Raw genomic sequence first — 109,230 nt, 5'->3', positions numbered from 1 at the left:
GGGGAAGGGCAGTTGCAGCCTCTCCAGGGGTTGTCTGTCAGGACCCCAGAATTCTGTGGAAGGAATGTGTGTAGGACAGCCGGGCTCTGGCACTTCAGCCTTCCTGATATAGCCCATGCTTTTGCTGTTCAGGCATCAATACTCAAGTTTTGTCAGATCATCCCTGCTTTAAAGTCCAAGAGATGTAGCTTGAGCCATTGTACATTTATTCTAAAGTCCAGTGCCCTGTGCCTCCTAGGGGTTCAATAAAAATACCTCCCCACTCCTCCCTGTTTTCAACGGAACCTCCTATCCTCATGATTTATCACTTTAACCTATGCTGTTCTCCCTTCATTCCCAAAGTATCAACATAGATTAGTGAGGATTGCAGGCACTTCACTGAAAGTTACAAGACCCGAGAAAAGGATTATGAGATCATTGAAGGGGCTAGGGACATAGCTCTGTTAGGGACCTGAGTTTGGATCTATAAGGCCAGATAAAAAGCCAGACCTAGGCCCATACCTGTAACCCCAACACTCAGTTGGTGGAGACAGAGGTATTCTTTGGACTTGTTTGCCAGCTAGTCTGGTCCAATCAGGAAACTCCAGTTTTTGTGGGAGACTCTTTTAAAAAAGTTAAGGTGGGGGGTTCAGCAAGATAACTCAGAAGATAAAGCTGTTTTTGGTCACACAGCCTGATGACCTAAGTTCTGTTGCTGGGACCCACACAGTGGAAGGACAGAACAGACTCCTAAAGTTGTTTTCTGACATCCACAAGTCTGCACATACACTGGAAATAAATTCGTACATACTTTAAAATATAAGATGGAGAGTGACAGAGGAAAACACCTGAACACCTGGCATTGATCTCTGGATAACACACACACACACACACACACACACACACACACACACACACACACACACACACACACACTCCCATCTTCCTTATGAGCACAAACATACAAACACTTATATATACATCTACCTCCCCCAAAGAATCATATGTTAGTGCTGGGACAACCCAACTGTCTGTTTGCTAACAATATACTCTGGATAGCCAATACAGAATCATTCTATGAGCAGATGAGGAAATTGTTCTCACAGCAATCAGTTCTCCAACACCAATGGGATGTCCTATAACTCAGTTCGTTTCTGACACTAGTTCCCTGGAGTTAGCATCAAATCCTACAAGCCAAGGCCTCAGCTCTGTGAGATAGTCTCCTCCTTTGGATGCCCATGAAAAAAAAAACTAGGGCCTCAGGTACTTGTGGCAAACTGACTCTCAGTTGGAGCATTCTCCCAAGTCACCCTTGAGTAATTTGCTAGAGCGTATGAAACTCAGGAATAGACATATAGAAAAGAGTCATGGGGCAGGGTTTGGAGGAAGGGGTATGGAAGATGGGATGTCATCCATGTTGTCATCACCCAGAAGTTCTCTGAACCCTGAGCTGTAGGTTTTTCTAAAGCCTTAATTGCATAGGCACATAGGTATGGTTGATTAAATCATTAGTGGTTGATTAAATCATTAGCCTTGGATCAATTCAACCATCAACCTCTCCTACGAGGACAAGGTAGGAGGGGAATGTGGAAATAGAACTTTTAACTTTTTCACCACAAAGTTGCTCCTCTGTGTGGTCATTTGAATATAATTGGTCCCATAATCTCATAGGGAGTGGCACTATTAGGGGGTGTGGTTTGTTGGAGTGGGTATGGCCTTGTTGGAGGAACTGTGTCACTGTGGGGGTGGGCTTTGAGGTTGCCTATGCTCAGGATACCACCCAGTATCTTAGTCGATTTCCTGGTGCCTGCAAGATGTAGGACTCTCAGCTACTCCAGCACCACGTCTGCCTGCACACCACCATGCCACCATGCTCCCAATCATGATAATGGACTGAACCTCTGAAACTGTAAGCAAGCAACCCCAATTAAATGTTTTCTTTGTAAGACTTACTTGCTGTGGTCATGGTGTCTCTTCACAGCAGTAGAAACCCTAACTAAGAAACTCTGTCAATCATTTCCCAGCCTAAATGTCCAGGGCACCCCAGTCTACCTCATTAGCATATAAAAGACATTGGACTATTTGGAGATCCCCAGAGTTTAAGAAGCTGTATGGCAGGAAGTAGAGACCAGATGGCTTTCAAATCACCACCTCACAACACAAGCTATCACAGCTTATTTCCCCAGCCACAACCCATGAAGACCCTTGATGGGGGAAGTCCTTCTGTGTGTAGGTTGTCTTATTGGTTTATTAAACAAAGCACTATGGGCCAATAGGGAAGCAAGATAGGTGGGACTAGGAGTGGAGAATTCTGGGAAACAGAGGCATAGTCAGTCACAATATAGGACTTGGGTAGAGTAAGAGGTCCGGACCCTTTTCTCCGGTAAGAGAAGACCACATGGAAATATTCAGATGAGCAATTATGGATTAATAATTAAGTCAGAGCTAGTCAATAAGAAACCAAGCCAACGGCCAAGAGCTTCATAATTAATATAGTGTTTTGTGTATTATTTGGGGGCTGAGGCAGTTCGGGACCCAGGCGGCTTGTGGGAAGGCTATACATTACAAACCCTCTCTCTCATGACTGCCCCTTCCTGTCAGAAGTACTGCCTGTGGTGTCCACAGGGATCTTATGACCTATGGATTGACCTCACGTTTCCACCAGTGACCCTTCTTCTCAGGCTATGGTTCACCACTCAGAATTCTGCTACTTATGTCATCTGTGCTTTACTTAACCCTCCTACACCCCAGCAAGTGAAATATTTCATTCTGAATTAAAAATAAGCTAGGCATTTGTTTATCCAATCTAAAAAACGAGATAAGTTTATATTCCTACTTATGTCCATCACTAGAGTTCTCGTTAAGAAAGGTATTATCATGTAATAATTTCAAAATAGCTGGAAAAAAAGAAGATCTGAAGACCTCTGTCTTAAGGTTACTATTGCTGTAATGGAGCACTATTACCAAAAAGCAGGCCGGGGAGGAAAGGGTTTATTTGACTTATATTTTCTCATCATAGTCCATCATTGGAGGAAGTCAGAACAGAAACTCCAGCAGAGAAGGAACCTGGAGGCAGGAGCCGATGCAGAGGCCATAGAGGAGTGCTGCTTACTGGTTTGCTTCCCCTGGCTTGCTCAACCTGCTTTCTTATAGAACCCAGGACCAGCAGCCCAGGGAAGGTATCACCCACCATGGACTGAATCCTCCCCCAGTGATCACTAATTGAGAAAATGCCTCACAGCTGGGTCTCATGGCGGCATTCCCTCAGCTGAGGCTCCCTCCTCTCTGATGACTCTAGCTATGTCAAGTTGACACACAAAACCACCTAGTATAACTGACCCCTGGTCAATTTGACAGACAAACAACACTACTAAGCCACAACACTCCCTTTCTTATTCATCCCCAAGATCTCACATTAAAATCATAATTTTAAAAGTCCTACAGTCCTTACCAACACATTATAATTTCAGTCTCTCTAAAATACCCAATCTCTCTTAAGAGTTCAAGTCTTTCAACTATGGAAACCTATAAAAGTCAAAATGAAATGAAACACCTTCTTCATGAGGAAAGAGCCAGGACCACCATCACACTCTGAACCAAGTAAGGCTGAACTCCAACAGTGTAAATAACTCAATGCCCAATTCTGGAACTTACACATCGTCTTCAGGGCTCCTCCAAGGACCCTGGGTCGTTTATCCAGCTCTGCCCTCTGCAGCACACACAGCTCGTCTTCTAGGCTCCGGCTGGCTCCACTCCACTCCTGTTGCTATCCTTGGTGGTCATCCCATGGTACCGGCATCTCCAAAATGCTTGGGTCTTCTGAGTTGAAATCTTCTGGGAAATGTTTCCCGAGAGCACAGAGAAGCTGTATGTCCAGAGTTGGCCATGGCTGTACCTTGTGCTGGCATCTGGACTGGATTTGAAGGCATGAAGGGGCCATGGAGAGCAGCTGAAATTTGGTACTGTGAAAGGCCAGGAGAGGCCACTGGTGAAGGTGCAGCCTCAGTGGCAATTGAAGCTCCAGAACTGAAGGGGTCAAGCAAAAAAATTGAGGCTTGTCACCATGAAGAGATCCCATGAGAGGATGTTGATGAAAATGCAAGCCAGTTGTAGCAGAAGACGATGTGTAAATCCTAGAATTGGACATTGAGTTTGTATTGTTGCAATAAAACACCATGATCCAAAAGCAAGTTGAGGAGGAAAGGGTTTATTTGGCTTACACTTTCAAATCAGAGTCCATTATTGGAAGAAGTCAGGACAGGAACTCAAGCAGGGCTGGAATCTGGAGGCAGAAGCTGGTGCAGAGGCCATGGAGGGTGCTGCTTACTGCCTTGTTCCTCATGGCTTGCTCAGCCTACTTTCTTATAGAACCTAGGACTACTCACATGGGTTGGGCCCTCCCCCATTGATCACTAACTGAGAAAATGCCTTACAACTGGATCTCATGAAGGCATTTCCTCTTCTGAGGCTCCTTCCTCTCTGATGACTCTAGCTTGTGTCAAGGGTCAAGCTGGCACACAAAACCAACCAGCACAGCCTTCAACTCAGAATTGGCAGTTGTATAGGAAAATGAAAATGGTTTTTCCTCCATTTTGTTAGTTCATATTGTTGCTAAGTATCCAGTTATATGTTTTTTATTCATAAACATATGTAATTGCTATGGGACGTTTATAAATGAATAAAAGCTAGCATCAGACTTCAATGCTGAATTTCTTTATTAGACCTAAAGTAAATAAAGCAAGACTACTTTATTTCACATAACAATTAGAAAGAAAATAATATTGTTCAATATTGGGAGATTTCAAATAAAGTAGCACTGCCCAAGTGTTCAAGTTTGTTTTCTGTTATGACAGATACCATGACCACAAACAAGTTGGGAAGGAAAAGATTTATTTTAGCTTACCCTTTAGAGTTTGTCATTGAGGGAAGCCAGGGCCGCAGTTCAAGACAGGAACATGAAGACAGGAACTGAAGCAGTGACCCTACGGGAACATGGCTTACTGGCCTCCAGTGACCAGCTCAGCTACTTTCCTATAAAGCCCAGGCTGCCTTCCTGGGGATGGCCCCTCCCACAGTGGTTGGGCCATCAATTAGCAATTAAGAAAGTGCTCCCCCCCCTCACAGACACTGACATGGAGCAATCTGATCTGGGAAATTCAGCTGAGATTTCTTCTCCTCAGATGACACACTAGGCTTGCATCAAGTTGACAGCTAAAGCTAACTGTGACACCAACGTTGGGCCCCCAGTGTAGGTGAATTCACTAAGGCCACTCCACAAAGGTGAGTAGCAGAAGACTTCCAGGTCTCACTAGCACCTGGTAAGGGTGAGGGAAAAAGTGATTCCTTGGAAATTTTAAATTCAAACAGTAAGGCCGCCAAGTGAAGCAACTTTAGACAAAGCCATCTGCAGGCGATCTCAGAAAACTTGATTTCCAGCCCAATGAATAACAACTGCAGGACAGATTCCATCTGCAGAGGATGTAAAAATGTGGACAGCCGAGGAGGAAACAATCACATCAGTGAAGACCCCAGAAGGCATGCAGGGGTAGTTTCAAGTTGTCATTCCTTAGGGCAAGACTGAAAATTGAGTCTTATTTATGAAAAGGGACAGAACCTCAGTCCATCTGCTCTGTTTTCTGGGCCAAGACTATGTCCTTTCTAACATCCGTTTCATGGACTCAGATAATTGTAGACCAGAAAGACAGAAAAAGTAGTGAGTTTCTGAAGGGAGTGAGTGTAAAATCACCAGAAATAGAATGCATTCCGAAAGTTAGGCAGAGCCACTTAGGACAGCTGTGTTACATTGAGCAAATTGCTTTACTTCTCTGAGCCTCTATTCATATGACTTCCAGGCAAGGTCAAGGCACTGTCTATGTACAGAGCTTTGGGAACTGATCTTCACATCTATCAAACACTGAGCCTGATGAATCCAGCATTTGCTCAACAATGATGGCCAGTATTGATGCAGGCAGACATTGAGGTTCACCCAGGAATTGCACAGAGGCATGTGCAGGAGCCCCAATGGTTGACTAACACAATACACTTCCAAGGAGTGGAAGCCGACAAGAACAGGGGGAGGTTTGAGTAGCTCAGACAGCAGGGTGAACTAAACACGGGAGGTTTTGTCACATGGTGTATACTTTGGGCATGAATTACATAGCATTGATTTGGAGGGGGGCTTTTACATTGACATGGACTTTCTTGCTCATACTCCTGTCATTAATTTTACATATAACTTCATTCATGGCATGGCTCATTAGCACCTTATATCTTTACCCAAGGGTGGGCATTTCAGTATCATAATGAGTGGCAGGTCACCTTTAGATGCCGGAGTGCTTGTGGGGTTGCACCGGGGGCTCCAGCCAGTTCTAGTGAGTCTCACGAAGGAGTTTCCAGTCTTTGGCTCTGTCAACCGATTTCTCTCCCATGCTAACCCTGTAGCCTTTGTCAAAGGGTTTCTGGTCTTTATTCTCACCTTGACTCTCCTGACTCAGTATCATAATCACTATCTATCACTTTCCAAGACTCCGCTCTCTTTAAAGAGTTTTCTTTTTGAAGACTCAACTCACAGGAAGCACAATACCCAATGAGGACTCCATTCTTCTGGCTAGGCAATACGCCAATAATAAATACGCCTGCCGGAGCCGGACAGATGGTGCGAGTGTTGAGTGTGGTTGCTAGGAAATACCCACTTGGATGCAATAGAGGCACAAATGCTGTGGGGGCAACCAACTGACTTTTGATTGGGTTTCAGGTCTGCTCCACAAGAGGAAATGCATGCCCAGGACTGTAAATATGTCCAATAATCCACAAATGGGCAGGAGGAGGGGGCTCACACGCCCCAGGGATGAACCTACTGCTATCATTTGATTAGACAGACAGTATTAAACTGCCCCCTAAATCTGTACCTCTCCACCCATAGATTAGTGCAGCTCGCAGGCCTCATCAGAGAGGTTTAGTGCAGAATAGGGAGGTTAATGCAGACACTGACAGCTGGTAAAAGTTTAGAGAGTACGTGTCGGGGACCTGCTTGACCCCAAATGGGACCCCAGTATCACTCCTTCTCCCCAAAGTTCGGAGACTCTCACAGAAGAAAAGGAAGAAAAAACATTGTAAGCGCCAGAGGCTGGGGAGGACTGGATAGAAACAGTGTCTCCTGGATGTGGATCCTTAGTGACCCCCACATGGATGCGATGTCACTGCAGTAAGGACTGAATCTGACTGGATCAGAAAGACAGGCTCGGGCATGAAAGCCATGGGGTGCCAGGGTGCTCAACCCTTCCAGAAGTGATGGGGAGGTGAGAAGACAGTGGAGTGGGCAGGACTTTCTGGAAATGACCAGTGTCCTAGTTTGCTATGATAGGCACCACCAGCAAAAGCAAACTGGGGGAAAGGAGGTTATTCTATCTCGCAGGTTACAGCCCATTGCTGGCTAAGGGGAATCAGAGAGAGAACTCAAGAGGGGCAGGAACTTGATGCAGAAACCACAGAGGAATGCTGCCTAATGGTCTTGCCTCTCTAGTTCTGCTCAGTCAGCTTCCTTATACAACCCAGGGCCACCTGTCCAGAGGTGGCACTGCCCACAGTTGGCTGGTCCCGCCCATGTCAATCAACAGTGAAGAAAATGCACCCATAGATACACCCACAAAACAACCTGTTTTAGACAACTCCTCAGTTGAGGCTTTCTCTTCCCAGGTGCTTCTAGGTTGTATCAAGTAGGCGATGGCAACTGTCAAACACAGATAAGCAGTAAACAGTTCAAGTGTGTAGACCAATAGTGCAAGCATGTAGACCAATAGTGCAAGTATGTAGACTAAAAGGCCAAACTCAACTATGTCACTTAGAGACTCACAGGCAGAAGGAAAGTTTTTGTGCGTGTGTGAATTTCTAAAAACTGCCTGGAATTCTAGAACATGGGATAAATACTTCCTGAGGAGGGTGCTAGTGATGCAATGGTGATACTTCACCGCTTCCATCTCAATGGTCAGACCCCCACTCCAGAGTACACATGGGTTAAAAGCTCAGAGTAACCCAACCAGAAAGACTGAGGGACTTGGCCATCTGTGATGTGTGTCAGCAAGATTCTCAGCACCTATCGAGTCACAGGACCATATCCCTGATTTCTACTTTCTCATCTCTGCAGTCCGAAGTCTTTGGAGTAGCTGTTAACCAAAAATAGAATAAGGCATTTTAGTACCAGTTCAGGGCTGGAACAGAAGCTGACTCACAGTGATTTATCGCGTGCAGAGCTGTGGTGACAGGGTCGTGTGGGCTCCTGGCAACTCCCTTGACTTTATGGAGAAAGGCCTCGATAGATGGCAGGCAGGCGAATGCACATGATTTGTATCCCAAGAGAACTTTATTTATGGATGCTAAAGTGTAATTTCAGACAATTTTTACATGTCACGAAGAATCATTCTTCTCTCTTTTTTCTTTCTCCCAAACATTTTAAAAAGGAAAACGCTATGCTTAGCTTGAGGACCCTATAAAAACACATAGTGGGCTGGATTCAGCCGGCTGGCCATGGTTTCCCACCCTTGTATTTCAGGCTAGTTCCTCCAAATCCTTAGCAAATCACATTCCGTATGTGTCAATTTTTATTCAAGGGAGAATGAGCAGTGTCTTTGCTACATGAGGCAGCAAGGTCTCAGGGTGACTGTGTGGGGTCCTGTGTCCCCTCCATCTCTCCGGACACTGCTCCTCATTCCTCTGTACTGTCTCTGTAGACACCTCTGTAGTTGTCTCAGATGACAGAAGAGTGAAACTCTGGGAAAAAAACCCAACCGAATGATTCCAAACAGAGGCAGTTCTAGTCTCCTGCCACCATTAAAAGAAAGCTTCTTTGAGCCTGATGACTGTTGCCAAAACCATGAGAACAATTCAATTGCTGGCATTCACATTGGCAGCTGAAGGAATCTAGCCACGCAGCCAGGGACTTTGAATGGACTTAAAGAGAGCAACAGATGAGCAAACAAGGAGTGAGCGGACGCAATAGCAGTAGGACCACCACTAAGATAGTCTTTAATTTTATAATTCAATTAGTTTGCCTTGTGTAACAGGTGTGTGTGAATGCGTGCGTGCGTGCGTGTGTGTGTGTGTGTGTGTGTGTGTGTGTGTGCGCGCGCGTGCGTGCGTGTGCGTGTGTACCGAATAACACCTCATGGGTCATCCTTAAGAACACTGCCTATCCCCCTTTGAGACAGGGCCTCTTGTTGCCCTGCAGTTCATCAGAAAGGTGAAGCTGTCTGGTTGGTGACTCTCATGTAGCCCATGGTAGCAATGGGGAATGGGTTGGTGGAGAGGGAGACAGGGCATACAGGGGCAGGGGGTTGTAGTCAACAAATTTGGTGGTAGCCTTTGGTCTCTAAGTTCAGCTAGGATGCCTCAGTTCTGAAACCACTATTAGCAGTGGCTGCTTCCTGATCCTTGGCTTCTTCTTCATGAGGGGTAGGACCCTCTACTGTGCATTTGGTACAAGGGCTCACTGGTACCCTAGATCCATGATATCCTATCTACCACCCTGCTGGGAAAGCAACCCTACCACTTCCTCTCCTGGCCTTCAAAAAATTTAAATACTGCTTGGAACACACTGGGCTTTGGCGGACTTTGTAATAATAGTTATGTGACCCGCAGTATTTGCTTTATAATGTTTAACCTACTTATTCAACATCATTCATTTATCTGAATGCTCCCAAGACAGAAATTTAATCTAGCCTCAGATTAAGCAAATATTGTAGATCTCTGTATTTTCCTCTATAGAGTAATATATTGACCAATGAAAAAGGTCTTGTCACAGCCAGCCTGCATACTATGAATGAGGATAAACATCCAGCTAGCACTAGGAGACAATGCCTGAATGAACCAAGCTGCTTACATTTGGGACTCATGAGGCCTTGCTTTTAACCCAAGTCCTCTTCCTGTGTTTCTGCCAGTCCCTCTCAGGAATTCTTCCTAGACATCACTCATCTCAGTGTTCCCAAGTCAGGGCTTCGGTGTTCTGGGAAGGATCCTTAGCTCTCAGGTTGTGTGCATTCATTTAGCACACTCTGATAACTGCCACCTCCGTAGTAGAAAAACACAGAGCTATCTGGGTGCCAGTGGTGATGCCTGGCCTATCCCCACAGGCACATTTAGGCCCCATCCTTAGCAACCTCCAAATTCCCAACATGCCACCCCTCACGGTACCCAACAATCCCTGTGGAGTTCTCACAGCCACCATAAGCATATATTGTTCCTCGATGTATCTCCCTGTGATAAGGAAAATAAAAAGAAACAAATAAGTGCAAAAATCTAAACCCACAATGAAACATCTTAGCCCAGGCCACCCTTCAGTGGGTCAGAACCATTGTGTAATCCTTCAGTACAAAGTCCTGGCTGCTAAGCGTCAAGATGAAGCCTTTCCTGACCAAACCATCATTGGGATGCCTCTCTTCCATGTTCTTCCCTGCAAAACTCACTTGCCGATACTCAAGCCTTCACCTCTCCGCTTGGCTGGTCCCAAGCAGCCTCCAGGTTCCAGCATGCCGTTCCATGTGTTGGTCAGTCTTTCCAAAGCCTTTGCCCTGCTTACTGTGTGTGTCCACAAGGTGCTGAGGGCACGCCAATAAACAGGAAGGTCTGCTGCTGCATACCCGGAGCTTAGGGCTCAGTAAGGCAGGGAAGAGACGTGACTAAAAAGGCATTGAGAAGATTCTGGGATAGACATGCCAAGCCATGACTAAGTCAGAGGCTCTCCAGAGAAACAGAACCAACATGTCTGTGTGCACACATGCAAAGAGACGTCCTATAAGAAACCGGTCCATGCAATGACAAAGGTTGTCAGATCCCATGATCTGCAGGGTGAGAGGGTAACTCAGCACCAGAAAGAGCAGATGTTTTGATTTCTAGCCGGATAACAGGATGAAGTTGAAGCCCCTGCTTGGAGGTTTTTTTTTTAACACTTAACTCTTACTCCCAGGTCAACCAGCTTTTTGCTCCATTCAGGTCTTTGACTGTTTGAAGGAGGCCCATCAATAATTCTTGAGCAAATATGTGGGCATTCTAGGGTCCAGGAAAGTCTGCACATTATTAACTACCAAGTGTATGAGAGGGAGATCTGGATAAATCCCGTCCTGTAAATATTTCCTGAGCATCTTGCTTCCTCAGATTCCACTCAGCATCTTTCTCACTGCCATATGGCCCTCATCCCTGTTCACGTCACATCACATCAAGCCGAGATTCCTGTTGGTGCTTTGAATCTTCCGTTAGATGATTCATCTGATGTCTGGGATGGCTATTCTTGGTTGTCTGTTTAACTACATCTGGAATTAACTGAAACTCAAGCTATTGGGTACACTCATGAGGAATTTTTTTTGGCTGGATCATATACAATAGGAAGATACCTTAAGTCTGGGTCATTTTAGGTGGCAAGACATTCCTTAAATATGGGCCACGCTTTCTGCTGGCAGCCTATATAAAGGACATGGAAGAAGGGAGCTTTTGTTCTTTGCCTGCTTGCCCTCACTCTCACTGGCAAGTTCATTCCATCGCTGATATTCGAGCCTACTTCTTTTGGAACTCCGACATGTACTAAAGATCAGCTGAGACACTAGTCTCATGGACAGAACAATTATTGGTATCTTGGGATTTCTATTGGAAGACAGACTCTGTTGGAATAATTGGGCTTCAGCCTTTAAGTCATTCTCTCTCTCTCTCTCTCTCTCTCTCCACACACACACACACACACACACACACACACACACACACACACGCACACACACACACACACTCACTCACCTTTCAGTTCTGTTTCTCTTGAGAACCATGCTGACTAATGCAATGCCTTTGCAGGGCTCTTAGGACCATCCTCTAGGTAGGGTCAGACTAACAGGGTTCATGTGCCACTTTCTGCTGGACATTAGAGGAGCTTCCTTAATGACCTTGAAGATCACTTAGCTGTATAGAAGCAGAGTAGTAGTACCTCCTAACCTCACAGAAATGTCACCAGGATTAAAGAGTCAAGCTCAGTGCTGGACTGGCTTCTTGTCCACCTGTCTTAGTTAGGGTTTCTATTGCTGTGGAGAGACACCATGATCATGGCGACTCTTATAAAGGAAAACATTTAATTGGGGGTTGCTTACAGTTTCAGAGGTTTAGAACAGAATCATCATGGAGGGAAGCATGGTGGCGTGCAGGCAGACATGGTTCTGGAGAGGTAGCTGAGAGTTCTACATCTGGATTCTCAGACAGCAGGAAGACCAGAGTTACACTTCCTCCAAAAAGGCCACCTGATAGTGCCACTCCCTATGGACCTGTGGGGGCCGTTTTTATTCAAACCACCACGCCATCCTCAGTGTGTGGCACTCCAGTCCCGGCACACCTGTTCATGTAACAAAACCTCTTGATTGATCCAGAGGCCACCTCTGAGACCCCCCTGCCTCTGTTCTGCCAGTAACCAAATGTACCCGTGCCCAGCAGTGACAGGGAACCCATTCTTCCAGAGCCTGTTAGTACTACACAGTTCCCTGTGAATGGATTTGTGGAAAGGGAAAGTGTTTGATCGCGTCTGCCGGAAAAGGGTGACAAACTGGGCAGCTGTCTGTAGAAGCAGTCATGACCTAGAACAGCTGTTCTGGGAGATAGTGCCAATGGCACTCAGCGCTGTTTTCAGTGACCCATATAGTCTGGCGCATTCGTCAGCTATGGGCAAGAGTGACTTCAGTCAGGCAATTGCTTCTTGGCAAATCATTTTCACACAGAGGAGACCCTGGGACTATTAATTATCCACCATTTAATTTCAGCTGCAGGGAGAGACACAACAGCTCACAACACGGGCACTTTCGGATTTTCCCACCATCACAGGTGTTTCTGGGTCACAGGAAGCGTGGAGCACATTCATATCTCATACGTTCTCAATTCAGAGATGCACAGTCCTGAACGGTTTTACTGTGCTCCGACCATCACCTCTGCTCAATTCAGAGATGCACAGTCCTGAATGGTTTTACTGTGTTCCGACCATCACCTCTGCTCAATTCAGAGATGCACAGTCCTGAACGGTTTTACTGTGCTCCGACCTCTTCTGCTGAGGCCATGGGACAAATTCCAGAATGAGAACTCATCTCCCTCATCCCCGTGTCTCAGTTACAGCACCCACTTGAGACAGGAACAGCCAGCTCCCCGTGTACTTCAGGGTAATGTCACACAAACAGACACCTCTAGGAGCAGGCGAAGCTCACGACGACGTGGAGGAAGGCGTAAAGCACCACACAGGTTCAGAGTAGCATCTTCCAAGGCAGGCAGGGGCCCTTGCGGAACCCAAACTCATTCAACATGGAAACAAGCTTGAAGTGCAGTAAGCAACGTCCCCCGGAGCACATAAGACTGTAATGGTGTTCTTTGAAACATATTTGGCTTGCATTACTTACTTCTCTTGTCATTATGGCTTTGCTCACTCAGTTGAAGGCTGTAAGAATGAAAACTGAAACTTCCCAGAGAAAGGAATTGTTTTCCCTAAAAACTGAAATGTGAGTTTCTGCTTGGGTTCCCAGATGTTGAACCTGCCAGCTCTCAACAATCCATAAGCCAGATTCATAAGATAGTAAATTCTGTGTTTATGTCTGTATACATACACAAGGCACACATGTGTGTGCTTACATAGATGCAAATACATACTAACATGCAAATATGCATATGTGTATGTATATGAGTGTATTTTTCCACATGTTTGTATTGTGAACATACATGAGACCTCAAAGCTTTCCCCAACACTGACACATTTCCTTCAAGATCATACCTACCCCAATAAGGCCACACATCCTAATAGTGTCACTCCCTTTGGGGGCCCATTTTCTTTCAAACCACACACCATCCATTGCCTATATCTCCATCTCTAGATACTCATAACAACGAAAACCTTAATGAGCATCTTGTGCAAGGTTGCTTACAATTCCGCTGTGGTGTGCCAATGTGTTCTGTGAGGACAAGTGACATCTGAGGGGGGCTGAGCCTAGTCTTAATTCCATTTCTGTTTCATTCCTGTCGCTGTGACAGAACATCCAAGACAGAAGCCATTTAGGAGAGAAATGGTTTGTTTTGATTCACAGCTGTAGGTTACAGTCTATCACAGTGGGGAAGTCACAGTGGCAGCATCATGAGGAACTGAACAAGAATGGACCCTACAGACTTAGATATTTGAATGCTTACTCGTCGGGGAGTGGCACTATTTGAAAAGATTAGAAGGATTTGGATGTAGCTCTGTTGGAGGAAGTGTGTCACTAGGGTGGGCTCTGAGGTTGCACAGAGTCTCTATCCTGGCCTGTGGACCGGGAAATAGCTCTCGGCTACTGCTCCAGCACCACGTGTGTCTCCGTGGTCCCTGCCCTAATGAGAACGGATTGGGCCTCTGGTATGGTAGGCAAGCCTCCAGTTAAATGCTTTCTTTCATGAAGTTTGGTCATGGCATCTCTTCACAGCAATAGAACAGTGACTAAGACAGCATGCATGCCAGTACCCAGCTCGCTTTTCCCACAACCTCACAGTCTAGAGCCCAAGCCAGGGAACGGTGCTACCCATAACAATTAGCTCTTCTTAACTCGATTAATAATCAAGACACTCGCCCACAGGCCAGCCCTGTCTAGATAATCCCTCACTCCTGTTTGGTTGGGACCTCCAGTTCACTTCTGTCTCTGAAACATGCCCCCCCTCCCCACCGGTCTCCCTCCCTCTCTGTAAACCCCACCCACTCAGAGAGTCCCTGAACAAAGGGAAGTTACCAGAAGCCCAGTTCAACATCTTTACCGAAATGTCATGGACAGACAAAGGTAGGGTAGCTGGTATGGCAGCGCTGGGCAGAGTGTAGCCGTTTGAGATGGAGCAGTCCTCAGCAGGGCTCTCAACAAGAAAAGATGCCCTGGGAAAGAATGTGACCTAGGACAACAACAGAGAAGCCGTGTGGAGGATGCTTCCAGGGAGAGCCAAGCAGATTACAGCTACGGAGAATGGACAGCGCTCTAAATAAAGCCTGGAGGCCAGGAGGAAGGGTGCTGCTAATTGGAGTGTGGGATTGTAAAGGTGAACACAGCACGGGGCCCTGGAGGGACCAACCGCAGGTTTAATTAAAGATGATTATCTGTAACCTTGTCCTTGATCTAAAAACAGTGGCCCTGGAAACGCCTGGGAGACGAGAGCTCATCTCTTGTTCTTTGTTCTTTGAATTTCGACAGGGTGGGCTGCTTCCCCCACCTCTGCTTTTCCCAGCTGTGATTGAGGATTCTCGCTCTCCAACGGCCTTCACCCTGGCCTAACCATGACCCTAAGAGAGAAGAATAAAGCGAACACATTACAATATTTAAAAGGATGAAGTGCTGCACATGGACAATATGTATTACATATTATACAATATATATTATAATTTTAAATCAATTTGTGTTTCCTTCCAGGTTATCCAAATCTCCCACTATGGAGTTTAGGAGATAGAAGGTATATGTGTGTGGGGGTAGGGTCCCTGGTCCTGGGGGGCAGGTGCTCCACCCTGTTTTTCCAGACGTAGTTTATAACCTGGCAGGAATACCTTGATATGCCAACCCCACTGGGATCCCCTGGTTCAATGCCTATTGCTAAGCAGTATCAGATAAGCGATGGACATAGAGCCTGGAGAAGCCGAGAAAACAAAGGTCTTAGAGCAGTGGTGACTGCTTTCAAAGCTGAACATGAGTGAGAATATTCTATGTACCTACACGCAGTCTCTTCCACCTACAGAACAGAGGTAAAGTACTTTATGTGTGCGTAAATAGACACATACACATTTCCGTGTAAATATGCTTACACAGGCAGGCCCTGACTTACAACAGAACAGCCTCTAATTTCTTCAGTTCTTTTCTTTTTGTGATGGGCATCCAGTAACCATCACACTTGGGATTTAGAATTTTTCCCCGGGCTAGCGGTATGCCCTCCAACCCTTACTCCACACTGGACAGAAGCAGAATCTAGCAGCTGCTCAGTAGTGTAGTCATGAGGAACAACACTCCAGTGTCTCAGTGGAGCGGGCTGCCAGCACTTTCCAGGCTCCAACTATCACCACAAGCTACACATGGTTTAGCAGAATCAGCTACGTAACTCGGTTATCAGTCTTGGAATCAAAATCCTGCTGATTGTATGAGCTCAGAATATAGGTGGCTCTCTGCATCTGTGGGTTCCACCCCCACAAAGCCAACTAACTGTGGGGTCAAAACAGCTTTTTAAGAATTGTTTTCTAAGCTGGGCAGTGGTGGCGCACGCCTTTAGTCCCAGCACTTGGGTCACAGAGGCAGGCAGATCTCTGTGAGTTCAAGACCACCCTTCTCTACAGAGTTACACAGAGAAACCCTGTCTCAAAAACTTGAAAAAAAAAAAAAAGAATTGGTTTCTAAACTGGATATGTATAGATATGTTTGGCATTATTCTCCAAATAATAATACTTTATAATAAATAATTCCCCAGCATTTTCATTGTTAGTACCTACAGTTACTGAGAGACGATCTGACACTAGTATGTATGCAGGTCACCTCCTATGACAGACTTGCGTGTACTGGGTTTCGTATTCTGGGAGGGTTCTTGGAGGTGAGGCCCCAAGGATGGCAAGAGATAGATGAGTGTGGCTTCTCCGTGTCTGTGTTAGTGAGACCAGCAACAGCAGGTATTGACCACGGGATTCTGTGGGCCAGGCATCCAAGTCCACAGCAGGCGGTACTGTACTCTGTAGCAGGAAGCTGGGCATCACTTGCTCTGCTTTGACCATAGTTATCTTCAGTGGAAGTACATGGGTGTGGGGATGGATGCCCCACACATTCTTCGTGCTCACTGGGCAGGCAGGACAGGCAAAGGCCAGAGGATGCTGGTGGGGTTGTCAGGAGTGAAAGGGACACAGCCTTACCCTCACACCTGGATAAAATAAACAAATTCTCCTCTTCGTCAGTGTCACTGATGGATGAACTCTCAGCCCAGCTGCTATATCTCCTAAGCATCTTCATGGATATTCTCACCACCTCTCGGTATGCGTCCTTACCCACTGGGGATCAGGGGAAGGGCTCTGGCGAGCAAGTCCTCTGGTTACTCCTACTCTGCAGAGCTCACTGGCAGTATTTAACGTGAGCACAGGCATATGGGGCCAGATATATGTATAGTCCTTGCTGACCGCTGTTAATGTGAGCCCAAGAGCCTCACACATGAGCCAGTAGTAGCTCTGTGACTTTTGGCAAAGGTGCCGTGTTTTCAAATTTTACTGTTTATTGAATCCTTTCCTGAAATTTCCTGTTCCCTCTTGATAACCCCTGAAGATGACGCGACACAACTCTCTCTTGGTGGGCGTGGCTTGTTCCCCATTTTTACTATAAATAAAAATCCATGTATTTGCACATACTTTAGGCATGTTTGTGGAAGCGGAACTTGTGGGTTGGGTGGTATTCACACATAATATATCTGTAAAACTTTATTTGTATTATTTTAAAATGAGTGTATGTGTGTGCGGATGTGCTGGTGAGTTCAGGTGCCCAAGGAGATCAGAAGAAGGCATCCAACTCCCCTGGAGCTGTAGCTACAGGAGGCTGTGAGCCCCTCTTATGTGGTGCTAGGAACTGAACTTGGTCCTCCACAAGGACAGTATGCCGAGCCACCTCTCCAACACCTGCAAGGTGTGTTTCATAGCTATTTCCAAGTAGTCTTCCAACATGATGTCCCATTAGTACACTTCCCCTGCTCCATCAGTGGGCAGCGTGGTCCTAAATGTGGGCATGGTATTGCTCACCCTATAAGGCTGTACCTAATGATAGCCGAGTGACAGTTGTAATGTCTCCCCCTCCCCTTTCCTATTCTCTGAGTCCCTGGCAGCCCTCGCATCCTGACAGCTCCCTCAATAAGGAATGTGACAGAAGCAGGAGTGATGGATGCTGAAGGCTCACAGCAGGGGTCTGTGACTGTGCCCTAGATAAGAACGAATTGGGCAGGGGACAGTGATGCATGCAGATCTTCAGCTACTGAGACCTCTTCCTGGCGGTGCCTGTTAGCTCCACTCGGAGTAGTAACTAGTGCGTGTTGCCTGTGGATCCCTTCTTTTAAGATCTGTGGCACTATAGCTTGGCCTCAGAGCCCCAAACTGCAATCAGGTGGTAGGGGAAGACTCGGGCTCAGCAGTGGTCAGGCTCCACCCATTTTCTTATAGAGACTTCCTTGTGGTACTCTGGTCCTTAAAAGCTTCCGGGAAGCCTTGCAGGCAGACTGTGAGACCTTCAGATTCAGGTAGCTCAAAATGAGCATCTAGCAGGTCAGTTATGACACACCCTTTCCTCGCTACAGCAGACATCACTCTCCCAGTTACTAATAACTAACCCCCAAGAGCTTTCCTCCAATGCTCTGTCCATGGAAAATGAATTTGCCTCTTGGTCATGAAGTGAGTATTTGAGGGAGGCTAGATCCGTGCTTGTGACTTTAAAGCCCCTTCATTTCTGTCTGGCTTTCCCTGGGTAATCCTCGGTGAATGAATACTGTCTGATTTTTTTGTTCTTGGCAACAAACCGAGGATTTCTGCTCTGACATGTTTTCTGCCTTGGGGCTTTGGCATTCGTTGGAAATAAGGCTTTGTCTCGGTCATCCCACTGTGAGTCCTTCTTGAACACTGGTGGTGGAGAGCTGAGCACATGTGGATGCAGGGGGTTGCTGTTCCTAGCTCTGATCTACTTGCACTGTTGGGTAGCACGAAGAAATACCTTTAAGGCTTTCCCCAGATAAAATCCACAAATTAAAGAGCAGTGCCTTAAAGTAAATGAAAGTTGAGACAAAATATGAGTGAAAAAAAGAGCAATTAAGACTGGTAAAACATGAGTGAAAAAGAAGCAATTAAGAGTGTACTTTCTCCTGGAAGGTATGCAGTGTTTTATGGAATTAAAATTCCCAGCAAAGTACAATGCAATAGCTTCGTCTGTTTGCAGGGCTAAGGATAAACAAATAAAAGGATGAACAATAAACGGATATATAAACATGGGTTTCATCAAGACAAAGCATTGTTACTGTTCTGCTCCTCGATTATTTTTCCAGGGACAAGATGACAATGTGTCAATTTTCCTGTGTCTGTCACCCTCTCTTGTACACTATGGTTCATGCTGTCTTAATTTGCTTGTTTGATGAGCTAGACGGGAGGATGGATGGATACTGGAAGGACATGGCAGTGGGGCGGAGTGTACAGTGTTAAAATTGATGTTGAAGGGGGATCTACACAAGAGAAACCGTAGGGAGGAGGTACCACAGGGAAAGGGAGACTCAACACTCACCCCTGTCGGAGCCCAGACATGTATTTTGAGGCCTGGGGGATGGGAGCCTGGCCAGGCCTTCCTTTGGGCAGCATCCTGGGGAATGAGGTTGTATGCACAGAGGGAACATGAAGAAGTGGGACATCTGGGGAAAAAAGGGAGGGAGGGAGGGAGGGAGGGAGAGAGGGAGGAAGGAAGAAAGGAAGGAAGGGAGGGAGGGAGGGAGGGAGGGAGGGAGGAAGAGGTAAAGGAGGAAAGGAAGAAAGGAAGGAAGGAAGAGATGAAGGAGGAGATAAAGGAAGGAAGGAAGGAAGGAAGGAAGGAAGGAAGGAAGGAAGGAAGGAAGCAGGGGAAGGCAGGAAATCAATCAGGTTGCGGTCTGGGACTCAGAACAGGCCCCAGAACTCCACACAAATTGCTGCCTCAGTTTTTCCCATGGGCTGGGCTCCAAGGTTCTTGGTCTTAGTTCCTCACCTACATTAGCTGTGGGTGTTCTCAGGACATGAAGGCAGCGTGGGCCCCTCCTCCCCGACATTCACAAGCCTCTCAAGGCTTCACTTATTTCCTTCTGACTCACAGTCACTATGCTAGTCTCTCCCCTCCTCGCTCTATACTATAACGAATTTTTCTCACAGCTTCAATTGTTAGCAGACCCTATAGATCTCACAGACTATACCTTTAAAAACTTCTGGTAAATTGACATGGGTGAACTGAAATTTCCAGCTCTAAAGGAAACAGCTGCTTGAAACAGAAAATAATCTATTTGAAGGGTTTCTTCTAAGCCTAATGCTATTTACAAAGTGAGGCAATTGGCTACGTCTTTGGGACCGTCTTAGATGAAGATACAAGCTGACAGTACAGAGCATGCATTTTGGTCACTGAGTTAGGATTACATGCAGCCTTGGTGGTCAAGACACTGCCCAACGTGTCCTTTAAAAGAGGAAGAGTCTTGCTTGCCATTTGTCAGCAAGCTATCTGCAGGGACATGTGAGTTGGTAACACTCCTCTAAAAGCTGTGCTGGGTACCAAAGGGATAATTTTACCACTACCTAACCGCAGAAAAAAACAACAGTAAGTCACTTACCTCCAGCAGAGTGTGACAAGAGAGAGTGTCGAGTTACCATAACCAGTCACTTAGAGACCTGACAAGAACTGATCTAGTGGCACCTGAGTTTTCTTTCCTGAGCTCAGTTTCTATTTAGGCTTTAATGACCGTTTGGTGAGCTGTGATACAGCAAATGAATTCAGTTCACTAATGTCTTCCCGGGTTCACTTTTTCAAAAACAGCAAGCGAAGGAGACAAGCTTTTTTACTACTTGGGCACGTGCACTTTTATAAATAAGTGCCACCTATACAAGCCGACAAGTTTCCTTCTGCATGATATGCCCGAACATGCCTAGAGCACACACCCATGAACCCCAACCCACACCTGTCTTGCCAACCCCTGTTCTTTCAGATTGACCTTTTCAGTTTCTGCACATGTGAGAGAGTTTGTGGTCTTGCCATTCTGTGCCTGGTTTGTCCCAGAGCAATATCCTCCATTTCCATCCATGTCACTGCAAATGGCAGGGTCTCATCGTTCTCCAAGGCTAACTAATGCTGTTGTCTGGGCTGTAGGTCATTCACGTCTTAGCTATTGTGAGCAGTACTGACTTCAGTGCCATTCGATACATACCTTGGAGTGAGCCAGCTGAACCATAAGGTAAATGCATTGTTAGATTTTGTTTATTTTAAAGAGGAATATTCCCAGCAAAACTGCTGTGTTCTGTCTTCCTGCCTCTTTCTAAGAACTCAGTTTGCTATAAATTCTTAGGATGCAGGGCCTGCCTCCCTTTCACCAGGCAGCATTCCTCTTAAGTTGTTTAGAAGGAAGAGTGTAACACGGCTTCCATGAAGGTCAATCTTGGCCACAGAACAACCGTCCCCGGGCATTTTTAGGCCCTGTAAAGAAAAATGCCTGATTTCATATAGTTAGAAAGATTAACAAAGTTAAAGTCTAAATACTGGAAAATTTCATTGTAAGAACAATATACCCAGAACTAACAGGACTGAGGAAGAAGGATTGCAAAGTTAAGGCTAGCTGGGACTACACAGTGAAAGATAGAAAAGAAAACAGGATGGGAGGGAGATAGAGGAGAAGGAAGGAGAAAGCTACAGTGAGAATACAAAGGCTGACCAGGGTCACGCTTGAGTGTGGCCTGAGAGTTTGCCCTCCCATAAGCTCACTGTTTAGTGATGTTTACGGAAGACTAATAAATCTCGTCAAGAAGGGCAACTTATTACTCTCAGCAATTAGCAGCAGCAGTGTGTGTATGTGTGTGAATGCACATCTGTTCAAGCATGTGTGTGTGTGGTGCTGATTTTTGCCATCAAGTTTTTGAAAGCGTGTGTGTGTGTGTGTGTGTGTGTGTGTGTGTGTGTGTGTGTGGTGTTGAATTTTAGCATCAAGTTCCTATACACATGTTAAGTTACAATCCAGTATGAAGTCCTCTGTATTTAGGAAATGTAAACCATTTATAACAGGCATTAGGCACACACTTGGCTCTCAAGGGTGGCAACCCTAACTTCCAAGGCTGTTTGTTATACTCCAAATGTTCTTGAAGAGGTAAGTCAGAACAAAGGCGATCTCTGCTCAGACAAGAGGGGCCCCTGCAGAACGGTCTCCTATCACCTGCAGCGGGGAATTACAAGCACGTGTATAAGTGCGATTGAGTCTTTGCAACAACTTTGTTGAAAGTAAACCAATCTTTCTTCTTCACCAGGACCATCCACTTCTAGAATCTAGCATAACAAGGTGAAGCCAAAGGAGACTGACTGACCAACTTCATTTACTACATCCCCAAGGAGCGTGAACATGAAGAACACATGTACCAGAGACAAACCTAGACTCGTTTACAAAGTTGAATCAGTATCAGAAAAGCTGGTTTGGGGGACCTCATCTGTAGCTGTTTTAACCCCGGTGTCCCACTGGCGTGGCGTGCCGTGGCGTGGCGTGAGCAGACACAGTGTAGGGAGATGGAAAGCAATTCATCCCCAGACAAGTACACAGGAGACACAAGAGAGAACCAGTGAGGCCCATGAGGATGTCGCCGTGGTTCTTCAAGGAGAAGCATCGGTGTGGTCCTGAGGTTGGGCTAGAAGGGAGCTCATAGAGCCTGGGCAACTGGGTCTCGAAGGCTGAGAAGATGCTCATTTCTTCACAGTTTATAAACACACAGGAAGTTATTCTCCAAACCCCCAAGGAAATGGAGCTAGTTTTCAACTGTAACTCGACAGAGTTACTTATGAAAAAAGGAATTCAAGAAAAAAATAAATAAAACTAAGGAAAAATACTAATATCTTTGTGTCCGATATGAAAATGACTCCAAAGTTTCTATAGTGTAGTGGTTACCATGTTTGCCTCACACATAAAAATGGCTCCCAGAAAGTTCCAACTGTCAAGTATGCTTGTTTTTAGAAAGACCACAGATGAGAGCTCCTGCTACCCACAGTGTTTCTTTCCACACCCTCCTACACTTAACAGCACTGTTAAAAAGGTCATGAGCCTTGAGCCCAAAGACAGGAGTGAAAGAGAGGGAGGCAGGGCAGCACCCCCCAAAACGGATGGACTCCAGGACAGACACCAAGAGGGAGTCCCAGCAATATTGGACCCTGATGGGAAACTAAAGCGCTACAGATGTGATCCATAATCCTGGAGTCTGTCCTCTTGCTAAACTGGAGTCACGTGGACAGTGGCACGTATTCCCAGCCAGCCAGCTTTCTTGGAAAGATCTGGATGCAACCATACTCCCCCCTCCTGTTGCTTAGCTCATTTTCCAGTCTTTCAAGGAGACTTCAGGGGGTAAGTAAAAATCCAGGATCGTATGTGTTCAAGCACCTTCCCCCTGAGCTGGGGTTTCTCGCCTTCCCAGCAAATGGCAATGCGGCTATCCCAGCAAATGGCTATGTGGTACCCCACACTCAGCTGATAGAGCAAGTCCAGGGACTTTGTATTGGGTCAGTGAGTGAGAGAAGGAGTGTAAGAGTTCGGAGACAGAGAGGCAGCACCAGGGTCAGGATGCTGAGCAGGGAGCCTCTGTCCCTTGGTGGGAGGAAGAGCTCAAGTGGCTAAAACCTGTCCCTCATCAAAGTCTGCATCCCAAGGCCACAGTTCGGAGACCTGGACCAACCCAACTGAAGCTCTTTGCTCTCACTCCCTCGAGTGGTTACTGACAGTGATGCCCCACAAGAGGAGGGAGCCTGGTGATCATGAACCATGGAAGATACTGGAGTCAAGCTGGCTCCTGTTTGAGTCTGAGGTCTAAGGTCTAATTATCACCTTAGCATGTTGTCAAATCTCCTGGCTTTATTTTCTCAAATGTACAATGATGATGCTATGGTCTACTTCGTGAGCTCAAAGATAGGATTAAATAAGGCACCAAGGTGTTCAGCCCAGTGCTAAGGCTTATTATAAATGGAAGCATTCCATAAAGTTGACTTTGTATGTCCCAGTGTTCTGTGGAGCCAGAAGTTGAGGTCATCCTGCAGGGATGAGCACCTGCGTGAAGAGCCAGCACCATCGAGTCCATGTGCCAGTTGCCTCCTGCAGTCATTGTATAAATTATGGAGAGTGACCTCAAGCCAGCACACCATGTAAGACAGCTAGCAGGGCTTGGGGATCTGGAAGAACAAGTCCTGTGGTCCTAGGGAATGTAATGAATGGGTCAGAGCCGCCTGAGGCCTGTGTTGTTTTAAAGTTCAAGTAATTCCAATATACACTCAGATCCCAGGACCACCACCTGAGCTTGGGAGAAAGGTGTCTTCTGGAAGAATCTTCAATGGTTACTACTTCTTTGATAAGCCAGGCTTAAGACTGGATGCTGAGTTACATTCCACTCTCCAGAATGACAATTCCAGGGCCTAACTCTAGAGTTTTGTATGTGGGCAAGCAGTCATAACACTGCAGATTCATGCTGTGAGGGGGCCCATGCCAAGCTGTGGGGGAAAACCTTGGTGGACTGGGGGAATCTGTTCCAGCCCTCTCAGCAGAGCCTGCTGGTGGAGAGGGTGTTCTATGTAGGTAAACTATTTTACAAAACCCTGATGAGAAAACTACATTCTAGAAACCCCATGGATTCAATGGTACTGAACAGGACCAAAAACTGAAGCAGAGAAGCAAGGGCCGTCTCCTCCGAAGATGTGATGAGAGCTCAGTTTTTAAGAAAAAAGTGATCGAATCATTCTAACTACTGGATAGAAAGAGCAGAAACAGATAAGATTAGGCATGGTAAAAAAAAAAAGGCAATTCTAAGATGGTTGCTACAATCTAAGGAGGCCCAACACAGACTTAAGAGGATTTAAGCTTGGTGGCTGGGGGCTTTGGAGAGGGATGGGAACCAGGAATTTAGCCTAGCATCTAGCAGGACCACCCAGGAATCTGGTGATGCCATTGACTGAACAAGGGTGAGAAGGAAAGCCAGAGTATGTACAAGTATGAGGAGACACCTTGGGGTAAGCTGGACTCCTGCTCATCTGCTGAACATAAGTTGGACTGGTCAAGCCTGGTAGAAACCCTTCACATATGTTTTCCAGACTCCTAACGTGCATGGCATTCTATCAAAACTGGAATGCTTTGTTAATTTCAAATCCCTACAGGTTTCTCTCAGATGGGAAAATGAATGGGGCACAGCCTGGGAGAGCCTTGGAGTAGGAGCCTGCATGTCTGAGTATGCATTGGTAGCCTTGTTTCTTAATCCGACAGCATGGTGGGTCCTCTGCTGAAGACAGCATGGGAAATGTCGTGATTAAATGCCTGCCCATCCTTGGAAAATGAGAGGCTAGCTCTATAGGCGCTTGGTACCCTCCCTCCTCTGCAGAGAGCACGGGAAAGTGAACTCTGCCTTGTGTATTCCACAATCACTCACACAGACAAGCTTGTAAGCAGCTCCCTTTATTTGAGTAAATAGCTTGTAAATAAATCATTGGTAAACATTACAAAATTAAATACATTTTCAAAAGCTTGCCAGTATACGGAAAATTCACAAACAGTTCTTTTAAAAAATAAAATATGTTCAAAGCACCCTTGATATAAAATGCCTCGTCCCTGTCTTCAGACAGGGCCTCCTGGAGACTTCTCACAGCAGGCAGGGTTTCCAGGGGGAGGCAGCAGGGGCTTCCTGGAAGGAAGGAAGGGTTTCTACTCACTTTTCACCCCGCCTAAATCCCATATGAATTTTAATTCTTCTCTAAAGAGTTGGTATGTAACTGAGGGGTAAGGGTAGGCACTCAGGCCTAGCTCCCGACATGGAAATCAAGGTCACAATGAGGACCATGAACCATTGAGAAAAGTCAGAGATGCAGTCACACTTCTAAACCAACAAGTGTCTTAAGGGGCCTTCCCATCTCTGCATCTTCTCTATACTCAGTTTACACCTCCCTACTGTTGAGACACAGGCATGGAAGGGGCCAGAATCTACCTCTGAGAAGGAAGAGGCTCAATCCGTTGCTCTCCCTTTGACCTGCTCTCACGGACAGAGATAATACATAGTATTGCACTGAAAACAGAAAACCCAAAGCTACATGGGGCTTCCTTTCTCCATTGCAAAACTCTCCTCAGGAAGTGTGGGCATTTCTTTAGAAAATCAGGTTGGTTCTTGAAATTAAGAGTTCATAAAACTTTAAAAGACCACAAAGAGGCAATAAGTGCATGACCTGGCGAAGCATCTCAAACAATGAAATAATGAAAGTCCATAAATTAAGCCCTTGACCAACTCAACATGTGTGTCGCATGGCTCGTCATAATAATGGACACAACTAATTCACTTTGGTGCAGAAAGTGGATGCCCAATTTGTGCATGGACCGAATTTGTAGGAAGAATGCCTGGAGGCATATTGAAAACACATGTGCTGTGACCTCTTATAACAGGACAAGCACAGGTTTATTCCATCAACATGAGGCAAAGCTCACATCTCTATTTTTAACTTAGTGTTTGTAGATCTATACAACCGTGAGACATTTTTGACATCCCAGTCAAATGTATAACTTAAAAGTGTCTTACCAAACTGACTGTAAGAAAACCATCTTCCCTGTAGAGTAACATCCTAATTATGGCTGACTCCTTACAGAAAACACCTCCTGGCCTCGCCCATCCTTGCAGATGCCTCTGTTTTGACAGGCCTTGCTTGGGCTACAGTCCAAGTTGTGATAGCTTTGCCATTAAAATATTACAGTAACAAAAACCCTTTAAAATAACAAAAGAAGAAACACTTCTGAATAAATGTCTAACACCCCAAACACATACACACCAAAAAATTGTTTGTAAAAGACAACTATGGTTATTTAATAAACGTATTCATGAAGTCCAAATTCCAGGTCGCTTTGTCTCCGAGAGAATTCTACCCTGTTCCAAAATTATACGTTCTTCTTCTGCGGAGGGCTCAGCTTCCTCATGCCTCTTATCCGGGAGAGCAGCTCTCTGATGAATTCCTAAAAGACATCAAGGAAGTTAATACAAGAGACCACACTGTTAAAGCCTGTGTTTGAGCACGTGCTTAGCGTCACTGATGACAGCTGCCATGAATGAACCTGCTTGGCAGCGTGAAAACTCCAATGTAAAATACCAAAGACGTTTAGGAAACCGGGAGGTGCTCAAATTTCACAGCACAATGCCTTCTCTTGGTCTCCTCTCTGTAGGGAAGAAGCCAGGTGATGCCACTGACAGACATTACCCATGTGGATTCTACAGGCACGTGTGACCTCTGAACTCAGCACTGTAATGTGTATGCACCTGGACATCTTGTAGACCGTCCCCCTCCCCCGACTGTGTAGGGCCAGGTTAGGGCCTAAGAGTCTGTTGGAGATGTCTCTAGACTGTATTTGAATCAGCAAAGCTGGGCCACTGGTTCTCACAGCTGAATATCAGATCCATCCAGGGGACTTAGTCACAGGCTGCTGGACCCACCTTGGTGCATTCAGTACATGAGTCCGGGAAGTGACAAGGTGCCCTTTTGGCAAGCTCCAAAGTGAGACTGGCAGTCTCTCCAGCTGCTTACACTGATAGTGACCGCACGTAGGTGAGCTCGTGCAAACTAGACCGGCAGTCAGGAAATATTTGTCAACCGTGCAAGGTTTCTGAGCACATACCACCCAAGATGAATGCAGAGTCCCATGTATAACAAATCCAAGGCAGTCCTGGTGGTAACCGATCCATTGCAGTGTTTTTACTGCACATCCTAAGTTTTCTGACATTTTAGAAACATAATGGTCTAATTATGGAAAAAAGAATTTTAATAATTTTTACTGTCCATCACAAAAATATCAAATTAGTATATCCTTGTACTGTATCATGTTAGAAGCCTTAATTTAAAAAAACTGCTGTTTGAGTTGACATATATGTATGTGTATATATATATATAAAATCACTCAGTGCATTTTGGCTTAGTACTGGAACAGAATTTCCAACAATTTTTGAAATGGCCCTAAATGTACTTCTACCATTTTGTACTAAGCACTCTGTTGAAGTGTCTGTGTTCTCAATATTGTTCATATCAGTGGTTCTCAACCTGTGGGCCATGACCCCTTTGGATGTTGAATGACCCTTTCACAGGGGCCATCAGTAAACACAATTATTTACATTATGAGTCACAACAGTAGCAAGAGTTCAGTTATGAAACAGCAATAAAAATAATGTTATGGCTGGGGTCACCACAACATAAGGAACTGTATTAAAGGATCACAGAGTTAGGAAGGTTGGAAACTACCGGACTATAACAACCAGTTCAGGGAAAAAAAATCCCGAAATGCTCTATATCCTGAAGTTTCAAATATTTCAACCATGTTTACCTCTTTATGTAAAAAAGTACATTGTTAGAATAAAAAAATGGTTATTTTAATAAATGGTAAAACTATATGTATGACAAAATCATTTCAAAATAAATTTCCTTATAATTTATAAATGTCTTGATAATTTATTGTCAGTGAGTATTTTGCTTGTCTTCCTCCTTTAAATACCTATATACTAGAGTTGTTATACATTTTTCTAAGTCAAATACATTGCGGGCATGTATGAAGTTACCAAAGAATAAGTACAAATATATTAATTACAGAGAAATTCTTATGTGAAAAGGTACTGCTAGTAGAGAAAGTTTTAGAAGCCCTGCTCTAGGGCATATGAAGAAACTCTGAGATTTATTCTTTCTTCTGTAACCTATACAAACAAACACAACTGAAATAACATTGGATGTTACAGTTCAGTGCTTACATACACCTGCATTTAAACTCACAGGATAAATTCCTGCTGTGTATATGATTCTGCTTTCTATTCTAATCTCAATTTACTTACAAGGAAAGGCTAGGGAGACTCACTAAAGTGGTTTCTCTCGATCTCTTTGCATCCATGACTGGGTTGTGTGGAGTTGGATGAAACCCAAGGCTTCGTGCCTGTTAGGCAAGTACCCCACAAACTGAGCCATAGCCCCAGTCCCAGTGATTTCCTGGTGGACCAGAAACCAAAGACCTCAGCACCGAGGCTATCGTAATGTTCAGCTGCCATGAAAGTCGCATGTGTTAAGAAATAATTGTCTCCTTTTCCTATTTTGTATTTACAAAGACAAAGTTAGTAGCCAGCTTGACTTCCTGGCCAGTGAGAAAAGGTTAGAATCAAGTGTCATACTAGGGCCAACTGAGAACAGACACAGATAAACTGATCTTATTGAAGGATCATGGTTTAATTATGCAGAGACCTTCCAAAAACTGGCTCTCTGGCAGTCTCCTCCTGCCAGCTGCACCCTACAGAATAAACACCCAGGCCCACCCAGGCTCTATGAGCCCTGCACTGTTCTCTGGCCCCAACCCATAAGCTTTAGCATGTGATACTTTGCCTACCAACACCACAATTTGATTTTTAATAGTCTTTTCTAGAATAAAACTAACATGTGTGTTTACGTAAGTATTTGAAAAATACAAACCAGCAATGGTATACTCTTTAGAATTAATCACAAGTAACAGGTTTGGTGCCATGAACATTGATTTTAGCTATTTAGATCACACTGAGTGATCCTTGTCATCTACCCGACAATATGTCAAGCAAAATGTTCCTGCTACACAGCCTGTTTATGGGCACTATCACGACTAAATTGGCCAGCACTAGATGCCTGGGTGCTTCTGGCTTTTCCAAATTATAAACAATGGTGCAATTGAAGTCTGTATCCTTCAGTAATCATCCTCACGGGGTGGTGGTGGTGCATGCCTTTAATCCCGGCACTCAGGAGGCAGAGCCAGGCAAATCTCTGTGAGTTCAAGGCCAGCCTGGTCTACAAAGCTACACAGAGAAACCCTGTCTCAAAAACAAACAAACAAACACAAACCCAACCCAGCTTTATCAAGGTTTAATCAACAAGCTATAAGCTAAATACATTAAAGTGTACAGCTACCACAAGTATAATATTAGACCAATGATTTTCACTCAGCTCCCTATGGCAAACCTCTATCTCCAAAAATATTTATAATTCATAACAGTAGCAAATTACAGTTATGAAGTAGCAACAAAAATAATTTTATGGTTGGGAATCACCACAACATAAGGAATTGTATTAATCCCTTACTTCTCCCATTTCCAGGGAAACACAGCTTCCTTTTCTGCCTATATGTTAGTTTTCATTTACTAGAATATCATATGATTGGAATTCTAATACTGTATGATCTTTTATTTACCTTCTTTCAGTCAGCCTATTTTGGGAATCTAGCTATATTGTGGTATATACTAAGAGTTCCTTCCTTTTGATTGCCAAGTAATATTCTGTTTTATAGATGTACCACAACTGGTTTATCCATTTACCCGCTGATGAAAATCTATTTTGTTTCTGGTGTGGAACTGTTACAAATAAGATTGCTTAAAACACATATGTAAGTCTTTGAATAAACTATGTGTATTTCTTTGGCATAAGTTAGTTGCGGAAGAGCTAAATCTATTTGTCCATCTTTATAATGATATCACATTGTCTCTGCAAATACAATCTGTAAGTCCTGATGATATTAGGTAATGTCATTATGCCAGATTTGGTGACTTTTCTCCAAATGGCTTTAGCCATTATAGGTCCTTTAAATTACCTTAAGAATTCTAGAATAAGCTTGAGTTTATACTCAGCCCACGCTATTCCAGGAAGTCCCTGCTGGCCCACCCCACAGCCCTTTTCAAACAGCACACCAGACTCTATGCCACACACTCATGCTTCATTTCCTACAACCCCATGGCTCTCTTGTTCTGCCTCCATGGAGTTTAAAAGGACCCTCCCCCACGACTTAGTCTAACTCTAAATAGAGGGTGAAGCCCCATTTCCATGCCTCCTTTAACTTTTACAATTGCACACAGATTTCACATTGCAGTTTCACACAGGATCCCAGGGGCACCTTTGTTCATGTTTCCCAGCTAGGCGTGAAACATAGAAACTTCCCATTAACGTTCATCAACTTTAATTCTCAAATGGGTGCATTGCCACTTATTTACAATTTGAAAGATATAGTGACAAAAATCAGGGAGGGAAAAGAGTATGTACATTTATTTTATATGACTGGGTAATGGGGGGTGGAATGTGTGGGTTAACGCTTCCCCAAAGGAGTGATGTTTAGATTTTGAGGGGTGATTGCTGTGTCCAAATACTTGCCAGTTTGGGGCATCTGTGACCACAGGGGTCTGGGTTCTACTGTCTTGGTGTCTTGGTTTTTTAGAAAGGCAAACCTTCTACTTGGTTTTTGGCACACCTTCTCCACTAATCGGTTCTTTCAAGGCTGCATCCATGTGCCTGGAGACTAGATAAGCTTAGAGAAAATCATATTATCTATTAATAATTAGATTTTTATCTTTGTTTTTGTTTTTAAGGCAGAGTCTTATGTAACCCAAACTGGGTAGCTGAGGATGACCTTGAACTCCTGAGCCTCCTGCTTCCACACCCCTAGTGCTGGGATGACAGGCAAAGGACACCACACCCAGTTCATATGGTATTGGGGATCAAACCCAGGGCTTCATGCATGCTAGGCAAACCCTCTACCAACTGAGCCACAACTTGAGACTGACTTAAGGCATGTTCTAGCAAAGACCTTTAGTGACGTTTAATTCCCCGCTAAGCACAGCTTGAACAGCATTTTGAGTCAATGGACTTTATTTTCATTCAATTCAAAATATCTTCTCATTTCCCTCTTGTGGTGTGAGTAATTTAGAAATGTGCTGTTTGGTTCCCCTATATTGGAGGGCTTTCCAGGCATTTCCACTACTGACTCATAACTAACTCCACTTTTGTCAAAGAACATATTTGTCATACTTGAATCCCTGCCAACGTGAGATTTGCTTTATGGTTCAGAACATATCTATACTGGCTACTGTCCTGTGCACCTTTTACTTTAAAAAAAATGCAGGCTGCTTCTAAGCCCTACAACTCACCACTGCCTTTATATGGCTTCCTCTCTCCCAAGCCCCATGCACTGAATATGCATACAGAAAGGATGGGTGCAAGTTGCTTCCACTGCAAGGATTCCCATAGGAAAGTGAAAGGCCATTCAAGGCAATGCCCGACCCACAAAGGATGTGGGTTTTGCAATAGTCAAAAGGGGCAATGCATTCTTTGGGGGGCTTTCATTCCCTGGTGACACAGATGAGTGATGATGATGGATGGGGGGCTCTCTGGTGGGTGTGGATTCTGAACTAGGATCTAGCCCTGGGTGGGCTGCATACAAGAAATAAGATTGATATTCTACTGGAGTACACGTTACCCGTCTGAAGTCAGAAGGCAAATATTTGAATGCAAGACCGTTGATGCCATCTGAATTGAACAAATATGGGCTAAGCCTGTACTTGGCCCTAAGTGGACACCATGGCAGACTCTGTTCTGAGTACTGGAGCTATCTAGTAGATGTGGTTGGAAATCCTGTATTCCAGGGGCTCCTAGGCCAGCGGGGGGGGGGGGAGGAGGGGGGGAGGAAGATATACAAATAAGTCCATCAAACTTATGAGCAGTGCATGAGGTGCACTGCTAAGTGTGTCTGTGTACCCGCTGGCAGAGGGACAACTCATGCCAGCCAGCACCTGGATCTTCTACTTAGACTCTCTGGTGACAGGGCAAAAGACGGTCATGGGCCTAAGAGTTTCTAAGAGAGGAGATGCTTGGCGAGTTTAGGGGATGTAGAATCAAGAATGATAACTCTGGGGTGTGGTGGTGCATGCCTTGACATCAGCACTTGGGAGATAGAAAGAGGTAGATCTGTATGGATTCAACCCCAGCCTGGACTACATATCTACATAATGAATTTCAGCCAGCCAGGCTACATTGTAAGACATACATACATATGGAGGGGAGGAGAAGGGAGGGAGAGAGATATTGCTTTGGAGTAAGGGTCTGTCCTATAGCCACTTCTTTAAGAAGCTTGTTTAAGCTGGCCATCTCCTAGTAGTTTTTAAGATCTGACCATTCTCATTTCCTAACCATTGAAAGACTGTTTGGACTAACTGACACAGCTGACACAATTTTTAAGAGACACACATTTTTCTCAGAGCCCCATCTCAAGATGAATTGTGTATTTTATTTCTAGCTGCTTCAGCAGGTTTTACTCAAATGTTCTCAAAGTACCACCTGGCACCACCGGAGAATGGTCCTCCAGCTGCTCCCTGTGTCTAAGGGCCAGCTGGAGAGGGCAGGGCAAACTGCAGCTGCGGGAAACACCTTTTTGCCACTTTTAACTAGGTGGGAGCCCAGGGTGCTGAAGACTGGACCGTGAGTTGAGGCCCAAGAAGCAGAGAACAGAAGGTAAAGATTCCTAGCTGCAATCACGGGACCCTTTGAAGTGGATGCCTCCAAAAGCCACAGTGGGTTTACTGTAGAAGAAAGGAGTCGCTCTGTATGCACTCAGCAATAAATGGTGCAATTACTCAGCCAGGAGAGGTGAGCCTCATCCAGGAATAGCTGGCTGGGTTCAAAGGTTATGCACTCTTGCGTGGCTGAGTCCTCCAGCTTGGAGCATCCCCTCTTGAAGGGGCAGAGGACCTCAGGTGAAGTACCAGGTTCTGGAAGAAGTTCCCAGAGTCACAAGATCCTGTCCCAAGGTCACATAAGCAATGACAGTAGCCAGACAGGGAAGACTTGCCCACCAGCTGTCCCCTCAGAGCTATGTTGGGCACTCCAGGACACAGCTCTCCTGGGCTGTCACTGTCAAGGGGGATTTCAATGACACAGCTTCCTTTGCATCCTGTAAGCAACCCCGTGGAGGGGTTACAAGTGAGTGTGTTTGTTGTTTTTCATGAAGAATTTGAAGTGAATATGGAAACATTCCTTCAGTGGCATCTCTCAACAGTCACCACCCCAGTACAATCCAAACCACACATAGACACAGGCATGTCTCCCACTCCCCCTCCCCTCCCTCTCATACACACACACACACACACACACACACACACACACACACACACACGCACGCACGCACGCACGCACGCACGCACACCACCACCACCACCACCACCACCACCACCCACCTCCAGCTGGGAATCTGAGCCTGGGAATGTCACATTTTGGCTGACTAGCTTCTTTTAGAACAACAACAACAAGAAAAACTATTCGTGTTCAATGAACATTTTTCTAAATGACCTTGGGCCCACCTGCCCCTCCGGCTCAGTGCTAGTGACTACCTCCGCATCAAAGGATACCTCACATTTAGTCTTAGATATTTTAGCTCATTCAAAGCCTTCTCTTTTTCGTGGTGTGTGCACTTTGCTTGGCATCGTGCCGCATCCCTTTGGCACTCAGAGCCTGTCTAGGGTTCAGATTCACATCACAACTCACTGGGCATCTTCCAGGTCAATGCTGCTTAAACTGTGGGCTGCAGTCCCTTGTGGGGCCACTTAAATGAATGTGGGGATTGTGAGAGGTGAGTAGCCCTGAAGCGTTTCTGAACTCACAGGGACCAAAGCTTCATCATCAACACGGGATGGAGCCGAGGGACTTGCGGCAGGGTTTGCCTGTGTTGCAGACCACTGCTCCACCACAGCCTTGGTTAGGATCAGAAAACGTTGACGTTTTGCACTGTGCATATGTGTGCTATGCATATGTGTGCTTACACCACACACTGCCAATGCTCCCTGAAGCGCCTTGGCACAGATGTGGGGTTGTTTGCTTGTTTTGTTTTGAGATAGGCTATTCCTGTGTAGCCTTGGTGGGTTTGTTGGCTCAGATTTGTGGCTTCTTTATGTTACAAACTGCACTGGTTTCACTGCACAGAGTTTTCTGCTCCTGTAGAACACAATGGTTTAATTTTGAAAAACAAAGACTTTTTTATATTCCTCTACTGTCATTCTTCAACGTGAAAGCACCAAATTAATCTTCGGATTGGATTGTGTTAGATAAAAAGCACATTGGTCTCATTCATATGCAAATCCCTTTAATCATTTACAAATGCTAGGTCATGGGTATAAGGACTATTTTTTTAAATAAATTTGACTTATTATTAGTAAGTCATAGTAATGATGGGTATGTAAAAATGTCTCAGGTGAAAGTAGAAAGTACAAGTAGAAAAAGCTTAAGAAGCCTGGTCCCCGTGCCAGGTTCACCAGACATGTCAAGTACTGTCTGATTTAATCAGTACCAGCGTGTCAGAAGACAGGATGTCAATTTAGAATAGCATATCCCAACTGAGGGTCTCAACCATCTGGGGAGTCAAAATACCCTTTCACAGATGTCACAAAACAGATATCCCACATATCAGATATTTATATTACAATGGAAAACTGTAACAAAATTACAGTTAGGAAGTAGCTACAAAATAATTTTATGGTTGGGGTCACCACAGCATGAGGAAGTGTATTAGAGGGCTGCAGTATTGGAAAGATTGAGAACCACTGCTCTAGAGGCTTTCTTGATGTCAGGCAACTACTGAGTCATCAGACCAGGATTCAAACGCCATGCTGATGTGAAGACATAAGGATCCTGGAGTCACCACCTGGTGGTTGGTTGGGGTAACCCTGTCTCTGCCTAGGATGAGAAATTGCTTCTATTAAGCAGTCAAGGGATTTCAGTCTAATTACAAACAAAACTGCTTATGATACACATGCCATGAAAAGCAGTCTGTTCATGGTGGCAGAAAAAGGATGAAAGATAAGAAAAATATTGTATCCTCAGGGGGACTCTGGGTTTCGTACTCGGAATATGAACCTGTCTGCCAGTTCTGTCCATTGCCTCTTCCCAGCAGCAGGCAGCCCAAAGTGGGTCCTATGTGCAGGGAAATGTGGTGCCCTCCAGAAAGGCACTACAGAACAGCAGGGGCTAGGAACAGCACAGGATAGCACAGCAAGATGTCAAATTAGATCAAATACAGCAAGATGTCAAATTAGATCCCTACCTTACACTCCACAGGCAGATAAATTGAAGTGGATTTTGAATGCGTGGTTAAAATTAATACATAAAAATTAATGCTTAAAATGAAATAAGACTATATTTAAAACAACCAAGGCAGTAAACAGTTTCATTTAAAAATATTTTATGCTTAGTACTTTTAATCATGTGTGTGGTGTGGGGTGTGGGTATGTGAGTTCAGATGTCCATGGAGGCCAAATTCCCCTGAGTTGCAGTTATAGATAAGTGTGTGTTGCCCTGTATGGGTGCTGGGAACTGAACCCAGGTCCTCTGCAAGAGCAGGAAATGGGCTTAATCACTGGACCATCTCTCCAGCCCCATAAACAACTTCTTAGATAAGCTTTCAAAACATTGCCCATCAAGAAAGATGCCACTGATGAACTTGACATTAGAACTTAAAATTTATAAAACTCTAGTCTGAATTGCCTTCCTGGATATTCACATATATAAAGAATTCTTTAAGAATAGATAATGAAAATGCCAACACTCAAAAGAAACATGGACAACAACTTTAAAATGGAAATTTCTGAAGAAACACACGCACATGAACATAGACATAATGCTAGTTAAGCATACTGGCCCCACACACAAAAGGTTCAGTCTTACTAGCCAGCAGTCATGAACAATCTACCGAAACAACGAGATCTCATCAGACTGGAGAAATCTTAAAATTTTAATAAATTTAAGTGTTGTAATTATGAGGGTGAAGAAAATCCTTACAATTATTGGTGTGGAGCATGGAGCCAGCCAAAACGCCAAGGCGAAAGCCATCCCCCCTATATTCCTTGAAGACATTCTTGTACACTAGACAATAGCTCAATAGTAATATTATTGTTCCAAAATAATTAGAGGCTGAACACAACACAAACAATTAGCAGTAGAGAATGGATGACTATAGTAGTGGCATATGGAGAAAAGTGACTTTTGAAGCACTCCTCTGGCTTCCACATAAACATGAAGGCACACACGGCAAATAAATGAGAAAAAAAAGAATGCTATCCAGGGCCAGCCAGATTACTTGACGGATAAAAGCATTTGTTGAGCAAGACTGTGACCGGAGTTTGAGCCCTAGATCCTCCATATAAAAAAGGCTGGATCCAGTGATGTTAATCTGTGGTCCTGACAATCTTACAGTGAAATGAGAGGCAGAGACAAGAGAAACAGACACTTGTAGGCTAGCCAGTCTAAAACATGCATTGCGGCAAAATCAAGAGAAACCTTGCTTCAACAAGGTGAGGGAGAGAACCTGCTATATGATATTTTGATAGCATTCTGACAATAAAGTTTGCTTTGATTCAGAGGGTGGAGCTAGCTATTAACTAACAAAAATTATACACAGAGGTTTTAGATAGACAGAGAAACTGGAATTAGTATGGCGGAGTTTAGAGAGGGTCTTGGTCTTTTTGGATGGAGGAACAACAGAGATAGGAGGTCACTGATCACTTCTTTGCCACTTCTCTGGCCATTCAGGTTTTTACCCTGACACCCAACTCCTGAGTTTTTATTGATAAAGAATAATCCGATAAACATATCAAGAACCAGCTCCTGGAGGCTGTCCTCTGACTTCAGCATGAGTGTCCTGGCACACATGTACACCCCCCAAAACACTAATAATAACAAACAGAAATAGTTTTTTGAAAAGAATGTTATATAGTAAAAGACTATGAGGATGAATGAACAAATTATATATCCCATTGTATTAATAATTAATACAATTTTTAATACCATTGGCAGGCAAAATAAGCAAGGTTTCAAAAAAATGAAACTTGCAATATTATTATAAATTGAAAGAGAACACAAAAATAATCTATGTGTATACTTGTCACCCCTGTGTGGTCATAACATCTTGGTTCTCCGCTGCTGTTTGGTCAAGACAAGATATTAGGAGAAGCCCAGTAAAGATCTGTAGAGAATTACCTGAAGGAATGAGTGAAGGCATATAGCATGGCCTGGGAGTAAAGAAAGGACTTTGGAGAGTTAGAGACATGACTCTACAGTTAAGAGTGTTTGCTGCTCTTACAGAGGACCTAGGCTTGGTACCCAGCACCCACATGTCAGCTCATAACTGCCTGTAACTCCAGTTCCAGGGCATCCAGCACTGTCTTCTGACCTCTGCTGGCACCAGGAATGCATGTGTTATACATATACATAAGCAAGCAAAACACTCACACATATAAAATGAAAATACATATTTTTGGGGGGTGGGCAGCACTAAGGTCTTTGATGTCCATTAGGGAGAAAACCATAGGAAGTATCCAAGGAACTCTGAAGGCTCTCAGGAGTATTTCTTTAAGCCTGGATAAGCCAGGAGTCTGGGGGAGTGAGGGCAGAGGGCTGGGGAGGAGAGGAGAATCAACACACCATGGAAAGCTTAGCTTTCCCAGGAGCTTGGGAAGTTAACTCTCAAAGCATGCCATCACCAGATCTCTAGGCTGCTGAGAAGTCAACACAGGTTCTGAGGGGCCCCAGCAGCTCCCCAAGAACAGAAGGCTCTTTCCAGCTCCAGAGTCTGCACCATGTCTGCTCAGTCCATTCTCCTTATCCCTTCCGGGCCCTTTGGCTTTCAGCACCCACCCCCGCTGCCCACATGCATGCCTGCCCCAGCCTGTGCCAGGGGGCAGCAGATGGTTACATGCTTTGTAATTATCACCATAGCCAGGTGTCTGAGGACCTTCCTCGGCCATTCAAAGTAATTATTCTGTTTCACTCACTGGTGACAGCATACTTCTTCAAAGAAGATGGGTCCCTGGAAAGTAGGAAAGGAACAAATCTCTGCTCTGTAAATAAACTACACTTGGGTCATCCTTTCCCACATCCTGAGCCACTTAGAAAGAAATACAATGAATAGATACGAAACAGTACCAATTCTTTAATTAGCAATATTTCCCAATATAAGGACTCTAAAAGGCCACTCCCCAGAGAATGGTGTCACCCGCCACAGTAACTGTGCCAGTGAGGCAAGCTTTGACAGTGTGCCCGGAAGAACTGTGGATGTTCAACCTGTTTCTCTAGAAAATACCACCTACTGCTGAAGCAGAGTGCAGGGCTGACAGCAGAGATGGAGAACGGACGAGAGTTCTTAAGGATGAGACACACAGGGACACCAATCCTGCCCGTGCCCATATGGCTCTGGGCCCTCCCCTCTCTGCTCACAAGAACAGCCACTGCCCCCAAACTGCATATTGACAGGAGTCACCCACCCCTCGCTCAGGTTCACTGTCAACTTACTGGAAGTCTAAGAGTTTCTTTGGGATTTTGTTTGTTTGCTTTTGCTTTGTTTTATGTATCCCAAGCTAGACTTAAATTTAACCATCTCCAGCCTTAGTCTCTCGAGTACTGGAATTCCAGGGGTTCACCAGAACTGGCTTCATGTGTAAGCTTGTGCTAACTAGTTTTTCATCAACTTGGTGAAAACTAGAGTTGTCTGGAAGAGAGAATGGAGACAACGCTTCCATCAGATTGTTCCTTAGGCAAGAGCTTGGGTCGTTTTCTTGATAAGCGATTGGTGTGGTCATATTGTTGTTGGTCATGACGCTCATCAGAACAACAGAAAATTAACTAAAATTATAGCTAAGAATCAGGCAATGTGTGAACAGGTGAAGGGAAGAAGAATTCCCCAAAGTGCCAGCCTACAATCCTATGGCCAGAGAGTCTGGGAAACAGAAACTTTATTTAGTGGCTGATCGAAGAAGAGGCAGACTCCCTTGGTTAAGTACTGAGCTGAACTCAAGAAAGCCAGTAACAGAGAGGGAGGACTGATGATCAAAGGGATTAAGACTGGGCTGGTTTAACCCCCAGAAACAGCTGACCAGACAAAGGTTAACTCTTGAATCCCAGGCATTAGCCTGGGAAGCCAGCATGGGACTGATCAAGACCCCCTGAATCTGGGTGTCAGTGAAGAGGCCTAGGGAATCTATTGAGCCTTGGGCAGCAGATCAGTACCCATCCCAAGTATACACACGGACCTTGGACTCCAATAGAACAATGTGAGGTGCACTCTCACCCTGAACTCTTGGGGAAGGGTCTAGGCCCTGCCCTATTTGAAATGACACACTATGCACACCCCCATGGAGGGCCTCACCCTCCCTGGAGAAATGAGGGGATAACGGGGGGGAGGGCACGGGAGGAAGGGAGGGAATGGGAGAGGGACCTGGAACTGACTTGTGAAGCAACCTTGTTTCTTATCTAAATTTAAACTGGAAAATAAAATTAAAAAAAAAAAAAGAATTCCCCAATTCACCAAAGTTTAGACAAGTGAGAAAATAGAAGGCTGGGCCATGCCTCTTTGGACAAGTGATGGCAACACCTGAAAAGTATTCAAAACAACAGAACCTGGTCGCAGAGAACCAGCTAGGCATTATAAAACAAACAAACAACAACAACAAAAAAAACTTCAAAATTTTACTGCCAGGATACCAGTCAAGAAACAGCAAATCACCATGGCAGAGCCCTACTTCCAGATGTGTTCAGCCCAGGGGATGCTGGGATATACTCCCAACCATCAGAGCCCCATAGCAAGGTCCCTTCTGTCTCTCTCATCACTGGGTGAGTGCTCACATCCTCTGGGGGGAGGGGGAATTACTAGTTTATCCCTGTGCTAGCAGGGCACACCAGAATTGATCCGAATTTCATTATTTAAAAAAGGCTTAAGGTAAGATCTGTTGTGGCTTCTGTCACAATGACTTCTGCCAATGTACATTCCCAAAGGCCTTAACCATGGCTTGGTTTTGATTTCTCTCTTTTAACTTGAAACCACAGAACTATATTGTCTGCTTGATTTCTGGACTATCTGCCTTTAAAGGTAAATTCATTTTGCTGTGAGGGCGGCCCCTTAATCTAAGAGATTCAACCACTGCTCCTAGATGGATTTTTTTTTTAACCTGAGGTCCACCTGTGTTTGAATACCACGAAAGGAGCTCACAGCACTCTGCACTTTCAACCTTAGGATGTGTAACCCTCTTCGATTACTAATGGGTTTCTTGGAATTTTTGCATGCACAATTCAAGCAACATAAAGTAAAGTCCACATAAATAATCCAGCCATGGAAAGCAATAAACAGGACAGAAAAAAAAAGACAAATGAAATTATAATCTTCTACCTTCTAATCATTAAAGAGACTTAAGTAATTTCACCACAAGAATATCTGCCATGTCTTAATATTTGCTCAGGTGGTCCGTGAAGCAAACAGGCATTTACCTGGGGTCCCAGAACTGTAATTTAGGAAGCACAGATTCCCATGGAAACTAGAATGTGTCCCCCTAGGGAGGGTTAGAGATTCCTTTAAGGGTAAATAAGAAGGGGTGTAAGTGGCTTACAGGGGCTGCTTATCAAGGACAATGATCGGAGGGTAAGTCTGCTTCTATAGCGCAGGGCCCAGCACAAATCCTATAGAGCCATACCGCTGTTTTAAGAAAGGGTTCAGTTTACACAATCCTGGGGGTGGGGGTTCTCTCTGAAATGGCTTTCCTGTGATGTGTCACCAAGCGTGGACTAATCACCACAGCACAGGAGGGAATCTAGGTCACAAAATGAAGCCAGTGGGGCCTTCAAATACCTACTCTCTTTTTATCCTGACCCTCTTTACCAAAGATATAGAAATCTAAAATGCCACGTGTTCAACAGTCTTTAATTCCTATTTATTTGTGCCCATAAAATTCTAAACACCCAGAGGGAAGTGGGACTGTGTTTAAGAGTTTGATAAGTGGAAGAGTCCATAAAGTCACTATGAATCATTAGAAAATGTCAACTGAGCCCGCTGCTGTTTACAGGCTGTGCTGTAGGGCTGCAGACATGGCTCAGAGGAAGAGTGCTGGTCTCACTCTAGAAGGGCCCCCAGCTCACAGAGCAAAGAAAGACTGTGTTTCATAAAATAAAGACCGTGTTTCAGAAAAATAACGTCATTAACTGTGGGTGGCGAGCATCCAAAAGCAAGATATGGGTGGCTCTTCCAGTGAAAACACCTACTCTTTCCTTTTGTTACTGCTGTCGCCGTCATCGTCATCATCGCCATCATCATCATCATCGTCATCGTCATCGTCGTCGTCGTCGCCGTCATCATCATCGTCATCGTCATCGTCATCGTCATCGTCATCATCATCGCCATCGTCATCATCATCGTCATCGTCGCCATCATCATCATCATCGTCATCATCATCGTCATCATCATCGTCATCGTCATCGTCGTCGTCATCATCGTCATCGTCGTCGTCGTCGTCATCATCGTCGTCATCATCGTCATCATCATCGTCGTCGTCATCGTCATCGTCGTCGTCATCATCATCGTCATCATCGTCATCGTCATCGTCGTCGTCATCATCATCGTCATCATCGTCATCGTCATCATCATCATCATCGTCATCATCGTCATCGTCGTCATCATCATCATCGTCGTCGTCATCGTCATCGTCATCATCATCATCATCATCATCATCGTCGTCATCATCATCATCATCGTCGTCGTCATCGTCATCGTCATCATCATCATCATCATCATCATCATCATCGTCATCGTCATCATCATCGTCGTCGTCATCATCATCATCATCATCATCGCCGTCATCATCATCATCGTCGTCGTCGTCGTCATTGTCCTCACCCTGTCACTTCTCTGTACTCACCTGGTGCCTATAGCTATAGTTAGGGCTTCTATTGCTGTGAAGAGACACCATGACTGTGGCAACTCTTATAAAGGAAAGCATTTAATTGGGGTTGGTTTACAGTTCAGAGTTTTAGTCCATTAGCATCGTGGTGAGAAGCATGGCGGCATGCAGGCAGACATGGTGCTGGAGAAACAGCTGATACAGGCTTATTTGCAGGCAACAGGAAATAGACTGTGATAGTGGTGTGTGACTTGAGCATGTATGAGATCCAAAGTCCCCCTCCACAGTGACACACTTCCTCCAGCAAGGCCACACCTACTGCAACAAAGCCACACCTCCTAATAGTGTCACTCCCTCTGGGGGCCATTTTCTTTCAAACCACCACACACAGGATCTAGGAATATGTGGCAGAGAACAGGTCTGCCCTTTGCCCTCACCCCCTGAAAGGTCCCCTCCCTTGGGATGTCTTCCTCAATGAAGTCTTTTTGTTTACTTTAGGCCAAAATGATCTAATAAGGTGATTTTAAATGGGGGTCTTGGGTCAGAGTGCCACCTGGGGACTGAGGTCAGCTATGTGGGTGATCAATCATGTCAATACATTCAATCCCCCAGACAAACTCTGGACACCTAAGCTGAAGAGGAGCCTCCCATGATGCTACTCTGAAAATGTCATACATCACTGATGAGAAAATTAACTGTCCATTCCACTGGGAGGAGAAAACTAGAAGAGAAGCAGTGTGTCTAGAATGTTCCCAGTGTTGACTCCCTGCCTCTCTTCTCTTCTGTGATTCTGTTGTCTTGACCGGATGAATCAGAACAATAAATAGAACAGATTTCAATGATTCTGTGGGCTTCTCCAGTGAGTCAATCAGCAAGCCCAAAGCTGGCCCAAGGCACCCCTAAACCTACAATTGATCTTGCAGTGAGGATGGTGTTGGGAACAGTTCTATAACTTTGCAGAGTGCTGAGTCTTTACTAAACAGGAAATGAACACAGATTTTTGTTCCCTGACCACATGCCAGGAGGGAACATTTCAGGGTTGTTTTTCTCTGTAAAGACAGTGTTAATGGGCTGTATAGATATGCCGGCAGGGAGCATGGAAAAGAGAGAGCATGGGTTTATTTTAAATGTTAGTCCAAATGCCCCTCCAGCACCCGCTGGGCAGGGAGGTGCGGGTCATACAGAGTAGGAGGTGACTGGGGTTGTAGCTTAGTGGGCACAATGCTTGCCTAGCAACCTGGAGACCTAGCAGCACACAAGCCCAGCATGGTGCATTCCTGTAACCCCAGGACTCTGCAGGTGGAAGCAGGGGAATCAGAAGTTCAAGGTCACCCTCAGCTATGTAGTGACTTTGAGGCCAACCTAGACTACGTAAAACCTCAGAACAAAGCAACACAAAAGGCTAGGAATGAAAATGTGCATTCAGGGGACTCAGGGAGAGATCCTTTAGGCCACCTGATAAAGCCTCATGTGTATCTCGAAATGTTTAGTGAGATTAACCCTTTAGAATTCACTGCCCTGTTGCTTTACAGAGCTTCAGGGCTGTCACACTAATGGCTGCAGCCCTGGAACATAGTTCCTTATGACTCTGTTTTTTCTTTGACAGTGTCCAGTTCTGTCTCTATTTGAAAATACCTTTCCTTTTTTATTCTTGGTAAATCCATCTTTCAGCAGCATCATTTTATTAACTAGGGATATATAAGAAGTTATCTGCAGATCTTCTTGAGGGGTGCAGTGATACCTTTTAAAGGGTGAGTTTCCTTCTTTTTTGTTTTAAAATTTTTATTCATTTTACATACCAACCACTTCCCTCCTCCCACTTCCTTCCACCTCCTCCCCCTCCCCACTCCTCAGAAAGGTTAAGGCCACCCCCTGTGGGGAGAAGGGCAAGTGACTCATTTGTCATTAGTCAAGCTCTGTCCCTCTTGCACCCCAAGACTGGTGTCTCTTTAGAAGAAGTCTCATAGGAAGCTAGATGGGAAGTGTCTCACAGGGGCTAACACAGGGTTTCCTCCCTGAGAACTCAAAGCTGTTAAGCTGAGTAGTGTGGCTGCCCCAGGTTGGGGCACACCCTGGCAACCACTCTGGCTTAGAAAAGCCCTGATGGGCTGACGTAAAGGCCCTGTGATCCTTCTTTCCCATTTTGATAATATTTTGAGCATTTAACTCCCCACCAAAGTTGCCTTCTAAAGATATCGGCTTCTGAATAGCACTGCTTACTCACTGCTGCATCTCTGCCCTTGAATTAGTTGTAGTTCCTGTACATTTGTTGAGCAAATGAATAAAGAGGTTGTGGTAAAGCAATGACTATGCCTCCACTAGACAACCACGCAGCTTCTCTGTGCTGTCGGACGATCTCTCCACCCTAGCCTGTTCTAGGAAGACTGCACAGATCAGTCCACATCAGCACAAAGTAAATAACCACTTATAAGACAGGAAAGGATGTGACAGCTGATACACACATGATGAGATAATCAAGGCCACCACCAAAGCCCCTCAGAAAAGTGACATGCCCCAGGCTTGAACAAGGAGAGTCTGCCTTCTTACCGCCAGCATGGGGAGAACAATGGGGTGGGCTGTCTTTCAGAAGATACCAGTCAGTTTCTGTTTAGAAACCACAGCACATTTACCATGGCACAGCCCTGACATTTCTATGACCCCCACGGATGACTAGGACCTGGAAATGCTTCTCACCACCACTGCTTCTGAGGATGAATCATCCTGAGGCCCTCTGGCTGCATAGCAATTGACAGCCTTTGATTATTCAAAGACAAGCTTGTAGCGCAACCGCTGGGGGAGCAAACAACATCAAGGCCATGCAATGAGAACCTGATGTGTATACCCTGAGCAGTGGCATGGGCAGCTTCAGCTAGAAGTGGACGCTTTTCGGAACAGTCCATCCTTGGTGAGGGGACAGACCTCTCTCCTATACATACAAGCACATATTCTGTCCATTACCCTAATATAATGGAGACACGCCTATGTGATCCTAAGATTTAAAAATCACACAAAAGAGTGAGAAATAAGGAAAGAGGTTCAAAGTTGGCTGGTAGTAGCTACCCAATCAGTCCCCTGATCCCAGAAACACCAGAAGGTTGGCATACTGGCTCCTCCACCTAAAGTAACATGAAACAGAATCATCCCGGCCCTACTTGGACTGTGTGGCAATGTATTCCTGTATGTGAATATGGCCATTGCTGTTCCGTGGCACATGTGTGAAGATCACAAGGCAACCTCATGTATTAGTCTTCACCTTGTACCTTTAAAACACGGATCTTACAACCTACTCACTACACAGTGAGCTGGCCCTAATTACATTATGAGTTTTCATGTGCCCAAGTCAAGAAAGATTATGTCAGGAGGCCGTAATTTGGATATAAAGCATTGTAAGGAAATGAAAGTCCTTTTAGTAGTCTGCGGGAGAGGAGGAAACCATAGCCAGATATGAGAGAGGGTGACATGCCCAAAACAATATACTTCTGAGAAGTAGCAGATTCTTTGAAAATAATTTTTTTGACATTACGAATTGAAGAATGTAATGGGTGAATTGGGACAATTTGCATGTTTGCATGTAAATATGGTGTTACTTTATATAGATTCAAATTCATCAAGCACGTTACAGGCCTCTTGTGCACCAAACTTTACCTTATGGGTTTTCATACATACTCTGACCTGTCCATAGACAAGCTTGGGGCCTTTGGCAACTTTTCTATGGCTCAGATTCCTTAACTGATAATAGTGGAGTCCATCCCCTAACTATGTTGTAAAGATTAGATGAGTCTTCCTGTGTCCAGTCTGATGTGAGAGGCATCTGTACAGCCACTCCTTCCTACCAAAAAGCAGAAAACCAACAGGTAAATGGAAGATCGGCAACCCCTTTTAGGTCTGTAAGAGAGGAGAGACCACAGGAAAACCAACACAGTGGATGGAGAGACTGGTAGGTGAATATACAGAATTACAACCTGGAGTAGCAAATCACAGGCAGCAATCTCTGTGGGGAACAACACACAGATAGGAGACCCAACCACAAATGACAAGTTGTTGTAGAGATAAAAAACGCAAGGGGGATTCTAGTCTGAGTGTGGTATCATTTGTGAGTTCTGCCAAGTCCTCATATTGAACATCAGAGGAAAACTCCTTTGTGTTTCTAGAATCTAAGGAATTTGGGGAAATGAAAAAAAAAACAACTCTAGCTGGCTTGCTAATTTTGGGGTGCGGATGGAAGGCAAGATGCAGTGGGAAGGCGCGTGTGCAGACTGACAGGAACTGGTGAGCTCTCCAATCAAGGGACAAAAGGGATAAAGTCTCAGACTCTACCATTAGGCTGTGGAATTTCCCTCCCCACCCAGACCTATATTACCAAGGACTATTAACAGTAGTCTCCTGTACCCAATTTCATCAAGAAAAAATACAAGAAACGAAACAGGTCAAAGATCACAATTTAAAGACCATCATAATCAGATTCAGATATGATAGGGAACTTTGCAGGCTAAGAATCTAAAGCAACTATGGTACAAAGGCTCTGGGGAGAAGGCAGACAGCACACAAAGAAAGGAGAAAATAGAGAGGAAGTGCTGGTGATAAAATAAACATTCTCGAAGAAATACAGGCAACCTTTAGTGGCTAAAGAGTAGACTGGACACAGGTAAGGAAAGAATCCTTAAACTTGAGATAGCAGGCCTGATGGTTGGTCCCAATTGTCAACTTGGTAGGATCTAGAATCATCAAGGAGACAAGCCTATAGGAAGCTATAGGCATACCTATGAGGCATTGTCTAGGTTAGGTTAGCCTCTGGACATGTTTGTGAGAGATTATCCTGAATGGATTAAGTGAGGTGTGAAGACTTTCCCACTCTGGGGAGTATTATTCTCTGGGTGAGGTCTAGCAACACATAAGAATGGAGAGGGAGATGTGAGCACTGATATTTATCTTGCTCTCTACTTTTGATGTGGATATGGCATAACCAGCCTCTTTGAGCTCTTGCCACCTTGATGTCCCTTCCATAATGAATTGCATCTTGAATTGTGAACCAAGATAAATCCTTTTGGTATTAATTTGTTTTTGTCAGGGAGTTTTATCACAGCAATAGGGTTTAAAGAAATTCAGAGAGGGAGGAATTCCAATTCCATTGGCGAGAAGATACACTATTGTCAAAATGTCACCCTTCCTGACTTGACCTATAGATTAAAGGCAATCTCACTCAAAATTCTCAATAAGTGCTTTTGTGGTTATTGCTAGCTGACTCAAAAGTGTAGAGGCACATGACTGACAACAGCTGTCACAGCACCAATAGAAGAATGCCATTGCAGACAGCACCAATAGAAGAATGCCATTGCAGAGCTGATGCTATCTGTCTTCAAGGCTTACTAGAAGTTTCAGGTAATTGACACTGTGTGGTATTGTGAAAGAAAGAAAAACCTATCTATGACACAGAAGAGACAGCACACAAATACAATCAACTAATCTTTGATAGAGTAAACTTTTCCACAAATGGGGCTGAGACAGTTGGACATGCACATTCAAGATAAAAGCAGATATTGCAGATACAACTTCTCTCTCTTCAAAGTTTGACTCAGACCGACCAAACAGCCCTAGATGGAAAACAATCACGCTCCTACAAGATATCACAGAAGGAAACAGCAATGGCTCTCCATGGTGATGAGTGTTAGCATCAGCAAAGGCAAAACCCATGTGAGAAAAGATTGATAAGCTGGGCTTCCTTAGAATAAACTCTTCTGTTCTGTAAAATAGACTTCAAAGAGAATGAAAAAGGAAGCCGTGGTGTGGTAGAAAAGACTTCTAAAAGACATACCAGTTAATAAAAGCCTGGAGGCCAAAATAATCAATCCCCTTCCTACTCTTTCTCCTTGTGTGTGATACACGGCTATTCCACCAGCAATCTATATCTCCAGCCATGAAGAACTTTAATAATTCAACAGCAAGAGCTGGAGAGACAGCTCAGTGGTTAAGAGTACGTGCTGCTATTACAGGAGACCCGAGTCTCATTTCCACTACTGCATGGTGGCTCACAGCTGCCTGGAACTCCATTTTCAGGGACTCTAGTGACCTATTTAAGATTCTGTAGCCACTGTGTGCATGTGATACACTTAAATACACACAGACAAAATATTCATGCACATAAAATAAAAAGCATGTGATACATACTTAAATTTAACAACAGCAAAAATAATAAAAAAAACAAGAAAAAACCCAGTTTAAATAAACCAGAGACCTCACTAGACATATTTTCCCCCAAAGAAATACATAAGTAGCAAATGAATATACAAATAGATGCTTAAGATTATATATGCCATGGGGAATATTAGATTAAAACAATGAAACATCACTATACATAAAACTGTCAGAATGGCTGAAAGTCCAGAGCACCAACATCACCAAGTGTTGGGGGAGGATTTGGGGCAGGAGAGAATGAAAAGCAATCTGGCTACCTTAAAAGGGTTTGATAGTTTCCCACAAATGCAAATACAGTCTTAAGATACAATACAGCTATCACATTCATTGAAATTTACCCCCAAAGACATGGAAACTTATCATTACAAGTCTGCACACGAATATTCAGAGCAGCATTGCCAAACCTTGAAGGCAATCACGACATACTTCAATAGGTGAGCAGAATGTACAGACCTGGGGTTATCATCTAAAGCTAAATGGGAGTGGGCTACCAATCCACGGAAAGACAGGGAGGAGACTGAGGCATATGGATAAGAAGATGCCAGTCTGTGGGATGACATATTGTAAGACTCCACCTAGATGACAGACTGAGGAATCTATGGAGACAGCAGTGTCATGCTCCAGGAAGGAGGGAGGAATGGGAAGGCAGAATGTGGGAGAGTGAAGCTAGTCTGTAAGACACTGTGAATTATAAACACAGGCCAAACATTCCTCAAAACTCACAGTAGGGAGAAAAGAGTTAACACTGATGTAGACTGTGGACTTGGATGATTACCATGTATCAGTGCAGATTCATTGGGACCTAGAAATGTGCCACTCTGGTGAGGGATCTTGGTCATGGAGGCGGTTGGGGGTATAGGCAGGAAATCTTTATATCGTCTGGTATATTATGCTGTGAATCTAAAGTTGCTCTGGACACCTATGTAAAATACTAGGTCATGAATGATTTAACAAATGTCTAAAATGTTCATAGAAATAGTCAGTGCATGAGATGTGACTAGACTGATGCCCAGCTTATTAATCAATTAGCTAGTATTGTTGTTGCTGCTGTTAAAAGCATTCCTGCAAGCAGCCCTTACTTAAATGCAGAGGACAGCTACGATACTTCCACTTATGAAAAAAGGAAATGGAGGCTCAGAGAGCTGAGAGCGCGATTTAAACTCACACAGCACTAAACACTCAACCCAAAACCCATTCTTCTCTCCACCACCCACCCTCTCTCTGCAGCATGAGGCTGTAAGCAAACCCATCTCTATCTGCAAAGAGTCCTTGCTTACATTTCAGACTTCCAAGTGATAGGATTTTATATAAAGTGACTTTGACCAAGCGCAGCCCCTCCAGAGATGGCTGTTTTGGGGGGGGGTGCTTACATTATTCAGCATCTCGTTCAGTTCAGATAGCATCCTTTAAGGGTCTGAATCTCTCACTAAGGCACGGGAGGCACCTATGAGGACTGGCGGGATGAGATGGCAGCACTCCAGGCGCAGTGGTAGACCTCAAGGTCAAATACTGGCTGACTGGCCCACTCTTCTGACACCGTAGACAAGTTACCCAAACCCTCTGTACTCTAACTGATGGCTATGTGGATTAAATAGGACAGTGTAGGTTCGCACGGTGTGAGCTATTTAATTTTGGAAAGTAAAAGCCAGTACCTTCTCTCAAAGCCAAAGAGTCCAAAACTGTGCCATATGAGCACACATTAAAAGGCAAAGCACTCCACCTTCCCCAGAGGGTCCTTTGGGATAAATGAATTGAATGACTCCCTTACTCAGCAGTATTTCCATTCCTCTAAATCGTGAGCTAAAAAGGGAATCCAGAGATGTTCACTTGGAAACTTTAGCTGGTTGCCCTCCATTGGGAGTAGTCAAAGACCGCGTTTCGCCGTGAGCAGAGGCTGAGGCTAAGGAGACAGATAGCTCAGCTGGCAAAGGGCTTGCTGTGGAGGAGCAGGAGGAGCCAAGTTCAACCCCCAGCCAGGAATGGTAGTTAGTGCTGGCCCCGGGAGGTAGAAAATGGAGGATTCCTAGGGCTCATTGGCCAGCCAGCCTAGCCTACATGGAAATCTCCAGGTCAGGGAGGTAGACCCTCTCAAAGAACCAAGGAACCACAAAACCAGGCAGAGTTGGACAGCACCTGGGGAATGACAGGCAATGTTGATCTCTAGCCTCCATGCATCCACATGTGCTCACATCATGCATGCACCTATGTGAAGAGGTACGCACAAATGCACACACCAGAAAAGGGGGGGGGATGAGTTAGATGAGTTTTGTTGCAGGAACAGGACCCTCCTCATTCATTTATCTGCATAGCTGTGAACAGGTATAGGGTTTGATCTCTAGACACAGCAAAAAGCAAGGGGACACAAAGAGGATTGTTCAGGGTGCTGTCTGTGGGGCCCATCAAAATATATACCTGCCAGTCCAAGCCTGCTCGTTTAAATAGCCGTCCAGCTCAGAGGGGAGCAGAACAAAAAGGGAGTGAGTATTTGAGAGATGACATCCTGCACCTGCCAATCTGGTTTCTCTCAGCAGCAATCAGTGCCTCTCCACAGTGCAGTTGCCCATCTGCCTGATCCATTGCTTTTTACCTCAGCACCGGGGATGGGAGGCCCCGCACACGCTGCATGTCCAGCCTTCATAAAGCAGCATGAAAATAAAGCACCTGGTTAAAATCCTGACAGGCAAAAGGGAATAAAATTGAGCCATGAAACAGGAAAAAAGGGAAACTAGTCCAGAAAGAAATCTCGGCTGTTAGACATAAGACAGATAACGTTTTAAGATGTTAATAAAAATCACCAGAAGAACTAGAGTCCAGGAAGTGTTTTAGAAGCTGGGATGAGGCAAAGCACATGGAAAACAAAATGGGAATGAGCTTTGAGGTTCCACCTAAAGTTAATTCTAAATAAGAAGAAAAACCTGACATGCAGAAAGTTGAGGAAGATATAAATAAAATCAATGCGTAAAAAACAAAAACAAAACAGACGATTTCTGAAACACAGAAAGTTATGTGTTCAAACTTCAAGAGCCAACAAAAGACTCAGTGTCACACCAGAGCAAGCAACTATGAAATTTCAAACTATAGAAAGAGCTCCACAAGCTCACTGGGGAGAACTGTCACATGCAAGGGTCTAAGAGCAGAAATGGCTTTGGACTTCTCACCACTAGAAAGGACACCATCCCAGAATAGTGTATTTTCACTTGAGTTTAATTGTGACTTTATCTTAGACTTCTACCACATCATCCATAATATTGATTGAGATACAATGTCCCATATATAGGGATTCAAAAAATGTACCTATATACATCCTTTGCAAAAATATTATTGGATGGTAGGCTCCAATCATCTCCAGAAACACAGGAGACTGGGGTGTGGAGGCTAAAGATGGAATCCAGGACAGAAGGCTGGGTAGGGTGGAGAAGCAGTGTAAGGTGCTGGATTACGGAATCCAGGACAGCAATGAACAGAAATCTCAAATCGAGCTACTCAGCAGAACCCAAGAACGGCTTCTCCAAACCGCTCAGCAGCAGTTCCAGAGGAAGGTTTTGGGAGAAGGATGAGAATGAAGCACTTGGAAAACATTATGGGATAGACAAAAACAGTGGAATGTCAGCAAATTAGCAACAGGGACTAGACTAAATCAAAGGCCAGGAGAGACAAAGGGACACACACACACACACACACACACACACACACGCACGCACGCACGCACACACACACACGCACGCATGCACACACACACAAGGAGCCATGGGCCTCGTTCGCTGTTGGTTTAGTAAACACTTGTTTAAGTCATAAAATTATAGACTTCAACTATTGATTTAATAAAATATGGCTATATAACTTATTGAGGGAATAAATGAAAATGATTTACGTCAATAGTAAGCAAACTATCAATTTTCCCCTCAAGCCAAAAGATGAAGAATAAAAGCAATAATCCATAACTATGGATATAACAGTAAGTGAAAGTAAATAGACAAATGTGTTATCTATAAATGCCTCTAGAGAGGTGGAGGGGGAAGAAACCTTTATTTTCTCAGCCTTATAACATTTGGAGGTTTTTCAAAAGTATGAATGTGTGTTATATTCACCAAAAATATACTTTTAATAGACAAAATTAAACATTTGAATTTCCATAGGCTATAATCAAAACTGGAGGCTTTAAATACGTAACTCAAACTTAAACCAAGTAATCATAAAACACCTCACACTCAGACATACACACTTCTAAAAGCATCTTTTCTCCATATTTGCTACTTCAAAAATCAGAAGAGTTACCACCCTTGCTTGGATGTTAAGTGACTCCTAAACACCTGATCTGTCTTCTAATTTCTCTGATATACCATAGGAGCAAACAAAGTTTTTTGGGGGTCTAACAGTTTATAACTGATCAAAACCTTAATATCTACCCTGTTTTTGCTTTTAATCATTTAGATTCTACATCGAATGCTTTGGTCTAATTAGCAATATCCATTGTTTCTTATGCTAATACATACCACTTGAGAAATACCCAGACAAAGTATAACATTTTTCTCCTAATAAAGGTAATTAATGTGCATGTTTTTGCCTTGTACATGCCTAGAACCCACAGATGTCAGAATGGGGCACTGGATCCCTTAGAACCGGAGCTACAGGTGGTTGTAGCAGCAGGGAACTGAACCCAGGTCATCTGGAAAAGCAAAAGCAGCCAGTGCTCTTAACCGCTAAGCCATCTCTCCAGCCCTGGTTTTAGGCATTATTTTTTAAATGCATACCCATCAAGTCATAAGCTATATTCTCCCTCTATAATGAATTTGTACCTCCTCACAATTTTCTGTGAAGATAATTTTCTCTAAAACATAAGCACACCCCATTCCATTAACATCTTCCTGAACCAAACAGGTTTAGGCTTAGAAATGATAAAGCTAGCACCGCGAGAGCACAGGCACTCATGGGCGGAAACTGGTAATTTGCATTCACTTGTTGTAGCTTAGCTTTCAAAACAGACAAATTGGTTTGACAAAAACCAATTCCAACACAGCACTTAGGTAGAATAATTTGCTTACCTCTGTTGGTTTATAGCAGTCTACGAGAGCTTCCTAGAATTAAATACATGGAAAGTCAGTTTTTATTTTTAAATTCATCATCTTCAAAGTAAAATAAAAATCATTTCTTTTTAATTTAATGTATGTTATCTTTAATTATGTGTAGGGGAAGGTCTATGGAGTATGTATACAGGAGTGCAGTATCCATGAAAGCCGTGGAGGTTGTTGGACATTCCATGGAGCTGGAGTTACCGGCAGTAGTGAGTCACCTGACATGGGAGCTGGGAACTGAGTTCTAGTCCTCTAGAAGAGCAGCAAGTCCCCTTCTCTTCAGGCCCCTCATTTCATCTTTATTATTTTACACAAGTCTGCCAGGGCTTCCCATTGACTCTCTACAATCACATCTTATTCAGCACTTGGTCAGTTAAGACATTAAAATGTCATTCATATGCAGCCATATTTTGTCCTTAGCATGGGTACATATGCACATATATACTGCATAGGGTTTTTGAATTACAAAATACTTGCCTTTGGGGCTATCGCAGTCTTAAAAGTCAAACATTACCCTCACTAGTTTATAAATGCCTCGCTGAGCAGAGCTTGCTTTGAAGGGTGTTTTTTTTTTTTAACCTCTTTCTGCACACACTCATGTGGGCACCCACTTCCCTTTGAACTCCCTGCCTGGATAATATTAAACTGTACATTCTTAATGCTGAGACTCTGCCTATGGAAAACTCTGGACACGGAGAGAGGGCCCTGGCCATGATTCAGCCACAGATGGTCCTCGGTTCTTCTCTCCTCACTCACCTGGGAACCAACCAGGAAGACGGAGACAAGAGAACAACTAAAAAAAGTCCCTTCCAAGTTCTCAGCTTATTTTATATGTTATTTTATTTTCTATAGAACTGATGGCTACTTTATCTTTAAAAACAAAAAATACTATTGTCTCTGAATGAAATCTACACACAAGGAATAATCATTGTCACAGAGACTTCTTGCCACTCCCAGGGCATTAGTAATTATGAACACATTAATCACATCAATGGAGTAAAATGTGCACTTTGGCTCCAGTCACCATGCGTCACTGGGAATAGCCAACAGCCACTAACCGTAATTTCCAGTGGACGTTAAGAGCAATGGCAGGTCACAGGCTAATTAGATTTTGAACTGCCCAGTGCACATTGAGAAGTGGTAGGCCTGACCTCCCATGGGAAGAGCTATGTTTTATTGCTTTCTGATACGGAACATTAGGCACTTCAATCCCAGCTGTTCCGGCAGAATACAATCAGGTGAGCGCCTAATAAAAAGGTACTTTACTAAACAGAATTACATTTCAAGCCATCTAATTCTAGAAATTGCTTTCATGAATGATTTAATCCACAGTTGAAAGGCCAGAGCCCAGGACTTGGATATTCCCTGATCTGGTAGTCTCTTTTCCTTCGTACTTGCCTGCATGGCACCGCTGCCTTCCCTGGAGATCGACTTTTCAAGGTAGAGCCAACTCTCTTTCCCAAGATAATAATGTGCCTTGGAAGGCCCATGGAAAACTGTCTGTTGTCAACATGTTTTATTATCAGACATGCAGTAGATGGTGACAAGCTAGTGGCGATGCTTTCTGTTTTACAGACCACCATTGCTCCAATCCTGGGGACTGCCAGTGTCCCCACCAGACAGCAGCAGTTACACCCAGGCTTTGGAAACCCAAGTGGACTCAAACAGCCATGTTCATAAAATCCTAGATTCTGAAAGCTGTTTACCTGTAATTTCGAAGCTCGCTCTTCCTCGCTGTCAGCATCAAGAAGATCATCAATGTCGATTTCTACTTCTGGCATTTCTTCTTCCTGGTGGGAGCGAAGGGGAGGGCTTTAGCTCAGGGAGAAACTAAGTAGTACACACTGAGGACTCGATTATACAACCAGAAGGGGTGATGAGGAAGGAGGAGAGAGCAAGACTAGAAACGGGTAGGGGTGGAGGAGGAGGGTGAAGAAAGGGGGGAGGAAATGAGAGGTGGGAAAGGAAGGGAAGAAAGAAAAAAGAGGGTGAGGGGGAACAGTGGAGTGTTTAGCATCCTAACAGTAAATCACACCCATGAGAAGAAGATCATAGACTGGCAGAGTATTTATCCTCTGTGGACACTGAACATTTATGTCATGGCTTTGTAAATCTATCAGAGGAACCTGGCACAGATCCTACTCAAGAAATGGGAGCGGTGGCCAGCTTAGAGTCATCTGTCCTAGGACACAAAAGCACAGTCAGTAATGAGTACCTCCTCAGAACAGCACAGCAGTGGGGTCCTCACCCCTCACCCCTACCACAAAAATCACAGCTTTGATGCCGAGCCAAACTGTATCAAGCCAGCTTGGCCTTGTGTGATGATGTTTGCCCCACGCAGGGGCACCTCAGCCAGATGTCCTCTCATTAGGAGTGCACGGGGCTCTCTGTCAGCTACTGCGCTTGACCCATCTCTCCAGACCTGGAGAGCTGGGTTATCTAACATGGCCACCACGGGTGGCATTTAAATTCCTCACACTGAGAGCCAGACACAGATTCACAGCAACCACATCTCAAGTGCTGGAGAGCTCGTGCTGTACATGGCTTCTGCACGAGACTTAGAACATATCATCAGGATGAAAGGTCCTGAGGGGTAGAATGACCACAGGGCCACTAGACCCCTGAACCAGAGTCAGGAAGCAAAGTCCCAGTCCTAAAAATCCTTACTCTCCAAAGAGATTAAGAGGTGCAGAGGAAATACTGAGTCTTAAAGGCCATTCCCAGGTCACTCCTGAGACCGGAGGTCATGTGACTGGAAAACTGTGGGCTTCTTCGTAAGAGGTAATGCTGACACACAGTAAGGACTGACTGAGTAATAGTCACAGGCACCTCAGGTAGCCACGGTGTCTCTGCCTGACCAGATGCCTCAGGGGCCTGGGGCAGCCATGTACAGCCTGCACACCACAGAGGCTATCAAAGGATGGTGATTCTACATGCTCTCTTGACTCTGGATTCTGGATGTTAATCCTAGAACAATGACAGACTCAGTCATTTCCAAGGCAGTGAAGGCTTCCAGAGTCTCTAGTGGCCTAACCAGAGTTTGGCTGCCTTTGGGTATTTGCCCCATATTAAAGATATGTACCCACTCGGAGGCTCTGGTGCCAAGAAGTGAAACAATGATCTTCAGAGTGCTGGACAATGTTATTAGCCCCGCCCCCATGCTTCTTTAGGCAAGCATTCTGCTGGTACTATGACTGTGATGCTAGCCCAAAGTCCCGGCGGCAGGAGTGATTCTGAGAGATACTTGTGTTCTCCCTTCAGTTGCCAAGGTTTCACTTTTTTATTTTCAAATATAAAATTAGTGCATTTAATAGGCGTTCAAGAGTGAAAGCTGACCTGATGTCCAAAGGAAATACACCAAAGGCTCCCATGTGCCACCTAGCCCAGGAATGGACCGCAAAACAAAACCCAAATGGATGGGGCTTTTTATTCTGTGGTTTTGAGAGTTTCTGTGGGTGTATTCCACCACCTACAAAAACCCCAAGGATGCTTCTCTTTTAAAAATTAGAGATCATTGAAACATCCCACATACTTTCTCAGCTTGGACTCCAACAAAAACAGTGTCTGTAACAGAGGAAGGGAGGCAGCTTGGGGCCAAGATTCCTTTCCCCAGAGTGAAAAACAAACAAACAAAACTACTTATCTTTCCAGAAGCTAAACTTAGAACGGTCCAGTCTTTGTCTCATGGCTTTCCATAAACTGTAAGATGGCCAGCCACAGAGGGAGTGGGTGAGAATTGACACCATCACTTCCCCCAAGTTGACCAAACTACAATCCTTAATGTAAAAAAACAAAAAAAAATCTCAGTTTTTAAAAACTCACCAGGAAGTAGGAATAGGAGAAATAAACTTGGACAGTCACAAGCTGATGTCACCTTGATGAGAACATGGCCGCTGAAGGCACTTCAGCCAGGGCAGGAAAGGACAAATGAGGGAGCTGGGCCAGTTACAGCTGATGGGAGAGTTGGGGGCTGTGTGGACAGGGCTGTTCTCACGCACTGGACGGGAATGCGAGTCCTCGAGAATGGAAGACAGGGTTAAGAAGTGTGAGAATCGGGGAAGGAGAAGAGAGGGAGCTCAAGAATCAATGAGCTGGATGCTGGAGAAGGAAAAAGTACAGAGCAGACCCAGGCTCTGAGCCCAGGATGCTCCAGAGAAAGGGAAACAGTAGGGATGCTGGGACCATCCAGACTTTCCTGCCCGACCTAGCAGCTGTGAGGCCAGCAGGACCAGCGTCCATGCAGCTATGAAGCAAAGGCAGGACACTCACTCTGCAATGCTCAGGCCTACACTGTAGCGCTGAGTGACAACATGTGACCCTGATAGGCAGCCACAGTAACCGGGAGCTTCACACAGGCTCTGACATTAGTATATGGTAATACAACTGAGACAGGCCAAGCCCATCTAAAATAATGACACATGTACTCACATACATACCACCATGGACACTCACACATGTGTACCTAACACCACCATATCTCACACACACACACACACACACACACACACACACACACACACACACCAACTGAGACAGGTCAATCCCACCTTAAATAATGACACATGTACTCACATACATACCACCATGGACACTCACACATGTATACCTAACACCACCATATCACACACACACACACACACACACACCCCACATGCCACAGCATGCATACTTTCTTTCTCATGCACACTCTCTCACACACACACATTTGCATGCAAACTACCTTGAATACAGTCTCACTGCTGTGCACCACATCAGGCATATTCTCTTTCTCCCTCCCCTCTCCAGCCAGCTCACTTGAGTCCCCCCATATATACATATTTCTAACTAGCCAGAGGGCTCATACTGAACTCTGAGAGTGGTCAAATAAGTTTTTACAAAATGTAAATGCCGCCTTGTCCCAGAAGAGTAAGACCAGCAGGAATGCTCAAGCTAAATGCAAATTTGAAAAGGATTGTGTCATCTAGTTTTACACAACAGCTCTGCAGCTCTCAGAAGTGTCTATCCCAAAGCGGGCATGGGAGGACACAATGGTATGAACTACTATGCAGACTGTGGCATCTCCATAGAAACAGGGGAGGGCAGTGATGGTGGAGTCTGAGGAGCCTGGCAAACATCAGCTACTGTGGGCTGTCCAAACATTCATGAGAAAACCAGTCAAACATCTGTGTCTCACCTTTGTATGAGCCTGTGTGGAGAAGGGGCGATTGACACAGAAGATACAAGATCAGAACAGAGCCCTTAGGGTTATGTGAGTTCTCTATGAAAACATTGATACTTCATGTTTTCCTTCTAGTGACAATCCCCCAAACTTCCCGTAAACAAGCATATTCTTGGAATGATCACCTGTGACTACATCAAACTAAGCCAAGTGTATTTACACATTGCACCAAACAGGATCTACATTAGTTGTCATGGGCTACTGAGACAAAGGTCAGAGGGCAGTCTAAATATATACAAATTTAATCATAGGAATGACTCATTCACACCAAGCAATGCTAGATATCATCCAGCCGACTCTGAGCCACAGCGATAGGTACGGGTTCCCTGCTACTGAAAGAAAGAAGTCAGCCCTCGCAGTTCATACATGGTGCACATTAAGATGGTTGTGTTTGTGTTTAATTTGCAACTCCCAGTATAATTTCATAATTGGGTGAACCATAAGCATCGGAAGTTTATATTTGTTTTTAAGTGATGCATATGTAAATGATATTGTAATATTAAATATTTAAATTAGCAAGCTGCAAGAAATTATTCCCACAGAAAAGTATCAGAACATTGGGAATTAGAGGTAGACCCAGAGGCTTTCAAGAGGAAATTACACACATTAGGTTAGAGAGCCAAGGCCAGCAGGCTTCCCAACCGAAACACCAAATGCTCGAAGCCAGGAGCAAGTCCTTCATCTGTGTAGCTGTTACATGAAGTCTGACACTAGAAGATTTGCAAAGAAAAGGGATTTATTCAGCTCACTATTCTGGGAGCCCAAAAGCATGACATCAGCATGCTCATAGGAGGGCGTCATAGTGGCATCACATGGTCGGACACATGTAAGAAGCCAGATAGAGACAGGAAGCAAGAGGCAGGGGAAGAGGCATGGTCACTCTATAATGACAACCAACTCATTTTGAAACTGACCCATTCCTGTGAGACCCAACCCACTCTGTTCTGCAGTGTTGACACTAACCTCTTCATGAGGGGCTAGTCCCCATGATCTAAGGACCTTCCCCCTCTTTAAGAGTCTACCAGTTCAACACCACCACACAGGACCAAACTGGGAGCACATGAGCCTTCAGAAGCAAACCATATCCAAAGCAGAGCAAACAGGGACTCTAGAATCCCAAGGAGAAATGTCTTCCAACTTTGATGCCTATCTCCTTCCCAATAGGTCAGTCAAGGGTGACAGGGAAAACCACAGGCGTTTTGACGCATTGGGTCTTACATCTTAACAGTGTTACCTACTTTGTGAAAGAAACACTCTGGGGAAGCAAAGGAATCAACCCACGAAGAAGCCACCTGGAGTGCTAGCTGACAAAGCTCTGATGGGACAAAATAAAATCATGACTTAGGAGGGACAATAGGGCAGGGGCTTGAAGAGTCACAGCTGGGTCAGCCATGTGTCTGGGAGTCTATCAGACATGGGGCCAGTGCCCAACACACACATGCATACATATCTCACAGGCAGCATGGCCTCCTAGCAGGGCCAGGGTGACCCTCAGCTTGGGCATTAAACAGCAGGAGTACATAAAACACCTTGCCACAGTCTGATGGCACACTGTAGTATTTCCCTAGCACACACTTGCTTTAAAACCTAAATGAACTCATACAGATGAAGTCTCCTCAGAGCTGAGCAACCAGTCTCACCAACTACTCCTTTAAAAACATTGCAACAACCAAACACGCTGACACATGCCTGTAACCCCAGTGTTCAGGAGGTGGGGCAGGAAGATCAGGAGCTCAAGTTCATCCTGGGCTACATGGCTATCCTTGGGTACCTGAATCACTCACTCACACACACACACACACACACACACACACACACACACACACACACAGAATGAGCACATGCCCGCACACACCTGACCACAGATAACTCTATGGTAAAGGGATGTTTCATATTCTATTCTTGGAATTATTGTTCTTGTCTCTCAAGACAGCAAGGCTTAGCACACCCTTTTCACACGTCCCATAGCTTATGTTCTTTTCTGAGGCGCTCGACACAAAGACAAGTGACAACTGCTGCAGATGGAGACAGCCACCACACGTGCCGTCCCAACCCCCGAACATTCTGTCTCCCTTGCGTCCTGCTCCTGAAAATGCATAGGATACAATGGACCAAGAGTTGCATTATTTTACAAACACCTTGGAATGTGTTTGAGTTTCTGACAGCTCACAGGCTCCATTTAGCACTTCAGTTTTATGAACAAACGACTTGTGACACACCCGCATGTCGTAGCAGCCCAGATCTCAGTGCTGTCTCAGCATAACAGCATCAATCAAACAAATGCTGCCTGGAAGACTGATACTCCTGGTGATGTTAGATTAGTCTAGAACAGTGGTTCTCAAGTTGTGGGTCACGACCATTGGGAGTTGAGCAACCATTTCACAGAGGTTGAATATCAGATATCCTACATATTGGATACTTACAATTCATGACAGCAGCAAAAGTACAGTTATAAAGTAGCAACAAAGTAATTTTATGGTGGGGGGGTCACTAGAACATGAGAAACTGTATTAAAGGGTCATAGCATTAGGAAGATTGAGAACCATTGTTGTAAAAGAAGGCACAACTAGATTAGGGTCTCAGGATCCCAGGAGAGTGACCCCCTGGCAAACATGCTTGCTATTTTTTGGGGGGGAGGGAGAAAGTTTCTATATCTGAGATACCAGGATCAGGGACAATGAGATATCAGGTTTTGAAATATCACCACAGACTGTAAAGTTGACCATCCCTAATCTGAAAACCTAACATCCAACACGCCCTGTTTTTAAAAATGTTTGACTTATCATTGTGTATGTGTGTGTACATGTGTTCGCACACACGAATGTGTGAGTAGGCCATGATGGGTGTGTGAAAGTCAGAGGACAACGTGTGAGAGTTGGTTCTCTCCTTCCACTGTGTAGATGGAACTTAGGTCATCCGGTCTGAGCAACAAGGGACTAGAACTCTATGTTAGCTTTGTTTCCGTTGCTGTGACTAAAACAGTGACAGCCACAACAAAAAACCAAGGCAGAGCTTGTTCTTATGGCGGAGCTTGTTCTTATGGCGGAGCTTGTTCTTATGGCGGAGCTTGTTCTTATGGCGGAGCTTGTTCTTATGGCGGAGCTTGTTCTTATGGCGGAGCTTGTTCTGGTTCGTGGTTCCGGAGGGTATGAGTCCATCACGGCAGGGAGGCGTGACAGCAAGACAGCCAGTGGCAGCGGGAGGAAGCAGCTGAGGGCTCATGGCTTCAAAGGCAACCAGGAAGCAGTAGGGAGCGAACAGGAAACTGCTCCAAAGCTTTCAAGGCTCACTTCTGGTGGCACACTTCCTCCAAACCTCTCCAAACAGCACCAAGTCAAGATCAAGTGTTCAAATACCCAAGCCTGTGGGGATCATTCTCACTCAAACTGTTAAACACACATGAGACAGATGCTCACCACGGTGCCACATCCCAGCCCCCTAATCCAATGCTTTGGGAGTGTTAGCATGACACTCAGAAGTTACGGATTTGGGAGTATTCTGGATTGCAGTATATCAGATGAGGGCTCCTCAGACAGCATAATATATAGCCTAGTAAGTACTGGCAAGCCTTCCAGAGAAAAATGGCCTAGGAAGGGGAAAAGGGAGGAAGGAGAGGGAGGTTAGGATGTTAACAGGGAAGGACTCAGTGAGACACCTCGTTAAGAGATCCTGAGAAGAAAAGAGACCATAGCTCTTTGGGGGAAGTGCAGGTATCAAGCTGTATCTAAAAAGCTGCAGGGGGCAGGAGCCAGTGGGTGGGTGGAGCTCACCTGCTGAGAACCACAGGGCCCTATAAAGCATCTAGAATGTGCCAGAAGCAAGAACAGCCACTGGTGGGTTTGTACAGAGGGATGACACGCCCTGGTTTACCTTTGAAAGGTCTCACCCCTGCCGCTTGCCGAAGAATGGGCTTTGGGGAAGGGAGAACATATGCAGAGACCATTAACACAGTCCCAGAAATAACTGGTAAAAGACAACACCACGGGCTGGGAGCAGAGCGGTCACATGACACGCCTTCTGCCCTGACAACTAGGCTCTTATGCGGGTCACTGCTGACTGATTCAAACTTCACACCCAACGGAGGTGTTCCTGAGCTTCTCCGCCAGGGACTGAAGTGGGTGAGGGCAGAAGTCTTTAAATGGAGATGAACATGAGTGCACGCTGCTCAAACAGCAGCAGGCTGTGAGACAGCCCTGCAGATCAAGGGGTGAGAGAGGGCACTGCCTGAGGAGACACCTTGCCTTAGAAGGCAACAGGACTACTCGACATTGGCTGAGCGTCGAGCGGCCAAGCTGAGCAGAGGTCCCCTAGACTGCCACCACTGGCCATGTAGCCTTTTCTTTCCAGGTAGGAGGTTCTCCCTCCTCAGAGTTAAACAGGCATCGCTGTACCCCACGGACCCTATATTCCACCCCTAAAACCCTTCCTACCTATAGCAATTCATTTTAGGAACATATCTGAAGAGCTACTTACACTCTCCCAACATGACTAAATAAAAGTCTTTAAAGGACTCCCAGGGAGCTGGGAGTGGCTCAGTTGGCAAAGTACTTGCCTTGCAAGCACGATGATGCTAGTTCAAGCCCTAGGACCTGTGTTTAACACAACAACAACTAGGCGTGGTTATACATGTTTTAATCCCAGCAGAGCACAGGAAAGGAGACACATGTAGACCCCTGAGGTTCTCCTGTCAGCCTACTTGGAAAATTCCAAGCCAATGAGACACCGTCTCCATTGTCACAGGAACTATAGATGGAGGATGGGAGACATCGGAGGAAAGACAGTGATGGTCATATACAATCAATTTCTTTTCCAAAGACAAATTCTCAAAGTAAATGTCTCTGCCAGGGAATGTTTTCATTGTTGCTGTCTGAAAAAAAAATACAAATGAAGGCCTAACGCATTATCAGTTTGCTCAAAGTCACAAGGACTGAAGGGGTAGGAAAAAAAGACAGGGAAAGAAAAGAAAAAGTAAGCAAAAATCCCAAGAAACAGAGCCAGAAAAAGACCCCGCACTGCCCAGAAAGGGACTTCCACTCAGTGTTGAGAGATGCCAGGATCACAGCTGATAGACTGCATCCTGGACAAACGTCAAAACAGACAAGAGTCCAAATGAAAAAGAGCCAGAGAGGCCAAGCTGAGACACAGGGAGCCTGAAGCAGGGCACGGAGAGCATGGTCTGGAGGGAGCAGCTGAGTCAGGGCACTTCCACAGTGCCCAGCCTGCATGATGGTTGAGACCTGGGGGAGGGGCAGAGAGAAACTCAGACTCCATGCTGGCAAGCCTGCAGGGCTATTCTGCATGAGCTTGCTGGAAAGCTCCTTACTTCACTCCCTCACAGCACAGAGGAGAGGATCTCCCATTGGGTACATCAGGGTCAGAGGGTATGTTCTACCCATCTGCCTTTGGGCAAATTCCAGTCTTAGAGGGGCCAGTCATCAAACAAGCCAGTGACTACCAGAGCTTGCTGGTGAAATGAAGTCAGGTTCCTTTGTAAACAATGTGTGTAGCCCTTTATGTTTCGTCCATGTGTTCTGTGTGGGCAAAGGGACTGATCACAGGACCCCTGCATGGACCCTCCCCTTCCTAACCCACTCTGCAGCTCTCCACAATGACAGCTACTGTATGGCCCACATGTCCCTGATTCCGCAGATTTATCAGCGAGTTTTCCGCCTCCTAGGCTAAGCTACTGTGGGACACTTTGAGCTGGCTTCCATACATGCATTCTCACCCTTCTCTAGTCCAATCCCCACGCTGTAGCCAGCTTGGCAACTTTAAAACACAGATCTGTCACCTTCCCAGAGCATTTGAGTGGCTTCCAACTTGCCTTAGGAATAAAGTCTTTATTGCACAGGATTGTTTTGACTATCCTGTGTTTTTTGATTTTCCATATGAAGTTGGGTATTGTCCCTTCGAAGTCTGTGAAGAATTGTGCTAGGATATCGGTGGGGATTGCTTTGAATCTGTAAATTGCTTTTGATAGGACTGCCATTTTTACGGTTAATCCTACCTATCCATGAGCATGAGAGATCTTTCCATTTTCTGATATCTCCAAAGACTTAAAGTTCCTGTCATATAGAGTTTTCACTTGTTTGCTTAGAGTTACCCCAAGATATTTTATATTATTTGGCTATTGTGAAAGGTGGTATGTGTTGTGGGATTCCCGCCCATACTATATTAATTATAATGCTGTTGGCTGTTTGCTATGGTTTCTTAATGGCTAGTTCTGACTTAATTATTAACCCATAATTACTAATATATATTTTTATAAGGTCTTACCTTACCGAGAATGCCAGACTTGCGTTCTCTCCTCCCGGGATCACATGGCAACTCTCCACTCTTGACTACATTTCCCAGAATCCTCCTCCTAGTCCCACCTATCTTGCTTTCCCAATGGCCAACAGTACTTTATTTCTCAACCAATAAGACAACATATACACAGAAGGACTTCCCCCAACAGTGGTGTTTCTCTGACTTTTTGCATGTTGTTGTCTTCCAGGCTGTCAAAGAGGAGGCCAAGTCTGCTCCTGAGAGCAGTGTCCAGAAGGCGAGATAAACTAGGGGACCAGACACAGTGTGCCTTCACTACCTGGACCTGGACAGGTGCACTTTGTCTGTGGACTTAGTGAGCACAGGGTTCAATAAAGATTGCAAGAAGAGGAAGAGAGACACCCCCCCCCTCCTTGACTTAACAAGATGTAACTAAGTTCTGGCACTGTAAGTTTTGGTTTTGGTTTTGGTTTTTAGAGTCAGGGTTTCACTGTGTAGCCCTGGCTGTCCTAGAACTAGCCTGTAGAGCAGACTGGCCTCAAACTTACAAAGATCCACCTGCTTCTGCTCCCCAAGTGCTGGGATTAAAGGTTTCTACTCCATTTGCTGACTGCACCCTGTGGTTCAGGCATCGTTTTAGGTACCAAGTTTCAGAGGTCACCAAGCTCTAAGATTCACAGCTGAAGTTTAGGGCAGCAAGAAGGGTTTAAACAAGTAATGATGAAGAAAGCAGATGGCTGCGACTGAGATGTTCTTCCTCTTGGCAGAGAGGGAACACTCAGGAGCCCGAGGGTTGCTATCAGGGGCGTCACTCTGCCACCGATAGTCTTGGCTTCTTCAGAGTCCCTCTGAGAGCAGATGGCTCTGATGTGGCCACCTTAGTACTTCTCAGAACTTGCTGGCACCTCCACTGGGAAGAGAGTTGAGGAAATCATCTTCTCTTGTGGAAATATTAAGCTACACAAAGTAGGGATGTCCTATGATATTTTATGGGGGGAGAAGTCACTTACATGAGAAGTCAAGAAATCTGAGAACCAAAGGTCAGCACGCTGCTCTCCAGGACGCAACCGGAACCCAAAGAGAAAGCGTCTCCTTCCTCCCAGCTCTTTTAACCCCCTCCACCCAACCCCACCCCATACATTCTATATACCTGTGACCTCGTCAACGGGCATGGTCAGTGGTCAGCACTATGGGTATGTAAGATCTCTCCCTACAATCTTCTATTGCTTTTTAAAGTATATATGTGGGTCTTCCCCCTAGGATGATGAAGGGACATCAGTGACAAACTGGGGGGAGGCTGTTCTGGGTGTGTGTGGGGGGATACTGCTCAGCCATTTACACTTACCTTGGTGGGAAGCTCTCCATCCTCTGAGGAAGGAGAACTACTAATGCCCACAAAGCCAAAGCACAAACATGCAAAGCCAGGCCTTCACGACCCCTCCTCCCCTGAGCAGGCAGGGGACAGGTGTCACAGCAGATTGCCTCCACACTGGAAACAGGACCACCTTTTTCTCCACCCGACTTCAACAGCACGGATGCCCACCCCAGGCATCGTGTGGCAGTCTGGAAAACAGTTTCGCCACTCTGTGAAGCAGCCTGTCAGCTTTGGGCCATCTGTTCCCTCCTCCCTAACCTCAAAGACCCCAGTCACTCAGTGAATGCACAACCCAGTTCAAATACTTATCGTCAAGCCATGCAAGGCAAGTGATCCCAGAGCCTGGATCTGGAGTCATCTTCTACCAGTAACTGTTGGGGGTAGGATTTAGGTAAGATGCACCCTGACTGACTCCCTGGACAAAGGCAAGAGCCACAGGCAGGTTGCTCACAAATACTGGGCCAGAGTGCAAGTGCAAACTAACTTCAGAAAAGCTGAGTCTCTTACCCAACCTTTTCTACTCCCGTAAAGAATTGGACTGAAGGATGAGACTCAGTGGTAGAGTGTTTGTCTAGCACATGAGAGGCCTAGGGTTCAATCCCTGGGCAAGGACAGCCAACAGTCCTTGCGAGCCTTCTACCAGCCTTTGCTGTGAATGAGTGTCCCCCAAGGTTACATGGCAAGAGGCAGCAATTCAAGCCAGCAAGATGGCTCAGACGGTAAAAAAGCCCTTCTGTACAAGCCTGATGACCTGAGTGGAGTGATTTGAATGGCATGCCCCTCGTACTCTGACATTTAAATACTTGTTGCAGGGGCTTTGAGGTTGCAAAGGTCATCTGCATTCCCAGTCAGCTCTCTGTTCCCCGTTTACAGTTTGAGATGTGAGTTCTTAGCTGCTCCAGCCACAAAGTAATGGTGATAGATTTTTATCCCCCTGGAACCATAAGACCCAAATAAGCGTCTAAAAGTTAGCTTGGTCACAGTGTTTTATCACAGCAATAGAAGCATAACTAATACACAGAACTGACCCCCTGAACCCTGAGGGGGAGGACAGACTCCACACAAAGATGCCCTCCGACTTCTTCATGCATGAAAGTGGCTTATGCGCTAACCCTGACTCCCAATAGTAATCAATAAAATCAAAATTTAAAGATGCAACAGTTCAAGGTTTAGCTCATGGAGAGTGGTTGTAGTCCATAGGGGAAAATAAGAGGCTCTGGGTTCTTCCTGACCCACGGAAAGTCTTGCCTTTCCTCCCCAGATGCTGTCAGCCTGCTAAGGACACATTTGCCTTTATAATGCCACTTTGACATTTATTCCTGAGGCAAGCAGCTTCTAATCACATTCAACTTCAGAGCCCCCAAAGTTTTGTCATTCTGACTCAGTAGCAAAGCAAGTTTCAACTCCCACTGCCCCATCCATCTCCCTCTCACTACTAACACACAGTCTGATGAGAAGTTTAGACACGGGCATCAACAGGTGGAAGAAGTGGCTTCAGTTTTAACACGGGAACCCACTGGGCTGTGTGTGTGTTTTACAAAGAAAGGTGACAAGGAGCAGGGGGGGCAGGGTCATTGTGATAATCTTTGTTTTCATTCCCAGGAAGAGGCATTAAAGGCTTAAAATCTCTCTACGACATTTCATTTTTCTGATGCACAGGCTAGATTCTGAACTGAATGCAACACATTCAACCAAGAGGATGGGCCAAGAGGATAGGGTGGAGGGGGCTTGAAACAAAAAGATTCAAGATTCTAATGCCTTGCTCGGATTCCAGCTAATTATTAATGGAAAAGGAAGGGCAATAGGACCCCCTCCTACCTAGCGGGTGTTCCCTAATCATCTGCTGCCGAGTGACAACTGTGTGCTTTGATCTGAGTCCCAGTGGCTCTAGGGAGCTTACTCAGTTCTCATGAAGGCAAGCATGGCTCACAATTTATGGTTGCTCAGCTGCCCCACCATAAACCTTGCTTGCTTCTAGGATGTTCCAGGTGGCTAAGATAATAGTTGAGTGAACATAACAAGAGTATATTGTGATGGTTCACTTAAGGTCAAGGCTCTTATTTAGAAAGGGAACCATGGTTCTTAGTCCACGTGTCCCAGGAAAAGAAGATGCTGGTCCCCCGCTCCTGGTGACATGCTCCTCAGTTCAGACAAGAGCCAAACTCAAGAGTCTTGGGTCTTTGACCTTTGGTGGTGAGTGACCTTTTGCTCCCTAATGAAGCAGCTGTCACATGATGTGAGTATAAAACCCACAGTTAGTTCAAGAGATAACCGAGAGCTGAGGCTGGGTTTGGAGTGCAGCCTGGCTAGCGGCTAGCTCTAAATGGAAACCAGCCGCTGCCCAGTCCCGCTCCTTGCTGTTGGAGTCACACTGAACTGTTTGGGATTGTAACCCCCTCTCCTCCAAAACACTCATCCATGCAGACCATTTTTAGGAACCCACAAAAAAGCCAAGTCCAGGATTGGTGTGGCTCAGCATTCTGGGCTCTTAGTTTCACCCTGACCCCCCACTTGCAGGTAAAAAACACCCCGATGGTTTGGGCTCACCCATTGACACTGCCCATCCTCCACACCCATGCCCATCCACTCCAGCTGCCTGAACAGGACAAACCCATGTCTCCTCTCCATGTCTTCCTAATGTGTAACCAAAACACCCATTACTCAACTAGTGTTGTTGTGAGCAGCAATCCATTGATCATGAATGCCATCATCACCATGCTGGGCACAGTAGCTATTACTAATTTGAAAAGAGAACACTGTCAGCTTTGCCCTTGTAACAAGACCGAGGACATCCGCATGTTGCTGAGAGAAAAATAAGCATGCAGCCTCAAAGGTGCAGATTTATGGCTGAGGAACTCATCTTTTATTATTAATCAACGAATGAAACAGGAGCGAAGACTCACTGACCCTCACAAGTGCAAATCTGTCCCCGTTGGGCAGGCTTTTGGACAGAGATCAGAAACTGAAAAATGGCCTACTGAAATACAGTTTGAGCTTCAAACAAAACGTCACCCAGAATGCTGAAGACTTGGAATCCAGGTGGCTCTCTTGGCACTGGTCTCTTTTGTAGCTGTCACTGGGAAGCACACTGTCTCAGGTAGGCACCCTTACTTCCTATTCCCACTTTAGGGGTGCAGGGGCTCACTGCACAGATAGTGAATGGTGGATCTGGGACCAAAATCCCGGGCTGCTTAGCTCTACAGTCTGGGCTTTCCCGTTTGATTTGTTTCCTGTTTCGTTACCAATTCCTCCACCTTTGCATGGGGTCCACACACAGCAGGTGTGACCTCGGCTAAAGTTTCACAGATGCTATGGTCATACACAAGGCATTTGGCTCTGATCTGAGAAGAGCTTTCAAAGGGTGGACCCTTACAGAAGATGAGGCCAGGAAAGTTCCTACTGAGAGTTAAGCTGAGAGAACCACTAGTGGCATGATGAGCTTGGCTGTCACAAGAAATCCCTGTTGCACGAAAGAGAGCTTGATGACATACTGTGCTGGAGACTAAGTGGCTTCCCCAGCCACCCACACAATAGAGGAACGCCTCCCAAATTCACTCAAGGTCACACTGGACTTGTCATCATAGCCAATCAAGAGACCAGAGTCTCCCTCACATCTAGTAAGAGTGGCCATGGAAAATAGAATCAATTATACAATTATACATCAAGACATCAAATAATGCTGGAATAGAGCCATGTATGGCTCCCTGTACCTGTAATTCCAATACTGGAGAAGCTTAAATGATTGCTGTAAAGTTGAAGCCAGCCTGGGATACATCGTGGCCTCCAGGCACGCTTGACCTACAGAGTGAGACTCTGTTGCAAAAATAAAATAGTAGCAGCAGCAACAACAAAACCCTACTAGATAGAAGTGGGTGCACACCTCTGTGTGTGCGTCTGTCTGTCTGTCTGTGTGTGTCTGTGTGTACATCTGCATATGTCTGCGGCCTTTGCTCTGAAGGAAAGGAATGGCTCATAAGACCCTTAAGAACGGACTTCAGTGACATGTAAGAAAACAGAACTTATAGGAAGAATCGAGCACTTGAACAACAGTCAATTAGAATGCCCCATAAGAAAGGAATATCTCCTCATCTCTCCAGCAGACCTGTGCTCCAGCACAGGGTGACCAGTGCCATGAGCACATGACCACCATCCAGCCCTGCACCCATCTTTCCCCATCATTGCAGCCACACTCTGTCCAGCCCTTAGGCTTCCGGCCTCCTGTGAGGCCTCATCTCTCCTAACCTTCAGAAATGCCACTCCACCTCATCTCCTGAAAATTCTAATCCCCTGAAACCACTTACCAACGAAATATTTGGTTTTAGACTGTATCATGTAAATATCCGCCCAGCCATCTAATTAGGCTATTAGCAAAAGATTCACACAAATAGATTTGTCGCCATAAAACCAGAAGTGTACTAATTTGCTCTAAATTAGAAACTCTGATGCTTTAAGTACATAACCACAAGGTCCAGTTTTGACAAAACCACCAAACACAACATTCACCTAATGAAATAAGAAACCTCAACAATTTAACCTCCCCCAAGACCCATGTTAGAATGTAACATTCCACTTTGCTTTTTTATATTGAATGTTTTATGTAAATGGAAAATTCTGAAAAGAATTATCAGTGAAGAGAATATGCTTATCCTGTATAAAATATAAACTTGGATTTAATACAAATATTATAGGAATTAGTCGTGGAAGCATAAATGCTGATAATAATAATTAAAACAAGTATAAAATAAAAATGGTAGTTTGAGTTAAAATATAAATTTAAGCTGTACCAGTATCAACCCTCCATAAATGTCTTTCCCTTAAAATTCTGACACCTTACTTGGCCATGGAGTTCTCAAGATGGGACAGACACAACCAACTTTCCCACCTTCGCCTCATTCAATGGAACTCATGCATCCAAATTTTTAAAAATATAATGAACCAAACAAGCCAGTGCTGGTTGTCTACTTGCAAGCAGAACTTCCTAGATGGTGGCATCACATTTTCCAAGCAGATGAGAAAATCGTACCCAAGGGCTTTGGGATTGCTCTGGTTTCCTCTCTGTTGCTGCAATAGAACCAAACCACACTGACCAAAGCAGTTTACGAGAGGAGAGGGTTTATGTGGCTTACACTTCTGGGTCACAAGCTATCATTGAGTCAGAGCAAGAGCTCAGGCAGGAATTTAGGCAGAAACCACAGAGGATGCTACCTACTAGATCACTCTTGTGCAGGTTCATGCTCTGCTAACTTTTCTGTACTGCTTAGGGACGGTACTGAACATGCACATACACACCCAGAACCATCTGCCTAGGGATGGTGCTGTGGACGGACACACACACACACACACACACACACACACACACACACACACACACACGCACATACGCACGCCCACACACAGCCAGAATCATCTGCCTGGGGATGGTACTCCACACAGGCACAGTGGGCTTGGCCTCCTGCACTAGTTAATAGTCAAGACAAATCCCACACAGACAAGGAAACAGATCAATTTGATTTAGGCAATTCCTCAATCAATGCTTTCTGTCAGGTGACACTGGGCTGTGTCAAGTTGACAATTAAAGCTAACCAGGATAGGGACCTTCCACAAGGAAAAACTGTAACCGATTTATCTTCAAAAGTAAAAAAATAATCACATGCCCTGTTATCAAGAGGAACAACCCAAACACTGAGAGATGTGTGAACTACCCCAAATAAGCATTGTACCCCCACCTAATCTCAGCTATTGCTTTTAGAGAGAGAGAGAGAGAGAGAGAGAGAGAGAGAGAGAGAGAGAGAATGTGGTGTGTGTTTGTGTATGGTCTGTGTGTTGGGAGTATGGTGTGTATGGTGTGTGTGTTTGTGTATGTGTAGTATGGTGTGTTATGTGATGTGTATGATGTGTAGTGTGTGTGGTGTGTATGGTGTGGGGGCATAGTATGTGTGTAGGGGTGTGTGTATATGTTGTATGTGTGTGTATGTATGTGGTGTGTGTACATGTATGTGTGTGTTGGGCTGGAGATATGGCTAAGTGGCTAAGTGTTTTTTGCTCAAGTGTGAGGACCAGGTTCAGATCCCCAGAACGCACATAAATACCAGGGGAATTCCGGCCTCTAAAGGCAGAGATAGGGGACCCCAGAGCAAGCTGGCCAGTGAGACTAACCATTTGGCGATCTCTAACTTTGACTATAAGATGGATGAGACTGGAGATGATTAACGAACATCAACCTTGAGTCACAACAGGTATGGGCACACACATTCATTGTATACACACATACACATGTAAACACACATGCATACCACATACACATGTTACATCCTTGAAACATTCCTGTTTCCTTCACTCATTTTAAGAAATGTCCCCTTTTGGTGACTTAGCAGCAGATTCACAAAAACTCTATGAAATATAACTTTTGGAAGGATCTTTTTTTAACTCCCTGCCCCCTGAATTCCTAAAGGAAAATATATTTCTTATTATACTTATTTTCTGTAGAGATAGAGAAATAAAATTGAATTTATGAACCAATTTCATCAACCTCATTCCTTTTTTAAATCTCAGGGTTAACTGTACTACAGCAAACTCAAGTGAGGCTTATGACTAACATCAGCCAGAATTACTTACTGATAGTCTGAGATGACTCATCAGAAAAAAAAGTCATTCTCTTCCCAATGTGAAAGTCTAATGTACCACACTAATTATGAAAGCTATAACATGAAAACCACTGAATACTTATTTACATTCACCAATTTCTATAACATCTGCACTTTTGTGGTGTCAGGCATGATCCTCCGAGCCTTGCATGTATTATTTAAGCCCGAGAACAACCCTCTAAAATGTGTCTATGCCCTTATTCTCCCCACTTTACAGCTTACAAGCAGACAACGCTATGGAGTCAGGTGTATGTGCACCAAAATTGTCATGTTGCTGTCCTAATTTTGGCCTGCTCTTAGGAGATGTGATTTTGGGGAGGTGATTCAGACATGGTAATTCAGAATGAGATTAGTGGTCTCCTAGGAAGCTGTGAGAGGTTGAACCTATACACTATATGAAGACAAAAGGAGAAGGTGGTTGTCTGCAAACCAGGAAGCATCTTCGTGGGATGATCAGTCGGCTGGCACCTTGGCCTTTAAGCTCCCAGCCTCCAACTACGAAGAGCAAGCAGCTACTGTTTAAGCTGCATCATCTATAGTGTTCTCTTAGTGGCAGCATGAGCAGGTGAAGACAGAGAGACTGAATAATTTGCCTCATGGTACACAACTTGGAAATGGGAAGCAGATAAAACCTGTCAGGCCCTGCTGGGATGGATTCTGTGTCTCTAAAGGCTATACTAACTGAAGCTGCAGCGTCTGCCTTCCACTACTGGGAGGTAACAAATACCATTTGGTAAAAATGCCTGAATTTAGTCAAGTGATGAGCTTAAATTTTATTTAATATCGTTTACACCCACACTAGTTAGCGATGTTGCCAACTTGACACTCATAGGGGAAGCAAAAGAAAGAAAAAAAAACCCTAATTCTTATTTCACTCCTGAATCCCGTTTCCCACTTCAACTAGCAACAGCTCTGGAAGAGGAGGAACAAGCAAAGAAACACACTGCAAACCATTTACTGTAGAAAGCGATTCTATTTCAAGACAGACTAGAGCAGCAACAAGATGGGAAACTTACCATGGCTCTAAATCCTAAATTAATCACGTCACAGCTAATGAAGCATCTCAGCAAGCATACATAGAGTGTGTTCGTTAGAGAGATGGCTCACACAGACTTAGTTAGCCCTCCAGTAAGACACAACCACCACAAGGGTAAGAGGCTCATATTAGGTTTAGAAACAAGGCTAAGCTCTCATAGGACATTTTTCCTCATTTAGACACATGAGAAAAAGAATAGAAAATGTGTGTGATACGCATTTTTAAACTGGAGAACCGGATGGCCTGAGGTCAAGGTGATGTTTCTAAATGGCCTACCATGTTATTAATATGTCTCAGGTAGGGGGTGTAATGCAATACTAAGGCACTTACCTAGCATGTGGTACTATGAGTTTATTCCTGGAGCCACAGTTAGTTAATTAACCAGCTAACTAAGTGAGTGTCCCTGAAAGACAACCTGAATCCAAGAACAGAAAGAGAAAATACCCACCAGGCCCTAAAACCAGGCACTATGTAATGACCTCCAGGGGACGCTATGCCAGTCAGTCTTTATCAATTGCTTACTTGGCAGAAACTCACCTGACATAGCACCTGCTGACCATAGTTTAAAGGAGGTAAACACTCTACTTCAAGAGAACACTACAGATTTTCACATCTAAGAAAAGATAGCTTTGTCAACTGCTACTAAATGTAAACATTATCTTCAGTTACTTAGAAACCTTGTCCTTCAAACTTCCGCTTAGCAAAACAAACCTCAGCTGTGACTTTTGCCCTCATGAATATGGTCCCTGCTGCCAGCAATGCCGTAGACTTGCCCCAGTCCTGTCTCCTTCCATTCAGGTGTCCTCTAGGACCCACTCATATGGCCCAGGGTTGTCACTCAGCTCTGAGGACATCACTCAAAGAACTTCGCAGCCAGACAGGCTTCCATTTCATCTAAACTGGGATTCCTTGGCTACACTGACGGGCTATAGTCCTAAATCATCACACACTCCTGTTGTCCTCTCCGTGGAGCTTTTAATCTCACATTGCAAATTCTCCAGGGACTTATCTTGGGTTAGGGTATCCATGCCGCCCGCTGGTAGGACCTTGCCACATCTCCAAGACATTAGAGTACCTACATTAAAGAAAAGAGATGGAGAGAAAACTGAGGCACAAACTGCACTATACACACTCATGCGTAGACACAGGCACTGTGTAGATTGGAAAATCTCCAAGGTGACAGTCATTAAGTGTGCGGCAGAGCTATGACTTAAGCCTTTGTCTTTCTCATTAGCCTACAGGTGGACACTGCTCTTCAGTTTTGTCACAGCCATGGTTTTTTTCCAGTTGTTTTGTTTCTCATATAAAACAGGGTCAACATGTATATGATTAGTTTTTCTGACATCCCACGACACCAGCTGCATAGATTTACCGTGAGACTTGATGCCAGGATTTAGATTCCAAGAGAGGGAAACTCTGCACAGCTCATTTCCATTTTAAAGGCACACACAGAACCTCCAGACCTGGCCAGGTCTTGACACTACATGAGTATCCTGCCTCTCCACATGTGGGTCACCATGGCTATGGCCCTCCCCATGAAGATAAAGACTCCTCATAGACAGGCTGGCTCTCCACTCCCCGTTACTCCCCCAGACCTCCCTACCCAGTTCGAATCTGAGGTCAGGGAGACACCAGACTTCCGTTTGTCCCCAGAGGAAGTGGGTTATGAGGTATTTTAGGAAGTGCAGTACAGCTTTGAAAAGCACAGCTGCCTGGCTTCCCTAGAGAGCTTTCTTTACCTCTAGCATCTACACACTCGGCGGGTTCCCCAACAGCTCCCCGTATCTTTTTCTGTCTTTTCCTGCTGATGAAGAAGTTTGTCACCTATGAGCCTTGAAAGTGTTCTTGTCACAGGGAACACCCAGATGCTCCAGTGTACCTTCAACCCACTCTTCTCGTCACTCTGTTTATCATTGCTGTGACAGAAAAATAGCCAATGGCCTCATGGCCCTCCTATCTTTCCGTTATATTATTTTTTATCCCACAAGAATTTTGAAAGCAAAGAGTGATTACATCCTAAATGATTACATGAAAATGAAAGAGGAAATAAAGCAGCCATGGCAGAGTCCATGACTATCCTTAGGTTAGAGGCAACCGTCAGGCCTTTGTCCGAGATGTTTGTGGTAGGTCTACAAATCAATCCCTTTGGTTTCACTTAGGCTGGAGAATTGAACTTCAGTATCTGGTCCTGCCAGGCAGCAATCAGCAGTCTCCACCTTCAGTAACTGGAGCTGGGGGTTCTTGACCCACCAGGTCCCGCCGCTTCAGCCCCGAATGAACACACGGATGCTATATTAGTTATTAAACTGTTGGCCAATGGCTAGAGCTTCTTATTGACCAGCTCTGTCTTAATTATCAACCCATTTCTATAAATCTATGCATTCCCATGTGGCCTTGGCTTACTGGAGAACGCCCAGACCTGTTACTCCTTTGTGGTCTACATGGCAACTGTTTTGGCGGTCTCTCTCTGCCTACATTTCCCAGAATTCTCCTCATCTCCTACTCCCACCTATCTTCCTGCCTCATTGGCCAAACAGTGTTTTATTCATCAACCAATAAGAGAAACATATATATAGAAGGACATCCCCCATCAAGTAACCTCTTCTCAGACCTACCCTAGGGTCTCCTAAAGCTATCAAAGGCCATTGTACTCCTCGGCCACAGAATCGGACTTTGCTGTCTGCATTTGGGGTTTCCTCCAGCCTCCAACATGATTAGACCAGCTGGTACCCAGACCTCTTGATGCAGTTTCTAGGCAGAGCCAGGAAAGAGGAAAGCAAAGCCTGCAGAGGACATGTATAGCAAGCAAATGTCGGGCAGAAACACAGCCAATACTACTGGAAACACGCAAGCTTTCTGAGAGACAGACCACATCCAGGGCCTTCTGGGGAAAGCACACTCACGAGTAAGTGGCATCAGCCCCTGGGTGGCTCCACAGCCTTTACATCAGCAGAGGGCAAAATGTTCATGGATGAGGCCAGGAAGATAAAACAAAGGGTAACAGGAAGTCAAGTTGGCTCTTCCCTGATGAGTGTATCCCCAACTGAGTGGTCGGTAGGCTGGGCTCCGGGAGTCCAGCTGTAGCTCTGACCGACCAGGCTGAAACAGACCTCCCATTTCCTCTTTCCCCTTGTCATGTGTCCCGAATTGAACCCAGAGCACCAGGCCAAACGAATCTCCGAGCAGAATATAGGACCAGGGGACAGATTGTGAAGGGGGAGGCAGAGGAAACTGTGATTTGGCACTGCTCCTGGACATGCACCCCACAGCACTACTGGGAAAAGAGATGGAAAGGGATGAGAAGGGGTATGTGCTGGCATAGCTATAATGATAACACTGGACGCTTCCAGAAGCTACAGCCCCAGGACTCCACACATGACCACTTGCCTGTTTCCTTGGCTGTCAACACATTCCAGACTTCAGGCATACTGGCAAGAATTCCAACTTATCTACCAAGATAGTTCCTTTCCCAATATAAGCCTGGCCCTAAGCTGCCATGAAGTGTGACTATGTATGGGCTACAGATGATCTCTGTTTTCCCTGCCTTCCCTCCCCATACCCTTTCACACACACAGCAAGGAAATGGTGTATCTTCACTCTTTAGGACTTATTGAGAAAATGTCTCCTTTCAGACGGGCGGGCAGTGTAGGGAAGACCTTCCTTGAGTGTGAAGCTGGCTCAGTCCTGCTTCGAGGGCAGTCCCATGTCAAACAAGAACACCTACAGCATGGTCACCCAGCAGGGAGCATCTGAGAGCCAGGGCTCTGGTTGCAGGCTAGGGCACACAGACCCTAAGATTTGTGGTAAAAGGGGACAGCAAACAGGATGTGACGTCAGGAACACAGGAAGCTAGAAGGTGGAGAGATCCGTGAACCAGCACACAGGGAAGGCCAGATCACTTGGCCGTCAGACCAATCAAAGAGAATTAGTCTCTTCTGGTGATCATTCACTCACTTCTGAGTGGGGTAAAGGCCACTGCTGCGCCTCAGCATACCCATGCCATCAAGACTGTTCTGATTTAAACTGCTCTTCAAGTCCTCTGCAAACACAACCACCTGTGGTAAGGATAGGACCCTGCGCTTACACAGGCCGCACTCCTGAAAACTGCCTAAGAGTAAGCTCATTATCAAGATCCAAGAGACGGTTAGACTATAGACTACCTTATATACCAGTCTCCTATCACCAGAGACAACCAGGGTAAGCCTCCAAAGTATCAGTAGGAAGGCATGGGTCAGGAATTGGACTAGGGACATTTCCTTTGAATAACCTAAGGAGAGTCTCACCTACCCCAAGGCCTGGACTCTCTGTATTTCAGCTAAAATGCATAGATGGAAGCAGAACTTTTTCCCCCTGTGTCTCTGTGGCCTGAGACAGTCAGGAAAGGGAACAGTTGAATTGAATCTGAAAGACATTGCTGCCTTGAAGCAGGAAACGAGACAAGAGATGGTTGCCAAGGAAGTCAGACACAAATTGCACATGGCATCCTGCCTCATTTCATTTTTAGAAGCCAATTCCAGGCCTGAGAATTCTGGCAGACCATGGGCACCCCTGGAGAAGGAGAATAAGAGCCTGCCAAGCTTGGGCCACCCAGACTGGCCAGCTAGGCTAGTTGCCCATATTGCCTGGGATCAACCCCACACTCCATAGTCTGACTTCACAGGGTCTACAGGGTCCCTCCTGTCCACTCTGGTCTTAAGACTCCACTTCCATACCAAAGAGACACTCGGGTAGGATGCCCCACAAAAGGAAAATGGGACCAAACATTAGGAACCTGTGTTCTAAATGCACTGGTGGAGTTCCAGATTATTCTTTAATGAAATAATGTGTTATTCATATGTTTAGAGATCCTGTTAGAGAGAGGGAACCCTAGAAATTTCCAAGGACCCACCATAACAAGCAAATCTTGCCAACCAAGAAGTTTTTAAAGCAACACAGGTATGTTGCACCTGTGGTTCAAACTGTATTTTCTACCTCAGGCTAGAGCCTGATATCCAGGTTTTCAGTTCAGCTAATCTGAGAGAAAAAACAGAAGCCCCAAACACAGCATCAAGAGTTGTGTGTTAGTTACCCAGTAACATGAGTGGGTGATGTGAGATGATCGTGTGTTTGGCCAGGGAAAGTACACAAAGCCAGAGTCCTGGCAACTACCCCTACATACACACAGACACACGCACAGAGACAGAGACAGAGAAACAGACACACACACACACACAGAGTAGCCAAACCACTCCTAGAGAAATGTCAGGGAACCCACATACTCAGGAGCTCATTTTTTATCAGGTCTTTTTGTTACTGAAGTGATTTTAAAAATTGAAACTACTAAACAGTCATAAAGAGAAAGGATTTTATAGAGTCATTGTGTCAACAAGCTTTCCTTCCCCCAAATGCATATAATATATCCAAATTTTATATCTTTAGTGAATGATTACTATCCCCTTACCAAAAAAGGTTCATTCTGTGTCCATGTGTGACCTCTGTTGGCACAGACTCCATCACCACAGAAACTATCCCACAAGAGAAGCTGTTGTGTGTCTATCATCTCCTGTGTGGTTCTGAGTTAGTTACTAAACCCCTCCCTACCTGGATTCCATCCTTTGTAACCAGACTAATAACCAGACTCCTTTCTCCACAGGGTTACAATCTCAGACCTTGAGTGGATGTAGAAACCATATATGGTTCGTAACCCTATTCATACTTCTGGGACCCATTGCTGACTCCTCGAGTGAGTGTACAAGCTTATATAGTGTTGACATTTGAGGAAGCTGAACAAAGGGTGCATGGGGAGACTCTGCCCTAGCTTTGTATATCTAAAGTGTCTTTTAAAAACAAAGACAAAGACCCTCCAGGCCTTTTTCCTATGACTCAATACAACGTGGAAGAAGAGGGAGGCCAGGGCAAGCCCCAGCTTGGAACAGAAGTGATGAGCTGGTTATGGGCACTGACAAAGCAGTATGAGGAGGCTAAGGAGATGCCCACACCATTGTGGAGCCCAGCCGTGTGAATAATGTGCACTAATAAGACTTTGGGGGGGACACAGTGGCTGCCTACTGTCTCAGGTTTCCAGATCCTCATCCTCTGCCACTTAATGTGTCCCCACACTGTACACAACTCATCTCACACTATGGTAGCTGCCCACTAGGAGAGGTGACAAGCAGCATTTTCAAGAGCCTTCATCTGCAGGTGAGAAGCATCTATTTTAGGGAGCATAATAAACATAAGGAATGAAAAAGAAATCCATCAGCTCCCAGTAGTCCAAATGAAGAATAATCACGCACCTCACAGCAGCTGAACTGTAATTTTGACTCAGCTCTACCTTGCCCTGCAAGTTTCCCATGCTACCATGGGGCCTCAAACAACAAGCCACAGGAAACCAAAGGTGTGTGTGTGTGTGTGTGTGTGTGCTATAAAAGTGCTTCACCTCACTATGAAAACACTAATACTGGGGGTTAAAGAGATCTTCCAAAAAGCTGTCTGTTCTAACTGAACTGAGAAGATCAAGTATTTCCTTCAGATGTCATTTTGAGCCATTAGTCTAAATGAAAAATCACTATTAATAGACATGTATTTTGTTTGTCATGTTTTATACATACACACATATACTATATAATGAGTATACACAGATTGCCTATAACCTATTTGTTCATGATTAAAAAACAGCCCAAATACCTAATAAGCTCTAGTAGATATTCACAGATTAATTGCATGATTTTTGTGTCTTTGAGGTAATCCCCACTTTAAAGAAATGTGTCTTGGACTAATTACACAATCAGGAATGGGATTGTTTATGTGAGACTAAAATTAGAAAGAACAAGAGAAAGAGATTGAATTGCAACCCTGCTCTGTGCCTAAGAAGTTCCCCTACATTTCAAATGTGTCAATCACAGGTCTAGGTGGGCGTGAGAAATCTTAGCTTTGGCAGCCCTGGGAGATCCTCTTACTAGACTACAGATGGAATCAATGTGTCAATCGGAAAGATTAGGAAGCAACTGTCTCCAACCTCTCTTCTCACTGTGGGCTCCTGGAATTTTCTTATGGGTTTAGAGTATCATTAGGGTCAAATAAAATAGCAAGGTGTTCCTCAGCTACGAGGTATTAGTGTGCAGTGGTTTACCCATGCTGACTTTACCAGTTCAGGACAGACTGTCATATTTTTAGATATATCACAGTCCAACTGTTAAACACAGTAGGCAGAGGATTTTCAGAGCAGTGAAACTATTCTGAAAGATGCTATAATAGTAGACACATGTCATTATACGTTTGTTGACACCTACAGGAAGGACCACATCGAGAGTGAACAGTAGCATAAACGATGCACTTTGGGTAACAATGAGTGTCAATATAAGTCCACTGATTATAACAAAGGTTCTGCTCTGGTTTGGGGTGTTGGCCGTCAGGGAAGCTATACATACGTGGAGGCAAGAAGCAGATAGGAGCCGGGTGGTAGTGGCTCACACCTTTAATACCAGCACTTGGAAGGCAGAGGCAGACAGATCTCTGTGAGTTTGAGGCCAGACTGTCTACAGAGTGAGTTCCAGGACAGTCAGAGCTACACAGTGAAACCCTATCTGAGGAGGGAAAAAAGTGTATGGGAACTCAGTTTTGCTCTACATATAATCTAAACATAAATTTTAAAGTTTTCATGTGCTTTGAAAAAATGTGCTAAATAGAGAAGTGCTACAGTAATGAAATATGATAAGAATATGTAACTTCCCTTCACAAAAGCTATCCTACCTAGGAACAAATTTCAAATTCCTTAGGCAAGCCTCACCGTGACCTCCAAGGCTGTCTGTAGACCCTCCTCTCTATCGCTCCTGTCCTCAATGCATTTCACTGAAGGGAGAAATGAAGGAGGTGACTCTCATCCCTTTCGTTTCCTTCTGCATCATAGATACATCCAAGGGCTCTCACGCACGATAGTCTGCTGAATATTTTAATTCCACCCCCATCGCTCTGTCTTACTCCTCCTGTGGTATTTCCCTAATGTGGCTTCCAGCGTAGTTTGCATTCTTGCTCCCTGTCTCACTAAGTGACCTGGCTTGACTCTCCTCCCATCAGAAAGGGAGACCCATGTTTCTCTTCCTTGGAATGTGGGTGGATTGGGGACAAGAACCGAGGGGACACTTCCAAGGTGAAACCATTAAAACCAAAAAAACTCCTTCCTTGGTTTCTTGAAATGTTCCCTAAGAACTAGTCACCAGATGGCAAAGAAACTGAAAAGCTTGTGGGAAAACCTCATGTGTGGAAGAATTGGCAAAATGCCTCACAACCCCAATTGTTCCCTGAGCCTGTGACAGCGGACACCCCAGCATTAAGTCAGCCCCCTCCAAAGCAGAGAAGAGTCACTCCCACAAATGCTGCCCAAACTGCAGAATAGTAAACGGAAGACTTTGTCACTGAGACTTGAGGAGGTCTGCCATCTGCCATGGGTAAACATGGATTTTGCTTTTGGTGTCTCTTCACACACAAGTCTCTTCGCTTTCAGATTCTTCTATCTGCAAGTTTCTCACCCAGAACTTAGCCTGTGTTCTCAGTTTCTGCATGCCCTTGGTCTATGCAGCGCCTTCTCTTTCCATTAGACTTCGGGCTAGCTCATATAAACGATAGCACTTGCTTAGCTGGGGGTGGGTACACAGCCTATAACCTCAGCACGTGGGAGTCAGAGGCAGGAGCTCAAGGTCGTGTGCATCACATAGTCAATTTGGCCCCAGCCTGGGCTACATAGAGGCTTTTTTCCCCACACAAAGAGAAACAAAATTCTTAACAGCAGCTATGGAACCATTTTTTTTCTTGCCATTAACAGAGAAGCCCAAAGTAATTGGCTATTGACGAGCGTTCAACAGTTCATAGATGCCATTCTGTTTTGTTCATTGTTTCATTCTTCTTCTGCTTACATACAAGGAAGTCTGGGAAAGGACAAAAGTTCTATGCTAATAAAAAAAAACACTACCAAAAAGTCATTAAACAGTGAGTTCCATCTTCATCCCATCGATCCAAATCAGAAGATTACCCATAACTACAATGTAAGTGACATGTTTCAAGAGAACAAAAACTCATTAATAATTTCATATTGATTATACAGTAACCATTTTGGGTATATCGAGTTAAATAGGGTATTTTGGAAATCCAGGGCCCACAAGATAGTTCAATGAATAAAAATAATTGCAACCAAACCTAGAGATCTGAATTAGATCCCTAACCCCCGCATGATGGGAAGAAAGAACCAACTCCTGAAAGCTGTCCTCTGACTTCCACACCCATGCCAAGGAATGTACATGTGTTTACACTCACATGTGCACACGCATGCACAATAGCTAAATGTTAAATAACAATTACATGACATAGACATGTGCACAGATTAATTATATTAAAACAAAGTACCTAAATATCAATTTTCGAGTTATCATATTGTCCTATGATCTGTGCTGTTGAAGTTATTTAAATCCATGGCATTTGTGTTCCGGGTCCACACCCAGCTTTGTAATGAAAGCCAGGGAGAGGGTGCTCATCCCAACAAAACAGGAGCACGTTACCATTGTGCAGCCTTTCTTCCTGGGAACCAGCTGTTAAGCATTTACCAGCAGCCCACTGGACAGAGGTTAGGCTCAAAGGCAGGAAGAGAGAAGAGTATTTTGTAGGGGAGGCACAGGTAAGAGAGGTTGGGGGAGGACAGTGGAAGACAAGCACCACAATTATGAGAAGAGCCAGGAGTGGAGAGGAAATAAAGGGAGGAAAAAGAAACTAAAGAACCCAAGGAGGAGGGGGGAGAGGAAGGGAGGACCACCCCCAAAAAGAACGATTTGGCTTATTTACTACTATGAGAAAAATGCTGGTTACATATAAGTAGATGGTTTGAAGTAATTCGAGCCTTTTTTCTTCAAATCCCCAGGTGGTGGCTTTTGTTGACAGAGAAGTTCAATATAATCAACCTTCCTTATCCTTATTGTCTCAGACCTCCTAAAACCAAATGTCCCATTGCACTGCCCTGTGGCAGCACCCTCCCTGGCTTCTGACACACAAAGGGGGCTCGCTTATCTTCTATAAAATGGTCCCAGTCTTCAAGCTTCCTTTGGACGCTGTCTTCCCCCCTTGCCATCAGGCTGTCAGCTATCCCTGCCCCCCCCCCACACACAATTTCCATCTAGCAGCCTTATTTACTGCTTCCAAACCAAGATGCCAGAAGAATGAACTTGTTAGGATTATGTCTAAAATAAGCAAATTCTGCCTGACCACCAAGGCTCTCTCCAGTTAAGAATGGACACAACCCAGGATCTTGCTGGGTCCCTAAAGTCATTCCTGTTTCTTTTAGGATCTCCACGAGCTCCCAAGTGGTTGATTCTGTAGAATCGGTAGCTTCTGGGTGGGTGATGCTTTATTAACTATATAAAACATTCAATGGAGAAGTATTCATTAAACAAGAGTGTAAGTTGCATCATGTCAGACCCTATGAATGAAAGCACTAGAGGCCCTGGTTCCTTAGCAGGGTATTTCCTTTTCCTGAGGTAGACACAGCTCCATGGCTGCCTCTCTTCTTTGCCACTCGGCTGCCTCAAAGCCTCTGTGGACATCAGTCAGAGTGAGGGGTTAGACAAGAAATGCTGATGGGGGTAGCCCCACCTTCCAACAGCCAGCACCTGGGAGCTGACACAGTTCCCTTCCCTGTTGTAATTTTAAAAAATGGCTCTAGAGAGAAGGACGTCATGCAACAGAGTTCAAGCAAAGCCTTTTTTTTTTTTAATTAAGGGGAAAAGATCATAAAAAGGGGAAGGACAGGGGGAAGACCAGCCTCCAGGGACAGGAGCAGTGGAAAAGAGGAAAAAGAGGAAGAAAAAGAGATAAAGGAACAGATAGAGAGAGGGAGAGAAAGAAAGAGGGATGGGAGGCGGGCAGGGCCATTTTAAAAGGGATCATAATGAATGTGTACAGGTGGTGCTCTTCATGGCAGCAGCTGAGGATGTATCCTGTCAGAACCCCAAAGGCAGGCCAGTACAGATGCCTGAATACTAACATTGCCCACTTCCTGTCCTGACACACTTCACTGTTATTGAATAATCTCTTTTGGTACGCTGTGAATGTGTCTCTGCCAAGGCACCTTCTGATTGGTCTAACAAAGAGCTGAATGGCCAGTAGCTAGGCAGGAGACTAGGCAGGACTTCCAGGGAGAGGGAGGAACTCTGAGAAGAATCTGAGGCATGTGGGATTTGCCAACAAGATGCAGAGGGGGTCGGATGTACATTATGGGGGACAGGTAATGGGCCAGGTGGCAGAATGTAGATTAATTATAAATGGATTAATTTAAGTTATAAGGGCTAGTTGGGAACAAGCCTAAGCTAAGGCTGAGCTTTCATACCTAATAAGAAGTCTCCGTGTCATTATCTGGGAGCTGGTAGTCCAAGGAAATTCTGGCTACACTTTCCTCACATTACTCCAGAGAGGAAGGAGAAGACAGGCTTTTGGACGTGAGTCCAGGTCCTGGGGCAGTGGTTCTCAACCCTCCCAATGCTGTGACCCTTGAATACAGTTCATCATGTAGTGGTGACTCCCAACCATACAATTTTTTTCATTGCTACTTTCTACCTGTAATTTTGCTACTGATATGAATCATAATACATTTTCTGATGGTCTTAGGCAAGCCCTGTGAAAGGGTCAGTCAACCCCCAAAGGAGCCACCACCCACAGGTGCACTACCTAGTGGACTGCCCTAGTCTAACTGAGTGAGACAGCGGCCAAAGGAGGGGTGTCCAGGTCTCTTTGACTCTGAGTCAGCCATGAGCAATAGCAGCATGGACGCCCTCCAGCGTAACCTGATGTAATGACCATGCTGGTGTAATATGAGACCACACTAACCTCCTGAAAATACATTTCTCTGTTACTCTGAACTGAGCCATTGATCACAACACAAAATTTTGAAAAGTATATTTTACTGTGAAAAACACTGTGCATTTAAAAAATATTTTCACTTCGTGGAGTTTGTTTTAGAATGTGGTCTGATAGCAACATAAAAAGCTAATTCTTTGACTAACTGCATGTTTGCCCAGACTGTCACCCACAGAAAAAATTTAAATAACTTTGATACACAAAGCTATCCCAGAAATAAAATTTCCAAAATTACCTTCTCTTTGCTGAGCATTTAACTTGAAAAGAAAGAATCAACAAATGTTCTAAAAGTAAAAATAGAAATTCTGGAGAGAGTCCCATTATTCAATTCCACTTTCAGCCTGGCACCAAATAGGGCAACAGGAAGGTCAGCTAGCCTTCTCCAGGAATCTGGTGAGCAGAGTTGGTCAAAAGCCACATTTGGGTTTCTTGGGAAAAAACAAAATTTCAGTCTTTTCTCTGAGCCTAAAACTTCTAGAAAAAGACTTGTATGCAAAGGACAACTTCATACTCTTTAATCAACCAGCTGATATTTATGGACTACTTCGGATACAAGGGTCTTGGAACCATAGGGATGAAATAAAGATGGCAATGTTGGAAAATCCTATGGTTGGACAGGTCACCACAGTACAGGGAACTATATTAAAGGGTTATAGCATTAGGAAAGTTGAGAACCACTGCTCTATCTAGAGACACATATGCAAAGTCCTATGTTTGGGTCAGTTTGGGGATGACATAACAGAATACAATAGGCTATAAATGCTTAATAAAACAAATATTCATCATGGCTCTAGAGACTGAAAAACGCAAGATCATGGTGCCAACAGATGCCTTGCCCAGTGAACACCAACTTCCAAATCCCTGCAGGGGTGCCTTCTCCTTGAACTCTGGTAGACAGCAGAGAGGGAGAAGCTCTCTCGTGTCTTATGAGGACACTAGTCCTCTTCACAGGAGTCCCACCCTCGTGACACACTTTTCACTGGTACTATCTCGGAATACCATCATGTGCTACTCATGGAGTGAGGATTGCAGCATACTAACTGGGGAGGGGAAGCACATTCGGTCTTGCACACACAGGACACCATCCTCTGACACACGGCTACAGCAGTGGGTCAGCATGGTCCTTTCTAATCATTGGTGCTGGGTCAATGAATGTCCAAGTAGGAAATACTAACCCTGAATCCATGTATCACATCATACACAAAACCAATCTCAGGTGGACGACAGATCTAAATGTAGAAAGCAAATCACTGAGACACAGAAGAGAGAGCATCCATGACTTGGAACAAAGGATGCTCAAGGATGCAGAATGAATGAAGGGGAAATGGACGGACTGGGAAAGAGTAAGATAACGAGCTCTGCTCATCAAAACACACAGTAAGACAGTGGAAAGGGCACTCCAGGGTAGGAAGGAGGACACACTCACCAGGCTTATATGTGACAAATGGCTCCTCCAGGGTCTGTTGAACACAGAGAAGTCCAGCATCCACTAGACAATGCCAATCCCCAAGGGGCTTTTGTTGTTATTTGGTTTTCTTTTTTCAACAGACACTTTATGAGGAGGATTTTTAAAAGTCCAATGTATACACACAGGGGCTGCCCTCCTCAGCACACCTTGAGGAGGTGGGAGGGTCAGGCTCCCATGCACAAGTAGAGGGTCATCTGCCTGTCCTTCTGTCTTTCCACACACCCCCAAACATCCTACATTGTTTCAGGTGCCCATTCTGAAAGTATGAAGTAATTGATTTGAATAAATAGGATAGCTTATTTTCGTAAGTATTTACAATTGAATTATTTTATCGTCCACCTTCCTCAAAGAGAGAAGATGCCAAAGCACCAACCCACCAGGCCTGCTTGCCCCAGCCTTCAGCTGTTCTAACTGCATGATACATATGAGTCCCAAGCCCCTCCACCACTCCCATTGAATTTAACTACCTTTGTAGCTGGGTTATGAATCAGAACCTCAGAGGGCCGGTGAGATCATGAGGTCTCTGCCTTCACCAATGCTATTACTGTAGGGAAGGGCTAGTTATACAGAATTCTTGATAGAAAGGCTGTGATTGCTTGGCCTAATGTCTCTCTCTCTCTCTCTCTCTCTCTCTCTCTCTCTCTCTCTCTCTCTCTCTCTCTCTCATCGCTGGCTCCATTCCCCTGTCCTCCATCTGTGTCCCCATCCCCCTGTGCCCCTCCGTCCCCCTCCATGTCTCTGTCTGTCTGCTGTCTCTGTGTGTGTTTCTCTCTCTCTCTCTCTCTCTCTCTCTCTCTCTCTCTCTCTCTCTCTCTCTCTCTCTCTCTCTCTCTCTCTCTCTCTCATGCTCATTTGTCCTCCCAGCATATCATCCAGCATTTCTGAGACCTTCCCCAGATTCCAGTCCCCAGAACCACACACCCCTTGGACCATTCATCCTGCAGAATGTGAGCCAAATAACTGTCTATTGTTTGCAAAGTAGTCTGTCTTCAATATTCTGTTCCAGTGTCAGAACAGTCCCAAACCATGAAATTTTCTTACCTATGACTACAAAGAGAGTGAGATACGCAGGCCACCCGCCTTTTCAAAATAACCTTCAGGGTCTTCCCTTGTAAAAGAGATACACATATTTATCACACAAAACATAAGCAAAAGTAAAATTACCCTTCCACCCACTAAAAAATCACTATTAATGTTTTTATATGCTGCCCAGTATCTTTTCTAGACACACACAAAACATACCCAAGTCATTTATGACTCACATATGTAGACACTTTGAGTTGGTAATTCCTTGAAGAAACCAATAAAGATTTTCCACTTTGACATACTGGTTATCACTCTACGTTCCAGAACTCAGTATATGATCCAAAGATGTCAAAACAGAACACAACAAAAAGACTTAATAAGCCTCTACTTCCTCATTGGTCAAATAATACAACATTAATCTAAATACATACTTTATCAAAACAGAATTAGGTGTGATAAGTAACAGTAGATGCTGCTAATGGTGATTTCATTCATGCCCCGGGCTTTTCTTGGGAAGGTTTTAAATATTTATTTTAAGGTAATCTCTGAGAAGACTAGAACATTTAAAGGGAAAGGCCAGGAGAGAGATTTCCAGCCCCTCAAGAAGTGAAAGTGGATGGGGGTGGGTGGGCCAGTCCACCTTAAAAGGCAAAGCTTCCACATGGGTCACATAAGACCCTGGTGGTGGCCAGCATGGGGCTTCGAACCAACAGTCAGCCATATATTGAGGAACTTTTCAGTCCTGATGTTATGAAATTGGGCCAAAGGGAGGCAGCTATGACCTAGATAAAGGTCTGGGGTGGAGGACTGGGGTGCATACACGGCCCATCTCCCTAAGCCTTGCACCCCTGATACGGAGCTGGGAGCTGTGGCAATGCCATTGTGTAATGACTAATGTGAGAATTTCTGATTCTGATACCCCGAATCTCCCTTGTCTGCCTTTGCTTCCCTACACAGTTTATATCACATTATCAGAAAAGAAAAAAACAGCAGTTCCTCACTTGCTTAGTTGTGAAGTGAAGCATTAACTCAACTTCAGAGCAACTCACTTATTGGCTACCGCCCACCACTCATCCATCTCAAGGCTTAACATGGGCATGTTTCAGAGCCCTGAAGTATGACCAGGCACTGTTTTCAGAGGCTAACTCTCCATCAGGTGACAGCTTGTCCAAAAGCAGACAGGTTTCATTCACTAAACATCTGCCCATGAACTGCTTCCGGTATGAGATTGCTAAATTCTTAGCCTCCTGGAGTCTGATGAAGACCCGGAAATATTTTAGCTGAACAAAAGGCACTTGTCTACCAGAGACACTCCATTCTGTTCTTGGAGTTGTGATATTTGTAGGTTGTTTTCGTTGTAACAAGCATAGTCATGTTTTAGCACCAAATCAATGACTCATTTGCTTTTGACTTGTCAGGGAACTGCCACGCCTAGTGCAAACATAAGAATTCAGACGACTAATTAGAATTATAGTGTATTCGCTCATGGGAACTTGGCAGAAAAGTCGTGTGTGCGTGCGTGTGTGCACGCGCGCGCTCCAGTCTGAAGATTCGGTACCTTACCTTGCCTTGAACAGTTTCCCTTCCATTAATAAGAGCAGAAAGGAAGTGGCTATACCAGTCACACCAGTTACACTCCCATAAAAAATTTAGGAGAAATTAACAGATCACTGGCCACAGATGCTGAGGTTCTGAACAAAAGTAGCTACTAATATCAACAAGCAAGTTAAGGTGTTTTCATGTTTGATTTAGAAAAAGAATAACTTTATTTCTGTCCATCAAAGACACTGTCTTGTACTTTCAGGTATGAGGATAAAACACATGCTATAACCTGGGGCTTTACACTCAGTGAGTTTCCAGGGGGCTCAGTGTGCAGCTCAGTGGTTAAGGCACATGAGTAGCATGTGAATGGCTTGGATTTGGTCACCGATGACGACGCACTCACAATAGCAGTAATAATGACTAAAGAGAACTTCCAGCTTTTAACCACAAACTAGACTAAGCCTATAGCCAGTACCATCCAACTAGGTGGATGGGAAGCATAGGATCTATTGCTAACTACTGATGCAAACTGGTCATCAAGGAAATGAGCAGCTTTTGTTTTCATTGTGGTGTCTACTTTGGAGCAAATGAACTGGGACTCTTTCTTTCCTAAAGAAACTGTTGAACTGGTTCATCTAAGACCATTACAGAATCCCATTAATAGTTCAAACCAAGACAAAGTCCTTTGGAAAATGTATCAGACAGACAGCAGAAAAGCTTGCCTGGTGGAAGGCTCAAACACGCAAGAATTCATGGCCATGTCAGGGGCATAAGAGTAAGGCTGAGGTCCACAGCTCCCAGGAGCCAGCCATGCTTTCCCTGTCCTTCTGCTGTCCTTGGACCAGCTGAGCTTGTGCATGTCATGAAGGTTCTTTGAGCTTTGTTTTCTCATCCTAAAAATGGGGTAACCACTTATATCCCAATGTTTTGGTGGGGGTTGGGTGATATTATCTGATACTTTTGGATCTCGTCATTATGCAAAATAAACACTCAGTATAAAGAGTATCAAATTCTGCTCCCCACATCCTACCATAGTTGTCTTTATTAGGGGTTTTATTGCTGTGAAGAGACACCATGACCGTGGCAGCTCTCAAAATGGAAAACATTTTATTAGGGCTAGCTTACAGATTCAGAGGTTCAGTGCGTTATCGTCATGGCGGGAAACATGATGGCATGCAGACACGGTGCTGGAGAGGTAGCTGAGACTTCTATATTCAGATGGCAGGCAGCAGGAAGAAAGAGAAACACTGGGCCTGGCTTGAGCACTCGAAGCCCCAGTGACACACTTCCTCCAACAAGGCCACACCTACTCCAGCAAGGCCACACCTCCTAATAGTGCCACTCCATAGTGACCAAGCATTCAAATATATGAGTCTATAGGGGCCATTCTTTTTCAAACCACCACAGTAACCACAATGAAGCCTCAATTTCTTTGTGTTCTGTCATATTAATTTTAAAACTAACTTTAAAATTCCCCAGCACAAATGAATTTGATTGACCTGAAATTGTTCATACTCCTATTCAAACTAACTTGTACATTTTACCTTTTGAATTTTTATTCCTTAAGCTTTTCATGATTTTTTCCTTCTCTGATACTCATTTTATATCTTAAACTTCCCTCAAGTTAAAACAAATGCCATCATTACTTCAGTGTGAGGTGACAAAGTAAAGGACAAATAATAGAGAGAAGCTATTGCTGATGGCCAGGATTATAATTTATATGCCTAAGATATTTAAATCAAATTTGTCACTTTTCTTAAATGTTAACCCAACTAAACATGAAAAACAGTGGCAGGGGTGTTGCTACGTATCTGTACTGTCAGATTTCAAATTTAACTCAAAGGCTGATAATTGAGGGCTGGTTTTGGAGAAAGAAAACCATTTTAGAACAGTTTTCAATGGCTCTGTGGAGATAACTCAATAAGTAAATTTTAGAACCGTTTTCAATGGCTCTGTGGAGATAACTCAGTAAACTGCTTGCCATGTAAGCATGGGTCCTGGGTTTGATTCCCGGAAGCCTTGTAAAAAGCTAGATGTGTTTGTAAACCCCACAATGGTGGGGGGTGAAAAGGGGTGATTCCTGGGGCTCAATGGCTCACAGGTGAGTTTCAGGCTTTGGAGAGACCCTGTCTCAAAAAACGAGGTGAGTGGCACCTGAGACTGCTCGTGAAATTTATCTTTGTGTGTGCCTGTAGCTCACTGTGTGTGTGTGTGTGTGTCTTTGTCTTCTCTGTCTCTGTCTGCCCCTCTGCCCCTCTGTCTGTCTGTCTCTCCCTTGCCTGCCCCCACCCCACACACAACATCTCTTCCTTACCTTCTCATTCTAATTGGAGACACCACACCCAGGGCAGGACGGCTTTACTCCCGCTATAACTAGGGGCTGGGCTGCATCCATTGACTGAATGACTGGTGAACTACGTTGCAGGAGGTCCTTGATTCTGGTTTCTATGCTTTTGGAATCACCATTCCTGTAATAAACTCCATTTTCTCCCATGCACAACCAGCTTTCTGGAAACATCTCTAGAGATCAAAGCTACAAAGATACAGGCCTCCCTCTTTTTCTCTTTCACATGAGGGAAAAAAAAAAAACCCTGAAGATAAAACCTAATGGCGAATATGATTTCCCAAGGGTGTAAACTGATAAACAACAACCTGGTTAGGAGAGAGTTGTGGTGTCCAGGGCCTTTCCCATTGTATCATGGGAAAGTGAGCAAGCCTGATTTGATGTCAGAGATGCCAGGGAGTTTTCCACTCCTGCCCTGGTGACACTTCCCCAAATTTATGTGCTCACAGCTCACCTTCTCTCCCCTGAGACCTGACATCTCCCACTAAAATAAAAGATAATTAAATCAGTTCAGGTTACTTACATTATAACTTCAATGAATTTGTCGTATCCTCCCTGGAAAACTGGCTGGAGCTAAAGAAGAAGTTACTAACAGACATGATGATCTGTATTAATGAATGTAAATGTATTAAGAAATTCAGTGACACACAGGGAACAAGATGTAGGCCCTGCTGTCATATGCCTTCAACCATACAGAATTCCCTCCTCTTTCTATCATGGCTTCGTGACAACCTTACCTTTGCCCTGGAATGAGAAGGATGAAGTAGTCTCACTCACTGTCTGATATGAACTCGATTGTTCCCATGAGGCTCTGGTACTTGGTCCCAGGCTGATGGTGTTATTTTGGAAAGGTTTAAGAACTTTTAGGATGGGGAGCCTCAGAGGAGGAAGTGGGTCACTGAAGGGTAGGCTTTGAGCTTGTATAGACTTGACTCCACCTCCTGTCCACCCTCTGCTTCCTGTTCGAAGATGTGAAGATTTTTTTAGCTGCATACCCCTGCCACCAAGGGAGCCACCTACTGCCACTCCCTCCCCTCCATGATGGACTGTATCCCTCCCTCCCTTAAGCTGCTGCTTCTCAGCTATTTGGTCACAGGAACAAGAGAAGAAATGAATCCATCTCTCCCCTTTGATCTATGAAAGTATCTGCTGAATGAATGAATAAAGGAGGGAAGCAGAGGGAGGGAAGAAGGAAGGAAGGATGGAGAGAGGGCGGGAAGGATGGAAGGAGGGGAGGGGGAGGGAGGGAAGGATGGAGGGAGGGAGGGAGAGAGGGAAGGATGGAGGGAGGGAGGGAGGAAGGGAGGAAGGGAGGAAGGGAGGAAGGGAGGAAGGGAGGAAGGGAAGGATGGAGGGAGGAAGGGAGGGAGGGAGGGAAGGATGGAAGGAGGGAGGGATACTTCACCCTCTACAGTTCTTTCCGTGTTTGCCCTAAGGGAGTCTTACAAAAAAGAAAAGTCCCGTTTCGCCATTTTCCCCCCTTCCATCATGAAAACAATGCTTTAGAGACTAATATACACTTTGGTCTCACTGGAGCAGGTTTCCAAAAAGCATCAACGCTAAGAAAAATGTGGTGAGAGTTTATTGGCCTGGACTGTTCAGGAAAGACAGAAACCTGGGTTTCATTCCATGCTCTATGGAGACCTGAGCGAGCTGGTCATGTCATTCTGGATTTCCCTTGCTGATGGCAGGCGCTTTCCCCATCGGAGGTAAGGGGTAGTATCCCAGTGCAGCAGGACAGCGTCCTCATGCATACCAAGAGCTTCAAATGACAGAGGAGACAGTGCTAACCTGTGATGGCCTCCTCTGAGGACTTCCATCCCCGTGTGTCTCTGCTTTATTCGTGGAAACTTCCTTCCGCTCCCGGGTTCAAAGGAACACAGTTACAATTTACAGCCATGCCAAAGAACCGTGACTTCAAGTCAGCAACGAGGCTTCAGCTTACCCTCTCTGAGGAGTGGATGGGGTAAGGGTGAGGGGAAGGTGGGCAGAGCAGGAGGAGGGGAGGGCCGTGATTGGTATGTAAAATGAGAAGATTGTTTTAAAAGAAAAAGAAGAGAAAGAGCAGACTTCAAGGCAGGCACAGCAACATGATGTCAGTTAAGTTAATTCAGGGTATGCATTAAGCCCAGAAATGCAACATGGCTGCTCCTAAGGGCCACTTTTGACCTCGCTCACTCCACTGTCACATAAGGGATATTTGGGGACCTGTTGTGACTACTACAACAGTGCCACAGACTAGGACTAAACAGCAGTCATTTATCTCTCAAGCTGTTGGAAGCTAGAAGTCTAAGAAAGTCTGTTGACACGCTGGCTTCCTGCTGAGAGCCCTCTTCTAGGACATAGCAAGGAGGCTTTAGTCTCATGACCTTGTGGAATACAGTCGTTTCCCCAAAGCCCCATGTCCAAATACCGTCATTTTAGAAGTAAACATTTTACCCTAGGAATTAGTGACAAAGAAACACTGTTATTCTATAGCAGGGACACCCAGAAGCAGCCAGGAGAGTGACTGACTGACTGACTGGAATGGAGGACAGCACAAGAGTCACCCTCACAAAGGTGTGGCGGGGGCAGGAGAGAGGGGAGTAGAGAGGATGGCCAAGGAAGGCCTAGGGTAGGATAGTAGAGAGGGCAGCCTAAAAGGCCTATGAAGCCGGCCTACTGAGATAGAGTGGCTTCCTGGAGGAGAAACCTCCCACGTCAACTTGAAACAAGGTGAAAGCAACATGTAACGTGAAGAAACTGGGGCCACGTGATTCTGGTCAAGGGAAGCCCTGGTGACCTGTTTGGAGAACCTGAAAAGTGCAGTCCGGTGTGGGGCAGGAAGCAGGTGACTCCAGAGAAATGAAGAGGGCAGACCACTGGGCCCTGGGTTGCCTGCCAAGGTATGAATGCTCTGTCCTGAGAGGCCAGGGGAAAAGGGGAGACAAAGATCTGGTTTCTAGAAAACAACCACACTTCTAGAGAGACTTTCCTGAAGCACCATGACACAGAGGCAGAGGGCTGGAAGGGAAGGCAAAGGAAGTCATGTCCTAAGGACTGAAGCATATGGCCTCTGACCAGGGCCCGAGTGGCTCAAGAACTCTGAGTCTTGGCCTCCTCAGCTCCTCTTTAGAACTTCACACATTCAGATGTCAGGAGTATCGACAGCACCCAGCTCAGTGACTTAGGAATGAGTATAGCCTTGAACAAGGACAGATGACATCTCTGACCTATTTCTTCACTACAAAATGAAGACAATATCACACACACACACACACACACACACACACACACACACACACACACACACACACACGCATTTTGTAGAATTACTGAGAGAACTGGGAAATGAAATGTCTGAGTCACCGAGTCCTGCATCAGTGGTGGATGCAGCAGTAACAGAGGTAGCCATGGTGAGGGGCGCTGATGGATGCAAGGGTGCTGTCATTTAAAGGAAACGAGCGGCCCTTGCTGTAAAGCAAGTGATGAGTGAGAAACGGCTGGGCGGCAGCGGTGACTGGGAGAAGCCAAGAAAGCCAGACACGAACGATCTTAGCAACAAGCACCAGCAAGGCTTCGGGACTACTGGGTGCGCCGGGCTACGGAGATGCGAGAGATAAGGATGCCACATATTTTCCTGGAACAGCTATGGATACACAGAGGGGACCGAGGAAGAAGCACAAACTTGTAGGAGAACATAAGCAACGCCCTCACACACAGCTGGCCGCGAGCCTCCCTTGATGCACCTGGGGAAGATGCCCATTTCAAAGTGCCTTGCAGATAGATGCCTGGAATTCAGGCTGAAAAAAGACAGGTTTTAGAACGTTGTCAACAGATGGATGTCAACTGGAGTCACCCCACCCTGAAAGACTATGCACAAACAAAAGAGGCAGAGAAGCAGGTGAGCGGGGCCTGGAGACGCAGCGGGAGGTGTCCTCGTGGAGGCAGACACAGTGTGGGATTCAAAAGGTCTGAGAATGGGAAACCAATGAGAGGGGAGGATAAAGCTCAGGGACACTCCTGGCTTAAGACGCTAAGGACCAGAGAGAACTTCAGAAGGAACCGATGATCGGCCTATGCTGTCAAAGGTCAAATCAAAGTCAGGCCTAAGCAAAGCCAATCGACTGAGACACAAGGCAGCCCTTGGACCAGCTAGTTAGATTGAAAATGGAGTGGAGAAAGAGGCTGACCATACAGACATGGAGCATAGTCAGTCGAGAGATATGCCTGGAGCAGTCTCGTGGGACACCAACTAAGGAAGATACCAGTGGAGAAAGAGGACATCTGCCTGCCAGCCCCGCCTACCCTTGCTCCTGCCTGGCTCTTCATTAGGTGTTTTAGACGGGCAAAGAACCACAACTTCACAGAGTTAAACAAATGCGGCATAAACAAAACCCACACACTTTAAAACAATATTTTACCGCAACTTAGCATTTAACTGGCATCAACTCCTTGTTTCCTGCCCCCTGGTCCACTTTCCCCACATCGCAGAGCATCACCAACAGGCAGTGGCCAGTTATAAAGCCAACAGCAATAAACAAATGCGCACCAACTGCTATACTGTCCTTGATGTTTTGCCAGCCAGGCCTCCAACAAATTATGATCCCTACATTGCAGAGTTTAAAAAAAAAAGGAAGGCTCGGAGATCAAAGGAATGGTCTAATCTCATACACCTGCTAAATGAGGAACAATGGTATAAATGCACGATAATCCAGCCCCAGGGCACAAGTTCCTAACCTCAGCTCTACCCATTTCTCACATCTCCACAGGGAGGTGTGGTTGTTACTTTTCCCATTACTGCAGCAACATATTCGAGGAAAGAAACACAGGCTTACTCTGGCTCACAGTCTGAGGAGGCACAGTCCATTGTGGTGGAGACATGACAAGACTGGTCTCACTGCCTCTGAAGTTAGGAGCAGAGAAGATGAGGGCTGGCAGGTCACTTACTTTCTGCTTTTCACTCAGCCCAGGACCCCAGATGTCCAGGTTCAGACTGAGTCTTCCTACCATCCATCAAATCTCTATGGAAACACTCACAGGACACTTCCATGAGTTTGTTTCCTGGATGATCCTAAATCTTGGCAGACTGATAATCAATGTTAACTAGCCTCGCAGGAGGCTAAGCGTGGTTTTATTTTCTTACTTCAGAATTCTTTTGTCCATAGTGTTGTTTTTGTTTTGGTGTGGTTTGCTTGTTTGTTTTGGATTTTTTTTTGCCTGTTTAATTTATTCCTTATTATAGGGGGCCTGGAGGCCTTTGCGCTCACAGACTTGCACTATGGGAACCTGGAATGTTAATCACACAGGGCTGTTTGTTCAAGGGAAGGAATGAAAAGCCTGTTTTCCACAGGGAAGGCTGGAGTGGACATGCTTTCTAGCCTGATGACCTGCGTGATGTCTGTGTGGCTGGAGCTGGCACCATACCCTCCTCCAGACACTGAAGAGAAATTTGTTTTTTAGCAATAAACTCCAATCCTGTTTTTCTCCATCAGTACACAGAACCTATCTTTGCGGACTTGACAAAGAATTTCAGCATAACCATGTCTGAACTGTATTTAGCTTACTTTGTTCCTCAAGGAGATGCATGTATGCTTTGTTGTACATGCAAGATTCAGTTAATCATCAGCAGAACAATTCTCACCTAATTGATCTGAGCTTAAATATGCCTAAAATAAACCAGCTGGGGTCATATTCTCAGAGTCTGAACCAGCACCAGCTATTGAGTGAACTGCCTTCCTGCCTCCCTCTACCTGCTCATCTCTTCGATACTGGTGAAGGTCACGTACATCTCCACACCTTAGCACTCTCTGTATGCTGCAGTTATGGTGATAAAAATTAAGTTGTAAAGTCTGTTCCTAAATACCTGGAGAATGAGGATTCAGCTCCTGCCCCGTCTGAGTTCTAAGCAGCAGCTTGTCTTCCAGCTGAGATGCCAGCGATGCAGCCAGGCTAATTTGATGCTGGTGAGGAGACAGGTGTGCGCAAAGCAAGGGTTTATGCTGAAAATGACAGGTCTCATCTGCACATAAGAGCAAACCCACTGAAACAGCTGTGCCCTGAAGGCCACACAGAGCCATAAGACATGATCTACACAAATACGGAAAGGTCACAGTGGAATAAGCTAATCTGTACAATTGACATGTCTGTGTGATCATAATGATTTTTCTTTCATTTTTAAAAATATAGGATGGGGCCAGCACGATGTCTGGGTAAAAGTACTTGTGGTGCAAGCCTAACTGCCCGGAGTTCAATTCTCAGAATCCATGATAGAAGAAGAAAACTGACTCCTGCCACTTATCCACTGACAACTGGGCGCCTTGGCCCTACTCTCTCTCTCTCTCTCTCTCTGTCTCTCTCTCTCTCTCTCTCTGTCTCTCTCTCTCTCTGTCTCTCTCTCGCTCTCTCTCGCTCTCTCTCACTCTCTCTCTCTCTCATGTGAGAGTTACACATTAATAGTAACTATAAATCTATAAATGCTCTCCATCCATCTGCTTTGATAACTGCATTCTTATAATGAATTGTAAAGCTAGGTATGAATTTTGAGTTCTCACATGCTCCAGAACTCTGAACTGGAATGGACTTGGGAGAATATTCTCCAGGGCCAGGTGTCTTCTCTTTTGGTACCCACCCTTGGGCATTTGGTCACATGTACTGCTAGGCTTTCTTTCCACCATGTGGGTTCTAGGGGCTCAGACTTGATGGTGTGTGCCTTTACCCACCGAGCAATTTTGTTAGACTTTGTACACACCTTTTCTTCCTATGCCCATGCCTCTGGCTCATGCCCATCTAGAAGGAGCTTGTTCTTGCTCTGGAAGCTTCCTGACAATTGATGAAGGAATTCTGGTCACATGGAGTATACGCTGAAACCATTTGGAGGCCCATTTGGTTCCAGAAAGGCTTCAGGGAAGTGGCCTGGCAGGAGTGGAGCCCAAGAGTCTTACAGTAGTTACAGATAAATATGGCCATTAAATCCTGCAATGATTGGTTATACGTTTATAGCTTTTCTTTTTCATCTTGTGGGGAACACTTACACAGGGAAATTTTGAACTGGGAATCTAATTGTAACAGAACTGTTAGGTTAAATCTGCACCCATATGTAAGGAATTCTGTTTTAAGGCATCTCCGTTGTCTTCCCAACTGTTTAAGAGCGTCTGAAATCTGGCATGCTGTCTACCATGACAAGTGTTGCAAGATCGTTTACTTCATGTCATTTTCTTCCACTCTTGCCCAGCTTCAAGATAACATCTGCATTTCCAGTTTTGCAGTTTGGTTTGCTTTGGAAATTAAAATCTGTTGCTAAGCACAAATCATTGGGATGGCAGAGTTCCCTAGCCGTGAACATGCTGTCAACGTTCGCCACATTTGAGGTCTTTCTGCTCTTTAGAAGTGGTCTTCTGATTACTGACCTCTCAAATGCTGGTGTTCCAGGCATGTAGAGACACGTCCACCTTTTCACCTGGGTGCTGGGATCTGAAACCAGGTCTTTGTGTTTGCTGAGCAGGTGAGCCAACTCCTCAACCTCCAAGTCTCTATTTTTTTGAGTTGACTGGCTAACCGTGATTATCAGTATTCCAAGATCATACGTTTATTTTTTTAACTCAACTATAGTCACAATTATTAGCTTAAAACATAGTTTCCAATATTAAGAGATAACCTATCTGAGTCCTTTGTTCTGTACGGAGTTGCAGGTGGGCCCGGTAGTTACATAGTGGTCTTAGAGTCACACTGCCCAAGTTCATGCCCCTTCCCCCAAGCCACTCCCACCTATGCGACCTTGGTCAAGCCTCTTAGCCTTCCCTGAGTTTGGTTCCTTATTTGTAAAAACAATGACCGCAAGAGCCCTCTCTTCGCAGGAGTGCTGTGAACAGGAAATGAATTGGTGCATGCCAAGTGGTTAAAACGGCACCTAGGACTGAACAAGGGCTCTCCAGACATCCACTCCATTATTCTCCAAACAAAGCTGGCAGGCTCTAAAAACGTCAGCCGGGCCTGTGTGCTTCTTCTTCACTCCTTTCTAACTTTAAATGATGTGTTCCCTGCAAGAGAAAAGTATTTCCCACCCTCAAAAAGGACAACTCTTCTAACTGCTGATCTGTCTGGTACAAGTCTTTCTAAAGTTAAATATGAGCTCTTTACTACCCAACGCAGCAGACAACACAGGCCCTCTCACTGGTATGAAGCTCCAAGTTTAGCCAATTGGCTTGCTGTGCCAGGAAACATTTGAAAGATGGCCAATTTCCAGTTTTAACTATTAAAAGAATACGTCCTAGCCTTCATATTTATGAGGTTCAAAGCTCCAAGTCAAGGTAGGTCCTTCTCGTTCATGACCCAAGGCTGAGGTACTTGAAGTGGTGAGCAAGAAAACACACTCAGAAGAGAGAAGCTCGAGCCCCTCAGTGGAGAAATAGACAGAAAAAGGCCATCCGTGGCATGCAGCGCTCCAAGTGTTTCTTTATTAGTTAGCAGGGTTGCCCGCTAATTGCTAACACTCCCTCATCAGCTCCCAACCCTCCAGCCTCTTGAGGGGAAATACTGACACACTGCAATGCATGCAGAACATCTTACATGATTTCATAAACATCCTGGTTGTTTGTCATGGTTGAAGGCCTAAAGCTCCAGAGGAAGAGATACAAGGAAAACATTCACAGTCATTATTTACTCTTTGAAATATGGGTCTAAACTACATGCTCAGTGCAGTGAACATTCAAACTTCTACCCACCATATTCGAAAGAAGATGAAGAATGTATCATTTGTCAGGCTAGTCTTCCTGGTTTCCCAAGGTGCCTCTACTGAAGCATTACTAATTTCACAACAGTTCCTCTAGTAACTCAAGTCTTCTCCAAGCCCAAAATGGAGTATAAAAGCCAACAGAAAGCAAAAGAAATTTAGTTGAATTCTAAAGAGACATGACTGAACACATCCATTTATCCAACAGGAATTCTGTCTCAATCAAACACATTGTTCCTTTAAAGAGTTTCACCAACTTCCTATTTTAAAAACCCATGATCATGTCCAATATTGCCAATTCTTACTTAAGCAACTAAATGGGCTTTTTGTGAGCACTAGACCAGAAAAATAAATTTTTTTACAAGCTTATTGCTTATACAGTCAAACTTCATTATATCTCAATCATTCGTCAGTAGGCAGCATAGAGAATGAATGCTGTTGCCTTGTGCAATATGAATGCTAAAGAAAATATGTGTTCACAATGGGCCATAAAATCTGTGAAAACCGGATGACCCACATGGATTGGTAAAGCCAGTGAGTACATCTGTCTTTCATTTTTGCAAAACAAAAAAACAAAAACAAAAAAAAAAAAACAAAGCCTACCAGTTACAAGAACACAAATCTAGCTTTAACCTGGAAACCACACTCTTAATTATTAATCTCCACACTTTCACTCCTCCCAGACTCCACTTGGCTAACCGAAGTAGAACACTTCAATGAGAATCCGTGTTGCTAAAGACTCTTGGGAAATCATTTGGCCTTGGTCATTTTTCTTCCTACACACACACACACACACGAGAGAGAGAGAGAGAGAGAGAGAGAGAGAGAGAGAGAGAGAGAGAGAGAGAGAGAGAGAGAGAGAGAGAGAGAGAGAGAGAGAGAGAGAGAGAGAGAAGAGAGAGAGAGAGAGAGAGAGAGAGAGAGAGAGAGAGAGAGAGAAAGAGAGAGAGAGAGAGAGAGAGAGAGAGAGAGAGAGAGAGAGAGAGAGAGAGAGAGAGAGAGAGAGAGAGAGAGAGAGAGAGAGAGAGAGAGAGAGAGAGAGAGAGAGAGAGAGAGAGAGAGAGAGAGAGAGAGAGAGAGAGAGAGAGAGAGAGAGAGAGAGAGAGAGAGAGAGAGAGAGAGAGAGAGAATCTTGAATCCTGCCGCCTTCTAGGCACTCTTGGGGACTTTCCTTGGGCACCCATCGTTGGAGGTAACTAAGCTTGGTAAGGCAAAGCAACCGAACTCAACGTGAGCAGCTTGGGGAAATAACTGGCTGAAAAAGAGGGAGTTTGATCTCGCGGTTGTGGCATACAATTTAAGGAACTATGGGGGGGGACCTCTGAGATCCCCAGACCCTCTCTTCTTTGTGAGCACCTTAAGGTCTTTCGTCTTCATCGCCACGGAAATCCAGGCTACCTCGATCAGAACACTCCTTAAGCGCTCTCCCTTCCCCAGTGTCTACTAGGGCGCAGGCAGACAAGGAGAGCCACTCCGAGTCCCACTGGGTGTAGTTAGGGCTGTGCAGACAAGCTTCGAGAACTCGGAGGAAAGCCCTGAAACCCAACCCTCTTCTCACGCCATCAAGGGAGCCCGAAGCTCTCCGGGTACTAGGCAGCTGAACCCAAGTAGAGGCGTCCCAAGCGCTGCGCCCCAGCGCCAGAGGGCACCCAGGGGAGAGAGATCGCGCGGAGACACGCTCTGGGGTTCGGTCTCCAAGAACTGGGGCAGCTCACACCCGGGAGCCAGAGTCACGGAAAATTCCCGGGTGGGCACAGAGGGGCGAGAGAGATCCCGACCCTCCCCGCCTGTGCCCAAGTACCTCGCAGCCATATAGCTGACCCAGCTGCTCCACGATCCATTCCTCCAGCACCAACCGTTTCCGAAGCTCCTTGCGGTCATATTTCACTGTCACTTTCCCCTGCTGGTGGCGTCGCTGCTGCTGTTGCACCTGTCCAGCGGCGGCTACCGTGGCCACCGGCGCCGAATCCTCCCTTGAGGAGCCCGAGCCGCTGCTGGATCCCGGGCTGCCGCCTGTGCCACCCCGGGGACTCTGGAAGAAGACGCGCGCGCCGCTGCCGCCGGCCCCGCCGGCCGCCTCGCCGCCGCCAGTCACCACCGACATGTCCCCGAGTGCCGGAGCCCGAGAGTGGCCCGGAGAAGGGGCGGGCGAGCGCCCCGCGCCGCTAGCACCGCGGCCCCGGCAGCCGCATACGAGGGCCCGCACCTGCTCTGCGAGCCTGGCCGCTGGATCCTCGCGGAGGGAGGAGGGAGGGCGGGCGGGCGATGAGGGCGGGGACCGCAGCCTTAAAGACGCCTCCAAGGACCCTGGTGATCTAGCCCCAGAGCCCGCCCCTGGCTTGAGAGTCGTCCGAGGTGGAGAATCTGTGCCCGGGGGACAGGCCGGTGTTGGACTGTGTAGTCCGGAGGGGAGACTGGCGTGGATCGTCTGGGTGGCAGGGGAGAGGCGGTCTTCTCCACCGGTGTCCTCGTCTCTTGCCCTGCAGATTCGAACCGTGCTTCCTTCGCAGTCCTGGGGCGCACAAAAATCTGTGGACTCCCTCAGTCTGGGTCAGCTCTCTCCCATTAGGTAAAGGTCGTAGGAAATGACCGCGCTGTAGGGTCCTCTCGCCCGTGGGTCTTCCAGGATGGCGGGGAGTGTCTCTTCCCCTCTCCTTCGACCTGCCCCACCCGGCGGTTCCAAACACACATTCCTATTCACACCATGACCACCACCATTATCACTTCCTCTGTCGGACTGGTAAGAAAATTGATGAGGCGATGTTTGATGAGGCAACCAGACAATCGCCTCGCTTGAGAAATTATTTCCAGACTGGTTTTTCGTTTTCATACGAAGCGCCTGTTTCACCCCAAGCTAGGCAGCCAGAGGCTCGAACAGCCCAGAGGGCGAGAGGCTGGAGCCTTCAAGACCCGAGCATTTGGGGGTTAGCTGGGCTTAAAACCTACTGTTGTGTTCCCAGCTCAGCTAGCTTTCCCTCCCAGGGCCCTTGCTAAACAAGCTCTTTATTTTCTACCCAGGGAGGCAGCCGCATTGACTAGCTTACTTGAAAAACATCATGCAACCAAGTAGAATTACGAATGAATGAGCTTATTATAAGGCTGAGGGCGAAGAGGTGGGATGTGGAATTATAAACAGAAAAGTGTGTGTGTGTGTGTGTGTGTGTGTGTGTGTGTGTGTGTGTAATTACAGGGAGACACTAACATAGTCCTGTTGTACATCACAATTCATTTCTGTTCGGGCGACCAAAAGAAACCACAAAGACACTCAAGAGAAGTAACCAGCGTTTGACGTTGTTAAGACAAGCTGGTGACTGTCCCCAGAAGCTCTCAGAAGAAAAGAAACCATCATGTCAGCTCCCTTGGAGTATTTGCTGCCGGGAGTGGAGGTGGGGGGTGTCTTGGTGGATTCTCCCCCTATGATGGGCATATAAAGCCATCGCCAGCAGGTCAGCCTGTGCATCACCCGCTGGCACCTCGGTCCTACCCAGGTTCTTAGATGCCTTTGTTCCTTCCATGTGGGGTTTTCCAGCAAGAGGGGATTTTCCCAGGGCTCTGTGCCTGTGGTTCTTTGGGAGGACACCATCAGGCCTTGAAAAATCACAGTGGAAGGACCTTAGAGAGGGTGTCCTGGACCAGGCTTTTCTTTTGGCCACCAACCAGCACCCAAATCATGACACAGAGACATTACTAGTTTGAATGCTCAGCCTAGCTTAGGCTGGTTTCTGGCTAGCTCTTTCAACCTGAATTAACCGGTTTCTCTTTATCTACCTTTTGCTTCTCTTTGGCTGGCTGGTGGCTGTCCATCTTCTTGCCCTGGGTGTGTCTCTCATTCTCTTCTCCTCCTCCTCCTCCCCTTCTCGTTCTTCTTTTCTTGTTCCTCCTTTCTCTTGAGCCTAGTTTCCTGCTCCTATTCATTTGCTCTGTCAGGCAGTCTCCCCCCTTCTGCCCAGCTATTGGTCATTCAGCTCTTCATTAGACCAATCAGGTGCCTTAGGCAGACAAGGTGAAACAGATGTAACACATCTTTACCTAAGTAAACACACAACCTTATATCATTAAACAAATGCATCATAAATAAAACTAACACACCTTTATACAGTTAAAGAGATATTCTGCAGCATAAACAAATGTAACACATCTTTGCTTGGTTAAACAAATATTCCACAACAGTGTCCGACAATATGGAGGCTAAGGTAGGCCTTGAACTCCTCTCAGAAGAGAGTCAAAGCTAAAAGACAAGATCTCTGGATAAATGAGAGGCCAGCTGAGCATTAGGTGAGTTTCCCCACAAACCTATGAGAGATGAAGGAAGTGAATTACCGTGATGAGCTCCTGAAGACAAGGGCCATTCTAAGCGTCCAGCCCTGGCTGCCTTGTAGGGTATCTCTGACCATCTGAAACAGCGAAGCCATAGCCAAGCAGTGAGTGTCTACACAAAATCAAACTGCAAGGAGGAAGCAGAAAGAGCACACTGTCAACAGGGATACCCCCACTCCCCACAATGAGCTTGTCTCCTGCCAGACAGCTGGTTCCTTGCCAAGTTCTCAAGACCAGCTATAACCAACTGCATTAACCAGGATTTAAATCAAAACACAAACCACCGAAATGTTAGTGAAGAAGGAGAAACTATACAACATGTCTGCCCTGGCCTGGCGCTGAGACCCTGCAATACGAATTATTCTGGAAACTGTTATGATCCTAAAGTATGGCCAACAGTGGGGAATTCCAGAGCCCTGCTATGGAGCCTTGGACAATGAAGTCAGTCATTCGAGAAAGGCTTCAAAGAAATCGTGAAATTTCACTAAGTTCTTTCTGAAGAATCCTGAAGTCAATTCTTTCTCGGTGCAAAGGATGTTTTTTTTTCCCTTGGTATTTAAAACTCAATTTCCACTTGATTTTAAAAGTGACAAGAGATGTAGATGTCGTGCACCAGATCTTGTAGGAAAATCATCAGGAAGTAGATAGGCTTTTTGCATAGCCTTCAATCCCCTGATGAGTCACACTTACATACTAGTGAGAATTGAACTAATACAGATCTCCTCTCTCTAGACACATATTATCCTCTAACAAGTACATAACTGACATTGGACGTGAGCTCCACCACCCTATAACCACCAAACAGACGCTTCATTCCACACTTGATAATGGTAAACCTGCACACACAGATCTCTACAGACACTTCACAAACTGCTCTGAATGTTCCCAAAGGCACAGGGCAAGTGTTTGAGAGTAAAGTAATTCTTCTCGGGCTAGGTCCTTTTGCTAAGATGACTGGTTAAACTAGCAGGGTTCAGCCTTCAAGAGCTCTTGCCTCACATCAGCAACATCCCGGGCCCCAACTCCACACCAAAAGAAAGCAGAAACAATAGCAAACTGAGCAAAACTGAGAGTTGTTCTCATGTCTATTATGTATACACACATATTATATATGTATACATATGCGGGCAGGCAGGGGAGGGCAATTTTTCTGGTGAGTCACAAAAGAACAGAGTTTGTTTTTTTGTTTTTTTGTTTTTTTTTGCCTGTTTTTGTTTTTAGTGAATGCGATGGAGGGATTTTGGAAGCAAGACTTGAGATTTCCCCCTAGACAATTACTTCCTCCCTGAGATCAGCCTAAGGAAGCCGCACTTGTCATTCACCTCTTTTTCACAGATCTGTTTTCTTATTTTGGATGGTTTTTCTCCCCCCTCTTGATATTTGATTTGGGTGAAGGTACTTTTGTTTTCTGGAGTTATATAGGTCTTTTATCTGAATACAATCTTTATGTCTGAAGTTAGAATTATTTAATAAGCTGTTCTGGACATTCTTCAACCTCCCAGCGAAACAGATGTGAGATTAATGTTTATACTCAGACACAAATTTCCTTGCCCTGAAAAGACCAGATACCATCATAATTACACGACACCTAGTGATCTCCCCTGGGGATGTTATAATTACAGCCTAAGGCCACAAACTTAAACACAGTGTTCTTAGCTAGGGTAATAGTACCAGTAATAAGATGTTTAAATCCGTGGGCTGGCAAGATGGCTCAGTGGTTACAGACACTTGCTGCCAAGGCAAGTTGCCCTCTGACCTCCACACAAGCTACACACACACACACACACACACACACACACACACACACACACACACACACACACACACGATAGAAGATACATATGCCTTAATTTTCTCAGGAGTATGATATGGCAGACAATTAAACAGTGCTTTTAAACCTTTTTTATTTTCCACCTTAAACAAGGAAGAAATCAAGTATGTGCCTTGGGAATCTATCCATTATGCACAGTATTTTCAGTTGTCAGAATAAAGTTAAATAGAACGGTGTTGTTCCCAGTATGTCAGTTGTAGTCTTTCTTTTGATCTTTATGTCATCTGTCTTGAGCTTCTTCTAACTCTAGGCCTTTGATCCTATAATTTAGTCAGAACTCCAAAACGAATCCAGGTATTACTTGTATAAAAATTAGCACTTATTAACCACAAGTCTAAAGTTTTGTCTCTACAAAAATTCTTCCCTGACTACCCACACAATATAAAAGGGGTGTGGGGGTGTGGGGTGTGGGAGGATTCACAGTTTTAACAAAGTTAAAATATCCTTCCTAGTCTACCAACTCTAACTCATACAATATCTTGTCTCTTTCTGTAAAACAAAATTCAAGCTTGTTTCTAGAGGAAGTTATCCTCCTGTCTAGTCAAGTGCTCTTGGCCTCTCCACTTTCTCTTCTGGAAGCATCATCCTTTCCCCCAAGTATCTGCCTTCTCCTCCATGGTCCCACCACCACCCGAAGTGCCTTCCCTAAGGTCACCAGCCAGCTCCTGTCACGGGAGTCCTTGATAGCATTTCGCCACTTTTGCCATTTGACCTCCCGCCCCACTGGATGATCTTAATCTCCAAGGCCTCACCTCTGAGGTCTCTGTCCCAAACATCCTCCTAGTTCTTGACTGCCTACCTACTGAGGGCTGGCAGTGGCTTTTGTGAGCTCTTTTCCCCTTAAGGGTATGTGGTTCCCAGCTCTACTCACGACATGTTCCCTGCTCGTTATCTATGACAACTTACACAGCAAATAGAGTCTTCAGAGATAATGAGTCTATCTGGGGGAGCAGGGAATGGAAATACATGTAGGCAGACTCAAAGAGATGGAAATAAGGGGGAATTCTAAAGGTGTGGTGAGAAGTATTGCACAACCTGTTTTAAAGAAATAATCCTTGGGCACAGGAACTAACAGCAAGGGTGATGACAATCCCAGACAGGGAGATACAGGACAGATGCCATTGCAGAGATGAGTTTTGGTTAAAGATGCAGTGGTCCTTGTGCAAGGCTGTCATTTTTCCCGAACTGTAGCTTCCTGCAGTTTGTATTGCCACAGACATCCCACAACAAGACTGAGCTGGTCTTAGGTCCCAGCTTCAGATGGACAGTGCAGGTATTCAAGGCCGAGGCACTGGGCAAGCTTGATTAAAGTAAACAAGTACATACTCTTATCAATTTGATATAAAAAAGAACTATGGTGAATGCTTGGGATCACATATGCAAAAAGTATTCCACCCCAGTGTTTTTCAAATAGTTTTAACCACAGTAAGCAATATACTTCTGTGGTGACCCAAATACACTAATACAATTTCTTATATTGAATGAGATCCACTTTAACATTCCGGAGTCTATCATCTATTCTGCTCCTTTAAGTTTAAAGAATGATGGTCACAACCTACTAAACTGATTTCCCAGTGCACTACTCCAAGGACTTCAGCATGCCTAACCCTGCTGTTGGCAGAGTGTACCTGTACGGTCCAGCGCCAGCTCCCTTCCTCGTGATGGAAGTCCAGGCTGGTTACTGGTTCACTTGGCATTTTAAACATCCTAGCAAGCAACTTTGACCACAAGTGACTGACACAGGTCACATGTACGATCCTTCAAGATAGAGGTGTCACAAAAGAACCAGAGAGGGGCTGTGGTGTGTATCTCAGTGGTATAGTACTTACCTAGTATGCGTAAGGCCCTGGGCTCAAATCCAAGTTCAGGTAAGAGAAGCTAATGATTTGATTCCATGAGTTGCTTCTATCTCAGCTCTGTCCCCTGTCTCCCAGACTTCACCCCTTTCCTGTTCTGTCTCTGTGTCCTTCCATCCTGAATACCTTCCTTCCATTCCTGTTGTTGCTAAATGCAAATATGATCACATATCATGATGACTAAAACATGATTACAATGCCTTCCATAGTTTCCAATCCCTTCAGGCTAGTCTCAAACAAGCTGGCCTTGTGCACG

The 109,230-nt window shown here is 45.1% G+C and overlaps 1 protein-coding gene across 1 annotated transcript; it reads right to left on the bottom strand.

The window, feature by feature from the left end:
* Positions 1 to 25,148: 25,148 nt before the first annotated feature.
* On the bottom strand, positions 25,149 to 103,209 carry Ppp1r14c (protein phosphatase 1 regulatory inhibitor subunit 14C). The gene is made up of 4 exons (XM_005065882.4): positions 102,772 to 103,209; positions 55,173 to 55,256; positions 53,437 to 53,469; positions 25,149 to 26,700 (listed from the first exon to the last, which is right to left on the bottom strand). Exons 1-4 carry the CDS (start codon positions 103,072 to 103,074, stop codon positions 26,626 to 26,628), a joined length of 495 nt encoding a protein of 164 aa, XP_005065939.1. The 5' UTR covers positions 103,075 to 103,209; the 3' UTR covers positions 25,149 to 26,625.
* Between the last annotated feature and the right edge of the window lie 6,021 nt (positions 103,210 to 109,230).

This window comes from Mesocricetus auratus, unplaced genomic scaffold (assembly GCF_017639785.1).
Source record: "Mesocricetus auratus isolate SY011 unplaced genomic scaffold, BCM_Maur_2.0 Super-Scaffold_100018, whole genome shotgun sequence".
Lineage (NCBI taxonomy): Eukaryota > Metazoa > Chordata > Mammalia > Rodentia > Cricetidae > Mesocricetus > Mesocricetus auratus.
Note: the sequence above shows the minus strand (reverse complement) of the source record. Positions and strands in the feature narration are given on the sequence as shown.

Excerpts from the sequence above, each read along its gene's own strand:
- Ppp1r14c (XM_005065882.4), bottom strand. The coding sequence starts at position 103,074 with ATGTCGGTGGTGACTGGCGGCGGCGAGGCGGCCGGCGGGGCCGGCGGC. Across the intron at positions 55,257-102,771 it reads GTCAGCTATATGGCTGCGAG|GAAGAAGAAATGCCAGAAGT; the intron begins GTACTTGGGCAC and ends CGCTCCCACCAG. Across the intron at positions 26,701-53,436 it reads ACTGCTATAAACCAACAGAG|GAATTCATCAGAGAGCTGCT; the intron begins GTAAGCAAATTA and ends GATGTCTTTTAG.